The 144,179-nt window shown below is 43.9% G+C and overlaps 5 protein-coding genes and 1 long non-coding RNA gene across 10 annotated transcripts in view; 3 read left to right on the top strand and 3 right to left on the bottom strand.

Moving 5' to 3' along the window:
• The window catches only part of lman2 (lectin, mannose-binding 2), a 6,693-nt gene extending 4,819 nt beyond the window's left edge, over positions 1–1,874 (top strand). Inside the window, exons 7-8 of one of the 2 annotated variants that reach the window (XM_080900640.1) lie at positions 1–4; positions 171–1,874. The exon at positions 1–4 is cut by the window's left edge and continues 116 nt beyond it. In XM_080900640.1, coding sequence (XP_080756766.1) covers positions 1–4; positions 171–331 — 165 coding nt within the window. In that variant the 3' untranslated portion in view covers positions 332–1,874. The remainder of the gene's footprint in view (positions 5–170) is intronic. The other variant, XM_080900639.1, reaches the window with a different exon arrangement.
• Positions 1,875–5,510: 3,636 nt separating this feature from the next.
• Positions 5,511–19,981, bottom strand: sparc (secreted protein, acidic, cysteine-rich (osteonectin)). Its single transcript, XM_080901090.1, has 10 exons — positions 19,871–19,981; positions 11,623–11,688; positions 11,222–11,275; positions 9,993–10,080; positions 9,176–9,297; positions 8,641–8,761; positions 7,043–7,176; positions 6,577–6,725; positions 6,336–6,484; positions 5,511–6,198 (listed from the first exon to the last, which is right to left on the bottom strand). Exons 2-10 carry the CDS (start codon positions 11,677–11,679, stop codon positions 6,170–6,172), a joined length of 903 nt encoding a protein of 300 aa, XP_080757216.1. The 5' UTR covers positions 11,680–11,688; positions 19,871–19,981; the 3' UTR covers positions 5,511–6,169.
• Positions 19,982–33,613: 13,632 nt separating this feature from the next.
• atox1 (antioxidant 1 copper chaperone) lies at positions 33,614–38,890 on the bottom strand. Of its 3 annotated transcripts, none has more exons than XM_080900938.1 (4): positions 38,752–38,890; positions 38,435–38,510; positions 34,633–34,771; positions 33,614–34,300 (listed from the first exon to the last, which is right to left on the bottom strand). In XM_080900938.1, the coding sequence occupies exons 1-3, from the start codon at positions 38,755–38,757 to the stop codon at positions 34,647–34,649; spliced, it is 207 nt and encodes a 68-aa protein (XP_080757064.1). In that variant the 5' UTR covers positions 38,758–38,890; the 3' UTR covers positions 33,614–34,300; positions 34,633–34,646. The 3 variants fall into 3 exon arrangements, with proteins under 3 accessions (XP_080757064.1, XP_080757062.1, XP_080757063.1); XM_080900936.1 differs by lacking the exon at positions 38,752–38,890 and adding an exon at positions 38,665–38,735; XM_080900937.1 differs by lacking the exon at positions 33,614–34,300 and having other exon boundaries at positions 34,632–34,771; positions 38,665–38,793.
• A 1,107-nt stretch (positions 38,891–39,997) lies between these two features.
• Positions 39,998–87,808, top strand: slc36a1 (solute carrier family 36 member 1). 2 transcript variants are annotated; one of them, XM_080900573.1, is made up of 12 exons: positions 39,998–40,213; positions 50,642–50,778; positions 52,934–52,988; positions 53,687–53,777; positions 53,863–53,951; positions 59,118–59,207; positions 59,462–59,546; positions 60,869–61,096; positions 61,998–62,096; positions 63,604–63,770; positions 68,380–68,549; positions 86,244–87,808. In XM_080900573.1, the coding sequence occupies exons 2-12, from the start codon at positions 50,742–50,744 to the stop codon at positions 86,516–86,518; spliced, it is 1,386 nt and encodes a 461-aa protein (XP_080756699.1). In that variant the 5' UTR covers positions 39,998–40,213; positions 50,642–50,741; the 3' UTR covers positions 86,519–87,808. The 2 variants fall into 2 exon arrangements, with proteins under 2 accessions (XP_080756699.1, XP_080756698.1); XM_080900572.1 differs by having other exon boundaries at positions 40,005–40,213; positions 52,877–52,988.
• LOC308408560 lies at positions 40,475–46,184 on the top strand. Its single transcript, XR_013973803.1, has 2 exons — positions 40,475–45,232; positions 45,315–46,184. It is a non-coding gene; the product is annotated as an uncharacterized lncRNA (long non-coding RNA).
• Positions 87,809–95,579: 7,771 nt separating the features above from the next.
• Positions 95,580–138,915, bottom strand: mtnr1al (melatonin receptor type 1A like). The gene is made up of 2 exons (XM_080900574.1): positions 138,399–138,915; positions 95,580–97,558 (listed from the first exon to the last, which is right to left on the bottom strand). The coding sequence occupies exons 1-2, from the start codon at positions 138,658–138,660 to the stop codon at positions 96,789–96,791; spliced, it is 1,032 nt and encodes a 343-aa protein (XP_080756700.1). The 5' UTR covers positions 138,661–138,915; the 3' UTR covers positions 95,580–96,788.
• Positions 138,916–144,179: the final 5,264 nt, after the last annotated feature.

Genomic DNA, 144,179 nt, shown 5'->3' with positions numbered 1-144,179 from the left:
AAAGGTAGATTCAAATACCCAAAACTTTATTTAGAATAAAGTGCTTCAGAGTGTTTCAGCAGGGCTACAAGTGGGAGGGATGTTTCTCAGACTTTTAAAATATTCCAGTTAAAAGCACAGTTAAAACCAGATGGAGTAAACTGATGGTGGATGTTCTTCCTGCTTCTCAGACAACATCGATGATCCCACCGGAAACTTCCGCGGCACGCCTCTCACCGGCTGGAAGGTGTTCCTGCTGCTGCTCTGTGCCCTGCTGGGGATCGTGGTGTGCGCCGTGGTGGGAGCTGTGGTTTTTCAGAGGAGACAGGAGAGGAACAAAAGGTTTTACTGAGGAGGAGGAGGAGGAGGCAGCAGAGGAGGACGAGACTGGTGTTCTTACTGGAGAGGAATAAACTGTTTCCTGATCATGGATTGAGCACTTAATGTGAATTTGTTTTCTACAGATGGTCTGAATGTTTGTATCTGTGAAGCACTGCGGGGGGGAGGTGATGATTGCAGGGTTCGATTTCCTTTCATTGACAAACTTTTGGGGGGGTTTTCTTAAAGAGAGTGTTACGCCTGCTTTTTGTTGATCAGGTGTGTTCTGCTGCAGAGAACGTGAACGTGGCTTTGATCCATGAAGATGGTTTCTTATTACAGAGGAGAGCTGGTGCTGGTTTAGTGCCGACATGTGAGGAACAAACTCGTGTAAAGAAGTCATCACAGCCAACGGGAAGGCTTCAGATTATAGTCGGAGCCTCGGGCTGCGGTCCAACAGTTCAGACATCCCTCATTTGTTTGGTTTTGCTGGACGTTAAACGTGACGAGTCTGACCGCTCCCACTCAGCCTGCTTCACAGCGATGGTGGATGGTGTTAACGTGGGTCTGCCGTGGAGACGAGAGGATCATCTTACACACATCCACATCACGTCCGTTATGTTAGGGTCAGTTTCTCGTGTTATGTTCTGCCGCAGACACGTATCAGCCTTGTAGTCGTCTCCTAGGTCTCCTCTGCCGAAGGAGGTGATAAAGGACGCTTAGAAGCTCCTTTCCTTAGTGCTGGTGGGATTCAGCGGCTCTGGTTGTGCCTGCAGCCTTCAGGAAGTTAGAGACTCATGAGGGAATAGAAGGGACTCTTTGGCCGCGGCCTGATCGATTTGATTCGTCGTTGTTTTATCCATCCAATCAGAATCATTCAGTTCAATCCAGGATTTCCTGAAAGTGTTTTTTTTTTTTTTTTTTTTTTTTTTTTTATTTCAGAGAACAACTTTGTGTGTGTCTGTCTGTCTCTGCTCTGCTCTGATCAGTCTCCAGCCTGTCGACGCCCCCTGGTTTACTCGATGGCGTCTGTGAAGCTTCGTTCTGATGGTTAGCTGACGGTTTAGTTTAACGTCAGAGGAAACTGATAAGCTTGCCTAAGAATAAAATATTTACTGGACTCTGCTCATCGCTCATGACATAAACACGTCAGGCTGTACAAACTTTAAGGGGACGGCGAGCAGCTCGGAGGGATAGTGCGGTCACTTCCTGTTTTAACTGAAGTAGACATCGTCCTGGAAACAGACGGTAAAGTTCACAGCGAGTTGAAACATTAGAAACATTAAAGCTGTTTATGTGTTTGTGGAGAGCAGCTATTGTCAGAGTTCACATAGAGTACGGCCTTCTCTGTCTTCAGTTTATGTGACGGGGTGTTTGAATCATGCTCGGAGAACAAGTGTGAATAATAACTGATCATTTCTTATTTTCTCCTTTTTGTTCGTTTGGGTTTTTGCTTTGCTCACGTTTTTCTGTCATCTTTCATTCAAAGCGTTTTTATTGATTTGGTTTTTCTGCAGAGACAGTAAACTCTCCTCTCGTCACAAATAATATACTGAAATAAAAAAAATTAACCGTGAGACTGTTTGTGATTATTCCACGTCTATGACATCATTACTTTACACTCTGCTGATAGTAAAGCATCCCCCTGCCTGCAGCTCCACCCTCTCTCCTCCGCACATGCTCAGACCCTCTGATCCTGCTCACTAGAGTTGGATGTCTCCAGACCACTTTTACGTGGTCTTGGTCTCGGATCCCTCTGTCTTGTCTCTGTCTTGCTGTCTCAGATCGACATCGTGGAGATTTGGAGTCAACAGTATCCATGACACACAACGTAACGTTCGATAATGTGTCATGCGCATAAGCATCAGCTCTGAGCCGTGCTTAGAGAGTGCTTGTAGTGAATCGGAAGAGTCGACTCCCATTGAGCGAGAGCCGGCTCCTCACTTGATTTCCTTTCGCTGCTCAGCTCTCACACAGTGGCTCAGCTATGCTCCAATCCCTCCATATCGTGGCCAATCACATGCGAGGATATAGGATAATATCATTATGTGAAAAACAGAGGGTGAGAGACGCGACAGTCAAGTGGAGCGTGCGTCTGTCCTCTCAGTAAGTGAGTGAGACAGACAGCGGTGAGGAGGGCTGTGCGAGTGCATCTCAAAAACATATAAATATGCCTGACACCTGTAAATGAAGCAGCATCTGGCTGCAGTTTAAAGACTTGTCTCGGTCTCGTCTCGACTTTGTCTTGGTCTTGACTCGGTCTGTCTTGTCTTGACTACAAGTCTACTGCTCACTGAACATCTCAGCCTCCGCCATCTCCAACCCTCACAGCAGGTCTCACCTCCACATTTAACACTTCTCTTTCTGTCATAAATCACACCTGACACTCATCTCCTGCACTTTCTCCGCCTCTCTGTGGATGTGTTGACCCCGGGTATTTAAACTCCACCCACCGTCACTACCTCCACCTGCGCCCCTGCTCTCACAGCGGTTCAGTTTTGGGTTGTTTTGTTTATTCAGATTGAATTTAAAGAAATCAAAAGTTCAAACATTTTTGTCCGTGATTAGTTATTTTCAGAATAAAAGCAAGTTCGTTACTAAAAAGTTTTTCATATAAATCCAGAAGCTTTGGTTTCCTGCACAGGAAAACTTTCTTGTGTTTAGACAAACCTCGGGATGGGCTCAGTTTAACCTTCAAAGAAGTTTAAATTAAACGTCTTTTATTTGCAGCACCGGCTTCTCTCCGTGCTTTCTTCAAAGATCGCCAGCTTTGTGCTGGAAATCTGAGGATTCGGGAAATTGTTTTAGGTCAGCACTTCAGGCTGTGTTCATGATAACCACATGAGACGTGGCTTAATGTGTTTGCCCCTTCCCTGACATGACGGTGAACGAGGTTGTTCCTCCTGTTAGCTCTGCTCTCCTCGTCCTTTACGTGAATCTTACACGAGGTCATATGAACACCATCAACGGGTCCAATGAAGAGCGCCGCTTTATCTCGTTTAGTTTTAATAAATGCTGGAAACCAAAATTGTAACTGAAGTGAAATTGAATTGTTTCTATTATCTGTCTTCATGATGTTGAAGTCAAAAATGCAGTGAAACATCTTTCCAAATTATTTTTATATGAATAAAATCTTTTTGATAAATATGGCAGGGATAGACGCCCCCCCCAAGTGGAAGACTAAACTGTCGCATTAACAGCAGGTGGCAGCACACGCCAGGGGCGAGCAGGACTTACTGGGAATAAATGAGTAACGAAAGCTGTTCAGTCACGGCCTCAGGATCAGGAAGCACCAGCAGAGGACGTCTTTCCTCTGTTTGGGGCTCTGGGATGTGCTCAGAGCAGCAACGCCTAAAGCTGCGAGGCTCTGTGCTCGTCCATGCAGCCTCCAAACACCGTCTGACCACGAACCCACACTGACTTTTGCACAGCTGCACAAACGTCAGAGCCCCGCGGTGACATCAGCCAAACACAGGACATTTATATCAAAAATACAAACGACCATGGGCTGCTGCACAGAGTTTGTTTTAGTCAGTTTTATGGTCCTTTTCATGTTAAAAGTGCCCTTAAACTGCACACAGGGCCTCACAGCAGCACAGAGGGCTTTTATTCTGTGTAAATGAGGATTGTTTCCTCTGCAGGACTGAGCTTCATATTCTCTGCTTGTTTAAAACGGGACAAACCTACCTCTCCCCCCTCCCAGCCTAACCTCAGCTGCAGTGACTCAAACTTCCAGTAAACCTTCGTCTGTTGGATGAAATCGCTGCTGTACTCACAGCTTTTTTCCCCCTGCGGCTCGGAGGCGGGGCTGGAATCTTTGTGGACGAGGCGAGGCTGTTGTTTCACATACTTGACGCTGGAGTCTGGATGAACGGGTGGAGACGGTAACCGGGTGCACCACCTCTCCCTCTCCGGTCTCCCGGGGGACCACGAGCAGCTTTGCAGACAGTCAGCAGGCACGCAGCTGCAACTCGTGCACTCACGCTCCGAGCTCACTCCTGTGTTTTAATGAGTGCAGTCTAAAGAGAGGCCTGTAATCGTCTTTATTTTCACAGTGATTTCTCAATTTTAGTCTCATTTTCAGCTTTTATGTCAAATAATTGTTAATAAAGTTGTGGTCCTCATGTGGCTTTGATATGATACCAGCTGTAGGAAAAATACAACACAAACCCTGCAAATGTTAAATCAGAAGGTTTCCGTCTGGAGATTCAATATCATTGGATCATTTCAGACGTTCACCTTGTCTAACAATAATATTTACAGCTGAAGAAGTCACACTTTCAAAAAAGTTTTGTTTGTTTTTGAGAAAATAAGACAACTTTTGAGTGAAATCACAGTAAAAAGGCCTTCGGTGCACACGTAACCCACAGCTGGATTAAATTGGAGATACTGAATAAATATTGTAAAATCCAGCTGTTTCTGTGGTTCTCCAAAAATATCTACCTGATACTCCAACCTTTGATGCATGATGAAAGCCACCAGGGAGCGATAGCTGTGGTTTCAGCTTTGTGACCCCTGTAGACTGTTTTGGGTCCCACTGAATAAAAAAATGTAGCCTGTTTTGAAAATCCTAATCAGACTTTATTAACTGTGACATCAAACCGCTCACTCACGACTTGTCAGTCACAGGTGAGTAGCCAATCAGCACGATGCACGATGTCATCACATCCAGGTCTTTCTGCCGCCAAGATGGAGATGGTGGAGACGGTGGAAACGGCGGTATGGTCAAAGCGGTAATGCTCCCACTATAGCTGCTATAGCCATCTTTTTTATACAGACTTTGCTTGTGCCTAATCCTGGACCGTCTGTTTTTCTTCTTCTTCCACTTCACAGCTGGCAGCTCTGATTCTTAGGGCTTCAGGTCATTTGCATCATGCGCTGCAACGTTTTGGCTAAAAGTTGTTCATCGCCAGAGGGACTGGGATCTCCTCCACTCTACTAATCCTCCACACTACTCATAGTGGTGGTGAAAAAGTTTAAACTATTTACTGCATCGGGGGCAAAGGGAAGACTGTAAAAAAAAATTATTTTTTTTAAAAAGAGGGGGGTGTAATTGGGAATCAGAGTATTTAAAGCTGATAAAGGTGGAGTTAGGAGACACCACAGAGGACGTCCTTCTCCCAAAAACGTGCCCATAAACAGATGGCTTTAGTAAAAGCTCCAGAGAACGGGAGAAAGAAATGCAGATACGAACGCATGCAGAGATGTTCAGATCTTTTCATAGTTTTTTATTCATGGATAAGAGATCGCTCCGGCTCTCAGCGTCAGTAGAAACATGAGAAAAACTCTCAGCCTGCGAGATTTTCCCCTCGTCATAACAATATATCCTCTTTATTGCTTTCAATGTACTGGTGTAGCAGTAGTCATAAGATCAAAAACCAAAATACATCAAATGACAAAAAAAAAAGAGAGTCCACCACCGAAAGAGTGCAAAAACTAAACAGCTCATTTTAGTAGGAAGCAAGCAGAGGGAGCATTTATTTCCAAACTTTATTGTCAATTTACAGCTTTGTCCGCTCACAACACTTCAAAGCCATCTCCAATTAAAGCCCCGAACACATGGCAGCATGAATACAACACTGGCAGCACGTAGATTTACATCAGAGGTCTTTTGTTTTTTACAGGAGCTTTTTGTTCCACACGTGGACGATCCAAAGATCCGTGAACACATCGGGTTAGTACAGGCTGTGCACATTTCTCTCTTCTAATTGATTTTAGTGGTATAGGTAGGAAAGACCGTTATTTGAGAAATAAAAAATAGAAATGCAATTAGCACCGTTACTGTCATTTGTTTGTTTAACTTAGGGATCAGCACCTTTTCCCGTTAGTAGCGAATAAGAGACATCATACTGCTGCTGCGGGTCAGAGCGACTCAGATGATGAGATCTTTGTCCACATCCTCTGCAAACACAAAGACGAGAAACACAGAGAGGACACGGTCAGAACAGTGAGCTCGTCGGGTCACGCCCTACCCACCCAAAAACTCTGTCCCACAGTCCGAGGGATCGTATTAGATTTGTCAGGTGTTCGGTACTCACGGTCCTTGAGGCCAAAGCAGGTGGCCCACTCCTCCAGGGCGATGTATTTGTCAGCGTCAGCATCGCACTGCTCAAAGAAGCGGGTGGTGCAATGCTCCATGGGAATGAGAGGCGCGCGCAGAGGGGCGAGCTCTGTGTGGGTCAGATATCTGGAAGCAAACAAACAGGACAGCAAGGATAAGTTTGGCCTTTAGTTGGTGAGACGCAGCATCATCTCCCCCTCCCCATGACCCCTACATACCCGTCGACGGGGTGCTGGTCAAGCTGGCCGAACTGCCAGTGGACGGGGAAGATGTACATGTTGTAGTTCTTCTCGAAGTCGTGGGCGAGCAGGTCCAGGGAGTGATCACCGGCCTGAAGCCTCTTCTCGTTCTCGTAGATCTTCTTCACCTGAAACGTCGGACGGAGGAGTTCACGTCGGGTCATGTTGGAAGTGGCAGACGTGCAACAATAAAGAGCCTGAAAGCTTTTTTCTGTTTTATCATGTTTGTAGGTTTACTACTTATTTCCTCAGGCTGAGGTTAAATCCTCAAACTGTTCGACCGCATTTCAAAGCACTCGAAGCACAAATGTGCTTAAAGACACTTCTTTAAACTTACGTTTCATCATGAAACCTGAAACATTTGTGTCTGTGACTGCCGTCTAAAATGATGACAGTTTATTGTGAACAGAATAAAGGACAGATCAACAAGCCGGTCTGTTCTCACCCTGAGCTTCTGCTTCTCGGTCAGCAGGTTGTTGTCCTCGTCGCGCTCGTACAGCGTCACCAGAACGTTCTTCAGCCAGTCCCTCATACGCAGCGGGAACTCTGTCAGCTCGCTGTCCAGACAGGGCTCGATGACTGCAAGACAAAAGCACCATCAGACACAGACTCATACTGACTGCTGGGCTCTACACCTGCACAAACGTCTGTGATGCTGGAAATCAAAGCATGAGTGTTTCAAACATTGATGATGCAGGGTTAGAAGTGACGGCTACACCCAGGTGTACTTTGGTGTACTGAACAGTGCCGTGATCTCCATTTAAACCCTGGAGCCCAAACACTTCTCCTCGCGCTGAGCTTGTGTATCATGTTCTATAGCTCGCGTGTTGGGACACGTCTGAACGCCGCCGAGCCACAGCCACAGTCAGACCCACCCATCAATCACTAGCGTGCTCTGACACACCTGAGCTCAGCCTATTGGCACGCCGGGGAGGAGGCAGGGGAACTGACTGGGAACTAAACTTCAGATATGTCTGAACCATCAACACCGAACCAAAAAACAGAAACAGGAAGAAACCAAAACGCACTATGTCGAAACAAAAGATGGGAGCAGCGATACAAGAATATCCAAATTCATGAGCTGGAAATCCAGATGAGATAAAATTCCAGTCGAGTTGTCAGATAAATTTAGGAGAGGTTCTCCCTGAAATCTCAGAAAAGCTGCACTCCTTTTACTGCAGAGCCACTTCAAACTCCTTTTTGTCCTCATGCATCCACAGATATAATTCCTATCTCAGTTTCATCTTTGTTTCTGTGCGTTATTGGAGGTTTGCAGCTCATCCTTCAGATCTTCTAGAATTAGTTTAAATGCTGCAAACAGGTTCAAATAATTAAGTGCTTTACACGTGATTAAAGAGGCTTTTTCCCCGAAGCCAACATTAACGTTTGGGTGTGACCAGGGTGGAGGCAGCACGCCCTCCATCCCGTCCTTTACTCAGTGACTCAGACTCACTCGAGACCACCCGAAGGCTCAGCGCTTCAATTCCTGCTGTATCCACTCAGATTAAAGGAGATAGCGTCCTCCTCGATTCAGTTTTATTTATATAGCGCCAAATTACAACAACAGTCGCCTCAAGGTGCTTTATATTGTAAGATAGACCCTACATTAATACATACAGAGAAAAACCCAACAATCATATGACCCCCTATGAGCAAGCACTTTGGCAACAGTGGGAAGGAAAAACTCCCTTTTAACAGGAAGAAACCTCTGGCACTCCACTTAGCCGCGCTGTGAGCTTACTTAATGCTCACTGATACCATCTAAAATACTTGCATGCTGATTCAGGACCGTTTAAATCAGAAATGGAAACAAACAGTTTGTTTCCATTTCTGATTTAAAACTTTGTTTAACTGGACAAATCTGTGAAGCCAAGTTCAGACTGTGCTAAAGACCCGCATCCAGAGAACACAACGTGTTAGTCTGTTAATCTGAGTCCTCATGAATAGAGGAAAATCTCTGCATGGTCTGCAGATCATGTGTTTTTATACCCTGCCATAATGGATCATTGCCTGAACGGTTCCATGCAGAGTGTGAGAGCTCACGTTTGCAGGAGCCGATGTAGTCGAGGTGCAGCTTGTGGCCCTTCTTGGTTCCCTCCAGGGTGCACTTGGTGGCAAAGAAGTGGCAGGAGGACTCGTAGGTCTTGTTGTCAGTGCCGCAAATCTGCAGGAGAGAAAGCAGAGCTCAGTCTGCAACGCAGTGACATTGCAGGGACAGACGAGTCCTCACACGTGTGCTTCTGACCAAAACAGCCCTTTAGTTTGAAAATATGATTTTCCTGAAACAAACTGAACTAAAAGCTCGGAATTCTTTTTTTTTTTTCTACTCTTTGCTTTGCGTGATGTCACAGACACCAGATAGCCCTAATAGAGAAGCTCCGCCCACCGGTGGCTCCTCTGCTTTGCTTGCAGGCCAATCAGATTACAGTTGGCCTAATGCTAAAATTCTTCTTTCTGCTTGCAGAGAGGACAAAATCTCTTCATGCAGAAACACGCAGAGCTGCACAGCTTCAGCTCCTGCCGCAGATGCCAGTCACACCACTCAGGTCAGGAACACTCGGGCTGATTTTAAACTCACATGCTCAAAGTCTCCTTCCACCGGTGGGCAGGTAGAGGGGTCCTGGCACACACACATGGGAGTGTTGCTCTCATCCACCTCACACACTTTGCCCTTCTTGCAGTGGTAGTTCAGACAGGCATCTGTGGAGAAAACAGAAGTGAAACAGTAGGTTTTAGCTTCAAGGGACAAAATGTAGTTTTTATTTAAAGTGGACATAAAGAAGGCAGATCTGCATCATTTTTGCATTTCCATCTTTCCTTCTTTACGTCTCTTCTGTCCTTTTTGGTTGTCAGAATCAGAATCAGAATACTTTATTAAGGGAAAGTATGAGAGTTACGGTTGCTCCAGTACAGTAACATTAATAGAAACAAAAACAAAAACAGACTAGACTAGACTATTAGCAATACAATATGTTAAGATATAAGGAGCAGCACAATATATACAAATCATCAAATAATCACCAAATTGCTGTCAGCTGTTGCAGTGAGAACACAGCGGCTCGTAGCTGACCTGCTGTGCATTATTAAGTGAGGGTGTGCAGCTCATAGGCTGAGCTGCCTCTTAAAGTGGGTGGAATGTGTAATTACAGAGCGAGGGAGTCTGTCATTACGGCCATTTGAGTTGCCAGTTTGAGGCTTTGCTAAACTCAGACAGCCACAAATGCTGTGAAATCAAATCCTTCATTCTAATGTTTACAGCAGGTTTGCAGGAACATCTGCTTTGACTTCAGCATCTCAACATCTTTCATGTCCACGTTACCACCCATCAGGGGACAGAAGGACATTAACTGTGACATTAAAGTTTTGATTGGAAGTGAGTGTGTTTGTGAACTTACTCTCAGTGACAACATCCTCAATAATGTCGATGGCCTCGTCAAACTCTCCGATCTCAACCTGCACTGGATTGGCCCCCACTTCGGTCTCCTGAAGGACACGAGAGGTCAGAGATCAGATCATAAAGCGCTCAGATTGAGGTCTGAGCTGTGTTCGGGTCTATTTCTGCCTGACGTCCACTTAAACCAAACCGCCTAAATACGTCTGGTTTCCTGAAGACGGGAAAAACAAGCTGAAGCATCACCGCTAAAGAAGGTTCCTCCCTGAAGGCCAAACAGAGTCTGGGAGCAGCCAGACCATAATATTCAACAATAACACGCAGCTGGGGCCACATGTGGAGTAATGGCTTCCTGAGCAGCTAAAATTAACAGCTGTGGGATCTTTGGTCCCACTGGACCTCTGAAGCAGGAAACCATAAAACGTTCTCATGAAGACTCTATGCTCTGCTGCAGGAATGTTTCTGGAATATCACGGAAAGAAACCTGAGCGGATGGAACTGAAAGAATAGGCGCTGCCGTGTGTGACATGGCGCTTTCCTGAAAAGGCAAAAGCACGGACGTTTCACGTCTTCAGTCGCTGCGTGTCGGTTTTGGGTGGAATTTGCTTTAAAACCTGAGACGCCTTCAAGGACGAAACAGAAGCTCCCAGGCTTTTTTTTAAAAGCTTTGACGAGGCAAGAAGGTCACGACCCAGAAACAAAAGCAGAAGCACAGATGACTGATTCATTAAGCTGATCTTGGTTATTTTCTGACATGTCTCAAACATGTGTCAGCTCTTTGTAAAAACACTTCGTTGTGTCCTTTGGGCTCATGTTTTTAGAAAGCAACCAAAAAACAACAAGTTTTTGTTGATGATTTTATTGCTGGACTGATTTCTTCACAGAAGCAGTCTCTCCTGCAGTCACAAGTGGAAAAACGCCTCGAACTTCGGCTACGCTGCGGATGAACCCTAAAGCTCCGCTGCAGATCGCATCATCTCCGAGCAGCTGCGTGGCTCAGAAAATATGCCGCAGAGGCCAGACATACGGGAGAGCAAATGTTTCCCACAGACATCACGGTCACACTTACACTCGCTGCCAGAGGATTCCTCTGCAGACTTTCACCCAGGGTTTCTCACAGATCCACGAAGGCTACAGAGGAATCCTTATGGAGTGTTTTATGGAAACTGAAGCTTCCTGTTTGTGTGACGGACGATGATCACAGACGGCAAGAACATCAACATCTGGACTCACCTCAACAACTGGCTCCTCAGTCCCAGGCTCTTCCACGATGGGCTCCTCATCAGCCTGACACACACACACACTTTAAACATTATTAAATGCTTGTGGCTGCTCATAGAAGTCATGTGAGTGCGTCCACACAAACACACAGTAGAGAAACACTCACAGGGGAGGAACTGGCCATCAGGAAAACACACACACACACACACACACACACACACACACACACACACACACACACACACACACACACACACACACACACACACACACACACACGTCGAAGAGAAACGCACACACGATAAGTCACAGCAGAGGAAAGAAGAAAAGAGGTCACACAAAGAAAGGAAGATGCTATCGAGACGTAAACATCTACACACGCACACACACTCTTACAGGCATGTGTGACTTACAGGAGCAGCCCTGGCGTGGCCAGCCAGGCAAAGGAGGAAGACGATCCACACCCTCATCTTCAAAGTCTGTGGAGACAAACAGAGATGATGAGCTGACAAAAACGCACACAGACACTTGATTAAGTACGCAGCTTTGTGTGAGTGCTCACTCAAAGTAAAGCAGAGTTTTTGTTGCTTCTTCTTTCGCTTGTTAGAATCAGTGTAAACTATGGCGCCTCTGGCAGAGAGCCCTGCAGTTCTTCTCACGACCACAGAAGCCTGTGGGACGATTCTGACGCTGATGGAAGCGCTCCAGATTCCCAAACAGAAGCGCTCACTGTCTGCTTTGTTTCCCGACACGCTGGGTTCAGATGGTCTGTGACGCTCTGAGAACCATCTCTCCCTCTGAGAGGCGTTTGCTCTGCTGCAGGAGTCTGACCGAATGCTAACCGGGGTCCCCGTACGAGGCCGGGTCGGCCTGTTGTCATGCTCTTCGGGTGGAAATGGCTCCGGTCTTTGTGCGCTCTCTCTCACAGCAGCCTGAGGCAACGTTTGCACCAGCCAGTGTTTGGATCGACCAGCCTCAATTAAGCTCAGCTAAACACACATTTACACCCTAATGACAGATATGTGATAACAGGGCCCTGATATGTGACTTGGGGTCTTTTAAAGGGTGAGACAGGACTTGGCACCCGCCTGTGAAACACTTGAGAGTGACATGAGGTGATGTGGATGTGAGAGAGGCCTGCAGAAACAGATTCGCTGGAGTTTTAGGAGGACTCATTCAAATATCAGTTGACCAACTTATTTTGAAGGATCTGTGCTGAAACCTAAAGGTGTGTCTGCTGCTCGTGTCCTCACACCCGAGCGACAGAGAGGCTCGATTATGGAGCGACACGCTGGCGTCTGTGCGTTTGCGGTGGCAACGCCTTTGGTAAGGACAAAGTGTGTATTTAGAGGTGGAACCAAACACAACACCAGCTGGGAGCTTTATTAGGTGCTGGTGACGGTGCCACCACCTTCTGCCACCTTCACGAAGAGAGGTCATTGTGCAGTTACCAAAATACGCTTGATACGCTGGCGTGTTAGTGCTGCACATGCTGCAGTAAGCTCTGTCACCCCGAGTGTGTCAAAGATAACAGACAGTGCATATTTCCTGTGAAAAGAGACTCTCTGTGTCTCCTCTAAGGAACCACTGTTGGAAACTCATCCCGGCTTCTGTCTCCTCTTTGTGTCATGTCTCCAGGACTGAATAAAGCCTCCTTTGTTTGCAACAGAGCGCAGCGCTGCTCAGTCTACTAGTTATCTCATCCTGCACCTCCATCAAGCTTCTCCCAGACATCAGGGGAAGAATCTGTGAGATCAAACATATGAGAAGGAGCAGACCATACAGATCAAAGTTCCTCCCTCTGTTATTGTGTCTGGATTTTGAAAAGAAATGGAATTCGCCCCAAAACACAAGGCAGTATCTGCAGTTTTGAGCGGACACAGTTTAAAGGCTGCGTGAGATCAGCAAGGATAATAAGACTTAGCAAACAGAGCTGTGCATACTTGGAATTCCTGCGCCTCGGATAAGAGTGCAGCAGCTTGAAACCAACAACAGTTGAATAAAAACGAATGATCCCTCCTTCCTCTGCAGCTTTAAACCTCCCAGCATGTCAAAGATAGCTGCAGCTGAATGGCGTGACTGTGAAAACACTGAAGCTGACACCGTGCCCGGCTGATGAAAAGCACGAGGCCTGTAGACACGAAGAGGCTGAGTCGAGCGACGTTTTGCGACACATGCAGAAAAGAGTAAATCTGTTTGAAGAACCTTCAGGCTAAACACGAGTCCGGGGATTGGCGTTTGTCTGCGATCGGCTCCAAATGCTCACAGCAGTGCTCGTTAGGAAGGACGGACGTTGATTTTTGGTTAAATTTGCAGCTTTAAGGAACCAGATTTCCTTCTACTCCCACCGGTTTCTATCAGCTGATACAGGGTGGTAATGTATCAGCATATAAGTGCACACATTCATGTAAAGTCACAAAGTCCTGCTGCTGCCCGTCTGTAGGCTTCCTGAAGCTGGCCAAGAGGGAAATGGACTTTTAGCAGGGCTTTCTTTATTTAGTTTAGTTTTTTATTATTACATGTTGGTCATGCAGAAGAAATATATTTAATAAATAAATAAATCACAAAGAAAAAATGGTTCTAATTCTTATCATTTTGCTTTCCTACTTGTCTGGAATCATAGCAACAACTTTCTTTTGTTCTTTAAACGTTTCCATGTGGTTCAAATTGATGCTGTCCTCTGGATTTATTTAAGAACCTGAGCTTGCTCTGATTATCACTGCTGTTGATGGAGGCCTGAAAAACCTTTAAGTTGGTGGGTGAGTTAACAGATATCACTTCCTGTTTCTGTTTCAGAAGATGAAATCTGTTTCCTTTGGCCTGAAGTCTAACGGGGGTTAAGCACTGCATCCCTTAGGGTCAAATCCTGACATGGATTGGGTCGTATTAGGAAAAGGAGAATAATTCTGATGTGTAGAGTTGCTCGTTGCTTCTGCAGCTATAAAAGATCGTTTGCTCTAAGCTCAGAGTCCAGGCAGGACCGGCACAGAGGTGTCCTCTGTTTCAGAAGGCTAAGAAGTCATAAGCAGCTCAGATGTGGAAAATTACAGAAGAGCTGGCAGCAGTCGGAGAATGACCTGCACAAAGGCACTTCTCTGCACCTTTTGAAAAGAAAGAAAAAAAGATGTTCTGCAGACGGGACATAAGTAAGGGCCTCTGACACATCGTAAGCAGAGTGTCTGGGCTGAGTGTCATCGCAGCAAGAAGAGAAAATAAGCAGGAAAGCGAGTGTTTGATTTGGAGGGACGTGGTGTTCCCATCGCTTTTACTTATTCTCGTTTGGCCAGAGAGCCACTGGGCTTGGCTCGGCGGGAAAGGGGAGGCCGGACATGCTGATGTAACAGCAAAACAAATTATTTTATTTGGAAAGCCGCTCACATAATCAAACACGGTGAGGCTAAAAGGGAAACTTGAGGCTCATAAAGGGGCCTTTCTCCCTCCCCACCAGTGGATTTCAGCTGGGTAAGCGAGCGTAAACAGCCCAAGCTGGATCTTCCAGTGATGCAGACATTTCCCTCTGCAGCTGCTCCTCTCCCAGCAGGCCTTCAAAGAGAGCAGATTCACACAGGTTCTTTCTTCTTCTCCTTGGTGTCATAATGGGCAGGTTGGCGGGCCTGGATAAACAACCTGTCGCAGTGCGTCTGCAGACAAACAGCTGTGCAAAGCAAACACTGAGAATGAACAGCGGTTTCCTCTGTGTGTGATGTGCTCTGCAGACACACACACTGTTCAGAACGAGGAAGGTCAGCATTCATGATGCACGCAAAACACAGACGCATCCTAACTTTGACTCTCCTGCCTCGGCATGGCCCTCAGATCATCTCGCTTCTAAGGTCTTCGCTCAGTGTGAGCTACAGCGGTTTCCTTCAATCTGCTGGCTTCTCAATAACTTCTTCAACTCTACAAGAAGAACCTCTCTTCCATCGAGACGGACGCCTCAAGGAAAGATTCCTCTGTGATGGCTTCCAGCGTTTGCCCTTTGACCTTTGGCACCACTGTCTCCCACCCCCGCTCCAAAAGACCCGTCCATCAAACAGGTGGCAGAAATCCGAGTGTGCCGTAAAGCCTTGCTGAGCCGTCTGTGACGAGTGAACAGGACTGACAGGAAGTAAAAGATCAGTGCAGACCCTGAGTCAGGCTGTTAGAGGAAAACTGGAGGGTCTCCTCTATGGGCTCAGATTTTTTTCTTGTAAATCACACTGATGAGTTACAAATTTTTTTGTTAAAGTTTGTCTACAAAAACCTACACATAAAACTCGAGTTGCAAGTATGAATTTTTCTTCCTGTCAGCTGATTGATCAATGTCATGTCAATCACAAATGTAATAATCCAATCAGAGAGCAGATGGGTTTAACTGTAGGAGGGGCGCTTCACTGAGCTTCAGGTCCCAGAAAGGTAAAACATTTTGAAGATGGAGGATGGCGACGGCGCTTCTGTAGCGCAGTGCGACTTTGTGTTAAAGTAATACTAAAGTAATAATGGTATTTCTGACCATTGGTATACCACAACTATACCCTTTCATCTTTTATTGAACATGTGTTCGCTGTCCTCCATCTTCATAAAATTCATTCAACTCTATAAAGTTTTCAGATATTTTGGTTTACAAGGTCACAAAGCTCAGTTCACAACGATGCAGTCTTATTTACAAATACAAAATATTTATGACCACAGTCTGAGCCTGTACTCCTCCTTCGTGTTTGGTTCAGAGAAGAAAGATTATGATTCGAACTTTAACGACTTTAAACAATCTGCTTTCTAAGTAGCTGAAATGAAAACAACAACACTACAGATTTAATTGAGGACAGAAGACGTGGCTGATGCTGCAAACCCAACAGAATCTGCAGCAGCAGTCACTGAGTCACTGATGGTTTCCAGTTTTCGTCAGTGGAAATGAGCAGAACATGTCCTAGAGGGATATATGAGGTGACATGGAGAGCATCCACTTTTCTGACCTCTTAACATCCACCACGTGACCCCTGGCCCATAGCAGATGTTACTTTTCCATTAGGACCTTCAGAATCCCATAAAAAAGCGTTGATTTTTTAATTCATCACACACCTAATGTGAGATGGGCTGCATGTCTTTGGATGGATGAGGTAAGTAGTTTTTCCTGAATATGCATCAAATCTCACTGCAACCTGGACCAGTAGGACTGTTTCCTTACCAGAATCTCTCTAAATTAACCAAATCTTCACTTATTGAATATAAGCTGCTGACATTAACTCTTTGTGGATTGCTTCATTACAGATTCTTGCATTACTTCAGGTTTAATCTTCACAGCCTGCTGCAGCGGTTTCTTTCTTCAGTCCGAGCTCACACCTGATGAATCTGGTTTCCAGGGAGTACAGGGACCTCCCAGCGACCTGCCTGAACAAAGAGCAGTTTTCACAGCGTCCCATTCACCTGCACCGCTGAGCACAAAGAGAAGAATGAAGGAGAACTCGAGTGGAAAAAGTCCGGATGTTTGTAACCCGAGTCCCTCGCCACATGACCTGTTTGACTCTATTTCATCCTTCTCTCCTTCCCTTCATAATTTTATCTTTGATATTCTTCTCTTTGATTGCTGTAATTTGAGGTAAAATAATATCACCAATCTTCATATCTACAGATCAGAGGGAACACGCTGCTCCGTCACTGGGCAGGCCGGCTTTAAGCGCTCTTCGCTTTCATCTCGGCCACTTTTGTAACACTGAACTACATTTGCTGCCGCTTTCACTTCATCCAACACACACAGCAGGAAACCAGGAGATCCTGACTTTATGTGCTCGGTATGGTGGTCACAGACCCTTTACTTCAATATTATTTATATTCTTTTTAAGGTTTTGGAAGATGATAAGAATAAAGCAGATGTAATCACACACAAATGTAACTTTTAATAAACTTTTAATGATTTAATGTTCACTCTTACAGCTTTACTCTGATTGGATAAAACACCAGACAACAGAAAGTTGCTCGTAGCTTGACCTGAAGTCAGACATTGAAATACCTGATCCACTCATATCAGTTAGCTATCTACATTAGCCTTAGATAACCGTGGAAGTAAGCTAACATTAACTCCGGTGAGGTGTCTTTCTGGCTGGCTTACCCTGGCTATAAAGCTAAATCTGAGCTAAAACCTCAGACAGCATAAAAGATGGTGGTAGCGTTCAGGTCTGACACCTGCTCTGTATCACCTGCTCAACTCTGTATATTTTTATATACCGGTATTTTATTTATTGTTTACTCTATTTAATTTGTAAAATATGTGTACACACACACACACGTAGAAAAATATTTAGTATACACATCCAGAAATGCATATACTATTATATATTGTACATATATGTATTAGTTTCAGATGTAGCCATTCTTGTATTTTGCTTGTTTACATTATTGTATTTTGCACAACTCTGTTGCTTTTGAAGCTCGCACACAAGAATTTCACTCACATGTACTGTACCAATGTACCTGCACATGTGATGTGACAATAAAAGTGATTTGATTTGATTTGATTTGCAGTTTCTCTAATGTCCACCAGAGGGCGACTGCTCTGCTAACCAAACTAATTCCAAGAGACAGGGAGTGTACCGCTCACTGATGGCAGCGTCCCTCAGCCTGTCAGTCAGAGCAGCCCCTCTCACACTTCCGCTCTTCCTTCCCTCATCCCAAGGCAGTCGCAGCCCCTCCCTGAGCCTGTTTCTGCTAGAGGTTTCTTCCTGTTTAAAGGGAGTTTTTCCTTCCCACGCTCGCCAAGCGTTTCCTCATTGGAGGTCGTGTGATTGCCGGGGTTTTCCCTGTATTATTGTCTGGCCTTTACCTCACCATATTGAGCGCCTTGAGGTGACTGCTGTGGTGATTTAAGTTGTATAAATTCAACTGAGAAGTCAGCACGCCTCGACTGAAGTGCTTCTTTAAACCGATGAATCAGTCACACCTCAGACTGAACTCTGAAGAGACTTTTCCCTCTAAGCAGCAGGACTTGTTAGTCTGTTGGTGTGTTCTCATATTTCTTTATTCTTTTACTTTTATGTCTCCTTCTCTGTCTCCTTCCTCGCGTCCTTCTTCCTCACATTGAACTCCAGATTTTTCTTCTCCGCGCTGAGCACAGACAGTAGCACAATCCCTCCTTCCTTTCTGGGGATTAGTGTTTTTCTAGAGATTGCCAAGCTGGCTTTTCACAGCATCCTCAGCTCCAGCCCCTCCTCCACCACCTCCTCCTCCACCTTCCACTCCGGTCCAGACCTGCCACCTCAACAATTAAGCAGCCAGAGACGCTGTGTCTGCACTTCTCTCATACTAATGCTGGCACATTGTGCTTCAGCCTTTCCACAGAAATCTCGGACAAATCCTCAACAGGTGTGACGAACACACAAAACGAGACTGGAGACATTTTACTGAGACACATGTAACCGAGTGTGACACAAGAAGAAAGGACTGAGCACATTTCCTTAGACAGCAGCGAGCAATGAAATAACCCAAGATTTTCTAAAGATATAAAAACTCAACTCAGTTTGAGTTAAAGTTTCATTTAATCTGTGCATATCTGAAAAGTATCGTCCAGTAAAGCTCAGGTGTGACTACACGAAGGTTCCTGTGGTTAAAGAGTTCCTGTAGATCTTCAGTTATTTTTTCAGTTTTCCTCATGCAACAAAAAACAAACTGCTGGGTGCAAAATTACATAAACGTCTCTTCTGTTGACCTTTTTTTCTTCCCAGGAAATGTTGCCATCCACAAAAAGGGACCAAAGGCAGAGCCATCATCATTATGAGAGCTCACGTGCCACTAATGTTAAACTACTGATTTGTACTTTTACGTAAAATCACAGTATAAGTTTTGGATTCTTGAAGTCATGATGGTCATATGTGCTGTGCAGCTCTCTAGTTTATCCTCAGGCTGCTGGGTGGATCTGGGGTGGGGGTCACGGCTCTATGGGCCCAGTCAGGCTGTTCTAACCAAACTGTGAAAATCTTTATGGAGCTCCATGACAATCCAGCTGCTGCACCATGGATCAGCACTAACTCAAAGAAACAGCTGGTAACCGATCACCATGGCAACCTGCATTCCTTTACATGAGAGTAATCAGGGAGGGGGTCACAGAGGGGGTCAGGAGGAAACTGTGGAGAAACTAGAATCTGTCACAGCTTCACCTCCTCCTCGTCCGATTTTCTTTCTCTCTTTGTTTTTGTATTTTCACACATTTTTCCACATAATTGTTTTTTACAGAAACAATAATTCACCAAAGAGAGGAAAGCAGAAAATCGAGAATCAGAATAACAAAAGTGTCCAATTAAAAAGGGTCTGAATCCCTCCTCCCCCTCAGCCCCCCTCCTCTTATTGCCGATGTGGCACACAATAGCTCCACAGTCTGAATGCTCTCAGTTCGTTCACCTGCAGGCTGTGATTGAGCAGTAATGGCAAAGGAGCCGTGGCTGCTCTCAGACCACAGTCCTGCCTTTAAAAGCAAAATTCAACAAAGTGGAACAGAAAAAAAGTACCAGCTGTTGAATGTGCTGAAGTTAAAACGGACATCTGTGTTTGTGATAAGTGTGTGAGGAAAAGTGTCAAAGCAGAGCCCTTCTGCATAAAGCCGTCACTCCAACTGACAGAGCTCTAACAGCAGAAACGTTTCACTGCATCTAAAAGTGTAAATGTGTCTGTACGAGTCCGAGGCAGAGCGCTTACCTTCAGCTTTCAGAGAAGAACACCAGAAGAGAAGTCAGCTGTGTGCGGGACCCCGACGATCTAACTCCAGTACTGCTTTACGCACAGCTCATTTCCAATGGGACGTCCCAGCCTGGATACAGCCCCCCCCCTTTGGTCCATCACAGCCTCCCCCACCGCCTGTGGGCGGGTCTGTGATGTTAACCCTTACGCAGTGGCTGGAGGATAAATGAAGACTGGAGAGCAGCGATGACACGAGAAGAAACACGTGACCTGTGTCGTTACTTATTACTGTTAGAAAGATCAAAGACATAAAAAACATTTTGGTAACTCTGAAGAAAATCATCAAATACAAAATACTTTAAACATCTGGATTGACGTAGTCCACCTACAGACTGTAAGATGGGCACACATTGATTAGCTGAGCATTTGCACTTTGTGCAGCAATAAGATCAGGATAACCCTCCCAGTCCCAGCAGCTGATTCATGATGGAGCCTATCCCTGTTACCATAGGGCGAGAGGCAACGTACACAATTTGACCAATCAGGGCTAACACAGAGAGACAGCCATTGGCACAGACAGCCACTGGTACATGCATTCAGTCCTTTTGGCTGTGGGAGGAAACACAAACATGGAGAGAACATGCATGTGACATAGAACTCAGGCAACAGTGCTAACCATAGCTGTCCAGTATTTGGGTATATGGTATTTATTATTATTATAAGTGCGTGTCTGGTTAGTGATGGTCACTGATGGCTGCTGGCGTACACCTGCACCGGGAGCCTCTCTGTGTCCCGGGTTGTTTAAGCCAAAGCAGAATGGAGCAACAGCATAAAGACGCTCCAGAGGTCCAGTTCAGGGACTCCAGGTAGCTGAGGTGAAGCCTAGCAGGCAGCTAGCAGCTACAGCCACCTGTGTCACTGTTCACCTGTCAGTCAGAGAGGCCACGCCCATAATAATGCAAACTGAAAACTAGGTGAGTATAAAAACATTGTTCTAAAGTTTGTCTATGGGGACTGACTCACTGCTGCCTCTGCTGGACAGACTGCAGCTATCTGAGTTCTTCTCCGTCTGGTCTTGAACCTCGGGTCCAAGTTCTGTGCAAGTAAATCTTATTTTTCCGTAAATGTGCATCTATGCCTGAGTTAAATAGTCACGATCTCGCTCTACACTAAAGCTTCAGTCTTGTTCCCATAAAACTGTAACTCAGTGACTTCAGTGCTTTGGGGCATTTGTAGAACATCTGCATCACCACAGCTCAGACTCATGGACTGCTTTTCCAGCACCTGCTGTCCTCTGACAGACAGAAGCAATCAAGAACCATGTGCATGCCTCATGCTCTTCGGCTCGCCCTTCATTTTCTCTGTCTCATTGTTTGATGGACTGCTACTGTCTGTTCCCAGCATGCAGACCAGAGCTGATGTGAAGAACAGCTGGATCAGAGGGAGAGAGGGAAAATCCCTGCAATGCAACGTGGCGTTTTCCATTCTGCGAGGAAGCCACAGTCCAGCTGCAGATGGAGAGAAAAGAGGGGAGGAGGTGTTGTTACTCTTCAGTCTGCCCACCTTTTCTTCTTTTCTTCCCTCCCTTCTCTCTGCAAACGTGGCAGTCGTCTCTCTGTGTCTGATGAAACATGTCATTATTTTTTCCTCTGCTGCTAAATCATCCACGGGCAGCTCTGCAGGTCTGAAGATGTGAGGATTTAAACGCCCCTGTAATGTGGCAGCATTATTAAACAGGATTATGGAAACACACCCATCTGTGTGCCACGTAGTGAAACAAAGAAACACAGAAATATCTGAGGTCTGTGATTGGCTGAAAGCTGTGTTATTTTTTTATATAATCCCTGTGATTTAATATCGGTGATGTTTTGGGGATGGCAGAACGAGCTCTGCTCTTTTGCTGTGCGATGTGTTCATCACACTGCAGGATAATTTATTTTGTCTGAGTAAAGTCTTTGCAGGGACGTAACTGCAAAAGCATACTGGCATTTACATGCGCACACATTTCTCACATTTTATGACAGAGTTACCTGATTGGTGGCCTGTGAGCAGCGTGTCCGCCACATTTGACCTGAAGGTCACACGGTGTGGTGGTCCTGGGGTTTTCTGAGCTCTAGATTCTTGTTGGTAGTTTTCGGTTCTCGTGTTTTTGCTTCCTGTCTTGATGAGCTGAAGGCTTTTCTTTGTGTTCCTCTTCTGCTTTGTTTTTGGATTTGTGCCTCGTCTTCCTTCGGGTCAAAGTTCTGCTGTCATTCAGGTCCGAGTCCAGGTGGACCAGGACCAGGTGACCCTGAATCCTCCCTTAGTTATGCTGCAATAGACGTAGGCTGCCGGGGGACTTTCCAGTCACCTTCCTCACTCACTATGTGTTCATAGACTCTCTGCATTGAATCATACCTGCTATTAATCTCTGTCTCTCTTCCACAGCATGTCTTTGTCCTGTCTTCCTTCTCTCACCCCAACTGGTCGCAGCAGATGGCCGCCCCTCCCTGGGCCTGGTTCTGCTGGAGGTTTCTTCCTGTTAAAAGGGAGTTTTTCCTTCCCACTGTCGCCAAAGTTCTTGCTCATAGGGGGTCATGTGATTGTTGGGTTTTCTCTGATTCTATTATTGTACGATCTACTGTACAACAGAAAGCACCTTTAGGCGACTGTTGTTGTGATTTGGCGCTATATAAATAAAATTGAATTGAGTCACACAGCAGCTTTTCGGGGGGGGGGGGCAACAGCTGTCTGTGTTTAGGGCAACAGCACAGTGACAGTTACAGGTAAGAGATCCTGCTGCATTTGCATTTCCTCTCAAGGAGCAACAGGGAGCAGAATCTCTAAACCGCACAACCTGATTTACCAAAATTTGCAACATGTAATTTACAGATGCTACATCAGATACTTGATCTCCTCCACCCTTCTCCTGCCGAGAGCACAGCTTGAGACTTTGAAGTGTTCATTTTCATTCCAGCCTCTTCACATTTGACCCAGCAAACGACCTGCAGTGACACCCCGCCCTGTGCAGCTACACTTGGAACAACAGAATCCAACAGCCAGCAAGCCTCGGTCCGACCTACAACAGTCAAAGTGATGCGGCCTCCCACTGTGGTTCTACTGGGACCAGAACAGAGGGCCTGACAGGTTTAGGCTTTTCCACATCCACAAAACACACACCGTCGAACATCCTCCAGAGGATAAAGCGCCAGTTAAAGGTCCACCACCAGGACAGAAACCACTCTGTTCCTTTTTGGATTTTTCATCAGTAAACCTTGCTCTGTCTTCAGCCTCCACCTGGATCTTCCGCTGTAACTGAGGCAGTCTTCAGGTCCGGACTCCACCTGTGAAGTCGTTAGACTGCAGTGTACCTGCTGCAGGCTGCATCTCTTATTGGTTACAGCTTTGTTCAGTGCAAAATGTATGAAATGTATGATATGTATGATTTTTCCTGACTGTAAACACCAGAGCTGCAGCAGGTCCTGGTGTTTCTTCGAGTCTGATGAGGGGTTGGGGGGTCGGGGGTCAGTTTTTAAACTAAAAAAGAACATTTTAAACCCAGAAACAAACATTAAAGCTTCTTCTTTGACCTCTTCCTGTGAAATCACAGGCTCTTAAAATGATTGCTGCTCTATGCCGGCCTTCAGGAGGCTTCTTCACTTTGATGGAGGTTCAAGCCTCCTCCTCCTCCTCTTGCTGCTGTTCCATACCAACAGAAACATTGAGTATAAACCCACACTCAGAATAAATTATGGGTCATTTTAGATTATTTTTTTTTTTTACTCATATGAACAAACTCTGAGGTGTAAATGACACGCTTACTGCTCGCTGCCGCGCCCTGAGCTAAAAAACAGAAACTCAGCTTGAAATAGAAAACGTGACAGCGCCATGATCAATGGAAGAAATGTGGAGAAACACAATAAAACCCAAATAGATTTTTACAGGCTGCCTGATTCCTGAGACGCTGTTTGATTTTCATAAATGTGCCCTTGAAAGAAAACAACAGTGAGCCGGCTGGATGTTTGCTCCAGACTGAGCATGCTGACGGTCACAAGATGAAATGATTGTTTACGATGCCCGCTGTGGCAGTGATGCGTCCGCCTCGCTGTCCTGTAAACTCTGAGATGATGAAACATCTGTAGGGTTAGGGAAACAGTCATGTTGTCATGGTAACGATGACTGTAACAGTCATGAAAATTTGTCTTCCATCCACCGAGGCCATCAAGGTCAGCTTCATGAAACTGATGAAAAAGTCTTATAACTTAGAAACTGTGCTTCTTACACATGTGCTGTGTCATCAGCATATAGAAAGCACCAAATAAAGATTTAAAATATTGTGTCACATTTGACCTCTGACCTCTCCTTCAAGGTCAATAAACTGATCTGAAGGTCGAAGTGATAATAATGTTGATAATGATGCTACACTGAGCTATTTAAGTGTTTCTGTCTTGGTCCTCCGGTCCATTTCTCACTTTCTCTGGCAACAGTGGGAATGAAAAACTCCCTTTTAACAGGAAGAAACCTCCAGCAGAACCTGCCTCAGGGAGGGGTGGGCCCATCTGCACACACTGTGCTGCTCGGATGATCTGATATCCTCGTGTTGGTGTTGTTCCCAGACCATCATGAAAATGTTGTTCCAGGTTCAACATTGCAAGTGACCAATCACATTGTTGTGACGTTATTCTTTTGCGCGCCAAGCCATTCGTGCATTTATGAAATTCCAATGTTGCAAGGACAATATCAATTCTGCTTACTGTTTATTAAAGGGTTACGGTTAGGGTTAGGGTCAGGGTCCGTTGATCGGCGGACAGAGGCGGTTTCACGCAGCTTAAGTACAGTTTTTTGTTTTACGCCGGTTTTTCCCGAAGTCGAAAAAGTATGACGTCACAACATTCTGATTGGTCACTTGCAATGTTGATCCTGGAACAACATTTAGTATGATGATCTGGGAACAACACCAACACGAGGATATCAGATCAACCGTGCTGCTCAGAGTAGAGTAGTTAACCCAAGCTCCCCGCTCTGACCCTGGAGGAGACGTGACTCCTGCGGTTTCATCAGGAAATCAGACATGGAAAGATGCTAACAAGAGCTGCTAACAGTAGCATGGCTCATGAGAAGATCGCTAACTGTCAGACGAGCTAATCACAGCTCTTTAAAGTGAAGTTTGAACTACACCCATCACTCTTTCACAGTGTTATGTTTGTTTTTGCTGCAGTCTTCCTGCATTGCTCTTTAGTCTAAATCACCAATAAATTCATGTCTCATTATGTTGTAAAATCGATCAGTCTGCCGTCCCGAGTTCAGCTGTGAAAAGCCAGTTGAAGCAGATATTTTCACTCCTTTCTTCATCTAAATGCATGTGTGGACTGAGCATGTGTGCCTGGACCAGCATTCGCGTTTCCCCCTTCAGGTTATTTGGTTTGTGCCGGGTGGGGATGGTTGTGGACACCTTCAGTGGGCGACAGCGTATCCTGTAGAGGCCTGGGCTGTAGTCCCGGCGCTGAGGCACTGAGCTCATCGGCTGTCCTGTAATTACAGCCTGCAGCCCTCCATCATGGTTTTGGTTTGGCTTGGTGACGCAGTGGGACTGATTTGGTTTTTGAGGAAATCGTGATGCTCTGTCGCATTTCAAGCATCCATCCAGAACATCAAACTATACTACTACTGCACATTTAATATAAACCGAGGATTTAAACCAGCTAAAACCCGCTGATCAAGTCTCAGAGCGTAGTTTAAGCTCAGGTTTAGGAAATCCTCTGCAGGTATGATGGTGCACCATCCATTTTAATCTGTATTAAACTCATTTTAAATTCTTGTGAAGATCCCAAAAGAAGACTTCTGGGTTTGAATCCATCACAGACGATGTGAACGACACAGTCAGTGAGGAATGAGGTGATTTCTCCCTGCACAGCTGAGCCAGAGCTGAGGCTGCAGCAGACGGTTTGGTGACGTGTAAACCTCGGACACACACACACACACACACACACACACACATCAGAGGCTTGGATTTGAGGCGTGCAGTAAAAGTTTAAAGGCTTTCAAGTGTAAGCACACAGCAGTCTGCTACCTCATACTCTTCCTGCTATATGCTTTTGCTGCTTTAATTCATGGTTCAGATAGAGAGATTTTATTGCATAATTAAGATAATTAAATAACTAAGACTGTGTTCATTACTTTACTTTAGTTTCAATATGTCCTGGAAGCTCAGAGGGACAGAACGCTCAGATGAGTGCAGCAGAATTCTCGCCTGGGCTCAGTTTGGTGTCCTGTTGACTTCGTGGGTGGTCACTTGTGCACATCTGTATCTCCTCAGAGTGAAGGCACCGGCACACCTGACACTCAGACACAGGCATGAGCGTCAGTAAAAAGAACAAGTGGGCTTAGAGGCCACCTTTCCTAACTCCTCTGCGATCACAGGTTAAATTACTGACTACAGACTACAGGAGGATTTAGAATCAGTCTTTTAGCAAGCACAGACCTGGTTCTGTTTGTAAACCATTATAACGTCTTTGAGCCATTTTTATGCAGATTAACAGTGTAACTGTGGCAGGAGGCTACCATGGACACTGGATGATGGTTGTAGCATATTTTATAAAGTGTTCTGACTTTATGTGATGAATCCTGAGATGCTTCAGATCAAATTCTACTAAAGTAAAGCAGCTTTTATGAGATGTGTTTGGTTGGGCTGAAGCAGCCAAACTGAGTGGTTGGCAGGTAAAATCACAGTCCTCTTTTTCAAAATAAAACACATGAAGGTGGATGCGTTTGAGTGTTTGAGCTATCTGAGCTTATATAATAACTGCAGAATGTTTCCGCAGAAGCATGAGGCCACAAAGAGCTGCTGCTGAATGTCTGTCCAAGTTATTCACATTTACGCCACTGAGCGTGCTCAGGCTTGTGTTCGTCATTTTGTGGCTACAATCAGCAGCCATGGGCAAATCCTCCTCTGAAGACGTCGTCTGTGGTGGCTGCTCTCTGCTATCAGATCAAAGCTCACACACTTCATGCACACATGTCTGTTTCTCCTGCTTTTATCTGTCTTCCAGCTGTAATCTGCCACTCTCTGACTGTGTTTGTGTTTGCGTGAGCTTATTGGGATGATGACGGGAATTCTAGATAATCCACATTCTGATCAAGGTCCCTGATCCAGATTTGGGGACTATGTTAATTTTGGAATGCAGATAGGAGACTAGGACCCTCATCTTTGTCTTATCTGCGATCCAAAACACGGCAGACGCAAATATCGCACGACGTTGTATTGGCGGATTTTCTTGGAGACGGATGAGGCAGCACGTGCTCCTCCGTGCTCCTCCACGCTGTGTTTTGTTTGATGGGTCTTACCCGGCCAGGGTGAGCCTGGTTTGAGTGGCATCACTCACTGGTTTGTTAGTTTTGTTGTTTAACGGGTAGGGGTGTGTGTATTGGCAAGAATCTGGCGATACAATATGTATCATAATACAGGGTAGACGATACGATATATTGCAATACTAAAAGCCAGACGATATTTGTGTTTAGTAGGACTAAATTTAATTAGGAAAACTCACAGTAAACAGTCCAAACTGTTTAATGCTTGACATGAAACATCTGAAACAAAAACACTCTCTAAGTTCAAAATGAATGGAGAAATTCACATCTGCCTTATTAGAAGTCATGTCAAATAAACAAACAAAAACTACTTTACTGAAATATCAAGTATTTTTTAACATGAAAAAAGTAAACATGTAACACTGAAGTCTTTCTAAGTACTATGATTGTAAAATACTTATCCAAAAACTGCTCTATGGAGCATCAAAACAAAGTACTTTTTATGTGACCTTAACATAAACAAATATAAATCAAAAATGAAATTGCTTGAAGAATCCATCCAAGTAAACATTAACAAAAAATGTAAAGTGCTATTACAATTAAGTCTTAATAAAATAAAGTACAGCTCTGCAGTGTCCATCAATGGAACACTTTTAGTACAACCTGAAAAAAGGAATTTACTCATCTAAATAAAAGTGCTTATGAGACTCAACCAAAATGTCAAACATTCTCATATCAGAGATTTTACATGTGTAGTGTTTTCTCAGTGTTTATTTTTCAATTTCCAGATTTTTGTGCAGGAATACAAGCTGATCGACATGGTCAGCTCTCAGGACACTTCTCTGTGCATTTACTATGTCTCCTGCAGAGGAGAAAACTCTCTCTGCAGAGACACTTGTTCCAGGAATGCATAGGAAACTTCTTGCTACTTTGGATAGCTGAGGGTATTCCTGTTCATGGTCCTTTCACCAACTGAGAGGATTTCCTGTGAGAGGCAAAGGGGTCTCATCTCTATACCTCTTGATCTCAGCTGCAGCAACATCATGTTCTGATTTTGGTGCAGTATTGTCACTAGTAGAGGTAAACGTAGCTCCGAGCAAGTCCACCAATGCACATGAGGTCCTCTGTCTCTTTAGGGGTGGCCGGGGGATGGAGTCAAAGTTGTCTTTGATATGTGGGTGATGAGCCTCCTCTGTGGCATTCTCTTCCTCCACCTGTTTGTCAGTCTCCTCATTCTTTTGCTGCTGAAAAACATTAAATTCAAATAGTATTAATGTCAGAAAGTCAAAATTCAAATCCAAGATTCACCCTGTTTTTCACTAATATTTGATGACAAATGTCATCAATATGCTTTTTTTTTTTTTGCTTTTTACTTTATTCACTTGCTTATAACTTCAGTTGAATTTTTCCAAATAAATTAATTTATTTACTTACATTTTCTTCCTTCTTTATCACAGTCACCACTGTGTCCAACAGTCTGGAATAGGTCTCACTGGTCTCTGCTTCAGACAGGAAGGGCAGGTCCTTAAACCGAGGATCAACAGTTGATGCCATCCATAGTGTCTCCCTTTCATTTACATATCTCTTTCCCAGATCTTCTGCTATGGCAGTCTTAATGTCCCTTACTATCGGTGTATCATCAACACTTTCTTGTGCACCCATCACAAGCTTGGCATGAAGAGGAGCAGGGTTGGCATACTCTCCTCTGACATCACCAGGGTGGCGTCCTTCATAGGCTTGAGTGCCCTGACAACTTCTTCTGCACATGTGATGTCAGACTCACTTAATGTGAAAATTTCTTTTTCACTCTTCCTAACTTCTGCAGAAAGCAGAGCTGCACAGATGGCTGGTTGCTGTTCTAAAAATCGTTCTATCATATCATAGGAGCTGTTCCATCTTGTAATTATGTCCGTGATCAATCTGTGAGCTGGTAGCTGAAGGAGGCACTGTTTCTGCTTCAACTGGTTGCTGGCTGTGGTGCTGCACCTGAAAAAGGCTGTTACACGTCGGATCCTCCCGAGAAGTCGCACCACGGATTGTATTTTCAGTGCTTTCTGTGAGGCGAGATTCAGACTGTGTGCAAAACATTGTATGTGCGTCATGCCTGCAAGTCTAGCCGCGAGAGCCATGTTTGGTGCATTATCGGTAACAACAACAAGGTCCTTTGCGTTCAATCCCCATTCAGCGTCAGTTAGTAACGCTGCAATGTGCTCACCTGTGTGACTGTCATGCATGGCTCGGGTTTGTAGTACATGAGACTGAAGGTTCCACTGGTCCGTTATGTGATGTGCTGTAACAGTTACGTACGATTCAGTGGCTCTCGAAGTCCAAGCGTCGCATGTCAGAGCAACTGTCTCAGCCGAGCTGAGAGAGTCCAGCACTGTCGCTTCGACTTCTTGGTACAACTTTTGGCAGAGCGATGTCCGTGATGTGTTGTCGAGAAGGAACGGTGTAACGGGGCTCCAGCGTTTTAATCATATTACGAAATCCTTTATTCTCCGCAACACTCAAAGGGCGCATGTCTTTGCAAATAAAAACAAGTACTGACTGCATTATTTTTGTTGCAGTTGAAGTTGCTGGTAGTTTCGAAAAGTTAACTTCTTCAATTGTCCGTTGAGAGGGATCACCTCGTTTCGTTTTAAAATTAGCATTTGACGCTACGTCGCTATGGTGTCTAGACACATGTGTTCGTAAATTTGTTGTGTTACCGGAATATTTGACTCTGGCGGTGCAGATTTTACAGACTGCATAGCTCTTGTCATAGTCTTTACTGCCTTCTTTTGTCCTAAATCCAAAATAAGTCCACACATCAGCTTTGAAAGCTGCGGGGGCCGGCTGTATCAGTTAGCTAGCATCACACACGTCCACTGACTGTTCTACTTCGTTCTTTTGGCAAACTAGACGCTTCTACAGTTATCGTGAGACCTCGTTTTTACGTTATAGTAAAGGCGGTGAAAACTGCAAACCAGTGGCCGGAGTTTGAATTCCAACATACAAAAGAAATAAACAGTAAATGCATGTCATTTTTCAATTTAAAAAAATGATAACACTGATTTTAAATATCAATTCAGTATCATTGCGCGAAATATCGCGATATTTCGTTGTATCGATATTTTCTTACATCCCTATTAACCGGTGTTTTCATCATTTGTTCACATTTCTTTTGTTGAATCTATGAAAAATCCAAAAATAACAGTTTGACATGAAATGACAATTTTGTAGCAACAGCTGCAAAACAGACTCTTTCTTCTTTTTTTTCATTTTTTTTCAAAGCTTAAAGATGCAGGTGATGTTCCTAAGTGAAAATATTAAAGAGCTTTTCGTGTCAATTTCTGATTGTCAATTTCTGACACTTTAAAATACTGGCTCTGTCTCACTTCATCACACACAAACCTCTGCAGATAACTCGCTGTCGCTACCTCCACCTGTTTCTGTTCCGCTGTGCTGTGGGAGGATGGTGTTAGCTCACATCCATGTACTTTACGTTTCCCGGCGTATGAATTCTGGGCAACGGTCCACATGAATTTCCACCAAACGTGGAGGAAATATACGGCAGGGACTCCCAGAGAGATGCGAAGCCACAGGCCGGACTGCTTGTTTGCTCTCGTCTGTCAAACTGCACATTTCCCCGACTGTCTGTAACCTCCTGCTGATGCTTCTGTTTGCTTTGGCGCCCGGGACAGGACGTGACAGCAATAACTACACCCAACCCCACCTCAGCCCAAACCATAGGACACACACACACACATAAATTACCTGTTACTGTTTACCTGCGGACAGGTGTGTGTGTATGTGTGTGTGTTTATGGCATACGCTGAGCTAAAGCTGACAGCATTATTGTGAGGCTACATCCAATCATTTTCAAGTATATTTCACATTTCAGTTCAGTTTTATTTGCATAGCACTAATTAACATCAACCTCAAAGCTCCATCAGATTGATTCGCTGTGAGCATCACCTGGTGATGGTGGGAAGAACTCCCTTACAACTGGCAAAGTTCAGTCAAGAGGCCTGAAACCAAGCAGTCAACAGAGTTTAAGAAGAAGAAGATAATAAAAAAGGATCCATGTTTAACATCCCCATTCATTAAATAAAACTGGACGAGGTACGAGGCCTTCCTGTGTTCTCATACTGCTCCGCAGGTAAAGGTGAGCTGGGTTTGCTCTGGGCTCCGCCTGCTGGTGGGGCCTCCCAGGTCCCGCTCTTCAGCAGACTCACCTGTCTTCATCCAGGTCATCCCTCACCTATACTTTAGGACCAGCAACACACAGCCGGACTGTCGTCTGTGGCCAAGTTTGCTGACATTTTGTTTTCCTGGCTTCTGAACAGCTCCCAGTCTTACCTGGTCAGAGATTCTTAGCTGTCTCCTTTGAATTGCTCCAGCTGTCCTGGAGAGAACTGGTAAAGGCCTCACTGCTCACCTGGGTGCTGCCCGGGTAAGAACACTCTTCATCTTACTGGACTAATCTCTCTAACACACAGATATCCGGCAGGGCTGGGCTCCTCTGAGCTCCTCCCATTAACGATGATGTCATCGTCCATGTTTGTGGACATTATGATCCACAGACGTCATGCTTCAGTGAGAAAAGACTCAAATTAAATCTTCTGCTTGGTTTTTATAAAAAAAATAAAAATAACATCAAACACTCAGGGAGTGTTCGTGGTATCAGTGTACAGTCGTATCTGCCTCTGTGTCTGTTTTAATGCTTGTCTTCTGTTTTCTGGATCTTTGTCTTGTTGGGCTGAATAAATACGACTGACCTGACTGAGCACAGGAGAGAATCTGTCTGTGATAGACACCGAGGCCACACAGAATCCAGAGTTAACCATCAGCTTTTCTCATTCAGCACTTTCTTTGACCTGCTCTGTGGTCTGAGGCACTTTTCGTCTTCTGTCCCTGACACGGCCGGGAGCTCCTCAGGCGGAAGAGCGTGGCCACACCGCTCCCCCTGCTGGCTGAAGGGCTGAGTTGTAAGAACGGCTTCCCACCTTCAGTTTACAGCGAGTGCAAATATAACCGTGACTTCTGTGGTGACGTGTCAGCAAACCAACAAACTGTCTGCTTTCACACATGTCAAATTCTGTCTGTCTGTTGTTTTTATGTGACGCCTTAGGCCGTGGCTCTCGTTATGAACCAGTTTCCTTTCCTCTTAAACAATCGTGAATCATAAGAGGGTCCAGATTAAAGTTCTGATAAAGGTGGAGGTCTCTGAGCAGCGTTAAAAACAAGATGAAAGTCCTTCTGTGATGCTGCAGAGAACATCAAAGTCATGGAAGAGGAGATTGCTCACTCCTCAGTTCCCTGCTCAGAGACAATTACTGCAGAAACAACAGAATTATTGTTGTTGCTCCCTCCCCAATAACCGTTTGCAATACAATGGTTTTACCCACATGAGAGAACAAGCTGAAGTTAATCAGTCTCAGCAGACAGAGGTCTGCTCACTGGCCGGTCCACTTTTTGTCGACATTACAGGATTTGTGGAAGAACAAATCATTTATTTGGTGCTTCAGTTAAATGTGAGTGTGTGATTACAGACCAGGCCACTGACAGGAGCCTTAACCTGTACCAGCTTCCACTATGTGAAGGCTTTCTATAAGATTTCGGTGTCTGTTATTTTTGCCCAGCAAGAGGAGCCTTTGTGAGCTCAGACACTGATGCTGGATGAGAGCACCGAGTCACAATCTGTGTTCTAGTTCATCCTAAAGGTGTTTGATGGCATCTGTCAGTAAGGTCCAAGCAGACTGACAGCCTTCCACAGAAACCCCCGACTCACTGTATCCGAGTACACTCACTAATGATGAACAGCGGCCAGAGTGACCATACCAAGCCATAAAATACTGCAGTATGTTTAACTGACCATATCTGTCATTTTTTAGTGCTTTATTGTTCAGCTATGTTAAAATAAAACTTGTATAAAAATACTTTTACTTTACAGCAGGGGTAGGGGAACTCCAGGCCTCAAGGGATGCTGTCCTGCAGGTTTTAGATCTCACCCTGGGTGAAAACACACCAGAATCAAGTGATTGGTTCATTACCAGGCCTCTGGAGAACTTCAAGACATGTTAAGGAGGTTATTCAGCCATTTAAATCAGCCGACACAGGCCCTTTGAGGCCTGGAGTTCCCCACCCCTGCTTTATGGGCACAGACTAAATTTAATAATTTTGAGCTATTTGGTCACTAACACGTTTGTCCTACAGCGGCCACTCTAGCTAGGATCATGCAATGGAGAGGGAGGGGGAAGAAAACAGAATTCAGCTGACTGCAAGCAGGTGGTGAAATTTTACACTGTTCCTTTAAGATTTCCTTGCAGTGGGACAGAGCATATCTGAGGTCAAAGGTTAGTACAGACTATTACACAACCTACAGTTTAAAAAAAGATAATTTTAGGATATTTGCATTTGTATGCTGAACAGAGACAATATTTTGTAGACAGTGTTTTTCTAAAAAGACTCAAGTGGAAATAAAGTCTGACGTACTGAAGACAGAAATGATTTATTTTCTCCAGCATTGAGACATTTGAGCATTATGGAGACAGCGGGCGAGGAGGAGAGCTCCTTACATTCCTAAAAACCATGAAAACAGCAGAGAATAGACTGTAGTGTCGAAGAGCAGAGGGGAGGTGCAGCAGGTGGTCCCACCCTCACCCCCACATGGTGCAGAGCTCCAAATATCCTCACACAGCAAAGCTTCAAATGGTCTTTTTATGAATAAAATCAACAAATTTAATAAAACAGGTTCAGCAAACACAGCCAACAGGTTTCATCATTTACACCCCAGGAAATGGAGTCATCATCATCATCGTCATCATTATTGTCATCATCATCGTCATCATCACATAGCTGAAACTAAATCTAAGATGCTGCTTTTTCCTTTTTTCATTTACAGCCTGAAGGTAAAGGTTTGGAGATGATTACGCTCGGCAGGTTTGTGTGAGGACGATGTTGTAACTCAGGAGGTCAGAGGAGGCACACTTCCTGTCTGCATCAAGTGTGTGCGTGTGTGTGTGTGGGGGTGTGTGTGTGTGTGTGTGTGTGTGGGGGGGGGGGGGGGGTGTTTGTGCGTGACAGCTGGATGGGAGGGGGTGCAGACTCACTGAGGGTCTCAGACTTTAACTTGAATTTCATCTTAAATCTTCAGTTTGCAGCAGCAAGAATTATTTCCTAAAGCAAGACAAAAAAAGACATTTGCATTAAAAAAATATGAAAAAATAAAAGTGTAACTCTATTAATTGTGATGTGACTCTGAATGAAGTGTTGGGGGATCTGAGACAAGCAGAAGATAAACATCCTCTAAATGTGCACAAAGGTTAAAGTCAGCCGATGGAGCGCGCTCTCCTGTTAACGTTTCTGTGAGCTGCTGGAAGAAGATAGTGTCCCTGATATGTTCCTGCATGCAGTAAACTCAGCACGAAGCTGCAGATTTACAGGAACTTTATGGCCGTCATAAACATCAATCTACAGAAAACACGAGGACTATAAACGCTCCGGGTCACCTGGTGCAGGTCCTTCACTTCGTGCCGTTGTATTTGACCTCCTTTCCGGACTTTTGCAGCGCCGTCATCAGAACATCCACGTCTTTGTCAGACTCGATCCAAACCAGCTTCTTCGGCAGGTCAATTTCAAACTTCACATCTGGGAACAGGAACATAAAAACAAAATCACATGATGTCTCTGCCTCCCTAAAACAGTCAGCATTTCCACTGATGGGAGGACGTGCTGTAAAAACAGAAGTGATACTTGGATCATTGAGTCACACGAGGCTAAAAGGAAAACAGCAGCATCAGGGGACCTGTGGGCCGAACGTGAGGAACTGGATCCTCTGTAACAGACAGGACAAAACATGCTTCTGGTTTTTGCAATGGTTGCTGCACAGGCTGAGACCACCTTCACTAACTTCTGATGGGCACATGCAGTAAGGAAAACTGCTCGGGTCAGCACAAAAAGGGCTGCTTTTGGGGAAAAGAGTTAAATGTCATCACTGCACGTAGCTGAGCTGCTCCCAGTTTGGATTCAGGAGACACACAAACTCTCTACCTTTAAGATTAGGCTTCAAACTTTCATAGCATATAGTTAGGGCTGGACCAGGTGACCCTGAACGTTCCCTTCACATCTACCCCCCCCCCCCCCAGCATATCCCTGACTCTGCTTAGGGCTGCTCAATTAATCGAATTTTAATCACGATTACGATCTGGGCTTTCAATGATCATTAAAAATGACTGAGCCGATTATTAGCCCCTCCCTCATGCTTTACTCTCGCGCTGCCCCGTGTGGCAAATCGAGCGCACCTCTCTGCATTTCGAACACCTATCACAACAATTAAGAGTAGGGCTGGGTATCATCACTGATTTCTAGAATCGATTCAATTCAATTCAATTCGATTTGAATCTGTGAAATGTTGACAGTCAGAAATATTATAATTCAGATCAGTACATTTACATATTTTTGTACCTATATAAAGGAAGCTGACACTCCAAGACTTTACCAAAGGTGTGAGCATCACAGCAGATGCCTTTGTGTCAAAGTAGCTGAAGATAAAACACAGAAAAACATGAAGGTTTTCCTGGCCTGGGATTTTATACAAATATTCTGCAGTACATCAAAAACGAAAGAAAACCATTAATCAACATATGAACATTACCTCTGAAGTTACAGCGGTTTTATTACAGACACGGCTAAGCGTTTTGCATTTTGCATAATTTTAAAAAGTTTAAATTTGTTCAGTATTGAACAGCAGAAATTAGGTTTTCTTTTCAGAAGTATTTAAAACGAAAAAAAAAAAAAAAAAACGTCGGCCGACAGCGCTGTAAACAACGGCAGAAAGTGGCCACTTTCATGCGTAAATCATATATAAATCATATAAGGCTTACATGATTTACTCATGAAAGTCGCCACTTTCTCATTACTTTCATATATTTTTTTAGTAAGTATACAAAACATACAAGTTTCATTATATAATTTTTTAAAGGGATCTTATATGTGTTTTCACTCTTGTATGCTTTTCATACAAGTTTCATAAAAGACAGATAAAAACTTTATAAGATTTATATATATATATATCTTTTCCATATGGGGTGGTGGAAGCAAAACAGCAAAAGTAAGAGGGAATTCATGACGATGTTTATGTGAAGCGTAGTTTGGATCTTCTTTTGCTGCTGGTTCGGTCAGTATAAACTATAAAACTAACAGCTTTATGATAAGCGCAAAAAGGGCATAAACACACAGCGCGGACCCGCGGATCAGAATCAGCGAGCTGTCGGCTTTCAGCCCCAACCGTCAGCTGAGAAAGGCAACATCTCACTGATTCTGATCCGCGGGTCCGCGCTGTGTGTTTACGTCTTTGTGCAGAATCCGTGTTCCTGCTCTCATTTACTGTCTTAGCTGTTTGGTGGTTGTTGAAATTTTGTGATCTCTCACCTGAGATTCTGGCATTTCGGGCAAAATAAATTTATATTAAAAAATAGATTCAGGATTTTAATGAATCGATTTTACGTTATCCAAGCCAGAATCGATTTTAATCGATAAATCGATTATAAAAACCCACCCCTAATTAACTCATTCAACGTAAGTTGAACTGAAGCCCACCAGCAGTAAAAGTAGACCTGCAAGGAGGTGCAGGGTTTGCGCACGTAAGGGATTGCGCAGTGAGACAAAAATGTGGTGCAAGTCTTGTTGTGTTTCACTGCCAGCCGTGAATGAGTTAAGAGGACCCGAGGAAAGCTCGGAAAGCTCAGCAGAAGTTATTTGGAGAGGAGAGTGACTGCAGTTGGTTGAAAAGAGAGGTAAAAAAACAAACGAACTTCAGTGCTGTGGAAACATTATGGGTTCGCGGAGTCAGACGTGGATCAAGTAGACATAGTGTGTAAACTTTGCTACGGTGTCATAGCTGCACCACAGAGCAACACTGCAAAGTTCACTAAACATAGATGTTTACATTTTTCATTTATTTTTTATATTGCAAACATTTGCACTGTTATCAGTATTTGCACACTATTTTATATTATTTTTTAAAGTCATTATTCAATACATTGTTATTGTTAACCCTTTAAATCCCCGTAGAACTGGAACCGCGTAAGCTAGCGCAATAATTTGTTTTGCATATGAAACCAGAGGAGTTGTACTTACATCTTGTGCCATCAGCTTGTCCTCGGTCACGGTTTCCTTCCACATAAAGCTTTGCAAAAATTGCATAAAAAGCGCTTGCAAGAACAAAATCATAATATTCCAGAAACAGGCTTTGCCGATCCGATCAGCTGTTCGTAACACTTCCCACACTGAAAAAGACGTCAACACGAACTATCGCATGTCCGCCATTTCCTGACAGACACCGGAAGTGACGTCATTTTTCGCGGAAAATGTAGTTTTTTACTTGTAGGCCTTAAAAGCCTATACTGGTGTTTTTATAAGTCATGTTTGACTTTTCTGAATAGTTTCTGGGATGCTTAGAACTCGAATTGCACTGCTGGAAATAGTTTATTTTGATGCACCTGCTGTTTTCTTTGCAAATTTGCATCATAGGATTGTTTTTTGTTTTTCCTGCAGTATATAAAAATTGCTGTATCTCCAAAATAAAACTATGAAGACACTCAAAATAAATTTCCTGTTGTTGTAAACTATTTTTTGCAACTTTTTTGTATTTAACGTTTTGAGGAATAAGCCTCTTAAATTTCCCCAATATATGTAAAAAAAAAAACATTTTCAATTTTTTTGTAGTTTATTGTACTTTTTTGCAATTAATGTAATTACTAATGTAATTAATGTAATTAATTACTGACTTAATGCATACATATTATTAAAATATGGGCTATAACAGTTGTATTGATGTATAGCAACTTGAAATGCTCCCACAAATGGCACTACAGCATGTAAAAATATAATATAAGCTCTGGCGGACTTGGTTCTATAGTAGGTCTTAAAGGGTTAAATAAATATCGTCAAATAATCAAGATCTCAATTTCAGTGAAAATAATCGTGATTATCATTTTTGCCATAATCGAGCAGCCCTAACTCTGCTCAATACTTTAATCTCCTCATCGCTCCTGTGACAGCAGAGCTAACACTGTGAGGCGGTGATCCTCCAAATGCTTTAACTTTCTACAAAGCTCCAGGAAAAATGTAGATAATTACCCAATCCAATAATAATTGCAGAGAGTCAGGTGAAAACCATAACCGTCTGCATGAGCCTCACATGCCAAGTGTATGATTGCTCCGTTTATACTGGAGTCTCTCCACTCCAGTATAAACTAACTGCTGCTATGAGAGGACTCTGTATAAATAAAACTGAACGATCAGCCTCACCTCCCATCTTGTTCAGGATCCTGGTAACAGCTCCTGAGCATCCCTCACACGTCATGGCCACCTCAAACTCGTGCTTCTGTCAGACACACATCAAAGTCCGGTTAAAGTGAACCCCACACCTCATTTCCTAAAACATGTACCACATTCACAACAAAGTAAGCCGAGCAGAGCAGCTGCAAGAGCCCCCGGTTATGGTTTAAAGCTACTTCAGAACAAGAACACTCCTGTACCCTGTGCACGGACATTTAGAAAGCAGCTACGGACTAACGTTAAACTTCACGCCGACAAAACTGCATAAATCTCCCCTAAAACCTTACAGTCATGTCTGAAGTGACGTGTCCTAACCCGGCGAACAGACCGATGTAGACTTTTGCCTCCACGTAACTACACGGCTCCAAATACTCCCAGGATGGGACTGCTGTTTAGCCGCAAGCTAGCTGCAGTTAGCACAACAAATACCGGATATCCGGGTTAAGAATACCAGATTTTCAAGATTTTCAAGACCGTTTTCACAATGTTTATATCTAATATACATAAAATAACCCTTTAATCAAAAATATTTTTATTTTAACATGAACGGTACACTTTTAGTTTCACTTGGCTAAATAGGTTGGTTGAGTAAGCTGAACAAGTTTAATAATAATAAAAAAAAATTTAAAAACAAACTGCATTATTGTAATCCCAAAAAGTTGATGATTAATATGCAAACTGTCGTGACCAATGACTAACAACCACTGATTGATCAGAGGCCATGAGTACCATTTACAGAGAGTTGGAGAAGTCTGCAATCATAACGTAGTAAGACTGTGAAAGCTCCTCGATTCAGAGATAGTCTTTACCTTGTCCTAGCTACCCCGGTGCACACAGCAAGCGAACCTAAATCCTTAAACGAGTTTCCAAAATAAAAGCCCAATGAATCCGAAAGCAGATTTGAGAATATGAGAACAGAGCGTTTTAGTCTACGTAATCGTATTCCTTTCGATAAGCTCACGTAAAACTCGTGATTTTATTCATTTCAGTTCAGTTTCAGTTTTATTTGTCATATGCACGTTAGCACAGGGTCAACATTGCAATGAAATGTGTTTGACGAGCAGCAGTCACTCAGCAGCACGGTACAGTAGAAGAAAATATAATAAAATAAAATAATAAAATAATAAATAGACTTTTTAAATATGAATATCAACAATAAAGTGGAGTGACCAGTGCAGATTAAACAGAGTACTTGTGAAGCTGCAGGGTAGCTTCTGAGTGCGTCCTGTGGACTGTGTTGTGTGTGTTTAAGTGTTGTGGTTGAGGTGTCGTATGGCTTGGTGGTCAAACTGTTTTTAAGTCTTGTAGTCCGAGCAGACAGACTCCTGTAACGTCTGCCAGATGGTAACAAGGAGAACAGCTGATGTGCTGGGTGGCTTATTTATTTATTTTATTGTGTAGAAGTGAACATACAGGACTGCGCAAATGGTAACAGAAAACTGAGAAAAAAAGATTAAACCAATAAATAATAAAATAAAATAAAATGGTTTACCAACCGCCACGACATTATAATCCGTATCTATGGCAACGGGATCACGTCGAAGGCCACGACCGTCCCTCTCGACAATGTCATGTGACCACACCGCTGGCTGTCTGTTGGAGAGTCGAGCCCGACAGAGTACAGTCCCGCTTTGCCTTCAATCTGTGCTGCTTCGCCACCATGAGCACGATACGAAAATAAAGCGGCCTGCGGCGGACTGAGAGCTGATAACGAGGCCAGGAGGACCGAGTCCGCGCGGTGTCTGCGAGGTAAGGCTGGCCGCTGCTGCCGCGGCTCGTTGTTTACTCCGAAAATGGCACCGCAGCACACAGCTAACTATGGCTAACAGCTAACCCTCCGTCCACAGCCGGTTTTGCGGGACCGTGGGCTCGTTTATTGTGTTTATGGCGGGAATGCCCGCCGGGTCTGTGTCCGTTGACAGTTTAAAATGATGCGATTATCGCGCTGACTGCCGTTAAAGCACCGGGGGGCTCGGGCTGGGGCTTGTTGAAAACATGCAGTTCTTTGAATCTTTGGGCTGAAGGAAGGACAATACTCGGTGTATCAATGCTCAATCAACAATCATTTATTTCCATACAATTCAACAGTTAGAGCATTACAACGTCCGGACGGGAGAGATGCTACCAGAGGGTCAGGCACATGTCTCAAAATGGTGACGGGTTGCTCAGCTTTTTATAGTCTCTAGTGGCCCCCAGCTAGTCGTAAAAGCCAAAACATCACATTTTTTCTCTGTTACAGCGCCTAAGTTATGACCTCGGCAGTTGTTTCTCTGCTTTCTGTAAGGTGGGGGTGTGGAATGTGGTCTGTCTATCTCCCCTGTCTTTAGACACAGAGTCTCCTGCTTACAGCCTTCTCTTCATGATTCAACAATTAAGCATGTCAAGAAAACAGTGTAACACATTCCCAGCAGATCAAGGATACAGAGTGATGCACATTTATCTAATGAACTAATATGTGAATATGTTCTGTTAACTCAAAAGTATAATGAGAACTAAACTACATACAGATCACACACTCTATTTTAAAGGGTATAATATGATCTACAGCAGTATTCTAATTCAACTACTTTGATTACATATATAAGGTAACATATAATAACAGAATAATATCACAATACCCTCTTTTGATCTCTCATTAAAGAGATCACTAATAACAAGCACTTCAGCGTTGCAAGGTCCAGTTCTTCTTGATCCTGAGGCCCTCTGTCCCTCTTTAACGGGTGGACCATATGGGGGATGACCTCTGTGTTCACGCAGTTCAGATGCAAGCAAAGTTAGATTTACAACCATAACAGCAGTTACAGATGACACTCCCATCACTCCCCATTTTCCCACAGCTTTATTTTGGTGCTCCAGTTTTCCACCCCCATTTTAATGCCCCCTTATACCTTTCAAATGTACTTAGACTAGAACCTCTGTCTAAGGAGCTTTTAACCTTTATTTTTATTGCTGCAGCTACCAGTGTCTTCCGGTTGGGTGATTCTCAGCTTCTTTCTTCGACCTCCGGGGTTAGACCACCCTTTAGTCATTGCACAGTTCTGGGGATTATTCTGCCCCGATTTCAAACAAGGATCTGTGTGTTTTGGGTTCACCGGCGTGTCCCCCTTTTTGCCAAGCGCCTCTCGAACCTCGTTGGTCTGGTGTTCCTGGTTTTCGCCAACCCCTTCATGGTTATTGCTGTGTTTATGGGATCCATCTTCTCCAGGAGCCCAAACGTCATGACACTTGACCCCAGTTGCTGTCTCGGCAGTCCCTACATCTGTCCCTGCTGTGAAGGGTCCTCACATCTCCGGGTCCCCGTCTGGTGTCTGTTCCTTTCTCTGCAAGAGACAGAAAACCAAAACACCTCTCTCCCTAGCCTTGATAATCTAATATTGTTATCCATTGTTCTTCTAATGATTCAAATTTGGTTTAAAATATTATGTTCAGGACCTATTCTAATCATAATCTATGTGTGTGTAAAAGAAATCAAAAATTAGTGAACCCTTTCTAAGTCTAACACATTATAAGCTTAAGTTTTACCATAGCTAAATTATTAAACACAGAAATAACGTCATAAGATGTTCATAAAACCATTGTTTGATGTTCGGACTCAACTCCCCCTTTTTGACACACTCCCATGTGTCAATTCATTGGAGCTAGACAATTAAAAGAGAAGGTTGGTGACATCATATCTCAGAAAGTATCAGAAATTCTTCTCTCGAGTACCGTTGCTCCAGCCTTGTCATCCCTGAGGATCTTCGATCCCGAAAATGTCCCTTCTCCTCATGTAATAAAGTCTGTCCTCCTTCCATGCCCTGGTAACTGGTCCATCCAGAGCTGTAACATTTTGAAATGTACATACAACAAGCCAAACCACACCTTGGTCACACCAACCCTTTTCCGCCCCGAAGATGTCCAATGCCATCCTAGTATGGACTGTCAAAAGTGGCTTTAACGCTGACTATCCTGACAATCCATTTTATAACGTTTCCTGGTCAGATTTGCCAATCTCTGCACCAGGGTTGTAATAGTTTTGCAATTTTCATCAGTTTTTATTTTTATTTAGCTTCGACTTCAGATTTTCAATTTTTACCAGTTGTAAGTAGTTTTTACCAATTCTTTGCTAGTTTAGTGTAGTTTTTATTTTCTGAAAATCCTTAGTTTCAATTTAGTTTTATTTGTGTTTTGCAGAAATTAAGTGTAACAAAATCCCAGTTCCATCATATCAGTCAAGCTCTTCTGGTTATCCTTGGGTGTTGAGACTAATAACTATTAACTCTTGCCGCACCGTGTGGTCCTAATTTTGGTTGGAGTGAATTGATAACCTTTTGAAGGCGATTGTTTCACACCTTTATTTAGATGTCCCAGTCCTGTTGTCTCGGGATACATCACGCTGCCTTATCTGGGGTTAGCTGTTTTCTGGGGATGCGGGTTGAGTGGGTGAGCTCTTCAAGGAGGGGGAGTGTGCTCCCCCTGATGAGGTCTTCTAGGTAAGCTAGGTTAACCTTCTTGTGTGGGCTTTTCAAGTGCACTTTAAGGTTAGTGGGACTTTTAGTTTTATAAATGTCCCTCATGACCCCCTGATGACCCAGTATTTCATTTTTGCACACTGTAGTACACATTTTAGTTTTTGCTTGTAGCTCGCATACTCTACTTGCCACTCCTCTAATTCCTGATGTTTCTTAGAGAGGGCAACAGTACCTTTAAAATTATATCACATGTGTGGGGGTGTGGCCTTGCCAATTGTTTTGCCCACCTTTTCAAAATGGCTGGCGTGCCCACAAGCACATTTCATGGAAAAAGAAAGGTAAGCTTGATATTTACATTTAAAATGTTTTGTTAAACTCAGATTTTTATTTTATTCTTTTTGCAAGTACCCCTCCTCGGTGGCGAGAAACTGTTGGTGTGGTCAAGTGGGTGCTCTGGAAACAAACGCTCAGGACAGAACAGTTATCAGTCATGTACTTCCTACAAATTTTGCATATGTTTTATTCCATATTGATCCTCTGAGTGTAATGGTACATTTTAATTTGAATTTATCCAAACTAAACACAATATTTTCTTTATTTACTTTGCTCTTGTTCTTTTTCAGTACCACATCCTATCAAATGTCCCTGTCGATTATATTCTACATTTAACAACTTACTATTTCAAGTGAGAACCTAAATCATGTGGACCAATGTTTATTATTGCATATCTCTATTCTGAATGTGGCCAGTCATTCATAGGTATTGTTCAATTTTGGCGATTTTCCTCTATAAAATTTAATTGACTTTTTACAGTGGCCTGCTATGGTTAATAATAACATATTCCAGTCATGAGTGGTATCAAAAGTCTTCTCCACTGTAGCAGTTGGCATTCCCAATAATATAACATGATACCTTAATCAAAACACAGCTAATATAGCACAGTTTTCTTAATGCAAACATCAGTAACTCAAAATCAGCAACCAAAGTGTTAAGTCTGCAGTTCATACTTATGTGAAGCTAGAGTCTCCTCCTCCAGTCTCTCTTATCCTCCTGCTCCTGAAAAAACAAAACAAAACAAAGCGAAACATCCACCCTTCTCTTGTCGGCTGGGTGAATTGTTTATGAATTGTTTATTGGCATTTACTAATCCTAAAGTTGGTGCAGTCATTGTCTCAGTATCAAGTCAGTCAAAACTTTTAGTCGTCAGTCCATCACAGTCCATTCGCATGCATACCTCCATACACATTCATACCAGATGTTGCTGATAATGGAGTCTCCCGCGCAACCTATTCGAGCCTCCATCACCAGCAAGATGACGTCATCATTTTAAAGGAAAACAATTCCTTGTTGTTTTTTGGGCCGGATTGACTCGGTGCAATCCTTTTAGATCAGTGTTCCCTATAAGTGAATTTCTCCCAAGCCAATTACAATCATGGAGAAGCACACTTTGCAACTGTTTACAGTAATAATATTTTATAGCGCTTTAAATTTCAATCTTTCAGGCCTTGTTTAAAGAGCTGATTGTTAAATCATGAACTCACAAAATATCAACATATCACCACCGGTGGATCACACCTCTCAGATGTTTTTTCTCCAGTGCACTGTAACAAAAACGAAAACAGACATAACCAACAAAATACTACTAAAATAACACAAACTAGGGCCCGTTGCAGACATGTCCAAGCATAAAACTATCCCTCTCTCGCTTACGAGAAAGAACACAAGCCAAAGCTCACTGATAAAATCAAGCTAGCGCTAAACAAAACCAAACAATCAACCAGAAATTCACAGGAACATTTTGCTTCCTGCCGGGACAATATTGTGTGGGAATGAGAACCTCAGGTGCCGTAACACCTTTTGTTCCTCCTTGAATTAAAACTCAATCACAGAAAATGCCGTACTCCGACCTAAAACTTACACTATTAATTCATCATTTTCACTCTGTGCCACTGTTCCTCATCAGGGCTGTGTGAAGCACAGCAAAGAACTCAGTCAAGGCCTTGAGCCATAAACAGACATCACGCACAGACATTGTTTTCATAACCAAACTTTTTAGACCTTATTCCTAAAATCTACATAAATGCCCTCTGGGTGACATATAACACATTCTAAGTAATCAATGGCTCCTCATAAAAATTATGCATTGGGATGTTTGTGTGCAGCATTTTGCATATCAGCATAAGCAAAGCATTCTTCATTGCATCAGCGTGTATGTGTGTGTGCGTGTGGATCACTCTTCATTGCACAAGCGTGTGCATGTGTATGTGTGTGCATCACTTCTCAGTGAATCAACATTCCCGTGTGTGTGTGTGTGTGTGTGTGTGTCATTTCTCACTCACTCAACGAGTGCACGTGTTCATGTGTGTATTTCACTTCATTCTGAATCTGTGTGTTTGGAGACGTGTGTGTGTGTGTTTGTTTCTCTTCATTCTGAGTCAGTGCATGTAGATGTGTGTGTTTGTGTGGGTGTTTGTGTTCATCACTTTCCTGTTCTGGTGTTCTGGGTAAACCACGGCCTGAAGCATGCCCTGGGGTCCTGCCCCCCTCCTTTCTCAGTTTGTTTGCGACCATTGCTGCTGCTGCTGCTGCTCAAAATTCAGTCCGTCCTGGTTCTGACCCCAATTGGGGCAGTCCTTTCTCCAGTGTCGATGTTCACCGCAGGTGAAACCTGCATCTTCTTCTGTGTTTTTGTCCATTCTGAGGTGCCTTCTGTCCTCAGTTACTCCTCTTGTCTCGGTCACGCCCTTTTTCGCCACCCGATCATCCGTGTTGGTCCATCACTGTCCTGCACAGTGTGAATGCAAAGTTATCAAGGTCAGCATTCTTTCGCTCGGCCTTACTTTTCATTCGGGCTTGGCGGGCGTCTCGTCACAGCTCTGTCAGCTGACGCAGTCTGGGAATTTTCCCCCGTGTAGTGAAACGGGCCTTAGGTTTAGTGCTCTCCGTCTCGGCTGCATGAGATCACATTCCTGCAGGTCTGTTGACATTCTCAGGTCGTTGTTGTGGGTCCAGCTGTTGCAGCATTTGGTCAGTGTCACGTATGGGGGAGAGCAGGAGTCCAGTCAGCCTCGGCTTTCAGGGCCGGCAAAGCAGCCTGTAATTAAATATGTATAGAAAAAACAAAAACAAAACAAAACAAAAACAAACAAAAAACAAAAACAAACGAACAGGAAAATGTTGTTGTGTTGGCTGTGTTATTCAGAGGGGAGACAATGGGGCCAGGCCCTGTGTCAGCCTTCTCTCCCCCTTTTTTTTTGTTTTTTGTCTCCCGATATAATCAACTCCTAACCCACCAAGTTGACAGGACAACACCGGTATATGTTAAAATTCTTAAGATCATGTTTAAAAGCCCAAAAAGGAACTTTCTTTCATTCAGTAATCACTTTTATTACTCAATCAACAGAAAACATGTCACAATTTGAATCTTTTAACCACTAAATTTGTTGTGTCTTGCCTGGTTGGTTAGACCAGTGTTCCTTTTTTTTTTTTGTTAAATTGTTGTCCTGCAACCCAGAGGGTTTCTTTGTCAGTAATGTATAGACTTCATCATTTAAGTATGTTAATTTTTCTTTAACCTTGCTGGAAAATCTTCACGTGTTCATGAGTGTAAGCTGTTTCTTCATTGCGTGTATGTGCATTTGTATAAAAGCAGGTTAATTTTATCTTTTCTCAAACTAGGCGTTACCTTAAAAGGAGCCTTTCTCTCAGATTTCTCTGCTTGTGTGTGTTTTTGTTTCACCTTTTTGTTGTGATGCCCCGGACGCCTTCCCAACCTCCACAAGTCCGTTGGCCTCAATTTTATGTGTTAAAACTTCTCTTAATTTCTCCTCTAATTCTCTCCTCGCTGCTGTCTGTTTCACAGCTGCTGATTCGTGCTGGGTGTGGTTCCCATTACCTATAATTTTGCTTCGGCCGCTGTGCTTGTGGGGGCAGTTGGTCCAGGTCCGCAGCTTCCTGTATTAACACACTAAGAGATTTATTTTAATTTCATTTTCATCACTGTTAAACTGATAAGCAGGCAACACGCCTACCTTGACAGCGTAAACTGTACGCCAGTCTCCCAACACATTCCTCTCTCAACTCCTCCATATTTATATTACACCACAGAGTAATACACCCAATTATGCCCGTCTATCTCTATGTGGCTCCAAATTCCCTCTTTATTTTAATTTCACACTCGTCAGGGGACAGGCACACAACAATTTCAACCACTGAAACGAGGAATTCAACCTTTTTATTTCTTTACTAATCTAGACTCAACGTTTGTTCGCAAAATGTGTCTTGTTCTAGTCCGGAAATAAATGTGAACCCGTGATTACACGGCCGTTCCAGTGTTATTTCCGTGGCTATGCGGGGGCCCTCACCTCCCCAAGTCACCACCTCAGCACCCGGACAACGCCGGTCCTGGCCACGCGTCCACGGACAGGAGGGTCGCTACTCCATAGGCAAATGTTCCACAGGTACACTAGGCATCAACCTTTGATCCTAAAATGTGTATTTGCTCTAATGTCCTCCTAATCAAACACATTAACCGTCACTGTCACTGTGTTCACGCTTCACACTCCACATAAAAAACACACTCAGAGCGCGCCTCACTCACATATCACACTCAGTGCGCGCTTTACCCACAAGACAGCACCCAGAGCGCGCCTCGCAGCTTCACACACACTCTCTCACCCAGAGCGCGCTTTGACACTCACACACAACACTTTTCCTCAGCGGGAATTTTACACAGAAACCTCTGAGCTCAACTATTAGATCTTCTTAAAGCACACTGCACCATAGACCAAAATACCCTTTTCTCTGCGCTTATGACCGCCACAACGGAGCAAAGTCGCATCATAAAAGTGATGCTTGCATCCCCGAAGTTATACCAGACATCATAAACCAGGTTTTGCTCTATGTACTTCTTGGCAAGTAAAATTTTACTTTGTTTTATGACCGCAGCCCTTAAAAAAAAAAACTCGACTGACGCCACAAACCACCGTCAAACCTCTGTTCAATGTACTAAAATTAGCACCAACCACTACTGCACTTCACAGCCGCATATCACCGGAACACGCCGTATCATAAACCAAACCTACGGACGTGTTTCGCTCTCGCGTTGCCAGTGTTTAACCGCACCGTGAAGCCAGCATCTGCTTTTCCTTAAATCAACTTCTATTTCATAGCCGGCAAGAGCCAGGACGTAACCGACACCATAAACAAACTTCAAACCTCGACTTCAATGTACTGAACTAATGGCCGCGTCTTCAGAAGAAATTCTAACGTATTATTGCTACAGAAGCCAGTATTAGACAAAATTAAATGTGGAAGGTAAAGTGGCTGCAACTAGTCCAACGTAGTATGTTATTAGTATCTCGGTAGAAGCAGATTACTGCAATCTAGACCAACGTAGTATGTTATTAGTATCTCGGTAGAAGCAGTTTATTTAACACACTGGAATTCAGCCTCAACTTATGTTGTTAGTATCTTGCGCCAAAAACCAGACACCGACAAATTTACTGTGAAAATACATGTGACTCAGCGAACAGATTAATTTGGAAAGCCCAATATGCACATTTGGTATTTATAATACAACAGGCTGTGCTTACCTTTTTATTTTTGGACCGGTCCTCTGTTCACTTTGCCCCACGATCTCACCAAAGGCCAAATCTACACCTCCTCAGCACACCAAAGATCCGGGTCACACGGCACCAAGTTGTTGAAAACATGCAGTTCTTTGAATCTTTGGGCTGAAGGAAGGACAATACTCGGTGTATCAATGCTCAATCAACAATCATTTATTTCCATACAATTCAACAGTTAGAGCATTACAACGTCCGGACGGGAGAGATGCTACCAGAGGGTCAGGCACATGTCTCAAAATGGTGACGGGTTGCTCAGCTTTTTATAGTCTCTAGTGGCCCCCAGCTAGTCGTAAAAGCCAAAACATCACATTTTTTCTCTGTTACAGCGCCTAAGTTATGACCTCGGCAGTTGTTTCTCTGCTTTCTGTAAGGTGGGGGTGTGGAATGTGGTCTGTCTATCTCCCCTGTCTTTAGACACAGAGTCTCCTGCTTACAGCCTTCTCTTCATGATTCAACAATTAAGCATGTCAAGAAAACAGTGTAACACATTCCCAGCAGATCAAGGATACAGAGTGATGCACATTTATCTAATGAACTAATATGTGAATATGTTCTGTTAACTCAAAAGTATAATGAGAACTAAACTACATACAGATCACACACTCTATTTTAAAGGGTATAATATGATCTACAGCAGTATTCTAATTCAACTACTTTGATTACATATATAAGGTAACATATAATAACAGAATAATATCACAGGCTGTCACGGTTTACCTGCACAGTAAAACACACAGCAGCTCATATCTGTTTTAACGCGAGGCCCAGAGGACGAAAACAGAAGAAAAAGAAAATACCAGAAAGTAAATAAACATGACAAATACGCCAACTCGGCTGGCGCGGTTTCTGAAGAGCAGCTGGGGTCAACATCTGCACAGGTGCACTTTAAACCTCCTCCTGTTTGTAGGTAAATATATAAAGGCTTCTTCTCTGCAGATGAGATAAACACGTGAGATAACGAGCTCATTTTCATGTTGCTCAGCCATCAATGTACACAGTGTGCCACAGCAGCAGGCTCCGTGTCACATTTACCTGACAAACACACGCTGATGATGATCATTGGCCATTAGATTAAACCAGAGTGTAAGAGAGAGAGCATCGGGACACACCTAAGCATCAGGACGAGCTCGATCAGTAACGTCTAATCGTAGTTTCTGAGAATGGCTGAATGAATCTTTATAACTCAGCAGTGTTTCCTGCTCAGGTAAATCACTTCCTGCTCACCTGGGCGACATTTTAATTTATATACTTTCCAATTTGATTATTGGTGTGAAATAAAAACACGCTCATTTGTCAGCTCAGCCGGCCGAGGAGGCTTTGAATCAGCTGTATGCACAGTGTTACAAATATCACCCAACAACAGCTGAATGTCACGCTGACTGCTTTTAGGCCAGAGAGTTCAGTTATGAAGGTACTTGAAGATGAGCACCTTCGAAATGGGATATTTAATAACTGATTGCTTTGTTCTGCGGGTGAAGCCTGGAATATAAAGCAGCTGTGTGGGAGCACAAAGGCGAGAAGCAATGCTGCAGGACTGAACCTTTCTGTTACATAGTGAAATAAAAGCCCACATTGAGCTGCTGATGCTGTTTTAAGTGCAGAAACTATGCGCTGTGCTGTTCAGGCCTCTCGTGTCATGACTCGCTGTAAAAAAAAAAAAAAAAAAAACTAACAAAAAAATGCTGAGTCGCTCCTGATGGCGACACTTTGGCCACGCTTGGTGAACCGCTGCTGGGAAACACGCTCCTCTGAAGAGGAAGTGCCAGGAGAAGTCAAGCCTCAGAATTGTCCCCTAAAAACCTCTTTCGGCTTTTCTTCCGAAAGCCATCAGACACAAACAACGAAGCGTGTGTTTGAAACCTTGTGCGAGTACGAAGGAGGTCATGAAGTCTGTTTAATGTAAGCATGATTAACCTCACAGCAGCTGTGTTATTGGTCATATAATGTCATTAAGAAGGCTCCAGCAGCGCAAACACGGTGCAGAGGTCCAGTTCAGGGACTCGTGCAGCAGCCTGTGAGCATGCTCAGTTTCTGACTCTGTTTTTGTTTTGCTGCTGCCAGATCTCATTCTCTTCTTATCTCTTATCTGTTTGCAGTGGACAGGCGTCCACGCTGGACTCCCTGATCTCACTGCATTAGGATCCGTGAGGCTGGGAGAGACGACGCCCGGCTGTCTGCCAAACCTTCCCACCTAGCATGATGGCGTCCAGCGACGTAGACGGCCGAGGCGAAGGTAGTAAAGTCAGGACGATGGTTAAAAATGATACGGCGCACGAACGTGAGCCGGGGCCACAGTCACACAGGGATTATGTGTAATCCCAGCTGGCAGGTAGACGGTGAATCATCAAAGCAGCTTTCACTTCATCTACAGAATCCGTCTGTTGGCCGGCTCGCGTCTGGTTTGGTGGGAGGTCACGGCCAGACACGACGTGCTCGTTATGAGCGGTCACGACATAGATCTGTGAGCGAGCATGTTCAGTTTGTAGATGTGGAGTACAAGATTGTTGGCTGAAGTTTGATGTTGCTTATGTCGTGGTTTCATTGTTACACTCGTTCATGTTATTTAGCATGTAGGGAGGGAGCACGGGAAGGCACGAGTGTAACTGTGCCTCTGGTACAAAGATTAAAGCAACACAGCGGAAACGAGTCCATCAGAGAGGCAGCTCAGAGTCAGAGAGGGTGAGATGGTCTGAGCATGTGCAGAGGAGTGAGGGTGGAGGATGAAGATGGAGTTGCCAAGCAGGAGGAGAACAAGAAGACATGCAGAGGGGTGGTGTGACAGAGGAGGAAGGAAGGATAGGAGGAGATGGAGGCAGATGATGCGCTGCGACGACATGTACAATGTTTACCTCCAAAAATCAAACTTGCCTCCTTTAAAAAGCTGAAAGGTTGGAGAGGGTCACTTTATCATCATCAGTAAAGGAACGCGTCAGAGTCTGATTCAGTCTCTGCATTGCTGAGTAGTTCTTCATGTTCTTCAATGTTAATTTTGATTGGTCATCAGTTATTAGTTAATTCAAAGAATCAAGCTTTTTTTCTTCCCATCAGTATTTTCAGATTAAAGGTCGTGTTTAAGGCTGAAGAAAGTGGGTTGCTCTACAGTTTGTTTTAATCCTTGAGTGTGATGGCAGTGACCGCCTGTCTGTTTGGTGTCTGTTGATCGCTGATGTGCTGCCGTCAGTCGTTCTGAGCTCTTAGACAAGTCAGAGATGGTTCCTCAGTGTAGCAGCACAAAGTGGGTTTTACTTTCTAAAGACTTTAAACACATGCAGCTGCTGCAGCGTGTGTGCGTTTGTGTTCCTGTCTAGCTATCTTTGTGAGGACCGAAATCTTCATTCTGCTATAATTGTGAGAACCAACAGTCACTTGTGAGGACACACTCACCGGTCCTCACAAGTTTGAAGGCCTGTTTGAGGCTCAAAATGTGGTTTTAGTGTCAGGGTTACAATTAGGTTAGGCATTCATTTTTGATGGTTAGGGTAAGGGGCTAGGGAAAGCATTATGTTAATGAAGGTCCTCACTAAGATAGCTGAACGGGCTTGTGTGTGTGTTGTGTGAGTAATAGAGTTTTATGTGTGTGCTTAGCATTAATAAGCATGTATGTGTGGACTGCAGATACAGTGGGGGTGGGGTGATATAATGTCCACTTTCATTTATAATTGAAAACCTCCCTTTGAGGCTATTTTTAGTTTACCTGCTAGTCTGAGATCAAATAAAGAGCAAAGATAAGAAGTGTTTGGTGACAGGTTCATGAGTGCAAGGCTGGGGTTCCTCTGAACGTAGTTACGATGCTCTCAGATCTTTAAAGACGCTTTTATAACTGTTAGTTTTATAGCGCTGTGTCTCAGCTCAGTTCACAGCTTCCTGCTGTTCTGCTCTCACGTGGAAGTACTTCCAGTTTTTATCATGAAGGGATAATAAGAGTCATGAACAAGTACTAAAGCGCCACATTATTAAACACAGCACTGAGCCTAATGTGTGCCTTCAGGACTTCCTGCTTATTGCAGTCAGGTGATCTTCAGTTATCACCGTGTTTATAGTCATGTGCAGCGAGCCTCATGCACGGCCAGATCTGAAGGGTTTCTTCTCCAACTTCAAGTCTTTCAGGTCCTGTAGTTTGTCACTGAGAGTGTAGGTGTCAGGTCACATGACGAGGTGGATGACACCTGTGTGTGTATATAACCGGAGTCACATCACTGTGAAAGGTGACGGTGCAGGAAAGCTTGCTTACACACTGCTGACTGACATAAGACAGGGCGGTAAACACATCAGAGGGTCACGTGATGTCAAACACATGGTTTTCGTCTTTGTCTCTTTGCCTCTCGTCTCAGCTTTGTTGTCCGACCAAAATCCGTCTGAGCTGGACGCTCTGTGTCCGTCTCCTCCAGGACCGTCCAGACCCCAACGCAACTACGAGAGGATAGGAGGACAGGCGGGGACCTCGTGAGTAAAATGCCTTCGGACTGTCCAATTGTTACGATCCAATGTTGTCAGTGTTTTGTGTTAGGCGTGACTGTTATGTGTTTCCTGTGGTACTTTGAAGGTCTGTCTTATCTCAGTGTGTTCAGTTTACGCTTCCTTGTCTCGTCAGTTCTGATTTGCCCCAGCTGTGTTTCCCTCCTGTTGTCCATTCCCTGATTGCTCCCTCTATGTATTTAAGCCCTGTGTTTCAGTTTGTCATGGGTTGTGATCACTGTGGTGTTGGTATCTTAGTTTTGTATATAGCTGTAAATAGATTTGTAAAGTAGCAATTGAGTATTTTTTTTCCACCTTGTATATATTGTTCACTGCAGCAGCCTAGTAGGCGTGAGACGCCATTTTTGTTGATTAAGTTTTCTCCTGTTTTTCATGTAGCGAGTTAGGTAAGTGAATTGTCTTTTGTTTGGTTTTTCATTTTGTGTAGGAAAGCGTAGGGACCATTAGGGAGTTTTGTTTGTTATTTTTGGCACTGCTCACTGCTGAAGCAAATAAATGGCTGCTTAGCATTTTAAAAGATACTATTGTTTGGGTTCTTGTTTTGGGTGGAGTGTGGTGGGCAAATTTTTGTTGCGTTCAGGACACACCTAGACTTAGAACGTAACACCAATGCAGGACGTGCAGATCTGGCTGGTCTGATTCTAACTTCATTTTTCATGCTGCAGTTTTTTCCAGACTCTGATCCACCTGCTCAAAGGGAATATTGGTACAGGCCTGCTGGGTCTGCCTCTGGCTGTCAAGAATGCAGGGCTGGTGGTAAGCATACCTGCAAAGGTCACATGACACAGAATTAGTCTGAGCCTTTAAACGCCACACAAACTCGGTCTGTGTTTGTGTGCAGCTCGGACCCATCAGTCTTCTGGTCATGGGCATCATCGCGGTTCACTGCATGAAGCTGCTGGTGATGTGTTCCCACCACCTCAGTGCAAAGTGAGTATCTCGATTCTCGCTCTTCAGCCCTCAAAAACACAATCATCTGGTTTGATTTCCTCACATCCCGTCGTCCTCCGTAATCCACACAGCCTCAGCCCACACACATTCAGATAAAAGCTCACTCCTGTTCTTCATCTAACGCAAACACTCGATACAGGGATCGGATGGGAACACATAATACACAGAATAAAAGCTTCTTTTTTTTTTTTAAATGTTTCTCAAAGTAATAATAATAATAATAATAATAATAATGGATTGGATTTATATAGCGCTTTTTAAGGCACCCAAAGCGCTTTACAATACCACTATTCATTCACTCTCACATTCACACACTGGTGGAGGCAGCTACAGTTGTAGCCACAGCTGCCCTGGGGCAGACTGACAGAAGCGAGGCTGCCATATCGCGCCATCGGCCCCTCTGGCCAACACCAGTAGGCGGTAGGGTAAAGTGTCTTGCCCAAGGACACAACGACCAGGACAGAGAGCCCAGGGATCGAACCGGTGACTAGGGCTGGGCCATATTATACCGTTCACGGTAATACCGGTATAATGTTAGGCAACGATAGGAAAATGAAATATCGCGATAGAATGGGAGTAAAACGCGCAGTGCCTTTGTTTTCATACGCACATGGCCGATTGTTGAGTGAAACAGAAGGGCTTTGGAGTTGACGTCACGCCGCAATGCATTGTGGGAGCGCAGCTCCATTTTCGGGGTCTACGAATCAAAACAAACACACTGTGTTGGAACGACGACGACAAGAAACATGCTTAAAAGCAGCTCAAAAGAAAACGGACGGTATAGAGACCGATTGCGTCCAGAGGCGAAGCAGCGGTACTTGAAAAAAAATAGTGCATCGCAAATCTGGACCCATTTGAAATACGGCAGTGGAGTAAAGACCCAGACGACTTACCGCCACTGTCCTACCCGATATCTTCACGTATCTTGTTTGTGGAGTAAGCGCTTACACAGCGAACCAGTTTCGTAATTACAAGTCACTGGAGGCGCACATCCAATTTACAAATGGCTGGGTGTAAGATTTGGCTATTTTCAAGCCGCCAAACTCTGAGTACGTCGTCAAAGTAAGTCAGCTGGAGTGCACCGAGTGAAATAGCCATTTTTCACCCCCCACCATAATTAATGTTACACATTTATCATTTAACTGCTAAAATATCGTTATCATATTATATGCCCATAATTGTAAAGTACATGCAAGTTAACACATTGATAATCGGGTAAATTATTAACGCCAATTTGTGTCCTTCCTGTCTCATTTCATTTATTGTCTTTACATCAACCAATCAAGTCACTCCATTCTATGTTTGATCGCAATTTCTATAACTTCTGAGACCACCAACGATGATATTATTCAGCTATAAAGTGTGATGTGAACATATTTAGAACTTACCGGAATGAAAATGTCTTGAGCACACCAACTGATATCTGGAGAAGTAACAGAACTTGATATCAGCTCGTCTCATGGCTGCTATCCAGGCTAGACGCCTTCGTTTGGTAATATCCGATACATGAGCTCCTTCATGTTGCTTCCAGGTTGGGAAAGCATAAAAAGACAATCCAAACTTATTCCCGTGCCGGTCGTAAGATCGAACATTGCAGCCGACCGCACAGCAAGTACGAACCATGGCTATGCTTTCGCTTCTTACTTAGACCCCCAAAATGGCGGATCGGGCCAAAATCCTTTCCACGCCCACCCCCGTGACATCACGCTCCAAAGCCCTGATGAACCAGAATTGGTTTGTAAAAATGGTGCAACTTCCGTGATGTGGAACTGGTTTGGTGTTTGTCCGTCAGATACACAACAAAGCACATTTTTTTGCAGAACATGCAAGCGGCCGTTGTTATTGTCGTATTTGTCGGACTAAGATGCTCTTAAATCTGGGAGTAATCTGGGTCCTAAACTCCGTATACTTCAGGTCAAACAACACTGCAGCATCACTTAGAGTTAAAAACTGTCTAAATTCTTTCATCTTTAATAAAACGATCAGCATTGCTGCTTTACCAGGTGTAACTATAAAGTTTAACTTCCAGGCATCCATGAAAACAAAAGTTATTACATTTAACGGAGTTAGAAGTTAGCAGGAAGCTAGCGGAAGTTAGCTCGCTAGTTTCGCTAGTTACCTAAGCATGATATTGCATGTTCTGACTGAGAGATTTCTGAAAAAAATCAAACGTACAGCTCTGCTATCACTTCCAACATAAACGAAGACAGGAAACTAAACAGCAGTGACGTTTGTAGGGTTACTGAAGTTGGGCTAGCTGGTATATAATGATGTGCTACGTGATCGCTAGCGACACAGCTATGTTAGCATAACATAAACAGTGAAGCTGGAGGACGAACACTAACACTTTTCCACTTATAAAAGTTAACGTTAAGGTTCCTCATGGTTAGAGACAAATGCAATCGCATGGCAGGATGCTGTAAACGGACCAAACTTCAGTCAGGAGAACAACTGAGATAATCCATCCACAATACGAGGTTAGTCATTAATATACTGCAACAACATGGGAATAGAGCAGCTGCCAGAGAATTCAACATTAATGAATCAATGGTACAGAAGTGGAGGAAGCAAGAAGAATGAGTTTAATAAAGTTTGATTTATCTGACTGCTTTGTTTCGCTTAATGTGCCTTATAATCCCGTGCACCTTATGGTCCGAAAAATGCGTACTGCACACTGCAGTTTAATGTTGCAAAGCACCTCTTTTTAACTTCAGTGGATATTATACATGGTTATGCTCAGGATATGTCAGCCCATTTCTACTGGAAATGCCTTTTGGTTAAACTTTCAGCAAGGAATTTGCATTTGCACTGTTACATTTTTATAAAGCTTTAATGTACATAAAAACCAGCTTCTTGTTTAAGTGAAAATAAATGGAAGGTTGTCTTTTTGCGCTAGTAATGTTGTGGAGTTGTATTTTGTCTCGCATCAATTATATCGTCGGTTATATCGTTATCGCAAATTTTCAAATATATATCGTGATAAATATTTTTGGCCATATCGCCCTGCTCTACCGGTGACAGATGCGATTCCCAACCCCCTGAGCCACGGTCGCAAGTAGCTGGAGGCTCAGCAGGAAGACTGTAAGGTCCCGGTGTTTGGACGTGGCTGAGAGGATAAGTGCGTCACTTCGGTATAACTTTACGTTGGAGCAGAGCGGCTCTTTGCTCTTTGTTCAAATGAGATGTAAAATGTCAGGAAAATGCTGTTTTTCTTTCACTGCACACACGCCTGGAAGCAGCAGACTGTAAAATAACTACCAGCCCAATTGACGCACTCACCTGATGTTTGCAGCAGCTAATGTGTGACCGGCAGTGTGTCAAGACTTAAGAGATGAATCCTAATTGATTCTGAACAGATTTTAATGATCACTAAATCACTGATTTCTACTTTCCACAATAATGCAGTAAAACACACATTTCAGCTTTTATTTTGAAAGTTTTTTTTCGGAGATACCTCATTTATAGATGAGGTAGCATGAGGCACAAGAGCAAATTAAACTGGGTTTGTGGGCCGGTGTCATGTGACGCTTGTATCATGAGAACAAAACGGTCTGAGTCTGTGGCTCTGCTGAGAAATCAGCTGTATGTTGATGCACAGATCCAGTGAATCCAGTGCTGATGATGAATCCTGTCTGTTTTACGATGTCTCTGAGCTGCACGTTTTATTTTATTATTTTTAACTAACTGTAGAGGTCAGGCTGGGTTTCTGTAAGCTGTGCTCGAGTCCTCGTTGCTTTGAGTCTTTCTGTTTGAACTGAGTCCTTCATGCCTTTGCAGCAGCTCATTTTAATCTCCTTTGCACTAAAACCACACTCGTCCTTGCATGTTTGCTCTGCAGCGGCTTCGTTGTGTTTGCTGTTGTTCCTGCTTGAGGCTCATCAGCTGTCACAGACATTACCAAACACTGTCACCGTGACCTGTGATCAGCCCCACCTCTCCGTGGCGATCGCCACATCGGTTCAGTTTTAGTGGGATTACATAAGTGAAGCCATGTGGCCGAAAACCCAGAGTACCGGGGCTTATCTGTTTTACAGCTGGTGACACGTGGCAGCTCAGCAGATTAGTGCAGTCACTATTAGACTTTAATTAGTGTACTACCTGTGACTGTGAACCTGCCCATCCACCCCTCGCCCGCCCTTTGCCCAGTTCACACGGCGATCCATTAGCTGGGATTAAAAGGATCAAGGAGATCGCGAGTGTGAACGGACACCTCTGCACCGTCACGCATCAGCTGAGGAGACACAGAAGTGGTTGCGGCCCTTCCTGTTTTTAGAGGTTTAATTTTTGCCGAGTCAGTCGTCACTTCTCTGATTCTGTCATAGATATGGAAGAACCGCAGTTACCCAATAAGGGTTAAAACTAAACTTCATTTTCTTATTTCTTTGTCAACTCGTTGGGCATGTGCACCTGTGTTCAAGCCTTACTAAGGATTTTATTGTTTTTAACTCTTCATATATAATGTTTATCTGTTTTTACTTCAGAGGGTTTCTGCAGGCTTTATCATTTTTTAGCTCATTTCGTGTGCTTCTGGGCTCCTGAAATGTCCCAAAGTCAGGGTATCTGTGAGCTGCTCTGTTACTACAGTAACCTCGCAGAAGCCATGTTATGGGTCAAATGATGTCATTAAAATGCTCCAAAAGCCTCCAACAGCACAAACACGTCCAGAAGTCCAGTTCTGGTGACACTAGCAGACAGCTAGCAGCTACAGCTGCCTGTGTCACCATCCACCTGTCAGTCAGAGAGGCCACGCTCCTGATCGTGCAAGCTTTAAGCCTTAATGCAATTTAAGCAGCTGAGTTATAAATCATCTATAGAGACTAAACCAGTGTCTGTGTCGGTCTGTAAACATGTGGGAGCTGGCTCACTGCTGCCTCTGCTGGACACCAGATGAACTGCTTTGTTCACACAAGCTTTGGAGCTTAAGCTTGTGTTCAGGCGGTGTTTACTGCAGTGAACTTATAAACTGTATATTAAAGATGGACATGGCTTGTCCAGGCTTGAAGCCAGTACTTTAAACCTGGATACCTTTATGTCCAGCAGAGGGCGACTTTTCTGTGCTGGTTATTTTCAGTTTGGTTATTTGGCTTCATGTCAGCTGAAACTGACTGACGACACCCCCCACCCCACCCCCCCCACCCCCCGCAGGATGAACCGACCATCTCTGACCTACGGCGAGGCTGTGCAGTACGGGATGGAAAACGTGCCGTGGCTGAGGCGACATTCACAGTGGGGAAAGTAAGAAACACGCTCACCTGTTCTGCTCGGTGTTTCTTTAGACACGTCAAGAAAACAAATTAATTTTAATATGTAAAACATGTAAAGATGTCAGATTTAGTCCCACAGGCATAAGAAAAAAACAAATAACAAAAAACGTAAATTTTTTAAAGGAAAGGAAATTCTTTCAGACCTGTGAACCTCAAAGAATTAAAGATGTGATCAGAGAGACGTCGTCCTGTTCTGTGTTTTAACTGTTTCATCGTCTCGCCCAGGCGGACCGTCAACCTGTTCCTCATCATCACACAGCTGGGCTTCTGCTGTGTCTACTTCGTCTTCCTCAGTGACAACGTCAAGCAGGTCAACACACTCACATAATCAGATGCACTCACAGACTCACCGACAGACACACCGACATTCACAAACTCACAGATGCACTCACAGACACAGTTTAATTGTCCCTGTCAGCGTTACAGAGTGAGGTGTTTTTGTACCATGTGATTTTCACCTGTGGTGTTTATTGGGCTGATAACCACAGAGCTGCAGCCAGTGTGACCTCAGTGACCTCACAGATGTTTTCGTTTTGTTTAACTGATCTGAACTTCATAAATCAGTACGGATCATTTCTTCATAAAAAAAAAAAAACAAGACTGACTCTGAAAGTTATAAAAACTAAAAGTGAAACTTTAAAAGTATCCTAGAAGCTAAACTAAAGTGAAAATGAAAGATTTAAAGATACATTCAAATAAAAAAAAATGGAAAGCTGTAATAACTCCAGATCAAACCCCTGCATGCAGGTCAGCCACCCAGAAGGCTGTGCCATGTTACAACAAATTTTTGCAAAGTTTTGCACTCATGGAAAACCTGAAAATGTTCTCCAGAAGTAATCTGTCCTATCAGGCCAAGCGTGAGGAGGCACGCTGAGCTTCATCCACCTGCCTCAGTTTAAAGAAAGTGCAGACAGACTGACTGTAGAGTAAACACATGATCTAATAATTTTATGGATGTTTGCATGAGTAAATATTTAATTATGTTCGGTTCATACTCCTGTGGTTTTGTCTTTACTGAGAGAATAGAATACCATGAAACACACTGATATGGAGGAAAATCAGACGATCACTTATTTCAGCAGGGAGTGTGTGAGGTGATGGAAATGATGGCGATCAAGACAGGCTCAGTTTGTGTAGTTCAGTTTTTAGCCACTAGGGGGTGCCGCCTGCCTGCATGTATTTTGTGTCCGCTCATTTTTGCTGAAGCAGCAGTCAAACATCTGGTGGGCGGTGATTTTACTCAGAGATTCAGACTGACTCGGCTCAGTAAATACAGAGCCGTGTGTTGAAGAGCTGAGCAGAAACATGACACAAACACAAACACAGATCTGAAATATCCACAGTTTTCAACCTTCGGAGAACACAACACATTCCATTTCCAGGTGGACAAGCCCCATGCTCTTACTTTGAAAGACACGTGATATTTGCTCTGTTATTTATTTCCACAGAGAGAATTTTGTATGATTTTTATGTCTCAGAAAACCTGCACACACTGCCCGAGCTCTAGCTCTGATTGGTTTGAGCCTGCAGACGATCTCTATCCAGTCCTGGGTTGTAATCACTCCTTTGGTGTTTAAGACCTTTTCAGCAGAATGAGCATCATCCTCTCTTTATCTGACCTGCCTTCACCAGGTGGTAGAAGCTGCCAACGCCACCACCATCAGCTGCCAGACGAACTACACCAACCAGACCCAGGTCCTGGTCCCGAGCTTTGACTCCCGCCTATACATGCTCTGCTTCCTGCCTGCCATCATCCTGCTGGTCTTTATCCGCAACCTGAAGTGCCTGGCCCCGTTCTCTCTGGGGGCCAATGTGGCCATGACGGCTAGTTTGTTCCTGATCTACTACTACTCACTCACGGTGAGCCGCAGGTTTCTCTCTGATTCGATTGCCTTCAGTCAAGGTTGTAGCCTCGTTTTTCACCCTCTGTGGTCTCATTAAGTTGTGACATTGAGCAGAAGCTTGTTTGTTACCTGGATAAGTAAGAGCTCCCTGCAGCAGCGCGTGGTGGAGAAGGTTGTGCGTGCAGCCTGTGAGATGACTGTGGCTGATGGATCATCTGAGCAGCACATTTGGGGATAAGCAGAGCATAAAGGCCACTAGCAGCTTTGAAAACAATCTGGATCTTCTGCTGCTCGGTGGGACTTTTTCCTCTCGGCATGAGCTCTGATTTGAACACCAGGATGATGATGATGATGATGATGATAATAATAATAATGTACTTTTTTTAATCACTTCAGATAGTTTTCAGGGTTCGGGCTCATCCTGCTGACCTTTTTTAATGAAATGCATCATCCAGTCAAAGTTTGCAGACAGAAGGTTAACTCGGTGCTCCTCTGCAGATACCTGCACACAGACACATGCTTTATAATAAATCATGCACAGGTAGTACATTTAGTGCTTAGGTGACCCTCCATCTCGCAGTAGAGAAAGAATCATTCATGTCCCAGACCAGAGTTTGAATTTTCAAAATAAGAGCCAAAAGATACAGAAATAATGGCATGTGTCTGACACAGCTGGCCGAGCTGCTTGCGTGGAGCTCTTTGAGCGGATGCTCTCTTATTTGTATTGTTGTGAAGAACAGGGCTGTCGTGCAGATAACATTTAACACCTCACTCCATCTGTAATTTTTAAGTCTGCAGCAGTTCATTTTCATTGTGCAGCTTTTTCTCGGCTAATCATGTTAAGAGTAGCGAGGATGCGATTAGTTGAAGAACAGCTCTAACTGGCTGTGGATCTATTTTGTTTTGTTTCTCTACAGAACATCTCAAACCCCACTGACCTCCCAAAAGTTGGCAGAGCTAAAGACTACCCTCTCTTCTTCGGAACGGCCATCTTTGCCTTCGAAGGCATTGGAGTGGTGAGTGAGTGGCTGATGGTAACACATGCACGCATGTGCTGCCGAAAACTTTATGACTGTATCAATGTGAAACACCTGTGTGCCTCGATTACGTGGATTATAAACGGCACTGTTATCTCCCCCTGCATTACCGTTGGATTTCTTTATGCAAATGAGGCATCATGCAGCACGCTGCTGTGGGGGGGGAGGGGCTGGAGATAGGAGAGCAGCAGGGGTCCAGAAAGAGGGGGATTACACCAGCACGTCCCACTGACCATTTTTAATAACAGAGTGTGGAATGTAAAGTCTGTGAATGATTTTACTGTCAAAATCCCCGTGTTCACCTAAACAATTCAAAGCAATATTTCAAGATGATCGAACACAGTTCACTGCAGTTCCAAGTTTTTAAAACGATACATTAAAAGATAAAAGATAAAAGCTCAGATGTGATAAGACTGTTGACTGTGCAATTAATGCAGGTATACAAACTTTGACATCACTATAAATATTTTCAGATTTACAGGCCCATATAGCACAAAGAGACGGTGCTTTTTAATCATTTTTTAAAATCGTGTCTTCATCAGTGCAGCAGATATCACGTGTCACAGATCTGGAATCTGTGCAGCTGCGAGTGTCAGTGTGAGTCACCTTTCAGAGTAATAAAGTGCATTCTGGGTAAACTTTGAGGGCTCGTGTCAACATATGAAAGGTCTCCTGTTAGCTACATAGGCCAGGCTCACCTTCATGCTGTGACTCCTTCAGTCATTTTCTAATACTGTCATATTTGAATTAAAAAGTGCCATATTTGGATGAGCAGGCGACCATATGCCGCATGACTGAGAGCGGCCGGCTCGGGTTCGAGTCCAACCCGCGGCCCTTTGCCGCATGTTTCCCTCCGCTTTCCGGTCAGTCTTCTCTGTATCTGTCGAAGACAGAAAAAGGCCAAAAAATATATATATATATATATATTTTTTTTTTTTTTTTTTTTAAAGTGCCAGATTTGCACCCACTCTTGTGTACGCTCAGAGCTGGAAGGTATTCACAGTATGAAGCACAACGTGAGTCAAAATCAGTCGTCCGATTTCAGAGCGTTTAAAGTCCACCGCCGCTCACCGGTGACCATTGAAGCACACACGGTGTGTAACCCAGTGTTAATGTCACAATTACTCATTACAGATACATTATTGATATGTTATTATTTCACTTTATTGATGTTTATTTAAGAACATTTGCCTCATTTTGACATTTTTCAAAGCATCGTATGACTCTCGCTAACATCTGCCCTGCAGACACGTGTGTTTCAGAGTTGGCCTTTTTCCTGTCCATGCAGAGAAGCTTGTCTTTATAATGATGAAGCCTGGCTGATAAGCTACATTTTCCAAAAGCTCCATTTAATTCAGTTAAATCTGGTTTATAAAAAAGCAAAGCTTCCTGGCGAAGGCGAGCTTTCAGGGCATCAGTGTGAGCAGACACCACTGAGCCTTCACGTGTCACTGAAATGTCCCGCTAACAGCGTTTCTCTCTGCAGGTTCTGCCCCTGGAGAACAAGATGCAGAGGCCACAGAGGTTCACCCAGGTTCTCTATTTGGGCATGGGCATCGTCACCTTCCTCTACATCAGCCTGGGAACCATAGGATACATGTGCTTTGGAGAGCACATCGGCGGCAGCATCACACTGAACCTACCTAACTGCTGGTGAGATACCGCCACAACGCTCAGGATTAGAAATCGAGTCGAGTCGGCATGTTTAAAAACATTTGTGCTGGTTAATGTCCTACAGCACTCAGAGAATCACATAAGACACCACAGGATGGGTGGAGTCAGCTGTGCACTCAGATGACTCCACCCAAGCACATCTCCTCCTGTTGTGTCACCAGTGTTGGGAAGGTTACTTTTAAAATGTATTCCATTACAGAATACAGAATACATGCCCCAAAATGTATTCTGTAACGTATTCCGTTACGTTACTCAATGACAGTAACGTATTCTGAATACTTTGGATTACTTAATATATTATCATGCTTTTTACAACAACGTGAATGTACTATTGCTGTGATTTATTACTATTACTGAAGGTCCGCGACTCCGAACTGTAGTAAAGGGACCTCAGACTAATACGGCGGGGTCCGTGTCAGCTCGTAGCCGAAAAATAGCTTTACTTTGTTGTGTGGGTCACCTTTTCTTGCGAGACACAGAGAGAGGTGTCGAAAGACTGCTCCAACGGAACTTATTGTTTTCGGAGGAAAACATGAACACGGTGTACAGTCGAGTCTTAATAGCTTACTTACAACTGGGCTCGTCAGGCTCTCTTCTTGGCTGAAGTGGTTATTATTATATTTACATGCTTCCAGCTCCCGTTTTTCCTCGATGACAACTTGTACCTTTCCACTCCCCTTTTTCTCCCTCCTCGCGCTCACAGACACTGCCCATGATGCTACATTCTTTAGAGCTATGCTTGTAGCATTCTGCCTGTTAGCTTAGCACAACAACAACAACGAAAAGGCGCTCTCTCACCCAGGAAACACACAGTCGCAGAGAGAGAGAGAGCGTCGCCCTGTAACCATGGCAACCGTAACGCTGCCGCCTGGAACAACAGCACGTAGCTGTCAAACAAAACCCAAACAGTCCTGACCCGCGACAAAATGAAACAGGAAAGTACCGCAGTGTAATCCATTTATTTCAACAAAGTAACTGTATTCTGAATACCACCTTTTTAAATGGTAACTGTAACGGAATACAGTTACTCATATTTTGTATTTTAAATACGTAACGGCGGTACATGTATTCCGTTACTCCCAACACTGTGTGTCACTGCCTCAAACCTCCAGGAACACAAACTATTGTGTGTGTTTGTGGTGCAGGTGCGTCTCAATACACAAGTCCAAACCTCCTAAACTAAACTGAAGCACAGTGTGGTACGTCCAGACTCAGCAGATGTGATGTGCCGAAGAGCAAAGAGACTTAAATCTTCATTGTTTAGAAGAAAGGTGGCAGGATTGGGACCCAGTGTCTCATTAAAATATTAAAACCTGTTTTACTGTGTTTTAGACCCATAGATAGTAGGGGTGCAACGATACTCGTATCAATATTGAACCGTTCGATACAGTGCTTTCGGTTCGGTACGCATATGTATCGAACAATAAAATTTTTTTAATTTATTTTATCAAATCAAAATCAAATCAAATCACTTTTATTGTCACATCACATGTGCAGGCACACTGGCACAGCACATGCGAGTGAAATTCTTGTGTGCGAGCCCCACAAGCAACAGAGATGTGCAAACACAACAACACAAACGAGCAAAATACAAGAATGGCCAACCTGAAACTAATAAATATATGTACAATATATAATAGTGTATGCATTTCTGGATGTGTATACTAAATATTTTCCTGTGTGTGTGTGTGTGTGTGTGTGTGTGTGTACACACATTTTTACAAATTAAATAGTAAAAAAAAAAATAATAAAATATACAGAGTTGAATATGTGCAAAACAAGTGGCATTTATATACAGTGTGGAGTGCATAATGTTGAAGTTCCAGTAGTGAAGCTGAGGTGTCTATGACGTGTTCAGCAGTCTGATGGCCTGATGGAAGAAGCTGTCTCTCAGTCTGCTGGTACGGGACCGGATGCTGCAGAACCTCCTTCCTGATGGAAGCAGTCTGAACAGTTTATGGCTGGGGTGACTGGAGTCCTTGATGATCCTCCCCGCTTTCCTCAGGCACCGCTTCCTGTAGATGTCTTGGAGGGAGGGAAGCTCACCTCCAATTATCCGTTCAGAGCACCGCACTACTCGCTGGAGAGCTTTGCAGTTGTAGGCGGTGCTGTTGCCATACCAGGTGGTGATGCATCCAGTGAGGATGCTCTCAATGGCACAGCGATAGAAGGTCCTGAGGATGCGGGGGCTCATGCCGAATCTTTTCAGTCTCCTGAGAAAGAAGAGGTGCTGCTGCGCCTTCTTCACTGTTTTGTTTATGTGTACTGACCACGTAAGATCTTCAGCCAGATGTACTCCAAGGAACCGGAAGCTGCTCACTCTCTCCACAGCAGCGCCGTTGATGGTGATGGGGGTGTGTACTTCTCTGCACCTCCGGAAGTCCACTATCAACTCCTTTGTCTTTGCGACGTTGAGGGTGAGATGGTTGTCTTGACACCAGTGGGTCAGGGCGCTGACCTCCTCCCTGTAAGCCGTCTCATCACCGTTGGTGATAAGACCCACCACTGTAGTGTCGTCCGCAAACTTCACAATGATGTTGGAGTTGTTAGTGGCTGTGCAGTCGTAGGTGTAGAGTGAGTACAGGAGAGGGCTCAGTACACACCCCTGTGGAGCACCAGTGTTCAGTGTGACGGGGGATGAGGTGATGCTGCCCAGTCTGACCACCTGGCGTCTGTCAGACAGGAAGCTAAGGATCCAGCTGCAGAGGGAGCTGCTCAGTCCTAGATCCTGCAGTTTCCTGTCCAGCTTCGAAGGAACGATGGTATTGAATGCTGAGCTATAATCTACAAACAGCATTCTCACATACGTGTCTCTCTTCTCCAGGTGTGACAGGGCAGTGTGTAGTGTCAGGGCTATGGCATCATCAGTGGACCTGTTGTGGCGGTATGCGAACTGTAGAGGGTCCAGTGAGTCGGGTAGTGCAGAGCAGATGAAGTCCCTGACCAGCTTCTCGAAGCATTTGCTTACGATGGGGGTCAGGGCTACAGGTCGCCAGTCGTTCAATGAGGAGATGGTGGAGGATTTGGGTACAGGGACGATGGTGGCCATTTTGAAGCAGGCTGGGACTACAGACAGAGAGAGGGAAAGGTTGAAGATGTGCGTGAACACTCCAGCCAGCTGGAGTGTTCAACTTTCAACTTTTCTTCTGATGATGCTGTCTGTGTTGAGTGCTCAGTGGATCTGCGCTCGACAGTGCAGCCTAGGCGGAGTAGTCGAACGCAGATTCACTGAACGCAGGGCAAGCTAGCGAGACAGAAGTTAAGCTCTCCTTGCAACATGGCAAATTGAACCTCCCCCACCCTCATTCAGATCTGGCGTTTGGAACTATTTTGGTTTTCATGTGACGTATGACCCTGAAGGTAAGCGCATCATGGACTAAAGTAAAACCGTATGTTGGATGTGCCACGCAATGCTCAGTTACATTGGTGGGAACTAGTGTGTTAGCGCAGTTAGCTCGTTAACGTGTTGGCCGTGCACATTTACTCCGACATCATCCTAGTGCAAAGACAAGTGGAAGCAGACAAAAACAACAGGCACGCATGCTACAAACTTTACCCGAGTCATTTAGACAGCCGTTAGCACATGATTCTCCTTATGGGTGCCTGATATGTTTAATATGCTGCTGAGAATATAGCCCAGAAGAAGCGTATAGTATAGCTTTTATTTTGGAAAGAGACATTTCTCTGTAATAGACTCTCTTTTCCAAAGATGAGTGATTCCTCAATCAGATATATTTATTTTTTTTATTACTTTGTTGTAACAGCAGCATTAAATTTAAAAACTGTACATTTGAGTTAAAATATATATTTATAATTTTAATAAATGACAAATTAAAAAGGCATGAACATTTTTTTTTTTTTTTTTTTGTATCGAAAAAATATCGAACCATGACACCAAAGTATCGAACCGAACTGAACCGTGAATTTTGTGTATTGTTGCACCCCTAATAGATAGATACTCAGAGCTGATGCTTCACATCCACAGCTTGTTGTATTTGCATCAGGAAACCTGCGGACACTGCATGATGAATGAATCAGGAAGCCATGGATCTGAATGTGTTTACATTACTTTAGTAAGTCCAGGTGAGAGCTGCTGTTACTGGTTTCTCCTTCAGTTTCCTGGCTCTGTGCTCACATGCTCCACAAGCTCTAGCGGTGGTGGATTGACTGAGTCTCCAAAAGTGCAGAGCATGCTGAGATCAGAGTGACAGCTGCATCAGGTTTTAAATCAGTTTTATGGCTCTTATCTGGCTCAGGGGCACACAAGCTACCCCCTCTCTCCAGCCGGACACTGAGGAAATAAACACTCAACCTCAAAGGGTTTTTCTCTGCCTTGGTGAGAGTGGAAATCCTCTCCAGCTCCACCTACCTGCTCTTTAAACTGTCTGTAGGTGAGTGGCAGCCAATCAGAAGAAACTTCACTCAAAGAGTGGGGAGGCGAAATGGCTTGTTTAAAACATAGCATTATTTTGAACTATGAGTCATGCAAAGCTAATCTAGGAGAATCTAGGAGTAAAAATAAGCGGGATAGGTCACATTTTTCCACACATTACTTGACTCCTTCCACTCCTTCCTCCCCATTTTCCAGGATGTACCAGGTCGTGAAGCTCCTGTACTGCTTCGGGATCTTCATCACCTTCGCCCTGCAGTTCTATGTCCCAGCAGAAATCCTCATACCATCCATGGTAGCTTGCGTGCCAGATCAGTGGGACACCGCCATCGACCTACTGCTGCGTGCTGTCATGGTCATCTTCACGTGTAAGTACGAGCGGGTCTGCGGTGTGTCGGGCGGCGGGCTGTTAAATCTGCACACGATGTCAGGCTCAACTGCAACGTGTTTCAGACCGAGAGCCGAGCCTTCTTATGTATGAATATAAATGGCACGCGTGTCAGCACGCACGATCGACTTTATCCTGTCACGGGATTTACAAAGAAACTCGTCCTCTTACTGTTATTTATGCATCAATTCTCAGACATGTGGGTTAAAGTGTCTGCTGTATGTTCGTGAAGGTTCTCACTCATCCAGGTCATTGTCATCCAAGAAGCTTGGAAAGAAAAGCATCTGGACAATTGGTGGAAACTCCCAGATTTGAGGTGTCCCCAAGAGGGTCATGGACCCCCTATGGACCCTTCCTCTACCTAATCACACGACCCACCACTATATCCGCTGTATGTTTATTCTGCACATTGAGTCACAGCATGGGCTGATTTCCACTCCTCTGCTCAGATTTTCCTTCATGCGTTTCTAATGTGAGCTCTGAGCAGAGTCGTGGTTTTTAAACACTTTCAGCATCATCTCAGCTACTGCTTGTGCAGGGAATCAATTTAAAGAAATCTAATTTCTGCGTTTGTTCTTTAGAGAACAAACCCAGACCAAAGACCCCGATCTGTTATAAGCAGTTTGGTACTTTCCCTTTCTCACCGTTTAACTGTCGTGACTGTCACCAAACCCCATCTGGGGTTGCGAGGTCTTCCTCTGAGCTCTTCCCCCAGGAGGTATCAGACCAGGATGACTCTGGGTGAGCCAATCCAGGCAGGAGGAGCATCCTGGGTCTGGTGTGGGAATGCTTGTTTCTGTGTTCAACCTCTTTGATTCTGTTCTCTGTAGTCTTCAGACTGCAGAGCTTCACAGAGCAGCATGGCTTTAGGTTGATGTGAAATTGTCGTGTATCTTTAACAGCAGATGAAAGGTCTGCTTTTGGAGTTGCCATCAGCAATCTGGCCCGTGTTAGTGGTGTGTACTGACGCAGGAGAGCAGAGCGAGCGGTGTGGCTGCTCCTGAGTGTACTTCTGTGAGGCGCCTCCTTTATTGTATTTTTATTAGGCTTATTTCTGCAAAGAAAACTGAGTCTGCACCACAGCCAAGGCCCCGCTGACAAATGAGGCTCTTTAACAAGCCGTAATGAGGCAAACAGCACGTGTACAATCTGCTCCTCTCTTGTCTTTGTGCTTTTATCTAAAGCGGAGCTAAAAGGGGCAGCAGAGTAATTTACTCTTAGACATAGTAACAGAAGCGTCCCATTAGAAGGTCGCTGCTGCTGAGTTTTGCTCTTTAATCCCGTCAGTAACAGTCGTTTCAGCTGATTACCTGGACTTGGTTCTGGTTCCTGTGGAACTATTGACTCGAGCCCCTATGTGGCTAATCAGTTCCAGGTACTTCCACAGATGCAGAGTCCACAGTACCTGGAACATCCCTGTTTGTGTTTCTAATGAATTAGAGAGGATTTAAAAAACAGCAGACATACATGAAAAAGACTCATTTGTACTTGTTGTGTGAATGAACCTGCACACAAGGAGCTCACTGAGACTGTGAGCTCTGGATCTTTTGTGTTGTTGTTGTTGTTGTTGTTTTAACTCCTGGACTAAATAAAAATCTAAAAATGTTCACAAGGAAAAGTTTGGCTGCAGTTCCTCTGGTGTCCAGCAGAGGCAGCAATGAGCCACTCCCCATAGACTCCCGTGTTAAAAGAAACATGCTTACAGGCTGGTACAGACTGTTTTGGTCTCTGTAGATAATTTCACCCTCACAACAGCTGTACAGGGCCTCTTTGACTGACAGGTGGATGGCACCACAGGTGGCTGTAGTTGCTAGCTGTCTGCTAGGCTTCACCTCAGCTAACTGGAGTCCCTGGACTGGACATCTGGGACACGCGTTTGTGCTTTTAATGACATTATCTGACCAATAATATGGCTGCTCTAAGGTTACGGTACCGCCCAGGACATCTGAGTGCCTGTTTTAGGATTATGATTGGATGATTCTTAGCACTGACCAACTGTGGGTGCAGCTTTAGCTGATAAACACATCCTGTCTGGTCTCCCTCTGAGGTGACGAGTGAAGGGACAACGAAGCCACGTGTCTCACATGCGTTCCCTCGCCTGATCCTCTCCCTCCTCCGGGTTTCCAGCAGTAGCCAACAGTTCCCCGTAATAGCCCCGCCAGGCTATTTATAGCTACAGTAGTCCTCCAATTGCAATCGATTCTCATCTGGCCATGACCGCTCATTCTCTGTGTTGCAGGCTCGTGCCTGATTGTGTGCACCGCTGCTGAGTCACGCTGAAGTCAGCAGGGGGCACACTTCCACCTATTGAGGGATCATTATATTTACATTAAAGGCAGAGTAGTTCTTGAAAGTGGGGGTGTATTTATCCTTTCACAGACCTTACAGACTGGAAGCACAGAAACAGACTTTCTCTCCCTGCTGCTTAACTGGTAGTTAACGTCAACTACCAGCTGTTTATTGTTGGTCTCCTCCATCAGCTGCTCAACATCTGCCGGCTTCAAGGTTAGGATCAGGACACTGGATGATGATGAATCTTCACTGAAGTACAGACTGATCATTTTCATATTTATAACGGCCATTAAAGTAATCAATAAATACAGTTTCTGCATCCAACAATAAGACTGAGCCCTCTTGGGTCTGTTATGTTAAAAAAAGTGTGATGCTCAGGTGTGCTCTCCACACGGACTCTAAAGGTGACTCTAAAAGTACTGCAGAACTGTACCCAGGAGGAATCGGGGTAGAAGGTGATCCTGGTATCAGGTAAAAATGGACCTCTGACCTGTTGTATGATCATCTCCTGTAATGATGGGAGAGAATCATTAAAAGGCTCCATTATTTAAAAAATAATGAAAATGCGTGACAGCTGAGATGAGCTTCCTGCTTGCTGTTAGAGAAACTTAAACATCTGGAAGAACGGCACATGGAGAATCCACGAACATCACTGCTGTAGTGCAGCAGGTAACTCATAAATCCAGCAGGCTTCACTGTCTGTAGAGGCGTCACATGTGGAGATGTTAATTTGATGGAAACGCTGGTCATGGGAGGATCCTCAGGTCTTTGTAACGTGGGCGCTTTCTCGGATTGTTTAAGATGAATACAGTTTCCTGCTCTCAGGTCATCCTCGCTGCTCTCCACATGAATGACGCCTCACTGTTGATTTTCATTTACTTCATTGCCTCTGATTGAATTATGCAGATGGAATTTGCCTCGCTCTGTCGGTTTCTGCACACACATCCCGATAAGCTAATAAAGGCGTGCACGCGCACCGGCTGTCTGCAGCTCGTTTGTCCTATGAGTGTGGCCACGCTCAGCAACAGGAGGAGAAATCAAAACACTCGAGCGTCCGGTGAGATTCTCTGCTGGATGCTGTGATAAAGGAGGAGGGACTGCAGCAGGGACGGTGCTGCTACTGCGTGCACATGTGTGAGCAGGAGATTACTTTAGCTTTTGAATGTAAATACGAGATGAGACTGGGGCAGCACGCTGTTGTCTGTAGATGCTCTGAGGATGCCTCTGAGACTGTCTCCTGCTGTATTCTGTATTTTAGTGACTGATGTGTGTAGTGTGTGATTATACAGAGGTGCTGCATTGCTCTTCTAAAGTGGTTTAAACGGTTTGAAAACAAAGTCGGCCTTAAATTTTGATACTCGAGGAGAGCAGAGATGAGTCACCTTCAGACTTGCGTCTCAGTCTTCAAAACGCTCGCTCTTTGCTGTTTTTACATTTGCAGCCATCTGTCTGCAGTGTGATCGGTCAAAGATGGAAAATGTCACAGGAAGTGATTTTGACTGATGTGCCAAATGTGTTTGGCGCTCTAAGAGCTGCTGGCCAGCCAAGTCTCGCGTGCCGTTTGATCACATTAGAAATGCCAAAAAGCCACAAACATGAGAAGAAGAGCCTCTGCTTTGGGACTGGAGATGAAGATGTGCATCGGCACTCTGCTGCGTCACATACCACTGTAAGCTTCAGCTTCCACTTTTCATTCTTAAAACAGGTTTCTAACATGTCTGAAGTCTGAGGAAGAAGCTGTGAGTGTCGTCTGCAAAGCAACAAAACATCTTCTTTAATAATACGAGGTTCTAAATAGTGTAGAAACGCTTCAGAGGTCGCGGGCTCTTTAAACGACTGCACCGAAGCTTAGTTTATTAACCTTGAGCAGGAACTTGTTTCCCACAATGAGCCATTAGAGTCCACTCTGATCCTCAGTAAGCCAGACCGGCTCACTTCATTTGGACTGTAGCCTCGAGGAGCGAGCGCTATAACCGCCCCTTCTGTCAGTCTCAGAAAAAGCATGACTTTCTACATGATGAAGAACCGCGGCTGCAGGAACTGCACAACTGTAAGAAATACGTATGCAGAAAACTTTATTTAAAAAGTAAAACACAAGATTTTTGTTTGTTTACATCTCATCTCCGTTCCTTTTAAAAACAAAAACTTTTTCGTGCTCAGTTACTCCGGTGTAGTTTTTATTTCGGAGGCAAATAAAAGTCCAAAGTTTACGCCCTTTGTCATGTATTCCAAAGCCATGCTGTGAGCCAGATTGGACTCTTTTGCCTTGCCAGTTCTGGCCTCCGGGCCTTATGTTTGACAGCAGTCAGCAGTTCCTGGGTCTCAATCATGTCAGACTGGACCAGATGAATGGTTAAACTTGAAGCATCAGTGTTAAAAGCTGTGTGTGTGTGTGTGGCTGTGACAGAAGCAGACCTTCCCTCTTCATTAACAGTCCCAGCTTCCTCGTTAACCCTCACCGCGTGGCCGTGTGTGCCGAGACTCGCCGTGGCGCTGAGCGTGCTTCCTTTGTCTGAGTCACTTTGCCACAGGCTGCAGCTGAGCAGCTAGCATGTGCTGTTGATGGGAACGAGAGAGGACGTGTGGACGTCGCGTGAGCTTTCTCTTCTTCTTCTCTTTGTTGTTTCTTACAGCGCTGTGGCACAGAGGTGGTGTGCCGCTGGGACTTTGTGCTGCGTGTTGCCGGCTGTCGTATTTTTACCCTTTCACAAACATGATGTGTGCACACGTTCACCTTTTACGGATTCCTCTGGCCTTTGCTTCCTGCGCCTGTTTCGGCTCACCTGTGACTTTGACAAACTGAGTCAAAGATCTGACATGGAGCAGCGTGTATTTTTAGAGGAAGTAACGTAGTCACGTGGAGAGGAAAAGCAGTGAAAGTGTCTTCAGAGGTTAATTAACTGAATTTAAAATGAAATGGAAATGTCCTTTTTCATTACTTCCATGTGAAAAGAGAATTTTCTAACTCAATTAAATTCAGATAAATTGGAAATGAGGTGCAGTCCATGGCTGAGAGCCACACTGGCATTAAACTCGTCTGGCTCCGGGCTGTGCAGCAGATTTGGGGACCCGGCTGCAGGCATGTGTTCCCACGTGGCCTCAAGAGCATTACTCAGATCCTGATGCGGGACGATAAGGCCAGGAGGGTTCCAGCTTATCCCAAATGTGCTGGAAGGGGTTGAGGTCAGCGCTTTGGGCAGTCCAGTCAGCGTCTCTTTGCAGAGAGTGTTCACCCTCACATCATCACCGATCTCTGAGACAGGACCCAACCTGTCTCTGGTGCTGCTGGGCCGAAACATTTCAGACCACCGCAGGGAAAAAGACAAGCCGGGCTATAAATGAGAGGTCACGCTGGTTTATTCACAGCATGCAGGAAGCGGCATTAATACACATACAGTTTATGCAAAGATGAGAAACCGATAAATATTTAAACATCAGTGAAAAATCCACTTCACACTGCATGACTGAGTCACGCTCAACTCCAGCTATCAGGTGACCCCTCCCTCTCCTCCTCCTGTTGGCTGACATGAACGGTAAAACGGTTTTCATATCACGGTGAACCGCGTCCGGTTGCTGCCAAAGGGAAGCACTTTGTTTTAGCGAGCGGCACAAGCGTTGAGTCTTTCCGCTTGTTTCTGGAAGTGTGGGGTGTAACTCTACCTGCTCACAGCACTTATCCACTAACCCAAACTATTCCTTGCATTTGTTTTTCCAAATCATGGAAGCTGCATGTGGTCAGGCGTCCACATGCTTTTGACCATATAGAGCTGCATCACTGCATCACCGAGCTCCCACTGTGAGATCGGAGAATATAGGTTTCACCTGATAATCGACCCTAAAGGTCACACATGAGAAATGATTCTGCACGTCGCACATTTTAACCAAACCATCGGCTCTCTGAGCTAAAAGAGACACAGCAAGCAGAGCTGGGCTGCAAGTAGAGAGGTCAGCCTGAGGATTTCGGTCTTTAGCACAGACCTCCTGCTGGGTGGGGAAGGTCAGGCTTGCCCTGCAACTCCATCCTCCTACACTTCCACCCTCCTCTCCTCCACTTCTCATGCTTCTGTCCAGGGAGTTAGATTAAAATGCAGTGGATGTGTTTTTCCTGCAGATAAGCATGTCGACGGTCAGCCAGTCAGCGTCTCGGGCACCCCACACGTGTTGGTTGTTTTCCCTCCCCATCGCCTGTTGTACTCTGTATAAGGGGTGTCATACATGTGGCCCAGAGGCCTGCTAAAGGGCCCATTGCATGGCTTTGCAGAGTGTGAAGGCTGCAGTGAAACAAATGAAGTACTTGGGTTAGTCAGTAAAAATCTTTTCTGTTCCGGGTGTGTGAGGCAGGTGGAGGGATCCTATTGTATCCATGAGCGATGGGAGGGTTTGCCCCGGCGTCTGCAATGATGCAGACACTTTATCTATCTGCTGAGATGAACAGAGGCCTGATCCAACAGAGTCCACACCTGTGGGGTTGGGGTTAGGGGTCTGGGTAGAGGCTGAAGAGTAAGACTGGGATTAGAATTGGCTGAAATGAATTTCCTCATTAGGGTGGCTCACTACAGCATCTGAGGCAGGGGAGGGACTCTGACGTGCAGGCGGTGCACAGCCATGTTTGATGGTTCAGCATCTGGTTTCTGGTAACAGGCCTGTGGTAGACTCTCTGCTGGTCTGGGAACAGCTCAGAATCTCTGCGGTAGTTGATGGATGAAAGCATAAATTACTGACTGTGGAAGGTATGTTGTAAAAGTTCCTTTCACGTCTGTCAGTTTTACAGAGAGTGGGGTGATGAATCTGTTTCACTTGGTTTTATTTTTTTCAGCCTTTTTAAAGGTCTTTGCTTGAATAGTAAATGCACTGGTACTTACATGGCGCTTTTCTACTCTATCTGAGCACTCAAAGCGCTTTTATACAACTAATTCATTCACCCAATCACACCCATTCACTTTTTCTAAACTGTGAAGTGCTTACTGTCTAACATTATACACATTCACACTCCAATGGGTGCATCGGACAGCAACATGGGGTTAGTATCTTGCCCAAGGATATTTGGGCCTTGGAGCCTGGGATCGAACCACCAACCTTCCGGTTAATAGCTGACCTGCTCTACCACCTGAGCTACAGTCAGGAAATACGAGCAAAATGTGGCATTTTTGCTGTTTGTTGTGGTGAATCTAAATGAGTTAGACACCATGATTTTTCCCCTGCTGTGTGTCAAAGCCACTCATGGTGGGCCTGGGAGAGAACCCCGGTGCTGCACGAAAAAGGAACATGAAAGGCCACTTTGATTAGCCAAGTGAACAGGAAGTCCACTTCAGTGTGATTACAGGTAGCTTTGGCAGGTTCCCCAGCTCTCTGCGTCTGTGTCAGGCGCCCTCTCACTCATAACAGTTAACGGAGGTTGTGTTTGCCGGGCAGGACAGAGAGGTGTGTGTGTGTGTGTGTGTGTGTGTGTGTGTGTGTGTGTGTGTGTGTGTGTGTGTGTGTGTGTGTGTGTGTGTGTGTGTGTGTGTGTGTGTGTGTGTGTGTGTGTGTGTGTGTGTGTGTGTGTGTGTGTGTGTGTGTGTGTGTGTGTGTGTGTGAGTGAGAGAGAATTTCTTTCCTGTTTGTCATGCTTGTTTTCAGTTGTGCGCTGCGGGATGAGACACGAGCTAAAAAAAAAAATAATTCACGACTTTTCCATGTCTGAAGCTGAAGTTTCAGTCCCGCCCTGAGGCTAGCACCTCGAGAAGGTGACGAGTTAATGGAGAAAAGGACGGAGCTGAAGAGGAGGGTCCTCAGTGTCTGTGATCAGATTGTAGGACACTGTGTATAAACTGCACTGTTGCTGATCTGCTGGTCTGCACTTGTGTCACATCTGGATTGTTAAGTTTAAAATCAGAGTTTCTGTGTTAAACCTGCTGCTGCTTTTAGAACAGGAGGGAATCATGTGAGACCGCATCAGAGCGTTTCCCTCTCCTCTCGCTGCTGCCCGCTGCTGTTGTCTGAGATTCATCACTTTTCCTTTTCAAACAACTGCATGGGATGATATTATAAAATGTTGGTGAATGTATATGTTTGAAATAAAAATGAACTGAACTGAACTTCTTAGAGCTCACATTTATACATGGAGCCGCATCCATCATCCCCTCCCTCACAGCTGCACGCCACAGAGCAGTGGTTTCCCACAACTGTCGTGTTTGCAGCTGCGGGCGAACGCCTCCGTGCACTCGCTGTAACCAGCCGGGTTGATGCTTATTAAACTGCTCTGGCAGGAAATCCAGCGGCTGCTCGAGGCCAACTCTGCGCTTAGAGCAAACACTCAGGTGTATGTTTCCAACAAGTCTGTTTTAATCGGGTCAAGCTCTTCATCAAAGCTGCACAGAGCACCGCACACACTGCTGGACGTTTCTTCTTCACCTGTTCACTGTCACAGACGCCGATAACTGAAGTCAGCAGCTGTTTGAGAGAAAGACGAGAGAGAAACACAAAGAGGAGCATGTGCGTGCAGCTTCCAGCGTCACGCTCGTTTGGGCTTTTCTTCTTCTGGCGTTTCCTGTAGTTACAGCGATATTTTAACCACGGGTGTGGGTGCAATTGCCGGCATTAAGTCAGTAGAAAAAGGAGCAGAATGGAAAATATTGAGAGCATCATGGCAGGATAAATTAGGCAGTGAGTGTTTGCAGTGAGATTATAGCATTTAAAGAAGTAAACAAGTGTTTGTGATGACTTCAGGGAGCCCTGAGTGTCAGACGCAGGAAGAGCTGTCGCACTGCCTTCATGTTGTGTCTGAGCCACGAGGGAGACAAAGTGCTCCTAAAACGTCCGACAGGGTCACGGACATTCACGTGGCGATGGTCTACCTGAGGACGGAGAGCATGGGGAAGGTGTTGTTTACCTCGAGAGCACGTTGTCTCGCTGCCGGTGCTTGTCTGAATCTCAGTGATTTCTAAACGGAGAGGGCTCTCTCTGTGACTCCTGCAGTTCTCTGTGATGCAGACACTGTAAAGCTTCTCATTAACAGGAAGTAATTGTTTCCCTGCAACTGAAGCAAAGTGGCAGTGACGTAGCATGGCGGCAGAGAGACGGACAACTTTTACTTCATTTATCACATCGTGCTTTCTCCGTCTGTAACTCAGTCATGGCTCAAAGAAGCTTTCGTGGTTGAATAAAAAGAAATAATCATGTCAGTCCAAATTGATTACAGCCCCTGCAGCTCCGAGAGACCCCCCCCCCCCCCCCCCCCCCCCCCCCCCCCCCCGAGATTAAATGAGTCCCCACTCGCCCACGGGGAGGAGGAGCTGCAGTGATGGCTTCTGTTACCTTCTACCTTTGTAATTTCAAACGACCATGAGCCACGGTAAATTGAACCAGTAACTGTGAGGTTGTGCATCCTTTCTCCACCTGGCCGACCAGTTTGATTGCTCTCACAGTGACTCCCAGAGGCTCAAGTAATCCATTTATTTTCTGAGGAAATTCTAACCATTTCCCGTACAATCTAAAAGAGCAGTTTACCGAGGACACATCCACCCCCTCCGACAAAAGTTTGTAATTGAATCGCAAGGAGATGTTTAGACTTTTGCTCATCTCTGGATGGAGTCCCTCCTCAAGCAGACTTATGTTTCTTGAAGTGAAAACTCTTTTTATTCCTCGCTGGAGTCGCAATTACTCAGATGGGCTTCGGGCATGTCCTAAAAAATTAAGGTACGCTGCCTCTTCCTGTGAAAAAGCATCAAAGAGTTTGCAAATGTGTCTTTGTGACTGTAACAGGTGTAAATATTTCAAGTTTTAATCATCATCTACTTTTGCAACACACGCTCATCAGAAAGATATAACAGGGCTGAAGTGAGCTTCCTCTGAAGGGTGTCTGAGCTCAGCCTCGAGGATTTTGGTCCGGGTTTTTATGACGTCATTGTGACATCATTACACAGCTGAGATCTGTGACTGTGAGGCCGTCTGGGTGCAGTGAACTCATGGTCATGTTATAGAAACCAGTCTGAGCTTTGAGACACGGGGCTTTGTTATCCTGCTAAAAACACTGAAGAAGCGGCAGCACTCAGGCAGGCTGTGGAGTTTAAATGATGCTCAGCTGGTACTGAGAGTCACACCAGCAGCAGCCTGAACACGGACACAGACAGGATGGATCCATGCTTTAAACTCGTCAGACCAGGAAACGATTCTCCAGCTTCTGTTGTCCAGGTTTGAGAGTCTGTGTGAACCGTAGCCTCCTGTTCTTGCTGACAGCAGTGACACTGGTAACACCCATCTCCTTTGGAGTACAGAAGCTCCTCTGACGTTGTCCACGAGCAGAACTGAAGCAATCCTTTTCATATTCGAGGCACGCAGCCAGCTTTCCCATATTAAAGTTGGAAAACCCGTCGTCTGTGGAGCATCTTCCAGCGTGTGATACTAAAGGTCATTTCAAGGAGACAGGCAAAGGTGAAGTAACAGCAGCAGGATGTACAGCCTGACTTTCCAGGATTCAAATGGCAGATAATGGAATATGGATAAACAGGGCAGAGTTATCATCTGGGAAAATCAGGAAGAGGAGGAGCGAGGCTCAGTCACGGGCCAGGTGTCACACTAAGGCCGGCCTCTGCTCCGGAAAAAGCCCAAAATAAGGTTTTCAACCCAAAGCAGGCAAACTGTGCAGCTGCTGCAGGAAGGTAGCGTGCAGAATATACAGGGAGTGCAGAATTATTAGGCAAGTTGTATTTTTGAGGAATAATTTTATTATTGAACAACAACCATGTTCTCAATGAACCCAAAATACTCATTAATATCAAAGCTGAATGTTTTTGGAAGTAGTTTTTAGTTTTAGCTATTTTAGGGGGATATCTGTGTGTGCAGGTGACTATTACTGTGCATAATTATTAGGCAACTTAACAAAAAACAAATATATACCCATTTCAATTATTTATTTTTACCAGTGAAACCAATATAACATCTCCACATTCACAAATATACATTTCTGACATTCAAAAACAAAACAAAAACAAATCAGCGACCAATATAGCCACCTTTCTTTGCAAGGACACTCAAAAGCCTGCCATCCATGGATTCTGTCAGTGTTTTGATCTGTTCACCGTCAACATTGCGTGCAGCAGCAACCACAGCCTCCCAGACACTGTTCAGAGAGGTGTACTGTTTTCCCTCCTTGTAAATCTCACATTTGATGATGGACCACAGGTTCTCAATGGGGTTCAGATCAGGTGAACAAGGAGGCCATGTCATTAGTTTTTCTTCTTTTATACCCTTTCTTGCCAGCCACGCTGTGGAGTACTTGGACGCGTGTGATGGAGCATTGTCCTGCATGAAAATCATGTTTTTCTTGAAGGATGCAGACTTCTTCCTGTACCACTGCTTGAAGAAGGTGTCTTCCAGAAACTGGCAGTAGGACTGGGAGTTGAGCTTGACTCCATCCTCAACCCGAAAAGGCCCCACAAGCTCATCTTTGATGATGATACCAGCCCAAACCAGTACTCCACCTCCACCTTGCTGGCGTCTGAGTCGGACTGGAGCTCTCTGCCCTTTACCAATCCAGCCACGGGCCCATCCATCTGGCCCATCAAGACTCACTCTCATTTCATCAGTCCATAAAACCTTAGAAAAACCAGTCTTGAGATATTTCTTGGCCCAGTCTTGACGTTTCAGCTTGTGTGTCTTGTTCAGTGGTGGTCGTCTTTCAGCCTTTCTTACCTTGGCCATGTCTCTGAGTATTGCACACCTTGTGCTTTTGGGCACTCCAGTGATGTTGCAGCTCTGAAATATGGCCAAACTGGTGGCAAGTGGCATCTTGGCAGCTGCACGCTTGACTTTTCTCAGTTCATGGGCAGTCATTTGGGGCCTTGGTTTTTCCACACGCTTCTTGCGACCCTGTTGACTATTGTGAATGAAACGCTTGATTGTTCAATGATCACGCTTCAGAAGCTTTGCAATTTTGAGACTGCTGCATCCCTCTGCAAGATATCTCACTATTTCTGACTTTTCTGAGCCTGTCAAGTCCTTCTTTTGACCCATTTTGCCAAAGGAAAGGAAGTTGCCTAATAATTATGCACACCTGATATAGGGTGTTGATGTCATTAGACCACACCCCTTCTCATTACAGAGATGCACATCACCTAATATGCTTAATTGGTAGTAGGCTTTCGAGCCTATAAAGCTTGGAGTAAGACAACATGCATGAAGAGGATGATGTGGACAAAATACTCATTTGCCTAATAATTCTGCACTCCCTGTATATAACTTTTTTTTTTCTCTCAGAATGAGATCCAGTAAGAGTGTTGCTAAAGTACCCACTGATGCATAAAAAGTAGAGTAGAATAGCCCTTTATTGTCATTGTGCATTTACAATGAAATTATGGGTGCTCCACACCAACTGTGCAGGAATCAAATATAAACAGTAGACAGCTCGGATAAATGCCTGACCAGAGCAATGTATACAATGCAGTGTAACCTGTGTTTTTCCCTCCCAGAGGCCAAATCAATCTGAGCGTGTGTCTCTGGAGTGGCACTCATGGGCGGAGACCTTTTTGGCTCTGGCTCGTTGATAACGCAGCACAGACTTCTTTAAGCTAATGACTGCTTTCACAGTTTGAGCCGTTTTCTCTGTGGAGTTTAGTCTTCTGCCAAAAAAGCCAACTTTAACTTATGCAGACTTCGGTTATTCCCAGTGAAACGGCCCGGGAGTTACTGAGCACACTGAGCCCCCCCGACATCTTTAATGAGGTGCGGTCCACCGAGCGACAGACAATCAGAGAGCCCGCCTGCCTGCCGCCGCCACAGGCTTGCTTTCCTCTCTGGGAAGTGTTTGCCAGTGGCGCCGGTACCCTCTGACTCCCTGTGGAGAAAGTAGACCAAAGCCCTCCCAAAAGTCTGATCCCACCTCGGAGCATCACCACTGCTGGACGCAGCTGAAGGTAGGGGGTCCATCTCTCATTTAAAAGCTTTTGGCTCAGTTCACAGGCTCCCGCTGACGGGCTAAAAACCACCGCACCCCCATTTTTCTTCTGGCTGTGAAACCAGCCCGGCCTTCCCAGTGTCTGTTGATGCTGGTGGGTTTAAATAGAAAGTTATCCACATACTCCAAACTGACGCCGTCTGAACAGAGGGTAATGGCACTGAGATGCACTGATGCTGTACGCTCTGCAGCCCTACCTCTACACCTGAGGGGGTGTGGTTAAAGGCATGACGAGGTCAGCACAGAAGGGAGAGACTTGTCATGCTCTCTCGGCTGTTGTTGTTATTGAGTCATTTAAAATGAAAATAGTTGGTATCTGTGACTCTGCTCCGTTTTTGGTTTTATGTGGAAGGATGTTCTCTGTGAGTCGGTTCTCTGACTCTGCTTTTCTCACCTGTGGAGGGTTCCTGCAGGGTTCAGTGCTGGGTCCAGTTGTATTGTTTTTCTTTTTCTGGAATTTCTTTTAATGTCTATGCCATGACACTGTGCTGTGCATGTTTTTAAGCCTCAGCAGACGGGTAGGCTGCCCACTCTGGTTGAATGTTTGTTTTGGATTGATGATTAATAATTTCCTTGTTTTAAACTCTGTAAACTGAGCCCATGATTGTCGCTCCTCCTGATGTACTATGTAAGAATCAGTCAGGTGATTGCTTCCTTCCTGCACAGTGTTCATAAACATCATGTAGTATTTGATTCGTCTTTGAACTTTGACTCTGTAAACCTTATGTCACCTTCCTGTTTATTTACAGAATAAATGTAAGCTATAGGGGGTGTCCAAATTCATGGGCTGCATCCTCCTGAGGCCGCATTTGTAGGCCGATTTCGTCACAGCGACGCAACAAAGGCTGTATCCCAATTCAGGGTCTGCAGCCTTAAAGTACGCAGCCTTAACGGTCCACAAGGGCCGCATACTTAAAGACCGCTAAGGCCGGAAGTGCGAGGCTTGTGAAATGGGACGGTCTAGCCTTCGTTGCGCTGCCCAGGTTGCCTAGCAACCAGGATGCTAACAGCTGGAAACGTTTTATACAGCTTTGTTTGACAGAAATGAAGGAGAGAATCTTTTGTTTGTTTGTTTCTACATGAGCTTTGATCATTCTCTGTAAGATTAAGGTCAGCTATTGAACGGCGTATATTTTAAAGCAGCGGTTCCCAACCCCCGGGCCTCGGACCAGTACCGGTCCGTGAGTCGTTTGGTACCGGGCCGCGAGAGTTGAGGCTTAGGTGTGAAATGTATAGTTTTCAGGGTTTTTATTGTTTTTCAGCGTTATTTTGTTATCGTTTTTATCGTTTACTCGGTTTTCCTGGGTCTTTTCACCCGTGTTATGAATAAATATTCTTTTTTTCGGTACCGGTACTAGTTTTATTTTGTTGTATTTATCCGCGACACCTTAAAGGCCGGTCTATGAAAATATTGTCGGGCATAAACCGGTCCGTGGCGCAAAAAAGGTTAGGGACCGCTGTTTTAGAGTAAGGCTTTAAAACCAAGTTAGTACAAACGTCACCAATGTCACATAACTTTGCCGACATGTGGCCAACAGGAATGTTGTAATGTTCTTCGTTATTAAACATTTGCACATAAATAAGTGACATAATATTCAGTACTTAAGGTTTACTCTTCGGGCACCCCTCATCCACAGTTTTTTTTTTTTTTTTTTTTTTTTTTTTTTTTTTTTTCGGCAAAATTATCCACACCCACCACGCTGCTATGCATTCTGGGATATGTTGGGCCACGAAGTCTACACCGCCACGCCCTTAAAATTCAGGGAAATGAAGGACTCATTTGAGGGCCGCATTTCGAGCAGCCTTTGAATTGGGACAGCCTTCGTCGCGTCGCTGTGATGTAATCGGCCTTAAAATGTCGCCTTTAAGGCTGCAGACCCTGAATTGGGATACAGCCAAAGGCTGTCCAAATTCGTAGACTCAGATCGGTACCACGCATGCGCAAATCTTACGTCACTTCCTCTCTTTGCCAACACTGCAACAGTTAATGTTTTTGAATGACACGGTTAGCTCCCAGTTAGCTCCTAGCATTTCTCAACAGCTCTACCTCCTTTTTGACTGCCCGGGACATTTAAACAATGGACAATCCGTATACAATGATGTGATGCCCAGCCTTCCTAGTCTTCATCTTTCAGTGTGTAGCATGCTCTCTCTCTTTTTAAACCCAGGCAGAAAAAAATTTGTTTTGTCTCTGAAGCCCTAAAAGTGCTACGACCAAATTAGCGTGCTCAGAGTGTTCTCTCCGGCACTTTGAAGATCCACGCCTCCTCTCCAGGGACCACGTCTCCTCCCCGGAGAGGCTCAGCATGTTCTCTAATAAGCCTCACTCGCCTCACAGCTCCTGCCTCATTTGATGACTCGGTAAACTGCAAAGCTTTAAATGGAGTTTGAAGAGCAGGCTTCAGGAGCCGTTCCCCAGAGGTGACAGGTTTCCGCTCTTGTTGTGTGAAAGCTCAACTTTGCCATTGCCCCAGAAGTTAATCTGACAGATCTGAGCACGATCGATTCTGGTTGAGAAAATCTTTTATCAGCTGATTTGTCCCGTGCGCTCGCCACAGAGAGGAGCGTGACTTGAACCTGCTCATGTGCAAACATTTTCAGGCAAATGCTTTGACGTCTTGTCAGCGGGCCGCTTGTTTTGTACGAGCGCGGTCGGCCAACGCCCTTTATGCCCATCTCCACGGCAACAGGTGAAGGCACTTAAGGTCCCCGGTGACTTCAGTGTCACGGTCGGCGCTTCCACCAACACGTGAGAACAAACTCCACATGGTGGGAGGCTCTCCCGCCGCCTCCTCGGTTTGCTGTCTTCCCCTCTGGCTATTGCTACTCTCCGACCTCACTTCATCTCTCAGCCGTCACTTCTCCTTTTTCAGCACCAACTTTACGTTGCCCATGATTTAAAAATTAATGGGCAACAGACTCGCTATCAGGAAAGATGAGGACACTCTTCTTTAATCATCGAAAACAAAAGGTCTGGCAGTCAAGCGTTCACTGAGATCCAATGCTCACTAGGTATGACAAATGTTCACCTGAGCAGCCACACCATGACCCAGCAGGTTTGAAACTGCTCATTAAACACACCTTCTCTTCTCATTTCCAGCTCTGTGGTAATAATCAGTCTGTTAGATAAGCTTTGCATGATTCACAGTTGAGAATAATCCTCCTTTGTCTGACATGTTTGCTGGTCCAGGTGTGTTAGGAACATCTCCTGTGTGACATCATCACTGCGCAGTCTGACCTTTGGCCTCACAGTCGTTCATGAATAAAAGTGTTTTGGAAATCCCACAGAGGGTTTGGTGTGCAGAGGAAAATTACCTTTTAGAGAACCGTGGATTGTTTCCTGTAGAAGCACTGAGCTCATTAGAAATGTTTGAGGTCATGTTCCACTTTAAAGATGATGTTGTTCACTAGGGCTGCACGATTAATCGTTAGAAAATCCCGATCTCGATTCATATTTATGTGCGATCTCATTTCCAAATGACAACGATTTTTAAAAGGGGGAAAAAAAAAAGATGACGATTGTACCGCATTTTGATCCGGGACATAATCTGCATGAAAACAAGCGCTCACGCTTCCTGCTCAACAAATGACAAGGGCGGAGCCTTATACCACGTGATACAGAAGCCATCTGGCAGGGGAAAAACAACGGAGAGCACGTGAAACTGCCCGAGGGGAGAAAACACAATGAGTGCAGAAGAAACGTTTCCTGATGGCGGTGAGAATGACAACCCCACTGTAAAATTATTTCCAAGAAAAGGTTCTCATTCCTCTGTGTGGAAGTTTTTTGCCTTCAAAGAAGACGATGAGAGTCAAAAAAATATCATTTGCAAGCTGTGTTTTGCCATAGTAGCAGCACCGCAAGGTAACACTACAAATCTGTATAACCACCTCAAACGTCACCATAAAGTGCAATATAACGAAGCTGTAAAGGCCAAGAAAGTGACAGGAGAAAATCCGTCCCCGTCACCCACCCAAACATTAATAACGGGAACGTTATACAGCGCTTCCCCATACCCGTCGACCTCCCGCAGGCACAAAGAAATTACGGAGGCTATCACTTATCACCTGACCAAAGATATGGCTCCCATCAACACTGTGCAAAACGAGGGATTTAGGAGAATGATCAACATCCTAGACAAACGCTACACAGTGCCGTTCCGCAACTATTTTAAAAATGTTGCACTACCTGCTCTATACACGCAGTGTCGAGCAATGGTGGAGACGGAATTACAAGCAGTACAACGTTTTGCGGCAACAACAAAATGTGAGACATTTATTGTTTTTATGTTCTGTCTCAACTGTTACAAAGTTGATGTGCAGTTAATAAGTGCAAGAAATATTTATATTTGAAAAGAAAATCGTGAGGGAATCGTGATCTCAATTCTAAGCAAAAAAAATCGTGCAGCCCTATTGTTCACTGTGTCCTTCTTTCCTCCTCTCGTATCCCAGGTGCCCTCGCCATCCTGATCCCAGAGCTGGACCTCGTCATCTCGTTGGTGGGCTCGGTCAGCAGCAGCTTCCTGGCGCTCATCTTCCCACCCCTGCTGCAGCTCATCGTTTTCTACGGCGAGGGCCTGTCGCTGCCGGTGAAAGTCAAGAACCTCGTCATCAGCCTGGTGGGGCTGATCGGCTTCGTCACGGGGACCTACATTGCCATCGTGGAGATCGTTGCCCGCAACGGACACAAGCGCGACGAGACGCCATCCACCTTCTTGGTTCAGTGATGAAGTGGCGTGACTCCCGGCGGGTGGATGGAGGCCTACTCGGGCCATTTGAAACCATTTTAGTGCACATTTGAACTTTTATCTCATTTTATCTGCTGCTGTTGGACATCACAGCTGTTTCAGGATAAATCTGTGACATGTCTACGATTAAGGACCATGGAGAACCTGTGGTGCTCGATGTTTCACTGCTGTGTCATGTTCTGTTTGTACCTGACAGTCACGTCTTATCAAGTCCATCCTTTTAGTGCAATCTAACAGATTAATGATGATGGAGAAGGTAGGAGATGGTACGGGGGTTAGAGGTAATTTATTCTTTTGACTGATTATTGTTTGTGGTGTTTTAGTCAAAAAATCAAACTACCTCAGTTTTTAACATCCAATTTGGAGCCTTGTAAAACACCTTCGCTTCACGCAGCCCCCAGTTTAGAAGTAAACATGTTTGTTTAGCACTTTGATTTCTGCCTTATTCACTTTGAATATAGTTTTAAAATCGCTTTAAAAAATTAAAAATCCGCTGTTGCTTGGGTCGAGGGGTCATAGCGGTTCTGATGGGAACGCCTCGAAGTGCCAGGAGATCGTTCGTATCTCATCACAGCAGACTCACCAGGATGACACAGCAGCTGTTAAACAGTACAGCTGCTTTCTTGCTCTCAGCTTTGGGTCAAACTGTGAGCTTTGACAACAAGGTCACAGGTGCAAGAGGCAGAACCTGTGAGGGTCTCGGGATCCTCTGGGAGGAGTGTGGCAGGTGTGCAGGGATTAAAACCCCCTAAAAATGTGCCAGATGTTCTTGTGAATATTACAGCTGCATTAGTGCCCGATGATAGGTTGCTACAAAAAAACGCCATCAGGTTTGAGCTGCATGTATCTAATATAGCAAGTTTTAACTGCGGGCTTGTAGGTGTTGTCGACGCCTCACAGTGAAGCGTCTGTGCTGCCGTGTGTCTTTGTCCGTGTGGCATTAGATAACAGACTTCTGGTTTCCCTTCACCTGTGAAGTCACCTCATGCAGGGCTGGAAGTCGTTCTGTGTGTGTATATATCCATCCATCGTAAATGTTTGCACATGTAAATACTCATCTAAACTATAATTTTCCTTTTCTGTTGTAAGTGTCAGGTTGCAGCTGATCAAATGAGTGCATTTCAGCATGAAAACATCAAGAAATGTAAAATATTCCAAACTTCATCCAGCTTGACGGCCTGCATCCTTCATATGTGTGAGACCTTCATTTGCTAAATCACTCATTTCTTTACTCTTTACTTTCTCAGAATAAAGATGTTGAAAGTCCAAGTTCGTGCGTTTCAGTCTCTTCGTATTAGCAGGACGACTCATAAGGATCTGAAAACTCGCCAACTCTTGGAGCCGATCCAGAACTGGGTTCGGAAATTTTTAGAGGGATTTGTTACTGGACGTTTGGCATCACATCCTGACAAATGAGGTAGAAAACGAAGTTGTTCGTAGCACACATGATTAAAACTCTGTTGATGACCCCATAGTAAGAGCATCAGAGTCGGTATGACTGAACATCAGCCCCTAAATATTACCAATGCATGAGTGTGTTTGGAGTTAGCTGTAACTGTAGTTGTCCAAAAAGGGCAGATTATTATCAGCCTCTGCTGCCTATCCACTCAGCAGAATTGAAGTTGAGGCCAGATGGCAACCTTGGAGCTGCCTGTGTGAGCGTTTCTGCCTGGTTCATGTGCTCCGCTCCCCGAGGTGCAAATGCTTTTCAACATGCGCCACAGAAGCAGTCCGAGTAATCCTTCCACCGCCTAATTGACACAAATGAGAGGGAGAGGGGAGGGTCCGCTGGTGCTCGTTTTCCCTGTGAAGCTTGGCCAGAGATGGAATTAAATTAACTGGACTGGGATATTTAGCATGAGCTGCTTCACCCTGCGTTTAGCTTGGCGTGTAGACTGTTCGTGGTCATGAACGTGAGCGCGTTCCTCCAATGAGTCCACGGCACAGGTTTCTGTTGGGCATGTTTCCTGCCATCAAAGCTACCATGGATGGACATGACTGTGCTTAAAGGGGGTCCTGATCCATTATTTTAAGTAAGGCTAATCAGACTATCTGTCGATGTTCTTGTTTTTGTGCTACTTGTTGTATAAAAATGGAAAAAAGGCATTTTTATTTTAGGAATTATCGGAGTATCTTCATTGGCCAATAAGTTGTTAATCACATGTGAACTGGTGTAATCTCAGTTTGAATTACCCTCTGCTCGTCACACCAACATGGCGACAACAAACCTCAGCTCAGATATTCATGACATCAATTTGACGCTGCAAGATAAAAAGATAAAAACTTCATTTTCAGTGACCTAAAACATGGTTTACACCTGGACAAAAGGCCAAACAGAAAAGTCTCTAATTACTAAAATCCCTGAAGAAAATGCCTTTTTCATATGCACCATGTCATCATTGGAAACACGTTTTCCTCTTGGGGCCGTCCGAGGGCTGCGCCGCAGCTTCGGTGGACGACATTTCACTTCATCAGCGCTCTGGTTAAAGGCATGAACCCCATATAGGAAATGTAATACTCACTTTATAAGTTTCAGGACTTTCTCTAGTAATTAGTGCCTGAATGACTGCAACCATCCATAAAAATACTATGTAATAGAAATACTAACATTTCCATGCTAACCACTGTCACCAGACTTCACTCTATGGAGCAGAAACTGGACATGTCTGGCTTTAAGGTTCTTACTGGTCAGCAGATTTGTATTGATCCTGAAAAGGAGCCACAATGGAGCCAATTAGCAGCCGGACTGAATGAAAAAACACAATTAGGTGACTTTCTGCCACCAGTTCAGCCCAAAGGGACCACGTTCCTTATTTCCTTTTGCAAACAGCTGGTAATTAAAAGCCACAACTGCTGACACAGCAACTTTCACCTCCCACTGCTTCACTTCGATTTGCAGAACTTGTCTTGTGTTTGTGTGCAGCAGTAAAGCTTAAAGCTGAACCTCACCTAAGTGGCATGCAGACACTAACATGCAGTGTTGGTAAAACTCACAGCTTTTCTTCAACACTCTGGAGACTAAAGATATGCTTGTTTAACCAGAGTGTTTGAATGATCACAGGTAAGATGGCAGTCTGAGCCACCACTCTGTGTCAACATGTGTTATTAACACGAAGTAGAGATGTCTGTCTTCTTTCCCCTCACTTTCAGATACTGTTCTGTGTAGATAGTTTTTAGACCTCACACTTTGGTCCAGTTTTGTAAGATTTTTAAGGACACATTGCACCATGCTGAGATGTGCCAAAGTTTCAGCCAACAGCCATTTGGTAATCACCTTGTTGGGCAAAAATACTATTCATGTCAAATTATGTTGGCTTTGGTATTTTTCATAGATTCATCTAGAGAACCGGGGACAAACAATTTAAAGTACAGTTTATTATTCAAAATAAAAACAAGATATTGTACATATACATTTATTACTGTGTAATTATATCTTTATTAATGCATACTCATAAAGCTGCTATGTTTCCCCACCATATTTAAATATGATGGTCAGTGAGGACTTCTGCCTTTGCACTAATGGTCTTTCACAGATCAGCCACATACTTGAAACACCAAAGGTGGAGGAGAATAACTGCAAGCGGCCATTTGCCCTGGAGGGACATTTAAAGTCATGTCTGCAGCTTCAGACTCAAGATGTGAACGATCATCTTTGTGTTTTAATATCTGACAAGGGCTCATCCCCCTTTTCAGATATTATGTGATCTCTCAAATGAGAGATCACATCTTTCCTTCATCCTGGGGCATAACTGGTTTCCTAAACCTGACCGAACTCTCCTGGTGTGAATGCTTGGGGGGGGGGGGGGGTTGTTGTTTTTTTTCTCGTTTGACTCTTGGCGAAGGCGGTTGCACTTTTCTCCTCTCCTCCTCTCCCTTATCTTCCCTGCTTAGCCTCTTATTTCCTTGTCTAGTCTCATGTTTTTTGTATTACTTTTCCCTGGAACACTCTCTCACAGTCTGTTCTCTAAAACCTAAAAGAGAATTATGGATTTGATCAACTGGTACCTGAATGCTATTGACACCCTTTTCTTAACAAGAAGTATTGGCTCGGGTGAGCCTGAGTGTCTGGGTGGCACTTTCCCTGCCGGATACACGATGGACGGGTGGCAGAAATGGAGAATCGTGTGCCTGCTGTTCAAACCCCCACAAGGCTGCCCGCTGGGATTGAAACAATGGCACGAGGCGTGACTTCTCAGAATGGGTTCATTGAGTGCAGCATGGATAAGATCTTGGAGAAGCTTACGGCTGCTGTGAATGCTCAGAATAACACCTCTGAGCGCAAATTGGATCACATCTTGGAGAAGTTCACTGCGGTCGTGAGTTCTCCGAATCTGCTCTTTGAGCACAAGAATGACAAGACCACGGAGCGTAAGTTTGATAACATCATGGAGAAGCTCGCGGCTCTCCAACGGGAGATTGAGAGTCCAGTGTTGGACTGTTAAGAACAGGTTTGAAATTCTCATGAGTTGTTCGCACTAAAGAAAACCACCATCATAATGCGGCTATCCCTTCGGCGCCAGCTATGGGCTCAAGGCTGGAGCTGAACAAAAACACCCTGATAACGACTGTGTTTAGACTGTTCTTCATGTCCTCAACAGCTCACCTGAGTATGACTGTGATCGGTCAGAGCTCTGACTCATACACTGGTGTGCTTGACTCCTTTCACAGAGTTTTACAGAGTAAATACAGGCAGTGGCTCCACAGCTGAGGTGAACAGCTGACTGACAGCCAGATTAAGCACTCTGGTCTGATGACATTGAGTGACTGTCCCAATGGTGCCATGTTGACGTCCACCTCTGGCTGAGTTCTTCCTCCCACAGTCCACAAACATGCTCATTGTCTGTAGGCGTGAGTGTGATAGCTGTCTGTCTCTGTGACAGGTTGGTACCTGTCCAGGTATAGCTGCCTCTTGCCCTGTGACAGCTAACATGGGCTCCAGCCTAACCTTGACCCTGAAGTGTGTAAGTGTAAGGAGATGCCTGGATGGATAAATTATGGAGGAATCACTGCTGTGTTTGTAATAAATAGATCTAAGAAATATTTCCTGTACAGGATGCGTTGTTTACAGGGTCACGTGTTCTCTGTGTGAGCTCAAGCCGCCGGTCATACATGAGACCTTGATGAGGATCAGGTCCTCGTTACCCAGCCGTCATTCTGTTTCTGATTTATTCAAACCCAGTAAAACTGAACTTGGGCAACATGGCTGTCAGCGAGGTCAGTTTTGATTCAGGGTGTGTGCTGGCATGCAAGGATCCTTCAGCTGCTCGCTGTTCATCAGCAGGCGCCTCTCCTGAGTCCAATAATGATCTAACCTTGTGAAGCTGAGGAGCACTTTCTGCATCGGGGGGTCAGTGCATTAAAATTTAGATCACAGCCGACGGCATCGTGAGAACTTGAATGCTCTATGAGGTAACATGAGAGCTTCGTTAGCCGGCTGAAGCAGGGATGGGGAGAGGGGTCTGATGAAACACGTCATCTCTGTTGTTGGAAACTCGAGTTTCGCTCACATTGCATCAGCTCCAGCTGTGCTCCAGGTGTTTTCAGGTTCTCAGTTTGCTGTGCTTCAGATTTGAATCTAACAGGTGTGGCTGCTGTTTTCGACTCACCTGTGCTGCCGGCATTTATTTCCACTCACACCTCACCCTGTTACTTCCTCCTGCTTATCTCACTTCCTTTTATCTCTCCATCTTCTCTTTGATTTCTTTCCTTCACCTGTCCTCCTGGCGGGGAGGTGATGGCTGATTGCCATCGTTGCTCACGGCGACAGCTCCTCCAAACTGACAGGTCACCCTTCTGATCTTCCTGTTGCCACAGCAACAGACTTGAGATTACACAGGGTGATGTGGTGATGGGCCGCGTGTTGAAGTGCAGAGAGACAGATAGCTGTCAGTGTGGCTCGACTGAAATCACACAAAGAAATGTGGAGGGAAGTGTTTCCTTTTGGTCTGTCACCACAGCAACAGCAACTTTTTAACTGCTGATGAGCGCTCAGTAACCTGTATGTATTTGACCGGCATCAGCTTTTAAATATTGACCGGTATTTTAAAGCAATTAAAGTTTGGAACCAGCAGATGGATCTGAGGTTGTTCAGACTGCGATCAGTTACTGGCACCAACTCATCGATCAATCACAGAGGTTGTTACCAACTCGATAACTTAGCTATGAGTTATCAGTTGAGATATGATGTGTTCATTTGAAAGAGGCAGAACTTGTAATCAGTCACAAATGTGGACAGGTGTACCAGCAGGAGAGAGAGATTGACTTTATAAGAGAAGAAGAAATAATAAAATGAGTGCGGTGGCTGCAGACAGAGCAGCAGCGTGTGAGGTAGTTAAACCTTCATGAACATAACGATAGACCGGATCAGTGTCTCTGTGAGCGTGCTGTTTCTGTGTGAAATAAAGCGAGGAGGCCAGCGGCTCACACTGAAAGTTCTTTTATTAAGACATGGATTTCAGGTGTTGCTTGGTTTCTTTTGTTTCATCGACATTACAAACATTCAGAGGAAACATTCTCCACGGCAATGTGCAAAACAGCGTGAGAAAGGAAAACCAGAACATTGTCATTCAGAGCAACCGGCTGCCGCTCGGCCTTCACATCCATTCTGTTTGTTTAAAACTGATCCAAACACACAAACAACAGCAAGCTTCATTGATTTTTAGCACAAAAAAATAAGAGAAATACGTCTTTAGATGTACACAGCTGCAGGTAATTCAGGTAAAAAAAAAAGAAAGCCAATAACTGTGCTTCTTTAAACCCTCAGTGGGCCAATTAAACCTGCCGCTGTCCTCATCGAGCTGCGCTATCTTCCAAACATGAGTATTGATGAATTCCACTTTATTCGTTTATGTCATCTGTGCTTCTTTCTTTTATTCACAGTCGTGTTGGAGTCTGTAACTGCAGATTCCTCAGATCCCAATCCGATCCAGCATCGATCCACGGGTGTCCTGCCAACAGCCAGCTGGTTGTCATTAGAAGGAATTTAGGTTTTTACATTAGCTTCACCTCTCAGACTCACTGTAAGTGTCTGTGGAAGCTGGTTAGATTAGTCCAGCTTCATCTGAGAGTAACTGCTTCCCGTCATATTACTATTTATTATCTTAGATTCATCTTTGGAGGTTGATAAAGTAAATAAAACTTGCAACGCAGAGGCAGCAGAGATATGATAAATCCCACAGGTCCCAGATCTGCACCGAGGATGGGGAGGATGGCTTCTTTTTACGTGGTGTCAAAAAGAACAAGACGTTGTTATGTTAAACTAGTCTAAACTCCTGTTGGTCTTCAATTAATGTACTTAATTCTTGGTCAATTTATTTTCTCTGTTTCTTGGACAGATGTGAAGACTCACAGCAGCTCATTGAAGATTTCCTGTGAGTTCAGATTATTTGTCAGATGCCCTTGTTTTACCTGTATATTACCTGCCTGCGCTTACAAGACGTGAACACAGGAACATTTGGCTTTAAACTTCAGACCTTGACTGACTTTGAACCGGCAACATCTTGGCACAAAAAACAAACAAAACACACACAAACACGCTGTCCCTCCAACAGCTGTCCCTGGTGCCATCGAAGGGTCCTCAGTGGACCCATAAACTGGTCCCAAAACATGCACGCACGCGCGCGCGCACACACACACACACACACACACACACACACACACACACAGTGAGCTTATTAAAATAGGACCAAAGCACAGGCAGATTATCACAGCTTATTAATACATATGCAACATTCATCTTCAGCTCCCCAGCAGTATGAAGCACAGTGACATGTTCAGAATACCGTTACCATGATTTAATCACTCGTGCCTGTTTCTCTGATGCTTGGCTTGTGTTCAGACTTGGTGTGTACAGCAGACGCACTCATGCGACTGTGAGGGAACACTGATAGTCTCAGGTTGCTGAGCTCAGACTGGCTTTGGTCATGTGGGAGGACACAGCGGTACACAGACACTGTGTTTTCATCCTTTTGTCTCCGTCTGTGTTTGCAGAGGGTTGCACACGGACACACCGTGCAGGCAGTGCAGAGAGGCTGTGGCACACCTGTGCCGCTCATTCTCAGGAAGAGGAAGGTGATGATGCAATGAAGGGAGACAGTCTCAGAGTCAGCCTCTCTGGAGCATATTGTACCCCCTGCCCCTCTTCATATTCATCACACTGTCCGGTCAAACTAAATGTTTGAGTCCTGAAAGCATCATTGCAAAGTTACACTTAACAGCAGAAGGACAGCGAAAGAACATTTTACTGCTTTAAATTAAAAGTGGATTTTGATTAATGACACTTTTAACTTTCAGGCCTCACAAAGTCAAAAAAGCTTGTAGCCTCCTAAGTGCCCTGGCAGCAGGTCTGGGGATGTTTTGCACTCTTGCACATGTTTGTTTCACCATTTTCTGACACGTGTTTTTTGCAGGAATCTGGGCACTAAGACTGTGGATGCACGACTCACACAGGTGGATGTGGTGAGGTGTGGCACTTCTCAGACTCCACCTTGCACTGAGTTTTTTGTTGGGATCTCAGAGCTTTAAGCGTGTGTGGTCATCCATGCGTCATCTCCCAGCTTTTGGCCCGACAACTAGAACTGGAAGTCAGAGTAATTATTACTGTATCAGTATAAAAGCACAGCATAGTGTTTCCCCCACAAAGACTTTAATGGGTTACTAACAACCCCACGAATACACGGGGTACTTTATTTTAGTATTTTTTATTTGCATTTTTAAAGTATTGTTGTTCACTGCCTTGAACTGCAGCTGTCCATGGTAGTCTTTCTTCTTCTCTGTGAGATGTAGAGTCAGAAAATGCCGCAGGTGGAGAAGTGAGCTGCTAAGCTGAGCAGAACCAGGACTGCCAGCTGCAGTCGAAGGCAGTGGAGCCAAGGTTCGGGGCTTGAGACAAACGCACAGGTAGCTGCTTATAATGCTCCTTTCTAAAAGGACTTGGTGATTAAACCATTTGCAGGTGACCTGAGCACCTTCTAAGTGGTAAAAATTTGCATACACATGATTCCATTGATGTCATGACGGCCACCAGCTGAGTGCAGGGAACTCTGTGATGCAGGAAAACGAAACGAAACCCAAACCACGGCTGCTAGAAGTGATGGATTTTGTAAGTGATGCTGTTAATGTTTTATGATGAGCTACTTGAAAAAGTGTTCCTGTCTTTTAACTTGAACAGCAACTTTTCAGACTTCATGTAAATTTTGGGGCTCGTTATTAGAGCTGAATGACAATGAAGTCACTAAACAGCTGTTTTTATTGGATTACATTACACAACAGCTGGTTGGTAAAAACAGGTGAACTCTGCAACATTTCTATCACTCTGCAGTCATAGACGCATGGACACCTTAGTTAAGACTAGGTTTAAGTTGGGCTGGTCTTAACAAATATCAAGTTTTAGTTAGGACCAGTCTTGCAGGAACCAGACCCATATCATGGAGTACTTTTATGCTTCATACTGGGACTCTTAGTCCAAAGCTGAAGTCACTGGACAAGTCGTCCATCGTCCCCCTCTGTCCTCAGTGAGAGTTTGCTACCTTCTTACATAGATTAGTTATATTACAAGTAAAATATCCCAATCGTTGTTGTGCACACACAGAGTCTCTCGCAGCCTTAATGTTCAAAAATGTGTCCCACCTTAAATGATTTTGCAATTTTAAAAGTATATAATGCATCTTCATTCTCCTCAAAGCCGATTTGTCATCTTCGTCGTTATCTTCGTACTTCGTAGGAACAGGAACAGCGTCGACGTCTTTTAAAAAAAATCACAGTGTCAGAGCTCTGCCTTGAATCTAATTCACAGAGGATGCTATTCAACTCAGTGACCCCACATTTAACTTAATTATGTTGCTAATTAAACACAATGAATTATGCTCTCATCTGAACATTAAGTCACGACTTCATTACCCAAGAAAGTCAGGATGAAACACATTCCCCAGTTAGGAGTGCTTCCCAAGTTCTGGCCTCTCCCTTGCTCTCTGCATTCTTAGTCTCCTTGTTTCCCTGAAGGCATCACTGATAACTCTCAGTGTGGCAACATTTATTTCACTTTGTCTGCTCTTCATCTCTCCTCCTGCAGCTATTAAAGCGCTCCTATTTTTCTCTCCCACTCAGTGCTCTTGTTGTTCTCCTTCCACTGTACCTTTATTTGCTTTCTTTCCATTTCATCAGTCCTGTTTTATTTTCCTGTCAGGGTAAAGTTCTTTCTATCTTTCATGTCATTAAAGATAAAAATCTCTGCATTTCCAAGTATTCCATCTCAGCAGTGGAACTTGAAGATGATGAGGACGATCCTCTTGTACTCCTTCCTGAAGTTATGGTTCAGGACACCGTAGACGACGGCATTGAGGCAGCTGTTAAAATACGCCATGAAGTAGCTGGCTGTGAACAGCCACTCTGGGATGGCACGGCCCAGCGTGGAGTCCACTGCCACCGCCAGGCCAATCAGGTTCAGCGGCGCCCAGCAAACAGCAAAGAGCACGAACACCACAAACATAGTGAGGAAGTTGCGGAGGTCGTGTGGCTTGATTTTAGGTCTCGAGTCTGGCTTGACCCGCCGCCTCACCTGGATGACCAGAATCCAGATACGCAGGTAGCAGTAGCTGACAATGCCAATGGGCAAGATGAAGTGCACCACCACCACGGCGATGGTGTACAGTGAACTGACGGACTGGGCGAAGGTGCAGGAGTAAACCCGCGGGTCGTACTGCAGCGACTCCACAAACCAGTTGGGGACGATGGCGAGGATGGTGAGCGCCCAGACGAGCACGACGTAGCACATGGTGTTGCTGTTGGAGAAGAGCTTGTCATACTTGAGGCTGTGGCAGATGTAGCAGTAGCGGTTGATGGCGATGCCCGTGATGTTAAAGATGGAGCCAATTACGCTGAGGCCCATGAGGAAGCCACTGATCTGACAGTGGATGTAGCCGGCAATCCAACCGTCGTTGAAAATGGCAGTGAGCACCAGCGGGTAGGGATAGATAGCAACCACCAAGTCAGCGAAGGCCAGGCTCACAACAAAGGTGTTTCCTGTAGAGCAAGAGGAGGATGACAAGCTGTCAGTATAAAATAAGTTAATCCAAAAATCTTTCAGGCAGGTCGTCAGCTAGATAAGTCAGATCGACGCATTCTCACTGCCAACTCATCACATGCTGATACCTGTAGGACTCGTCATCATATTTTACCATTCATCACACTTGTGGACACACCTTAGTGTTACTTTTCAGACGCGGTGGCAGACACACACGTGGAATCACACAAGCATTTGAGTCTGGTCTGGGCATTACATTAGTAAGAAGTACTTAGACTGAGTTTGGGCTATACTAAGAGATTTACTACAAAGATTGAAACACGGGGTACTGCACTGCAGTAGTTTGAATCATATCATAGGACTGCTTTCTTCCATTTTCGCAGTATCTCTAAAATTAGAAATATCCTGTCTAAGAGTGACGCTGACAAACTAGTTAATGCATTTATTGATTCTAGGCTGGACTACTGTAATTCATTATTATCAGGATGTCCTAAAAATTCCCTGAAAAGCCTTCAGTTAATACAAAATGCTGCAGCGAGAGTACCGGCAGGGACTAGAAAGAATATTTATCCTATATTGGCTTCCCTTCATTGGCTCCCTGTTAAATCCAGAATTTAAAATCCTGCTCCTCACATACAAGGTCTTATATAATTAGGCCCCATCTTATCTTAATGACCTTATAGTACCATATCACCCCATTAGAGCACTTCGCTCTCAGACTGCAAGTAGTCGTTGGAGTTTTCTTTGTATTAAAGTAAAACAAAGTTCATCCATCTACCACAAACTTCTCCAACATTTCCTTTGTTGCCCTGTGACAGTGATGATCCAGTGGTGTCTTTTCGACATGTTGTAGGGTTTCAGACCACTCTACTTTCTAGGCTGTGAAATAACTCCACTGTGTAAAAGACACGGGGGAATATCAGTTATGTACAAAATGTCCAATGGCAGTGGTGCACTACCTTATAGTACTAGTGCGACACTTGTCATTATTCATTTTCAAAGTTGTTTTAGGGGACAAACCAGAAGCTGAGTAGTTTCATCATAAGGCTCTCCAAACCTCATCACTGCTGCTTTAATGGCTCCACCATCATTCAGGCAAATTAATACTGCTGTCCCGAGCTGCTCTTGCGCACTTCCATATAGAACTTGTCAAAAGAAATCTCCTAATAATGGGCTGTTGCTTCCAGCAGAGGCATAAACATCAGTTTTGAGCCACAGTTGCAACTGATAAATTTTATTCCAATTTATCAGCTCCTTGCTCGGCCGACTTCTCTGACAATAAGAAAGCTGGGGCTCGCTGATGTGCTGTAAAGGTCTTTCTCCCACACGAGGAAATGAAGTTTGAGGGCTTGATTTAAGAGTTTAACATTTACCTGCCGCCCCGAGTGAATCGTGCTGCATTTCAATTATATTTTCCCACGGCTGAAGCCATTGTACCAAGCTCCCAGCATTAAACTGTCCTGCCTCTGAGCAGCATTATTATTACTGCCAAGTTTCCTATCTCACATACAGACTGTTTACCCCCAAATTAATGAAGCAGGGTTAGTCTGCACATCAGCCGCCTTCTACTCTCCAAAGTTTTTCCTGAAGCCGTCCACCCAAAACCAGCTGCTGGTTGGGAGTAATTTAATACTTTTCCACATCCCGTCCCGGCTCATATGACCAAAAACAAACACACGGAAGTGCTACCTGTAGCTTCACTCACACAAGCAGCAATTTAGCTGAAGAAAATGCTGCCCAGTGCTATTTCTGTTCTGTTATTTATTCTGTTTATCGACGCTGATGAAGCGGTGGTTTGTTCAGTTTGGCAGAGTATCTGAAATGCGCTGTTTAAGCGCCTCCCTCCTTTAAGCGTACTTTTCTTCTGATTGGCTGCCCCATGCAAAGAGAAAGGTTGAACAGCGAGTGGGTTCGAGGTTACCGTCGTGCATCAAAGTTAAGCTAAAGAGATTTTCTGTTCCGGTCCAAGCTTTCTTTAAATGGAAGTTCAGTTTGGTTATTTACAGTGAACGGTTTGACAAAGAAAGACGACTGGGTTTTCTGATTGATAGTGGAAGCAGAAACTCCAAGCCGTGTCATCCTCAACCTCCCAGTTACAAAAGATGACTTGCAGGCTCGAAGCTTATATCGCAGAGCGTGCAGTGAGAGCGGGGCTGTCGATGGAGGTGGCTTTAATGACACCGTCTCCTCCCGTCATTCAGTATTTATCACCATCCCCATTACAGCGACGCTCTGTATTCTGGAAGGCGACTCTGTGTCTGTTGCAGGTCACAGAGGGAAAGTTAGCAAAGATCTGCAGCTGCGAGAACAGACACGGCCTCATTAATTGCCACTCAATAAGTATTAGTGTCAGGGTTCTGGGCCATGTGGCCCAGTGTTTGAGATCTAAAGCTAAGATGGTGCCGGTGTACGTGGCTTGCCGTCCTCGGCTATATCTGCTTCGCTGCTTTTTACCCTCTCTACGCTCTTTATGGACCTTGGCATTGTATTTTTTATCCTTTTAGTTGTATGCTCATCTAATGGCTGTGCACGGATTACATACGACAGGCAAACACTTTTAAATCTAAGACTCTCTCATTCCTCTCGGCCTGATCCTTGCTGGAACCTGGGTGACGCCACCGCGCCCCGACCGGACCCTCCAACCGGACCCTCTGACCGGACCCTCCGACCGGACCCCATGACCGGACCCTCCGACCGGCTTCCTCCACCTACCTATTCCGAATCTACACAAGAAACGCTATAGGAAACACGGTAGAAGGAGCTGGCATGTGGGTAGCCTGGATATTTTGTCTTCTTTCCCTCCTTCCCAGGAGTGCTCTGATGCTAAGTTGCTCACCCACCGTTGGATCTGCTCGGCCGACCACGAAGTCTACCCTGCCATTCCTGTGGCATGTTTTCCTGCTTGGGTTTGGATAACATCGCTCCAATGCAGCGTTTGCCGAAGCAACCTAAGTGTCCTATGACGCACCACCCTAGGCGACTTAGCCCCTAGGATACGGATGGCATTGCTTAATGTCAGGTCGCTGGTCAATAAGACCTTTCTCTTAAATGACTTCCTCTCCACTAATGGGATTGATGCTTTATTCCTGACTGAAACCTGGATTCGTCCTGGTGAGTTCATCCCTTTTACCAAGGTTCAAGGTTCAAGGTTCTTTATTTGTCACATGCATAGTTATACAAGTATAACACACAGTGAAATGTAGTCTGACACGCTCCTCGACATGTGCAAAAATTGGGGGGGGGGTGTAGAGGAAGAACATTATATATATATATACATACATATAGTATATACACTGGGTGAATGTGTACCAAACTTCTTCCATCGGACTGTGTCGCTTTTAGCTCACCAAGGCTTACTGGTAGGGGTGGCGGCGTAGCCTCGGTCTTTAAAAATTCTTATGGTTTCATAAAAGGTAGGCACTCATCAACAAATACACGTAGATTACTTAATTTGATAGACTACTCATACAGTAAAAACCTAGAAACTACAATATTCTCTTTAGACGCAGAAAAAGCATTTGACAGGGTTAACTGGAAATTTTTATTTGCAACTTTACACAAATTTGGTTTTGGATCCTCTTTCATAAACTGGTTAAAAATATTATATAATTCCCCAACAGCTTGTGTCAGAACAAATGACCAGACATCCTCCAGCTTCTGTCTCTTGAGGGGCACCAGGCAGGGATGCCCACTCTCCCCTTCACTGTTTGCAATTTTTATTGAACCACTAGCAGCAGCAATTAGACAGAATTCAGTAATTAAGGGCATAAAATGCAAGAACGTGGAACATAAAATCAGCCTTTATGCAGATGATGTGTTACTTTTTCTCCAAAACTCACAAACCAATATCTCTGGGGTGATTGAATTGATAAACTCTTTTGCAAGAATATCAGATTACTCAATTAACTGGTCAAAATCTACAGTCCTACCGATTAATTGCTCCCTCCATAATTCCTCTTCTACACCACTGCAATCGGGAAATATAAAATATTTAGGTATTAATGTTTCTCCCAAGCTTGCAGATCTAACTAAATTAAACCATATCCCACTTTTAAAGAAGGTAGAAGGTGATCTGGCTAGGTGGAAATGTCTACCCATATCACTCATGGGAAGGGTTGCTGCTATAAAAATGATGGTCTTACCAAAAATAAATTATTTATTCTCAATGATCCCAACTAAACCGCCACAAGATTGGTTCAGATCTCTAGATTCATGTATGTCCAAATTCCTTTGGAAAAATAAACCCCCACGTATAAGCTTAAAAACACTGCCTCTGCCTCAATTTTATCCCACAACTTAGACATTCATATTACTCACACTGCCTCTCCCCACCGCAGGGAAAAGGGTAACACCACCTGGGTCTGGGTGCAGTTCCCCCCTCCAGGGGCAAGGGTACCTAGACCCGGTTCGTAGAGTACGCTTGGGGAGTGTGATCGTGTGTACAGCGTCTCTTCATGTCTGTCTCCACGTTGGTTGAGTGTGGAGTAAGTGCACATGAGAGCATGAGGGTGGGAATGGATGTTTGTATCTGTGTGTGCCTGTATGTCTGTGTCTATATGTCAGGTTGAGTATCAGACGCCACCTCTCTGGGGACATCTCAGGCCCTCCAAGGTTTGGAGGTCTATCTCCACCCACCACCACTTCCCCTGCCAGTGGTGGACTCCCTCAGATATCGGTGCGTTGGTGGTTCTTTGTGTCTGGGGATGGGCGTCCAGGTACACACCGGCTCACTCCTTGGCGGCCGCTCATCGGGGCCTGGAGCCTGGGGCTCGCTCGGGCCACTTCGGAGGTGGGGTGCCCCCGGCCTCTCGGCCTGGGGCTCGGTCACTCAGGCACAGCTGGCTGTTCCTTTGGTTTTTAAGCATGCTGTAGTCCACCCGATTCTTAAAAAAAGAAACTCTTACTGTAATGACCTTTCAAACTACAGACTGATCTCTAAGCTTTCGTTCTTGTCCAAGATCCTGGAGAGACTAGTTCTCTCCCAGCTCCAGGAGTACTTGGACACGAACAATATTGCTGAGAAATTTCAATCTGCCTTTAAGCCATTGCATAGCACTGAAACAGCGTTGGTTAGAGTTCTTAATGATATTCTTGTAATCACTGATACTGGACGCTCTATGGTCCTAGTTTTACTAGACCTCTCTTCGGCCTTTGATATGGTGGACCATAACATTTTATTACTAAGACTTGAGCACACTGTGGGTATTAGAGGCACTGCCCTCGACTGGTTTAAATCATATCTTGCTGACAGGTCCTTTTCGGTTAACTTGGGCACCTTCTCCTCTTCCTCTGCTCCGGTCTGTTGTGGTGTGCCTCAAGGATCAGTTTTAGGCCCTATTCTCTTCTCATTGTATTTGCTCCCTCTAGGCGCAATCTTTGAAAAATACAGTATCACCTTCCACTGTTGCGACGATGATATACAGATCTATTTTCAACTTACTGACGACCTTGCTGTGTCCCTACACTACTTTCAAGAATGCATGCGGGAGGTCAAAGAATGGTTCCTGTCATGATCCGGAGTCTGCGACTCCGTGTTTGTTTAGTTTATTAGTATTCTGTGGTTTTGGTTACCTTGGGTGTTTATACTCTTCTGTTTCATGGTTCATGTTCCTATGTTCTGTGTCCCCCAGTCTGTGTTAAGTTGGTGTGTTATGTCATTGCGTGTATGTGTTTCCTGTTTTATTGTGAAGGTCTGCGTCTTATGTGAGTGTTTCTGTTTGTCTCCCTACTCTCGTCACGTGATCACTCCCAGCTGTGTTCCCACCTGTATGTAATCTCCCTGTGTTCTCTGAGTGTATTTAAGTTGTGTCTTCTGTCATAGTAATTGCTGGTTCGTCTGTGTTGTTTCCCCTCGGTCTCCCTGCGTCTTCCCGTATGTATTTCTCCGGACCTCCCTGCATCCTCGTTTCTGGTTTGTCTTATTAGTTTACCTAGTTTAGGTTTCCAGTTTCATGTTTTGTCGCCACCGTTGTTTGTACTTACCCACCTCTGTGAATAAACACTCACCTGCACCAGAGCTGCCGCCTTTTGGTCCCTTTCTACAATTCCACACGGCTTGCCCCGGCAATCCGTGACAGTTCCTGAGTAATTATCTTGTTTTAAATGATAAGAAGACTGAGATTGTGGTGTTCAACAGTAAAATCCCTTGTGCCCAACTCTGTGCTGCCCTGGGTTCCTTTGCTAGCTTTTCTTGTGACTATGTCAGTAACTTGGGTGTACTGCTGGATAGCTCGCTCAAACTCGATAAGCAAGTGTCTGCTGTAGTGAGATCTAGCTTCCACCAACTGCGCCTTATCTCTAAGGCTAGTCATTATGTTCCGCATGAGGAGCTGGAGAAGCTTATTCACGCTTTTGTGACCTCCAGGTTGGATTATTGTAACTCCTTGTACTACGGTTTTCCCTCTTCTCTTCTTCTTAGACTGCAAACAGTCCAAAATGCAGCAGCCCGCCTTTTGACTGGTACCAGGAAATTTTGCCCTATTACTCCTGTTCTAGCTAGCTTGCATTGGCTGCCCATAAAGTACCATATTCAATTTAAAATATTACTCCTTACATTCAAAACTATTAATAAATTAGCGCCAAGTTATCTTAGTGAACTTCTCAAATCACATATTCCTGCTAGAACACTTAGATCTGCCACTCAAATACTTCTGACCCAACCCAGATCTCGACTGAAGTCCCGGGGTGACCGTGCGTTTGCTCTGGCTGCCCCGGTACTATGGAATACCCTTCCTCTCGACCTCCGCGCATCTGATTCCATTGCACTGTTCAAATCACGACTAAAAACCCACTTATTCAATCTTGCCTTTCCCTCTAGTTAATATTTCTTTTATGATTTCATATCATGCACTTTTATGCTCATTTAAATTCTTGTTTGCTCTGTACCTGTTGCTTTCCTATGTATCAGTGACAGCTACCTGCTTGCATACTTAGTACTTGCTTTGGTCCTATTTCTATTATGTTCCTTCTATTCTCTATGTTACTTGTTAAGCACCTTGGCATACCCTTGGTTTTTAAGTGTGCTTTATAAATAAAGTTTATTATTATTATTATTATTATTATTATTATTATAATGTATATTTTTGTATCCCCATGTTGTAGTGTAACACATCTAGTTGTTTTCTAGTTTGCAGTTTAGTCCTTGGTTTCTTAGTCCCTTTTGTCATCTTTCCCTGGTCCGTGCGTCTACTTGTCATGTTTCATGTCTGTATGGCTCTTGTTGTCAAGTTCATGCCATGTCTATGTCTCTGTGTTTCCTGTTTTATTTTGGAAGAGTCTGGTGTTCTTTGTTCATTGTAGTTAGTGTTACTCTCCCCTGTATTGTCATTATGTTTCATTCTAGCCAGCTGTGTTCTCGTGTGTCTCCACTTCCCCTGATCACCTCATGTGTGTATTTAAGTCCTCAGTCTTCCTTTGTTCATCGCTGCGTCGTCTGTTCTACTTCCCACATGTTACGCCAGGTTTCAGGACTCTGTGCTGGTCATGTCCATGTTACTTATGTGAGTCCTGTTCATAGTAGTCTCCATCATGTGCATCGTTGTCACCCTGTCTTCGCTTTCCCTGCTGTCTGAGTTAAGTGTCAGATCTTAGTTTTCCCAGTTCAGCTTCTAGTTTAGTTTTGCCTCAGTGCTTTCTGTTGTTTGCCACGTTAATCAGCCCAAATAAAGGCTCGCTTTTCGTTTCAAGTTCAGTACTGTCTCCTCGTCTATGTCTGCACCTGGAACCTCACACTCCCACACAAGCTCTGTCTTTATTACTGTGTTTGCCCTTTGCAATGCCCCTCCTGTTGTGTTACCTGGCTCTGTGTTGTTTGGTAATAGGTGAGGAGAAAAGGATGTCGGACGTCCTGTTGGAGATATTTTTAATTATCTCTCCAATAATGTGGCTGCTCTGCGGTATGATGAAACAAAGACAAGTACTCAAAGGAGCAGACTTGCAGATGTGTTTCTGCCTGCTGTCTAATATTTGGGATCCTTGTGCATGAATGCAAAACTGAAGAACACCTCAGAAACAGGTACTTGGTCTAAAGCGCAGAGATAAACCTGTATTCTTTCTAATGACCAGCAGGGGGCGACACCTCCAGTTTCCAAAAGAAGCCTGGCTGTATGACCCTCTGGATGTGTGAACCTTCTGTCTGTGACCTCAGGAAACTATGATTACTTTAAAATTTATTGATCATGTGACACACCTTACCATCAAAAATTCTGGAGGACATTAAAGGTCGTGGGCTTTTCTACACAGCAAATTCAAAAGTGTTAAATGTTTTGGTGTTAATAGTCTTCTTGCAAAAGTAGAGTTAATTTTACTCTAAGCGGAGTCACATTCTTTTAATGTAACTCTGAGGTGTAAAATGATAGTAGTTAAAATCGAGTGTTAAAAATGAGTGTTTCTCTGTCAAATCTGGAGGTGTTACAATGGAAACATTAACTCTTGACCTCTTAACTCTGAACTCCTAGAGGGGCTATGACACCAACAGAGTAAATTCACAGACTCCGCCCCCAGCACGGCTCCAATCGAAGCTGAAGTGAAGCCGTTTCAGAACATTTTGCTCTACATATTTGAGTTGTTTGCCATGCTTGGTAAGTCCATCCATCCATCCATCCATCCATCTTCATCCGCTTTGTCCGGGGCCGGGTCACGGGGGCAGCAGCCTAAGCAAAGAGGCCCAGACCTCCCTCTCCCCAGCCACCTCCTCCAGCTTATCCAGGGGAATACCAAGGCGTTCCCAGGCCAGCCGAGAGATATAATCTCTCCAGCGTGTCCTGGGTCTGCCCCGGGGCCTCCTCCCGGTGGGACATGCCTGGAACACCTCACCCAGGAGGTGCCCAGGGGGCATCCTTGTCAGATGCCCGAACCACCTCAGCTGGCTCCTTTCGGTGTGGAGCAGCAGTTGCTCTACTCTGAGCCCCTCCCGGATGGCCGAACTTCTCACCCTATCTCTAAGGGAGAGGCCAGCCACCCTTCGGAGGAAGCTCATTTCTGCCGCTTGTATCCGCGATGTTTCAATTATTTCTATTAGCTTTTCCTTCTGTGGCTCTTTGGAGTTGAGACAAAGCTGTGTGAAAGGCATTAGCCATGTTGCTCGGTGATAGCATAATATTCTGTTTTAGCTAGCTGAAAGGTATTGTTTGCGGGCAAATACCACAGCCTTGAAAAAAGCTTGCATGTGAATTTTCAGTCAAACTTTTGGTCAAATACACCTAAAACAATGTGCAGAATGTAAATGTTGGTATAATGGTGCTACTTGAAGCCTGAAAACGATCGCCCATAAAAAAAAAACGAGCAAACAGCAGTAGCAGACGTCCTGACTGGGTTCTACGTTAGCATAGATCCTTCCAGAGTTTTGTGCACACGGTTTAGGTAAAAATGAAAAAGGTTGAGGTTTTACATTTAGTTCAGTATTACCTGTTGCCTGTGTCCTTGTCTTTTGGGAAAATATTTTACACAAGTAATGGCTCAAAGAGGATTCCTTTTTTTTTTTTTTTACTGTGCTGCAATTGTTTACTGGATTATTTGTGCCATTAATTAGTGTCAACTAATTTTTATTCAATCTCCGCACAGGATATGCTTGTGAAGATGGAATATGGGGGAGAGTAGAAGTGCGTTGAAGTTCCACAAAGGGATGAATGAAGGACATGCATATTGTATTGAAGAAATAAGTGATGAGAATGCTGTTATTTGCATTTACCATGTCAGACCTTTTGATAAACAAAATTCTAATGAAAGTGAGAACATGTATACTGTTACCTCTTTCAGAAAATGTTTTGAAATTGTGGTGCACAGTTCAGAATAAATGTTTTTCAAAAACCATTGCGTCTTTTTAGTAAATGTTTATTTCCAAAAGAAATTTCTAGAAGTTCAGAACAGTAAAATTCCCGCTTTTTAGAATGAATTAGAAGATAACTCTTACGTAGTTAAACTAAAATACTCTTTGAGAGTTAATATATAAACTCTTAACACCAAGTGTTAAATTATCAACTCCAGACAGATTTGGTGTTTAACACTAAATCAGAGTTAATGTACCAACTCTCCAAAAAGAGTTAAATTAACACTCTCTGGTGTGGACCCATATAGACACTTTAATAGTGTTGAAATCAAATCCGACAGTGTTAATTTGGACATGCTGGATTTGCTGTGTACCCATTCGATTAACCTCATAAGAACATTGTGTTAAAGACCAAGAAGCTGCTGTCAGGACTGAGTATGGACTGAGTACGGATAATGAAGAAAGGTTTTTTTTATTGGAGGACAAAATACTGACAACCTGGCTCAGGGGGTTGGGAAGCGTATCTGTAACCGGAAGGTCGCCGGTTCGATCCCCGGGCTCTCTGTCCTGGTCGTTGTGTCCTTGGGCAAGACACTTTACCCTACCGCCTACTGGCGTTGGCCAGAGGGGCCGATGGCGCGATATGGCAGCCTCGCTTCTGTCAGTTTGCCCCAGGGCAGCTGTGGCTACAACCATAGCTTGCCTCCACCAGTGTGTGAATGCGAGAGTGAATGAATAGTGGCATTGTAAAGCGCTTTGGGTGCCTTGAAAAGTGCTATATAAATCCAATCCATTATTATTATTAACCTATGATATGCAGAGAACACCACTTTGATAGCAAACAGCTCCCAAGACGAAGAACAAAGAACCTACTCAGCACTGTTTAATGAGAAAGCCAGAACAAGGGGATGCTACTCCATATGTCTTAAACCAAAATCCTGATGACTGAAAACTACAAAGATGGCAGCTTCCACATATATAACGATGAAAAAGAAAAGGTCAAGAACTTTAATCTGCCAGGATCGATAATTAATCATTTGAAATCAAAAGAAATATCGCAATGTTAGAGCAACGATGAAGTCACCGGATAAAGTCTTCAAATCTATAGTACAGTTTTATTTTCTCTACGCTCACCTAGAGCTGTGAAAGCTGAAAAAAGAAAACAGGACAGTCAATGAATCCGTGTTTCAGAAATGTGGAACTCTTGACAGATTTTATCAGTACCATGGATGCCCAAAGACCGACAAATCAATGTTGGAAGAAATAAAGCCAACAATGCCTGTGGAGGGCAAATAATGAAGCTAGAACTCAGTTAATTTTCACAGGAAAACAACAGTTATTGGAAAAGGACATCATGGTTGGAAGACCAGAAGGAACAAGGTCCCGAGGAAGACCAGCAATGCTTTGGTTGACCTCCATTATAACAACGACAAGAAGAACTCAATTAATCAACAGTGACCAATATCCAATAATGGATTGGGAACCAACCAATGACCTTAACTACCTAACACAGTTTAAGGCCCGCCTACTTCACTGAGTAGAGCCCCTCGGCCATCATTTTTCTTTTTAAAAGTCCCCAATGTTTTAAGACACTGGACTTCTAACAGTGTAGTTGGTGATTTTTATCAGATAAAGACAAACACTGAGACTCTCCAACTCAGATGATAAATGAAGCACAGTCCACAATGCTAATCAGCCTGCTCATTAATACAAACGTGTCCTAATCAGCTCAGAGATTTCTATCAGTGTGTAGTGATCTTTGCCTCCTGGACCTGCTGAGATGTTCTGATACTTTCAGAGATATTGGTTTTTCCACATTGAAATGCAAACATATGCAGCTGGTGGGACCAAAATCTAATCAGACCATCAGCTCTGGAGAGGGAGCAGAGTGGGAACTGCCCAGTGTTTGTCCATATGTCCCAGTGTTTGTAACTGAATGACCGAGACGAACGGCAGACGACCCCACGAGCGAGCTTCGTCCCTCAAAGAGCCCTCTGTGAAGTCATCAGGACTCCACCTGAGGGTTTTAATGCGCTGTATAGGAAGAAGCACAGATGTGACTGTGCTGCTTCACAAACAGCATCTCTCTGCACCTCATTTACCACGTGATGTTTCCTTGAAGTAGCACATGCGACACGTGCTGTAAAAGTCACGCAGCAAATAAAACTCATATCTGATCAATCGTGCATACACCTGTTTGTTGATCAAGCAACCATCATATTGAACACAGGGAGGCGTCTGTCTCTTTTTGATCTCGGGTCACCTTGCTGAAATGAAACAGGAGACACTGCCTTGGGCTCCAGACAGAAACCAGGGTTCAGACTGTAAGTAAAAGATATTTTTCTGTCAATGGAATATTTAAAGAGCGGTGTTTGGAAACTGGATCATATTCAGGGGCAGATTATAAGAACAGTGCAGCCGTCTACAGCTTTGAAAAAGTTTTCCGTTTGTCTGTCCATCTGTTGTTTAACTCTTTACCCTTTGAAAGCCTGCTAACACTAACCGTTGTTTCTCTTTTCGGGCCTGAGAGGTGTCTGTCATATTTCAGGCCTGCTCATAGAACAAAACGACTGAGTGTGCATTGGAAGTTAGCAACGGTGGTCTGTGCCTGTGGAAAAACCCACAAACTATTCTGATGGTCGTCAAAACACGACTTTATTGATATTTAAAGAGGTGTCAAAACTTGTCAGTAAAGGGGAAAGAGTTAGTTTCTTCTATTCTTTAATGTCTTGATACATTTTTATTTTGTTGCCTCACTAAGCATCCATCCATTCATGTTGTGAACTGCTCAGAGTCACCAGGCAGGCGAAGCCTGTCCCAGCTGTCACTGGGCTAATATTCCAGCTACCTTGAACTCACCATTCACCCTAAAATGCATGTCTTATGACTGATGGAGTAAAAACTCATCAACCAGCACAAGATACCAATGCTGCTGTCAGAAAATACACACATTTTAAAGTGTCTGGTTATTTGATGATCTTTACCACAAAATTACACTGAATTTGTGGTGTAATGAGGCCAAATATCATCCAGCAGCTGACTGAGAACCTGAGCAGCTGGCCTGAAGGGCACGAGGCATGAAGGACCAGCGCTAGCTGGTTTGCAGTGAAAAAAAATGTTCAAAATAAGATGATGATTTTGCTATTTCTTTGGCTAAAAGGAAAAAATAAAGGGCACATGGTGGAATAAAGGCAGGAAGCATCAGAACATCAGTAACTTCAGTACTGTACTCGAGTAACTGCACTCCAATATATTTTGCCACTGTCCTACATACTGTCAAGAAATTAGCTCTCTAACATTCACAACATGCATCACCACTGGACATGCACTGTATATTTCACTAGTGCAGCTGAACAAACACATTCATTTTAATTACCTCAAGAAGGACTCAGAGTGAGGTGTTAACGAACTCCTCCTTTCTCTGAAATGAATTAATAAGAACTTGCTTTGGTGGAAAGTGGAGAGGAGCAATGTTTAGAGTGCTGTTTGAAGCTACATCGAGGCTGATGCTCGCTGCCTTTAAGCTTTGCATCAGCAGAGCATCCTTGGTGCTGCAAGCACGTGGACGCCAAAGTTTCTCAGCCTTTGATCATTGAATGGACTCAGCAATTAGTGAAGTGGCTGTTAGCGAGGATGCAGAGCACAGGAGGATAAACCAGCACAGCTAAAGTCAGTTGCTCAGCAAAACGTGCTGAACAACTCATTCATGTCCACACTGAGGTTAAAACTGAGAACAGTTTAAATTGATCAGTTTAAACTAATGGCTTTAACTAACTAACTGTTCTGATAGCTACATCTTTTTGTGCCTATTCTGCAAAATGAAATTGCAAATCTCTACAAGTGGGTGGCAATAACAGAGCCAACATCTGGATGTAGAGGAAGAAGCCAGCCAGCATTCCTGCCACCTTAAGAACCACACAGGATCCAAACAGTGACCTCCCCGATCCACAGAAAGAGTCTCAGAGGTCTGTCCCCTTTAAAACTCCTCCCACGGTACAAACAAACACAGCGGGTATTTTTTATAAAACCAATTTATTTCCAGAGTCAGGCTCTGCTTCCAGCAGCAGCTGCCTCCTCTGCCTCACCGAGAGCACGAGCACACAGAATTACGCCCGACAAGAAAGCGTCGGAGCAGTTTACAGGAAATTACATCGAATAAATCATGAGTGCTGGCGGCTCAGCGAGCATCTGAATCCTTGGGCAGGTGAGAGGTGGCAGCGGCGAGCTGAGATGGGGGAGGTAGCCAGGATCAGGTGAGCCTCGAGACACGATGTAAGAGAGGAAGAGAGGCTAGTTAAGCTTCCTGCCACCTGCTGCTTCTGTCCTGACATCCACATCTGCTCTGACTCAATAAAGACAATTACATTTATTAATAATACATTTAAAGTGTGATGTCTTTGCTCTAAAGCTGAACTTATATGGATGGCATTACAGATTAATACTGTGGCCCTGATGATCCTGTGAGCACTGTTGGCTGACTGCTGCCACACGCAAGTGTTCATTAGCCACATTAATCTCATCAGTCCTCTGTTTGGATGTTGGAATTTGATTCAGTTTTATTTTGTACTTGGCAACAGTGGGAAGGAAAAACTTCCTTTTGACAGGAAGAAACCTGCGGCAGACTCGGGCTCAGAAAGAGGGGCCACGAGAAAGCTAGCACATCTGTAGCAATCCATACGTGGCCTGATTTATGCAGCTGGAACAAAAGTACTCGAGCTGACATCCTCAAGCGAATGCTGAGTGATGGAAGTCGGTTGTAGAGGCGTTCAGTTTTGTTTCTGTTCAGCACAGAAAGCGCAGCTGCAAACGCTCTGTCTGATCAACACAGCAGCTCTACGCAAGGATTTGCTCGCAGATGATTTCAGAACAGTCACGCTAAGCTATCGACGCTCTTAATCTCACCGATTCAGAACAATAATTAAATAATAAAATGTAATCTAAGCTGCAGCCTGACAAGGAGTGAAAACTGAACGTAGCACAGGGACTGCTCTACATTAAGCATTAACTGTAACAGAGTTTCAAGTTAATTTCATGGCTTTGCTGTAATGTGAATGACTCTGGGCCAAACTTCTTGAAAACATCTGTTTGATTTTTTTTTTTCTTTTAGTTTCTGCAGATTTGGTCTCAATACAAAAACTTCATCACTGTCTTTTAACCCCAAACAACTCACAACATGTGCTGAATTATTTTATTACAGTTTTTCTCCATTGATTTGGCTCATTTCTTGAAACAGAAATTACATTCTCAAAATAACATGGACAAACCCCCAAATCTCTTGGCAAATGTTCACAACAGAATGGCATTTCTCATTCATTTTATCAAATGGCAAATGCCTTAGTACATGTCTCAATTGTCTCAGTGCATCTTTGCAAATGATTAAGTACAAGTAGCCTACAGTTATACAGTTAGCCCACATTTAGCACATTTTCCAAATGAATAGATCTTGTAGATCTAAACTGATTAGTTGATTCTCAGTCTAATGATCATTCTCTCCAAAACATGTCAGCATGATTTCATTGTATAAGTACTCGCATGCACAACTGTCTGTTCAATTGTCAAGAAAATAATACCATGAATACCATATATGAATTTCTTTGAATATTTGATAAATTGATGACAGTCATTGACAGTCAGGTGAAACTAGACTAACGAAGGGGGAGTGTCACACACAGGTGTGTTCCATGATTGTGTGCTGCCAAACACAGATATATAGAGCTTGACCAGAGCCAGTCCGATCTCTGAACATGGATAGACAAGGCCAAGCAAATGGACAAGGGGACGTTCTTCTTTGAGGAGGAGGAGGAGGAGGAGGAGAAGAAGACTGAGAAGACTGAGAATGCGTGGTGGAGGAATAGGGGGAAGAGGCCGAGGTGTGCGAAGACACTGTGCTGTCCCGAATGAAATTCGGGCCACAATTATAGACTATGTCATAAACCATGGCCTCACAATGGCAGAGGCAGGTCGTCGAGTGCAGCCTAATGTGCCTCGATCTACAGTCTCCTCCGTCATCCACACCTTTCGCAGTGAAGTTACTGTGAGTAAAACAATAATACAATTACGCTGGTAACTTACTGTATTCTGTTCTTTGTGTAGGATTGGACGACAACCTCGCGTGGGTGGCAGAGGAAAATGAATGAACAACAGGAAAGAGAGATTTGTAACATGGTGATGGCAAATAATGCCATCACATTGAGACAGATCCGTGATTCCATCCTTCAGGACAATCATATATTCCAGAATATAAACACAATAAGCATCTCTGGGTTTGACATCACAGGTTTTGAAGAAGCATCAGATGACAATGAAACAAATCTACAGGGTACCATTTGAGAGGAACTCTGACAGAGTGAAGGAGCTGCACTACCAGTATGCAAATGTAAGTCAGTTACTGGTTGTCTCTCATTATAACCTTACCTGTAATCACAGTAAGCAGTAGTTCACTTATTTGGTTTCAATACCTCCTTTACCTGCTTTCAGAATCAGTATTTGCTTCATCTGACTTCAACAATTTCAACAGAAAACTGCAGTTTACTGTATGATACTGTCGCGCTGGCCTAGTAGGTGTGGCTGTTATTCCTCTCTTCCTCCTCCTGCCCACTACCTGTTCGGTGCTGCTGCGTGCGCATGGCCACTGATTAGACCTTGGGTGCAATCAACAACTAAGCACGGCCTGGTGTGCGCCGCCCTGCCAGGTGAGCCACATTAGAGCAATCAAGGGTGGGCGTGCCTAGTAGACCTTAAAATGCATGCAGCAGTCATTTGACCCGTGAGCAACATACTGAGAGGACGGCAAACAAAGCACTTTTCCACTGTGAGGAAGACTTTGAACAAGACGGGCTATCGGTAAGCTCTTGAGCTCACATTTGCTGCACATATATTTGGAACAATGGAAGCTCAGTTGTGCAAATGTTTTACGCTTAGGGAAATAGTTGCTGCATTTAAGTTTAAAAAATTATATTGACAAAAAAGAATGTTTAAGTTTGAATAAATTGTTTGTGCAGTTACTGTGGGGCGATCGTGGCTCAAGAGTTGGGAGTTCGCCTTGTAATCGGAAGGTTGTCGGTTTGAGCCCCGGCTTGGACAGTCTCGGTCGTTGTGTCTTTGGGCAAGACACTTCACCCGTTGACTACTGGTGGTGGTCAGAGGGCCTGGTGGCGCCAGTGTCCGGCAGCCTCGCCTCTGTCAGTGCGCCCCAGGGTGGCTGTGGCTACAATGTAGCTTGCCATCACCAGTGTGTGAATGTGTGTGTGAATGGGTGGATGACTGGATATGTAAAGTACTTTGGGGTCCTTAGGGACTAGTAAAGCGCTATATAAATACAGGCCATTTACCATTTAGTGTTCCCACATATTTATGTTACTTAATATTAAAAATAGTTACCCCCCAAATCCTTGGGTGGATCGTAAAAATAGAGAATAAATGTTTGGTTTTGATTTAAAGAAAATAATTCTTTGTAAAGAAAATCCTTAGTTAAAGTCTCTATTAAAATGTTTGTGAACTCTAAAATGTATACTTTAAAATACAATTGTTTATAAAAAAGTGTTAAATGCAAAGAAGACACATTGTGTATATTTATTTAAGAACCACAGTTAAATTAACACAGTTAACCACATGGTAAATGGCTTTACTGAAGTGTATTTTGTTATTTCATCTGTCTTTTGTGTAATGCATGTAATTTATCTGAATGGTTAATGAAATGTTCTTTATTTTTGTGTTGAAAGGTTTTTTACCTGCTGCTACCTACCAACTAGTTGGTCTAAATAAAGTTGAGTGAAATTCAAAGTCTGGTCTTTTTCAAGTGTGGACACCTCACAGTCAGAGGAACACTTGACAGTAAAAAACCGGCCTGGCCAGTAGAGAAACCGGCCTTGACCAGTGAAGACTCCACAAAAGCTCACCACAAAGACGGAGAAGACTCCACCTGGGGGCCTGGAGGAAATCGCACGCCGTTTGCCTGTCCAATCAACAACCGAGAAAACAGCATGGCTGAGTCAAAGTCACTCGAAGAGCTGAAAATAGAGCGAACCACTGCAAAGAGACTGTTTTCCAGACTCACCAACCATATAATAAGGACCCACATGGATATGTCTGTAGAGGAGCTGCAGGATTCCTTCAAGAGACTCACAGCAGAGGGCTCCAAAGTGATTGACGCGAACGAGGAGCTTGAAGCCGCCTACATCACGCAGTGTGAAGCAGAGGGCACACCAGAGCTGATGGGCCAACAGAGAGCAGACGTCGAAAAAACGGAGAAAGAATGTGAGCAGAAGTTGAAGGAGGTGAAGCACCTGATCAGAGAGACACTGTGGACATCATATGGTGAAAAAGAACTGACCCTTGCTCTAAAATCAGCAGAAATGGCGTGTGAGAACGTCACATCCACTCAGCCTGATACACCCCTGGAGGCATATGATTTTATGCTCCACCATCTAGAAGAACTGGTGAAGAAAGCTAAGCAGGCACACCAGACATGGAACCGCTGGGCTCCACCTGCTGAGAGGCGAGATTGTGATCGTCGACTGATGGAGCTCGAAACCTGCCTTCCAAAGCTGGTGTCAGGGAAGGCAGTCCTGATCAAAGCAGAGAGGATTAAAAGAGATGCCGACAAAGCAGTTGTCACAGTCCGCAACGCAGCCTCGGTCGCAGCCATAAAACTGAAAGCCACAGCTTTACCAAAGTTCACCGGCAGCCAGCGTGAGTTCTACAGATGGCGGAAGGAATGGGAGGCTCTGCAAAAGCAAGGTGAGCCAACCGGGTCCGTGGAAGTAAAGAAATTCCAACTTCTTGATAGCCTCGATGATAAAGTGGCCAAAGATCTGCGCCTGTCCACATACACCTCGGCCGATGAGATCTTCAGAGTCCTCGAGAACCGCTATGGAAATCAAGCCACCATCGCCATTGAAATCATTGAGGAGCTTCAAGCTATCCCTCCTGTCCGTAGCAACCAGCCTAGAAGAATTATAGAGCTTATCCACGCAGTTGAAAAGGCCCTCTATGATTTGAGTGAGCTGGATGAAGCAAATGCCATAAAGAACCTCTTAGTAATAAAGTCTATTGAAAGCAAGCTGCCTGAGTCCCTAAAGAAAGACTGGCTTACCCACGCTGCTAATCCAAAGAATGCTGTGACTCATCAGAACCGGTTTGACAAGCTGCTCGCATACCTCCAATCTCAAGAGTCCATCTACGAGCAGTTAGACCAGCTGAGAGACATCGACCCTGCCAAGGAGAGAATAAAGTTCCCAGTAAAGTACGCCCGTACCAAGTCAGTTAAATCCAGTACTGATCCAGCAGGCTGCATCATCTGTGGGGACCCAAAGCACAAGAGAAAGCTCTACATCTGCAGACGGTTTAGAACCAACACAAAGTTACAGGAGAAAGAGGATGCAGTGCAGCAACTTTGAGCCTGCAAGAGATGCCTCGAGATCCACGATGAACCCTGCAGAAAGACTACTTACCTGTGTGGAAAACCAGAGTGCAAAGACCAGCATCATTACCTTCTTTGTCCCTTGCCACGACCCTTATCACAAAGGCCCAAGTCTGGTCCGGCGAGAGCTGAGGGGAGGAGGTATACAGAGGTTCAAGAAGAGTTCATCTCTAAACTATCGCCAGAGCTAGCGCAGCAGTGTCGGAAAGCTTTCTGCAACGTCTCATCACGAGCCTTCAACTCCATGGCAGCAGAGAGAGGTCTACTGGAGGAGACTGGTCTAAAAGAGTACCCTGTGATCCTGATGCTCCTTGACGTCATCGCCAATGATGGGCAGAGAATTGGGACACTAATTGATCTAGCATCTGACACAAACTACATAACCCATAAAGCTGCAAGTAAGCTCAACCTTCGCAGTGAAGACGTCATGCTTGTCATCCAGGGTATCGGAGGTATGAAGGTGTCTGTGGCAACCAAGCGCTACCTTCTCAAGATCCGTGTCAACACCTCAAGAGGAACTTTAAAGCCTCACCAGTTAGTTTGCTATGGTCTTGACAAGATTGCTGAAGTGACAAGACATGTTCCACCTCAAAAGCTACAGAAGATCTTCCCTGACATCCCTCTCCAAGACCTCATCAGACCCAGAGAGATCCAGCTTCTAATCAGCCATAAAGAAGGCCAGCTGGTGCCCCAAAAGATCCGTTCCATCGGTGACCTGGTTCTCTGGGACGGTCCACTTGGCAAGACAATTGGGGGCACACATCCAGACCTCTTTGAGGAAGTCACTTTGATGGCCCACACCTCCAAGACTCACTTCGCAAGATCAATGAGAGCTGCTGCATTCAAGTTCACTAAAGACCTAGCTTCCTGTCAGCATCCTAATCACCCTGAGACTCTATCCACCACAGCTACCAGCAGCAGACTTTCTGAAGTGGTGGAGGTGGGAAAGCATCGGAGCCGCTTGCCAGCCGAGATGTGGAGGGTGTCGTTGTGGGAGCTGCCAGCCAGGGGGTAAAGAAATGACGCTCGCAGAAGAGAGGGAGATGGAGATCGTGAGGAACGGCCTGACTTATTCAACTGGAGATGACCACAGCAGTGAACCACATTGGCATGCCAAATACCCATGGGTAGAAGATCCAGCAACCTTGCCAAATAACATGAAAGCAGTAGAAGCAACATTTATCAGAACCGAGATGAAGCTATCTAAAGAACCTGAATGGAAGAAGGCCTATGCTGCACAAGTTCATGAGATGGTAAACCGCAGAGCTGCAGTGAAGCTGTCCAAAGAAGTCCTGCAGAGTTGGACTGGGCCAGTATGGTACATAAGCCACCTCATCGCGCCAAATCCACACTCTGTCTCTACCCCAGTGAGGTTGGTGTGGAACAGCAGCCAGAAGTACAGAGGCCTCAGCCTGAATGACATCCTCATCAAAGGTCCTGATGTCCTGAACCTGATAAGAGCTGTCCTGCTGAGGTTCCGAGCTGGTGTCTACGCCGCCCTTGGTGACGTCCGCAAGATGTACAACTCCGTCTGGCTGGAAGATCGAGAAGTCCACTTGCACAGATTCTTGTGGCGTGACACAGAAGATGCAGACATAGAAGACTATGCTATAACAAGAGTCAACATTGGAGACAAACCTGCTGGTTGCATAGCCCAAGTCGCCATGAGAGAAACTGCAAACCTACCTACCTTCAGTCACTTCACAGAGGAGAAACGTGTGCTGGAAGAAGATGCTTATGTCGATGACATCCTGACATCACACAATGACCTCGACCATCTGAGACGCCTAACAGCCAACATTGAGCACATCCTGAGAGCTGGAGGATTCTACATGAAGCCTTGGGTCTACTCCAGTCAAAGTGGGAGGGAGGAGTCGAAGAAAGAGTTGCCTCGATCAGAGCCAAAGACTATGATCCTGCTGAACCAGCTGACGGAAGATGACAACAAAGCCCTTGGCCTTGGCTACACCATCAATGATGACAAGCTTCATGTCATGGTTGCAGTGAACTTCTCAAAGAAAAGGAGAAAAATGCGCCTTGGTCAAGACCTGCTCAGAGAAGAAGTCAGAGAGCAAACACCTGATCCACTCACCAGGCGAGAACTGCTAAGCCAAGTCTCCGGCCTATACGACCCACTCGGTCTAGTGACTCCCGTCAAACAAAAGGGTGCCATCCTGGTAAGGAGAGCTTTCCAAGAAGCAAAAGTAAAGCACTGCCTCGAAGACACATGGGACGCAGCCTTGTCTGAAGGTCTCCGAGAAGACGCTATAAAGCTTCTGGAAGAGTATGCTGACCTGAAAAAACTGCATTTCACTAGAGCCCTGACTCCACCAGATCCTTGTGCAGAGCCCAGTGCCATCACGTTCTCTGATGGCAGTGAACATGCATATGGTGCAGTGATGTACCTTCGCTGGAGCTGCAGCCATGGTGTCATTGTGAGACTAGTAGAGTCCAAAGCCAAACTGACGCCTCTCAACTACAAAGGTGATCCTGTTAAAGCAGAGATGTGTGGCGCAGTCTTTGCTGCCCGTCTGAAGACCTACTTCCAGAGACACTGCAGAATCCAGGTCAAAAAATGGTACCACCTCGTCGACAGCCAGACCGTCTTGGGTGCAATCCAGCGTGAGAGCTACAGTTTCCAGACCTTCTTCGCAAACCGCGTTGGTGAAATCCAGAGTAGCACTGATGTCCAGGATTGGTGGTGGATTCCTTAGGGAAATAGTTGCTGCATTTAAGTTAAACATTCTTTTTTGTCAATATAATTTTTTTAAGTTTGAATAAATTGTTTGTGCAGTTAGTGTTCCCACATATTTATGTTACTTAATATTAAAAATAGTTACCCCCCAAATCCTTGGGTGGATCGTAAAAATAGAGAATAAATGTTTGGTTTTGATTTAAAGAAAATAATTCTTTGTAAAGAAAATCCTTAAAGTCTCTATTAAAATGTTTGTGAACTCTAAAATGTATACTTTAAAATACAATTGTTTATAAAAAAGTGTTAAATGCAAAGAAGACACATTGTGTATATTTATTTAAGGACCACAGTTAAATTAACACAGTTAACCACATGGTAAATGGCTTTACTGAAGTGTATTTTGTTATTTCATCTGTCTTTTGTGTAATGCATGTAATTTATCTGAATGGTTGATGAAGTGTTCTTTATTTTTGTGTTGAAAGGTTTTTTACCTGCTGCTACCTACCAACTAGTTGGTCTAAATAAAGTTGAGTGAAATTCAAAGTCTGGTCTTTTTCAAGTGTGGACACCTCACAGTCAGAGGAACACTTGACAGATACAATTCTCATTATAATCCTTATCAAATCTATCTAATACTGTAGGTTTTACTGTAACATCTCAGTAAGTCATCAGTATTTCCCACTCCCCTTTCTATCAAATACCCCTGCAGTACTTCCTCATAGGCCTATCACTGGCCTGTAGTATATTGAACCTGTGGGGGAGAACATGTAATTGTCTAACTGTAGTATATGACTCTTCTGTATGACTGATTTTATGGTCTTTACTCTATTTTAGAGAATAATGGCATTGGAAGGACATGAGACCCCTCACATCCTGGTGTTCGTGGATGAAGCTGGCTTCAACCTGGCCAAGGGCCGAAGACCGTAATATTATTGGCCACTGGGCCACAGTGGATGTCCCAGGTCAGCGAGGGGGCAATATAACTATGTGTGCTGCCATTTCTGAAAATGATGTGGCCACTCACATCCCCAGTCTTGGCCCATACAACACATACAAGCTCCTCATCTTCTTGGATCGCCTTTATACCGATTTTATCCCTGAAAATGAGAGAGGTCTCATAGGACCTCACCTACCCATTTATGTAATTGTGTGGGACAATGTCAATTTCCACCATAGCCCACTCATTAGGGGCTGGTTTGCAACGCATCCAAGGATGGTCATGGGGTTCCTACCACCTTACTCTCCTTTCCTCAATCTGATAGAGGAGGGGTTTTTTTCTGCTTGGAGGTGGAGAGCATCATGCTCAGGATCAGCCGTCCCAGGGGCGTGCATGCCGCAACCATCAATGCAGGGGATGGTTGCAGCATGCACGCCGTTTCTTCCCTCGTTGCATCGCAAGAGAAAGTATCCGCTGTGATGTGGACGAGAATCTGTGGCCAGACGGACAACAGCGTGTAAATAATCAGGAGGGTGAAGACAGTGGACAAGAGCGGGAGAATGAGTACAGCGACCACTGAATAAGTCCTTGTTTTTTGATTTTGTGTTCATACAATTTACTACTGTAATGTACATTTTCTTTTTACATATGTATGAAACTTTCTTTGTGTGTGAATAAAAAATGGTTATCATTTCCTTGGTAGTGTGAGTGCAATCTGTGATGTCAAACCTTGGAGGCTACTCTTTTCTGTTGTATATTTTTGGTCCTCTGCCATAGTGACAAAACATCTAAACATTTTGTATGGCAGTACTCACACAATGCCATAGGGACGATGCATTTTGGGGGCACTGACTATTCAGATTAGAAAGAAATGTAGTTTTGACACATGAGTGAACTGTTTTAGGAGAGATATGAGCTTTTGCAGGTGGACCATGTTGTTGTGATCAACCATCCAGGTTTATTTTGACAAAAGCACCAAGAATGATGAGAATGTCCGATCTGTGTCGAGAAATGAGCCAAAGCTATTGAGAAGGATCTTTGCCATTTTGGAGACACTGACTGTTTAAATGAGAAAGGGATTTAGATTGAAGCCTGAGTGACCAGTTTTGGAAGAGATGAGCTTTTGCAGTTGAGCTATAGTGTTGTGCTAAACTGTAAGAGTGTTTTGCCAAATGATCTTAGAGTTTTGAGAATGTAATTTCTGTTTCAAGAAATGAGCCAAACCAATGGAGAAAAACTGTAATGTGTAAATCACTATGGAACATCTCACATCTGAACACTATAACTGTTCAGATGTGAGACTTCAGGTGAACCCTGATGCTGACGGTCACTGACCCTCCGAGCCCGGAACCACATTTTAACCCTTTCTATAGAACACCCAACAACACGCAGCAGACAGTTTCACACATGAAATGTGAAGTACATTAATCTTACAGCTAGGATGAACAGTTGGATGAATGGACAGTTGGATGGATGGTTGGATGAATGGACGGATGGTTGGATGGATGGACGGTTGGATGAATGATTGGATGGATGGACAGTTGGATGGATGGATGGATGGACGGGTGGTTGGATGAATGGATGGACAGTTGGATTGATGGACGGTTGGATGGATGGATGGATGGATGGATGGATGGATGGATGGATGGACGGATGGTTGGATGAATGGATGGACAGTTGGATTGATGGACGGTTGGATGGAGAGTTGGACAGATGTTGGATGGATGGAGGGTTGGATCGTTGGATGGACGGTTGGATGAATGGATGGAAAGATGGATGGATGGATGGATGGATGGACGGTTGGATGAATGGTTGGACGGTTGATGGACGGATGAATGTGCACAAAGAAACAGATCGACTTTCTGTGTCTAAAAATCAAAACAAGAGCAGTTATATAAGAAATGGTCATATGGTCATTGAAGACTTTTTTAAATACAAAAATTGCACATTATAGATGTCAAAAACTTTTACTGTGAAAGGAAAAAAAACAGGAAAATGCCTATTTATCATATGCCCAGGGGTTCTGGCACAGATCAAAAGTTCTATTTCTGTTTTCTGTACTGTATGAAAGCCGGTGAGACGGTGAGTGATCTGACACCTGTCCACTGGTTAGGCTGTGATCTCAGTATGACCCTGGACTTTGTGAAGGCTCACCGGTGGGGTGCAGTTACAGTCTGCAGGTAACCAGAATCAGAACTCATGCAAGGAGAGGAAAATATGGGAATTAACTATGCCTCCTCCCATTATGTTTGTGACGAGATTAAGAAACTGAAGCTTTAAAGTCCATCACTTTAAATACCCCCATGAGACTGTCTCATTATCGGGAACAGTCAATACAAGCTAATTATGCTTAATTTCATAAAGATTTCCTGTGAAAACATGTGCTTGTGTCTGCCAGTTTAAGACTGATTATTGGACAGCAGTCCTGCTGACAGCAGCACACAGTCACTCCTTTACATGCTGACAGCTGGCCTGTGAATGCTCCATAATCAATTGATCACATCTAACCTCCTTTAACACACAGTACTGTATTTTCCACACTATAGACAGTGCGCTTTATAATCCTGTGCGCCTTATGTATGAATTCTGGTTGTGCTTACTGACCTCGAACCGATTTTATGTGGTACATGGCGCTCAAAAATATCTCAAAAAATGTTTTAGTACGACTATGCTAAGCTATGAAGCCGCACCGCTTGATGGATTGTCGTACCATTACGGCTACCGTAGTCGGGAGCTTCGCGGAGTAATCTTGGTTCAAAACTCCGTCTGCTTCAGGTCCCAAAATCAAACGAATGCTGCAACATCACTGAGAGTTTGTCTGTGTAAATGATCAGTAGTGCTGCCTTACCAGGTGTAACAATTAAGTTCAATATCCAACCATCCATGAAAACATCCATGAAAACAGAATTTATTAAATTTAACGGAGTTAGAAGTTAGCAGGAAGTTAGCTTGCTAGTTTCCACCTAAACATGATATACCATGTTCTGACTGAGAGATTTCTGAACAAATTAAAACGTACAGCTCTGCTATCACTTCCAACATAAATGAAGACAGAAAATTAAACAGCATTGACTTTTATAGGGTTACTGAAGTTGGACTAGCTGGTATATAATGATGTGCTACGTGATCGCTAGCGACGCAGTTATGTTAGCATAACATAAACAAAGTGAAGCTGGAGGATGAATGCTAACTTTTTTTCACTCGATAAAAGTTAATGCAAGATAATCCATCCACAATACGAGGTTAGTCATTAATATTGACCATTTTGTTTCGCTTAATGCGCCTTATAATCCAGTGCGCCTTATTCAATTCAATTCAATTCAATTTTACTTATATAGCGCCAAATCACAACAAAAGTCACCTCAAGGCACTTCATAGATACAGAGAAAACCCCAACAATCATATGACCCCCTATGAGCAAGCACTTTGGCGACAGTGGGAAGGAAAAACTCCCTTTTAACAGGAAGAAACCTCTGGCAGAACCAGGCTCAGGGAGGGGCGGCCATCTGCTGCAACCGGTTGGGGCGAGGGAAGGAAGACAGGATAAAAGACATGCTGTGGAAGAGAGACAGAGGTTAATAACAGATATGATTCAATGCAGAGATGTCTATTAATACATAGTGAATGAGAAAGGTGACTGGAAAGGAAAAACTCAATGCATCATGGGAATCCCCCGGCAGCCTATGTCTATTGCTGCATAACTAAGGGAGGATTCAGGGTCACCTGGTCCAGCCCTAACTATATGCTTTAGCAAAAAGGAAAGTTTTAAGCCTAATCTTAAAAGTAGAGATAGTGTCTGTATTCCGAATCCAAACTGGAAGCTGGTTCCACAGAAGAGGGGCCTGAAAACTGAAGGCTCTCCCTCCCATTCTACTTTTAAATACTCTAGGAACAACAAGTAGTTTTGCAGAGCGAGAGCGAAGTGCTCTAATAGGGTGATATGGTACTATAAGGTCATTAAGATAAGATGGGGCCTGATTATTTAAGACCTTGTATGTGAGGAGCAGGATTTTGAATTCAATTCTGGATTTAACAGGAAGCCAATGAAGGGAAGCCAAAACAGGAGAAATCTGCTCTCTCTTTCTAGTCCCTGTCAGGACTCTTGCTGCAGCATTTTGGATTAGCTGAAGGCTTTTCAGTGAGTTTTTTGGACATCCTGATAATAATGAATTGCAGTAGTCCAGCCTGGAAGTAATAAATGCATAAACTAGTTTTTCAGCGTCACTCTGAGACAGGATATTTCTAACTTAAGAGATGTTGCGCAAATGGAAGAATGCAGTCTTACATATTTGTTTAATATGTGCGTTGAAGGACATATCCTGGTCAAAAATGACTCCAAGGTTCCTCACAGCGTTACTGGAGGCCAAGGTAATGCCATCCAGAGTAAGAATCTGGTTAGATACTAGGGGTGGGGGAAAAAATTGATACTGTGTAGTATCGTGATATTTTGTTTGCTAATAATGTATCGATACAGGGACAGCAGAAATCGATATTTTGTTACAAAAAAAGTTTTTGTGGACTGGAACATGCTCTGACTTCACAGCATGTTGATCCTTTTTCTGAGCAAGAATCCTGACATTCCTTCACTGTCCAAATGTGTTTAACTTTTTTTTTGTCAGCAATAAACATGACAGTTTACTTATTTTAATTTAAGACATGTTTTATTTTAATTATGTTTAAAACTTTTTTATTTAATGTAAAATTTTATTTTGTTTTAATTTACTTTCTAATTCTTCAGTTGCTGAAGGGGCTGCATAGTTTTCATAAATTTCATAGTTCAGAATAGCTATAATTGTACCAGATGGTTGCATTCAGTTAATTTGGTCTAGACTGTAATACAAACCGTTCAGTTTGTCAACAATAAAACTGACTGAAATGAGAGAAAGACTGAGTGTGAGACTTTGATATTAGATAAAATGAATATTGATAAAGTTTACCTTTATGTACAGAATCTGAATATCACAAAATATTTTTAAAAATTGCAATAATATCGTATCGTGCGTTAAGTATTGTGATAATATCGTATCGTGGGATGTATGGTGATTCCCACCTCTATTAGATACCATATTTCTAAGATTTTCAGGGCCAAGTACAATAACCTCAGCTTTATTTGAATTAAGAAGCAGAAGGTTAGCGGTTATCCAGGTCTTTATGTCTTTAAGACATTCCTGCAGTTTAACTAATTGGTGTGTTATCTAACTTCATAGATAGATAGAGCTGGATGTCATCTGCATAGCAGTGAAAATTTATGCTATGTCTTCTAATGATGCTGCCTAAGGGAAGCATGTATAGTGTAAACAGAATTGGTCCTAGCACTGAACCCTGTGGAACTCCATAATTAACCTCAGTGTGTGAAGAGGACTCTCCATTTACATGTACAAACTGGAGTCTAATAGATAGATATGATACAAACCACTGCAGCACAGTACCTGTAATACCTACAGCATGTTCTAATCGCTCTAATAGGATATTATGGTCAACAGTATCGAATGCTGCACTAAGGTCTAACAGGACAAGCACAGAGACGAGTCCACTGTCAGAGGCAATAAGAAGATCATTTGTAACCTTCACTAAAGCTGTTTCTGTGCTGTGATGAGCTCTGAAACCTGACTGAAACTCTTCAAATAAGCCATTCCTCTGCAGATGATCAGTTAGCTGTTTGACAACTACTCTTTCAAGGATTTTTGATATGAAAGGAAAGTTGGAGATTGGCCTATAATTAGCTAAGACTGCTGGTCTAGAGATGGCTTTTTGAGTAAAGGTTTAACTACAGCCAACTTGAAGGCCTGTGGTAGATAGCCAATTATTAGAGACAGGTTGATCATATTTAAGATCGAAGAATTAATTAATGGCAGGACTTCTTTGAGCAGTTTTGTAGGAATGGGGTCTAAAAGACACGTTGATGGTTTGGAGGAAGTAATTATTGAAGTTAACTCAGAAAAATCAATTGGAGAAAAAGAGTCTAACTTAACATCAATGGTACTAAGAGTAGCTGTAGATAATATTACATCTGTGGGATGATTACTGGTAATTTTTTCTCTATTGATAAAAATTTTATTTGTGAAGAAGTTCATGAAGTCATTACTAGTTAACGTTAAAGGGATGGTTGGCTCAAAAGAGCTCTGACTTTTTGTCAGCCTGGCTACAGTGCTGAAGAGAAACTTGGGGTTGTTCTTATTTTCTTCAATCAGTGACGAATAGTAAGATATTCTGGCTTTGCGGAGGACTTTCTTATAAAGCAACAAACTATTTCTCCAGCCTAAATGATGATTCTCTAAATTTGTGACACGCCATTTCCTCTCCAGCTTACGAGTCATCTGCTTTAGGGTACGTGTTTGAGAATTATACCATGGCAGCCTTATGGTCCAAAAAATACGATAATTCCTCATGTTGTGTTTAATGATCATTTTCTGTAGAACTGAAGACTTGTGTGTCTGATAAACTCAGCAGAGCATAAATCACATTATTAATCTGAACTTTATTAAAATGCTTTCCGCTGATCTGCACTACCTCTTCCTCACTGTGACAAACACAAAAAAGACAACATAGTTAAATACTTGAAATACTTTAGCCTCTAGTGTGCATGTATATCATCAGCATATATATATATATATATATATATATATATATATATATATATATATATATATATATATATATATATATATATACATTTATATAAAAAGCCATCTGCTCAGCTTTGCTTGTCATGATTCAGAGGATCCTCCCACCATCCCAACTCTGAAAACTCTTAAAACTGGCCAAACTCCATCTGTGAGCACACGCTGACCATTAACATATGTTTAAATATCTGAGTTTTACAGACTTCAGGATGAAGTGTTGTGCTGTTGTTTCAGAGCAGATTTTTTTTAAAGTAACTGTGGTCCTGTGCAGATAGTTCATGAAAAGATGGCATATAAATTACTCATTTATGAAATCATTTAAGTGACTCATAAAATGCTAAAATTGTCAAAATATTAAGAGGACGCAAATGAAATGTTGTTTGTTAGGTTTATATTGTTGGATTATCATTTATGCTTAGAAATATAGACTCATATATGGTTAGAGGTATAAAATCGATTGCATAATTATGGAGGTCTGATCCTTAGCAGTCTGCAAAGACTCTGTGTGCCTTCCAGAGTGTTCTAGCATGCACACACATCCTAGGGTCATGAGAGAGGTCATACCTTCTCTTTCTGATTTATACTATGGGAAGACACCTACTCTGTATCTGCTTAAGTATAAGAGCCCTTTGTTTAGGTGGACCGCTGGGCTCCTAGCACCAGCTTTGGGGAGTCACAGGGTCATATCTTGACACACACGCCCACACACACACACACGCATATCTACACATACACACAAACGGTACTTTGTTCACATGCCTATGTAAGACGTCAAATGTTAACGAGACTATGCATATTCATGTAATCACAATAAAGAGCAGTGCTACGGGGGAGCTAACTGAGAGTGACTGAGGTTCAAGCATCAGGAACAGCACTCGTCACAGTTCTCTCCCTCGTGCACGAGCAACACAAAGAGCTCTAGTGACTTGCGTCTTGCTTTTGACATTGTAGTAGAATTGTCTTGGCGTTCCAGCAATAGGTTTATGCTAGATGAACCTATCATTGTTTCTTACAAATTTAACAAATTTTTATTACACCAGCAAGTCTGGCTCCTGTGTCTCATGCACATCCAAGGTGATATGACACATGCATTTGAAATCCAGATCAGAAGCCAAAAACTAGCAACAAGAAAAAGCCCACCTCCACTCGGGTGATCGGAAATCAAGATGCAGGCAACGACTGGAAGCACAATAACTGGAGACACATCCAGTTCCTCCCAGCAGGACATGAAACACCTCACTAACCCACATAGAAAACAGGTCTTCCTTGGATCCGGCATCAAGCTGGCACTTCTGACTGACCAATGTCATGGCAGGGTGTATGTCAACCAGATGTGGGCCAGGTCTGGCAATGATGGCAATATTTATGTTCCTATTTTCCTATTTTAGTTAGGAGACCCAAATGCCATGTTGTAATACTATACTGCTATAGTAGCTAACGTTTCAAATGCAGGTTTGACGGGTTTGCCGCAGAGTGGCTGTAGCTCAGGAGGTAGAGCAGTTTACCTACTGATCAGAAGGTTAGTGGTTTGATCCCTGCCTCCTCCAGTTTGTATGTCAAGAGTGTGAATGTGAATGAATGCAGTTAGGAAGCATGTAGTTTAGAGAAAGTGTGTGACTGCGGCATGTTGTATAGAGCTCTTTGAGTAATCTGACAGAGTGAAAAAGCGCTATAAAAGAATCAGTCCATTGACTGTCTGACCAGAGTTTTGTCATGTTACTTTTGCACTATTACGTTTGGGCACATGTTGTTATTACATGGCTTGATTAAAGTACACATTAGGCTGACATGTGGGGCCAGAGCTGAAACTGTTCTGGGCCAGCACAGGGCCAGCAGTTTGTCTGCAACTGGCCCGTCGCTGCACGCAACTTACACATGGCCCACATACCGCAAAGAATGACGACCCTTTGGTGGCCCAGACCAGGTTTGCCAGAGGTGATCCGCAGATGGGCCAGCACAGGACCACCAGTATGTCTGCAACTGTCTTTGTGCTGGCCCATATGTGGGCCACCTCTTGCAAACCAGATCTGGGCCACCAAAGGGATGTCATTCTTTGTGAGCCATTTGTAAGCACATTGTGTGGGCCAGATCCGGGCCATACCAATTTTGCTATCTGGGAAGGAGGTGTCCAGCAAGTCAACCGGCTCTGACAGAGCTCTTCACCTGGCCTTTGAGGATGAGCCAGGACACCTTTTAGAGGATTCTTTTCTGGCCCTTGTATCCTCACAGCTGTATGACCACAGCTCATGGTCACATTAGAGGTCTGAAGGAAGCAGAAAACCTGGCATAGCCCTGACTCCATTCCAAATTTACTCTACTTAAGCGCTGCTAGCTTGAGCATAAAAAATAATATTTTATTTGCTGTGCAGTAAAGATCCTTGAACTGTGTTTCAGTGGAGAAAAGTAAAACTCCACAGGGCACAATTCAATTCATTCATGCACACTCCACCCTGGGTGAAGCTGGGCGATTTGAACCCCCACACTGTGCATGGTCATGGTATTTGTGCGCATGTCTATTAAATACCGGACTCATAAAGGTTTTGCAGATCCCAGAGAGTAGGAGGCTTATTGAGATGAAACTTAGCATCATGGAAGTCATGTGACCACAGGCTAAAGTTAGCCTAATCTCCCTGAACAAACATATCCTGAAGATTTTTATCCACAGAGCATTTTTTAGCAATAATGCAAAATCCAATTGAGTTGTTTTTGCTAATGAATCCAGGGTGAGGCTAACCTCCAGGCTAGCCTATAAAAAAAGCACGTCAGAGAGTTTCTTCTGAAACCTGTGAGTGAACTTGCAGATATGTCCACATGTTTTTCCTGCAGTAAGAGCATTTTGTACTGGAGCTGTTACTCGTGAATATTTGAGATGAGCATTTGCGTCTGCAGTGCTAATGAAGGGTAGATGTATGAGATTCATGAATGAAGCAGCTTTGTGTGGTTTGCTCCGGCCCAATGGGACTGTTCTCAGAAAAGTTTGAGCTCTGCTGATGTTCTGAACCTGAGATCAAACAGGACAGTCTGACTCAATCAAATTGATTGCTGGACACAGCGCACAGTTTCAGAGCCAGAAAATGAGCTGAACAGGTAGAGTTTGGGCAGTCAGCCAGTAACCCTTGACGCTGATACACTGCGCTTCCACCCATGTTTGAACAGTCCCTCTGAGACCTGAGCAGAGCAGCCCAACTCGGAAATTACTTTACATATAAAATCTCTGCTTCTTTTTCAGCACGAGCAGCTGAAAGAAGAGTTTGCAGGTTAGGAATGAAGGTAGTCTGTCGGGCTTGTGTAGATGTGGTGATGAAGTGTAACACCAGTGATCAGGGTAGATGGAGAGGGAGAGCAGAAAAATGGAGAAAAGAGGAGAATCATTTACCCTCAGGAGAGGAGAGAAGGATGCAGTCGAGAGGAGAAAATCTGAGAGATAAGAGACCTGATGGGACAGGAGGAGGAAAGAAAAGAGCAATGAAGAGGAGAATCATTGAAAAGGAAGGATAAAAGGACACTGTGGAGAGAGGGAGAAAGACGAAAAGTTGGAGAGGATGAATCAAGTGGAAAGGACAAGAAAGGCAGGAGAGAGGAGAAAAATGGACATGCAGGAGAAGAACCGTGAAGAAAATTAAGGAGATGAGGCTACTGAAGAGAAGGGAGGAAGGGGAGGAAGAGGAGGGATAAGAGAGGACAGGATGAGTGATCAGATATCTGAGGAGGCAGCGAGAAGAATAAATGACAGAGGTGAATAATTCATCCAGATTTCCAACTTTTATCATTACAACCCCGGCTCAGGGATCAACAGAATGTGTTGGTTTAATAACTTTTCACCACAGCAAGGTGATGTTCTGGAGATCAAGTGTTATGGACTAACTGGAAGGTGACAAAGAATGATCTTGGATAATCATCCCAGTCTTTATTTACCCACTAATTCAAACAAGGGCGGCATGGTGGTTAGCACTGTTGCCTCACAGCAAGAAGGTACTGAGTTTGATTCCACCATTAGGCCGGGGTCTTTCTGTGTGGAGTTTGCATGTTCTTCCCGTGCGTGGGTTCTCTCCGGGTTCTCGGGCTTCCTCCCACAGTGCAAAGACATGCAGTTAGTGGGGGTAGGTTAACTGCAAACTCTAAATTGTCCATAGGTGGGAATGTTTGCCAGTTGTCAGAACATGCAAAAGTAACATGACAAAACTCTGTTCAGACAGTGAATGGATTGACTCTTATATAACACTTTCCTAGGTACCTAGATTACTCAAAGTACTCTATACAACATTCAGACACTTTCTCCTAACTGTGTGCTTCCCACACATTCACACTCTTGACATGCAGACTGGAGGAACCAGGGATCGAACCGCTAACCTTCCAATTAGCACGTGACCTGCTCTACCTCCTGAGCTACAGCCACCCAGTGGTAAACTGTAAACCATCGCTAGGTTTTGGATAAAGTATACATTCACAAACCTGTCAAACCTGCATTTGAAACGCTGGCTACTATAGCAGTATAGTATTGCAACATGGCATTTGGGTCTCCTAACTAAAGTAGGAAAATAGGAACATAAATAGTGCCATCATGGCCAGACCTGGCCCACATCTGGTTGACATACACCCTGCCATGACACCGGTCAGTCAGAAGTGCCAGCTTGATGCCAGATCCAGGGAAGACCTGTTTTCTATGAACCTCGGCCACATGACCCAAACCACAATCGAGCCAGATATGGCATGCCATCACATAGACAGTGTCATCTATGCCAGGCCTACCTGGGCCATATCAGGATGACATACGTCTTATCATGCCAGAAGTCAGCCAGCAGTGCTGGCTTGATACCAGATCCGGGCCAGACCTCCTTGCTATGTGGGAATGGGCAGTGAGGTCAGTTAGGGGCAGCTTCACAAAGTCTTACAATGCTTCTAAATAAGAATACTTTTCAAAAGGTGTTCGAATTCACTGAGAAGGCTCGTCTAGCACAGTGTGAAAAGTCTAAGGCTACATCCACATTAATGCGTTTTCGTTTGAAAACGCATTGTTTTCTCTCCATTTTGGCCTCCTGTCCACACTGAGACGACGCTTTCCCCAAGGAAAAACGCATGGTTTTGAAAATGCTCTTGAAAACGCATACATTTCAAAACAAAGCTGTCCCGTCGCAGTGTGGACACTCGAAAACGCAGACTTTCTAAAACGATGATGCATTTCAGTCATGTGAAGCGGTCATGTGACCAATTAACCCTCTCAAGGCAGGCGTTGCCGATTTGCAACAGTTAAAAATTAACAACCTGATTACCCCACATACATATTTTATGAGGTTTTTTTACTCAGAAGTACCACTGCAGGACTTGGTTGTGCATTAGCAACAAAAAGTTTAATTTGAGCCTGAGAGGGTTAAACAAAGATAGCGGAGGGTATTATACAGCAGTTGTTTTGTTTGCTTTCAATTATGACAGCCCTGTTAAAGATTAATATCAGTTTGTACATGTTCCTTTTCTTCAAATCATTTAATTCTCACGCGCTTTGGCAACTTTGTACTTTTGTGTTACTTGCAGCAACAACTCCACCTCATTGTTTTTCCATTTAAAAAACTTGGTGCTTTTCCCCAACCTTTTGCTGCGACGTTTCAACGAGCCGTAAAGTAAATAAATGGCAGACAGAAATGAGGCAGGCCAAATCTTCTTGTTCTTCTTGCATGCGCAGTACTGGAACGTAAGCATTTTCAGCCGTTTCAATGTGGACGGACAACTCTGAAAACGACTGAAAACGCTAGTGTGGACGCGGAGCATTTTCAGACGAAAACGCTGTTTTCAAATCTATCTATAGTGTGGACATAGTCTAAGACCAGGCAACAAAGAAAGTTTGACTTGCTGAGCATCAGAAACACAAGCAAAATACAGAGAGTGTTCTCAGCGGCCAGAAGAAAGATGGATGCCACACAGAGAAGTGTGGACAAGTGGGTGAAAAATATGTCTGACAGACAACTCACCCAAGCAGAGACAAATCCCGCTAGTGGACTGATCACAGCCACAGAAACATTAATTCGAAACAACATTGCAGACGTGGAAGCAGAGCAACTACGGACAAAGGTTTTGGCCTGTCTCAGCAATGCAAAGCCCCCAGTATCAATACAGTCATCCCACATAAACTCACTCACAAGCTGGCAACACTCAGCCTACACCCCACCTTTTGTGACTGGCTACAGGACTTTTTGACTGGCAGGCCCCAGTCCGTCAAGATCGGCAACAGGACTTCAGCCAGCATTATTACAAACACTGGCGTTCCACAGGGTTGGTCCTCAGTCCCATGTTCTACATCCTGTACACCCACAACTGTGTCGCCTCCAATAGGGATAACACCGTACTGAAGTTCGCGGACAACACAGCAGGGATTGGTTGCATCACTGGAGGGGACGAAGTGGCTTATAGGAGAGAGGTGGCCGGTCTGGTGTCATGGTGTGAGGACAACAACCTCACCCTCAACACTGATAAAAGAAAAGAGATGATAGTGGACACAAGACCTCACCAGCCGCTGTTTATCCGGGGCTTTGAGGTGGAGAGGGTGAGCAGCTTTACATGCCTGGGCGTCTACATCACTGAGGACCTCACCTGGACACTGAACACCACACAGCTGGTCAAGAAGGCTCAGCAGCGGCTGTATTTCTTGAGGAAGCTGAGGAAATTTGGTATGTTGGCCAAGATCCTCAGCAGGTTCTACAGCTTCATTGTGGAGAGCACACTGACCAGCTGCATCAGTGCATGGTATGGCAGCACTACTGCTATGGACTGCAAACGCCTGCAGAGAGTGATAACAACCGCGGAGAAGGTCACCCCGCTGCCCTCTCTGCAGAGCATATACCATCGCAGAGTCCAGAGGAGAGCTGACTCTCACCCCAACCGGTCGCAGCAGATAGCCACCGCTCCCTGAGCCTGGTTTTGCCAGAGGTTTCTTCCTGTTAAAAGGGAGTTTTTCCTTCCCACTGTCGCCAAAGTGCTTGCTCATAGGGGGTCATATGATTGTTGGGTTTTTCTCTGTATCTATGAAGCGCCTTGAGGCGACTTTTGTTGTGATTTGGCGCTATATAAATAAAATTGAATTGAACTCCATCCTCAAAGACCCCACACACCCCGAACACGGACTGTTCACACTTCTAAACCTTTGTCCTGAGGGCAGAAGTGTCCAGAACATCCCGACTGAACAACTCCTTCTTCGCCACTGCTATCAGACTCTTGAACAACTGACCTATTTTAACAGTAAAAATAACCTTTGCACATCACATCATCTTACATATCAAACCAGCATATTAAGCTCATAGCTCTTTTGCATATAAATCTATTTATCTGTTTCAATTTTTGTTGTATGTATTTATTCATACTGTTTATATTTTATTTGTTCTAGTTCTATTTGTACATATTAACAGGCATCTGTGTGTGGACAGCAGAGAAAGAATTTCATTGCATAGAGAAATGCTTTTCTTTGTACACATGACAATAAACGTTTTGAATTTTGAATCTATTAATGTGCAAATGTACTGTTTATAAGGTTGGGGAAACCTGCAGAACTCACTTGGATGAGTGACTAAACGTTTCTCCCACTAAAAACGTCCAGATGAACAGAATCAACCTTTTGGGACTTCCTTACCTTGATGATTGAGCATGCATCAAAAGATCAGACAGAATATTTACAGACTACAGGTCACTTAAAATGAACATTTGGCACAAGCAGCTCACAGAGATAATTCCAGGTGGAGGAAACACCCAGTTTCAGTTTGAGTGCAAGCTTTAGGGATAGACAGAAGGAATAACTCTTGAGGTTAATGAAGCCAACTTTTGGGTTGGCACTTTTTGGATGTTGGTGTATGTGAAATGGGAGGGTCTTTAAATGAAAATTACTAACATTGACTTTTGAGAGAGAGAATAAAGCATTTTTTTTTTATCATGCTGGTTGTTAAAAAAGCCTAAATTGGCCCAAGAATGGAGCAGCTACTGCTTTCTGTATTGCCTTTTACCTGTAAGTAAAAAAGAGGCCACACCCCTAATAATGCAAAAGGGGAATTTTAAAAACATCCTTCCTCATACAGGTGTTATGAAAGGGGAAATTATCTATAGAAACTAAAACAGTTTGTGTATCAGGCTGTAAATACGTTTATTTTTACATGGGAGTCTATCCGTTTTTTAAGTGATGACGTATGAATCCTGCTTCCGAGTCCAGACTACTCTACGTTTATTAAGGCTGTTGTGTTTTTAACATGTTTTAATGATTTGTATCTTGAAGTCAGTAATCACTGTTTACCTTTCTCGGGTTTTATTACCACTATTCATTTTAAAGCTCAGTTTTTAAACCCTTACGATGTAACTACATCCCAGCCCATGCAGAAGTATATTAATGGCTAACCTCGTATTGTGGATGAATTATCTCAGTTGTTTCTCCTGACTGAAGTTTGGTCTCTTTACAGCATCCTGCCATGTGAATGCATTTGTCCCTAACCATTGGGAACACTCACGTTAACTTTTATCGAGTGGAAAAAAGTTAGCGTTCATCCTCCAGCTTCGGTCTGTTTATATTATGCTAACATAGCTGTGTAGCTAGCCACCGCATAGCACATCATTATATACCAGCTAGTGCAGCTTCAGTAACCCTACTAACGTCACTGCTGTTTAGTTTTCTGTCTTCATTTATGTCTGAAGTGATAACAGAGCTGTACGTTTTAATCTTACAGAAATCCCTCAGTCAGAACATGGTATATCATCTTTAGATGGAAACTAGTGAGCTAACGTCCTGCTAAATTCTAACTCCGTTAAATTTCAGAAATTCTGTTTTCATGGATGCTTGGATGTTAAACTTTACTGTTACACCTGGTAGAGCAGCCACACCGATCATTTAAACAGTCAAGAATTTATACAGTGATCTCACTCTCAGTGATACTGCAGTGTTCGTTTGATTTAGGGACCTGAAGCAAAGTTTGGACCCAGAAACAGCTAATGACGTCAGACTTAAACACCAGATGGGACTGACTCTCTGCTGCTGCCTCTGCTGGACACTAGAGGAACTGTAGCTCTTTGTTTTCATATTTGCTGCATAGCAGATACACTTGTTCTGTTTGGAGGGTTAATGATGTTCATTAACAGGTGTGCTCACATCTGTAGACAACGCTCTCTTTTTCTGCATTTTGTCGCATTATTTTATCATAACTCTCTAAAAGAAGAAGATCAGTGCAGAGGTCTTATTTGAAGTACAGAAAAACAAGATGAGGGTACAAAATGATCTTGTAATCAATTAGCTATACAGTGTAAAGTGGATATTATAGATCTACCAGCTTCTATAAGGTATAATTTCTCAAATGTGCAATTATACCAACCTTCGTGTGAATTTTAAAAAGACTGGAAAAAGAAAGTCTTTCTGTTATCTGGAGTTTCTCAGCAGGATGTAAACCCACTACAGTGTCAGTGCTCACACTTTAAGCACTCTGATCCTTCAACAAAGAGAAAAATACCTCAGATGCAGCAGGTTACTTCAACCATCTCAAACTAAACTCTTCATCTGTTCCAGTCTTCCTGTGTGATCGAGTAGTAATGATACGGTGTCCATGATAATACTAACAAAAAGGTAGTAATGCTCTCTCAGATCAGCTGACAGTTTGAACAGCACCATGAAAACTGCTAAACGAAATCACGAAATCGGCCGACTTGAGAGACGATGCAGATCGAAGGTTCAAAGACAGGTTTTGATTAGTTTAGATTACATTTTAAAGATTGAGGACGTCCACGTGGAGCCTCATCCATAGAAATGCTGCTGTGATAAATGCCTTTTAGTACCAGACATTAAGAAATGATGGTGGAAATGATGAAGCGAGCTGTTTCATGCCACATTTCAGACAAAAACAATGCACATTTTTTAACTGGAGTGATGACTGCTTCTGGTTTTTTGCACCAAGGGAGAAAAATGTGACACTGGAGATTTAACTGAGCTCAGGCCTGAAAGAACAGTCCATCAACACGACATCAGAGCCGTACAAACGCAGCAGGACATGTGGCCACAAGCAAAAAGTTCAGTGTTAGACTGTTACTGCAAAAGTAATCTAATTACTTTCTGCAATGACTAAGTAAAGTATGCATTACTTTCTTCATAATTTATTTTTCTGGAGGTTAAACAGCGGCGCGGCGCAGTTTGTGTAAAATGTGTTGATCTCCAGCACCCTGACCTGTGCTGCGTATTGCTGTGAGGAGAGACTACGAGCAGGTGCAGCAAGTCTGAAACCCTGATGAATTGATTTTCCTGCCTGGACTAATTCTCCTGAGGTCTTGCTGGACGTCATGCATCACCAGAATGTGAAAACTGCCAAATAACTCATGGGGAAATATGTGAGTATTGAAAAGCGCAGTGAAGGAGTGTGAGTGCTTTATCAGAACCTGTGATGATGATGTGTTTGATGAGCAGGAGGTGCTCAGGTGCTTCTGAAGTGTGTGTCGCTGTCAGAGTTTTACTCATCGATCACAGTGAGTCAGCTGTCAGGCTGCCAGCGCTTCGTTTTTCTCACACCTCAAACGTGTCGGGGAGTCTCGGAGAGTTTGATCCTCTGCACGAGCCAACAGCTCATCAGTGCCTGAGAGCCAAACTTCAGACTCTTCAAGACTTTCACAACAAAAGAGCTATTAAAGGAACTCATCAACCTGTCAGGCTGATGTTAGAGTGGCTTCTGTGAGGACTCTGGGGTACCACATACTCTTTTTATTTCTCTAAATATTCTTGCAGGTCTATTACAATAACCAAGTAACTGCACGATTATGACTGTTTTATGGTTTTTATAAGATTTCTCAGTTAGGATATCATCAAAATATCACGCAAACATACTGAAATACACAAACATGAAAGCATGTCTGAGCCATCGCCCTCAGAAAAATGGACCAATGGATCAATCCACTCATTTTTAACTCCCAAATGATTAAATTCCTATGTGCTCACAGACAAACACAGGAGCAAAGAGAAGTGCTTTCATCTCATCATTGGATCCATCAGCCAATTAAACTTTATTAGCTTTTCATGCAGGTTATAGGCGCTTCACAGGTGACTGAAATATCTAATAAAACAGAACAAAGGACACAAAAAGATGATTTTAAATCAAAAGAAATACATGCAAAATGCAAAGCTAGAGTTTATTTATCTTGGAAAACTTGGAAAATGCCTGCAGCACAAAAATATAAAACAACCAACTTGCAAAGAAAAGTAGTATTATTCAAGCAGAAAAGAGTTCAATAAATGAAATCAATAAAATTGAACAGAAATAAAACGATTCATGCTGGGGACTCTTAGAGAGACATTCACTGATGTAACCGAACATCTGGTCACATCTGTTCTGGAATCACAAAGTTCCAAAAACTCAAAGAAATCCTGCTGACGAGCATCTACCGGGAGGTCAAGTGTACCTGCTTTCCTGAGCTTCCTGTTCCTGAACACGGAGACGATGACCAGCAGGTTCCCGATAACATCCACCACGATGGTCGCGATGAGGACGCCGGCCAGCAGGGTGGCCACCCAGGGCACGGCGTGGTGCTGCGGGGCCTCTCCTCCCGCGGCCGGCGTGGAGTTGCGGGGCCCCAGGGTGCCCGTCGCCGCGGTGGGCTCCCGGTCCTTCAGGGGCATCAGCTGCGGGAGGTGCCGGGGGTCGACGAGTCGCATCGGGTCCATTCAGCGTCACGCGAGGGGGTCAGAGCTGCGCGCGACGCCGCCTTCGGGCGTGCGGTTGTCCGGGTGAAGCATGCCGACGCGTCTGCGCAGGACTTTTCCCGCCTCACGGTTCAGTTACAGTCACAGCTCCGCGCCGCTGTTGTCACACTCACGTGCGCACAGACGCCTCTGTCCGCGCGCAGCAATTCCGCGCGCTTATAGCGCCCAGCCTGCCCGCAGCCGCTCTACGTCTCCGTCTGAGGAGAGGAAGACAACTCTAGCACTGTCTCCTCTGCTCCTCCCTCCTCCCTTTCCTCCTCCCTCCCCTCTCTCTTCTTCTTTTACTATTTCACATCTCTTCTTCCCCTCTTTCCTCCCTCTTCCCCTGCCTCCTCTCCTTCCTCTCCTGCTGCATCTCCATCTTCTCCTCTGTTGTGCTGTTTGAACCATTCTAATGGTTAATGTTCTAAATGATAACAAATGCCCATTCTATTATTTTCTATTGTACTGTATTGTGAGAAAGAGGAAATAAATCAGGAAGGTAGAAGAAGTGTGGTTAATGCTCTTGAAGTGGAATATTTGAACCCTGACCCCGTGATCTCTCTCCTTGCTAAACCCAGATGCTTCCAAAATCTCAAAGTTTGTGGCAGGAAGCCCCGAGGGCAAATTTCTCCCATTGGCACAAGAAAACATAAATCCCTTAACCCCCCCCTCTCTCTCTCTCACACACACACATACACACACACACACACACACACACACACACACACACACACACACACACACACACACACACACACACACACACTCACCACCACCACCACAGATCCACGAAAAGGACTCATGTAAGGAGGTGCTCCAACAGGTCATTTACAACAGCACTCATCTCTGAGTCTGAGCACAACTTTTCGTATCTTAAATTCACAAAGTGACCCATTTTACTCTGAGCTGATTTTTGTTCTTCCAGGGAGTGTAGAGAGGTGAATATCCAGGCCAAAAGTACGTTATCGTTTCCATTGCCATACACTGTGCCAAAGAATTTATCCAAGCACCAATAGCAGGAGGATCTGATGTTTTCCAATTTAATGCAATCATACGTTTTGCCTGTAATGTACATTAATCCATAAACTTAATTTGATGGGCTCTTAGTTTAAGATTTTTAGAATACACTTGTAATAGCAACATTTCTACATCTAAAGCAATCTTTTTATTCAAAATTTGGTTTATTTTGTTCATCACCTCCTGCCAAAATGCACGGACAATTCTGCATTCCCATATACAGTGGAAAAATGTTCCACGGGCTTCTCCACATTTAAAACATGTATCTGGAATTCTGTTATTATATTTATTCAATTTCACTGGTGTTACATATGTTTGCATGATCCAATTGTATTGTAATAACTTTAAGTTATTATTAATTGATTGTTTTTGTGATTTTAAGCAAATTAACTTCCATGTCTCCTCAGAAATATTAATATTTAGGTCCTTTCTCCAAGCTTCTAACTTAGAAACTGATGTATCTGGAGAGGCAGAGACAATCCAGTTATAAAATGTTGAAATTAAACCTTTATTACCACCTTTTTTCACCATTAACTCCTCTAACTTACTTAACTGGGGAATGTTGAGAGACTGATTTTGCATGGAAGAAATGAAGCTTCTAATTTGTAAATACTTAAAAAAGTGTTTTTGGGGGATTTGAAATTTTGAGACTAAATCCTCAAATGAAACCATTACTCCATCACAAAACAGATCACCCACTTTCTTAACACCTTTTTCTGCCCAACCCTGGAACCCTGCGTCCAGATTTCCTGGTACAAATAAGGCATTTCCCCAAATAGGACTAAACTGAGAGAGATTATTCTTAATATTCATCATTTCTTTAATTGTAAACCAAACTTCAATCATATTTTGGACTATAGGATTATTTGTTTCTTTCTTTAACTGTTTTGGCTTTGCAGAGTATAAGTACAAATTTAATGGCATTTTAAGAGAATTTGCTTCCATCCCCACCAAAATAAAACATTATTGTCCTTAATTGAATAGCCAGATAGTACCAGTAAAAATTGGGGCATTTCAACCCCCCTGTATCAAAGGGAAGATACAACAAAGACAAGCGAATGCGGGGATGCTTCTTGTTCCAGATAAACTCTCTGACTAATGATGCTAATTTAGTAAACAATCCAGCAGGAGGAGCCAGTGGGACATTTTGAAACATATACAACAGTTTAGGTAATACATTCATTTTAAGAACACTTATCCTTCCAATAATAGATAGTGGTAAACTTATCCAACGCTCCAAATCTTTGGAAATTTTCTGTAGAATTATATTATAGTTAAGTACCACCACATCTTTTAATGAAGGAACTATTTTAATGCCTAGATAAGTGAGTTCAGAATTAACAGTAAAGCCAGATATATTCTGACTTACGTTTTGATTATACCCTTGTTTAAGTAACATTAATGATGATTTTGTTACATTTACTTTATACCCTGAGAAGGCCCCAAACTGGTCTATTAAATCCTTTATAGCGGGCACAGAAATTTTTAGTTGCTTTAAAAATAATATGACATCATCAGCAAATAAAGCAATTCTATGCTCCTTTCTACCAATCCTAACACCTTGTATTTGTCCGCTGGTTCTAACAGCTATTGCCAGCGGTTCAATAGCTAAAAGGAATAAAAGTGGAGATAAAGGTGAACCCTGCGGGCACCCTCTTTTAATGTCAAATGGTTCAGAAATTATCTCATTTGTCTTAACCTGAGCCACAGATTGACAGTGTAGTAGCTTAATCCAATGCAGAAATAAATTACCAAACCCAAATCTAACAATGACATCAAAGAGATATGACCGTTCAATTCTATCAAAGGCCTTCTCCGCGTCAAGCGAAAGAATGGCTGTATCTTCCTGTTCACTTTGATTATGAAGAATGTTGAGGACTCGTCTTACATTATGAAAACCCTGTCTATGTTTAACAAATCCATTTTGATCATCTCCTATAATAACTGGAAGAATACTTTTTAATCTTTTGGCAAGAATTTTACAAATAATTTTAGTGTCTGTGTTAATTAAGCTTATAGGACGCATATTTTCACACTTGTTATTTAGTTTTCCAGGTTTAGGAAGCAATATTATCAGGGATTCCCTTAATGAGTCAGTAAGATTACCAGTATTAAAACATTCTATATACATGTCTAAGAGGGGCTGTGCTAATTTATCTTTGAAGTATTTATAAAGGTCAATTGGCAATCCGTCTGGGCCAGCTGTTTTACCAGCATTTAGAGAGTTTATAGACTCTATAATTTCATATATACTAATTTGCCTGTCAACATTTTCTTTGTCTTTGTCTGAAATTTTTGGTATATCAAGTTTATCTAGAAATAAAGATTGAATTCTAGTTGCATTGTTGAATTCAGAGTTATATAACGTTTCATAAAACATTTTAAATGCATTATTTATCTCTAATGGGTCTACTATGATATTTCCATTTGAAGTTTCAAGTTTTGTAATTGCCTTTTCAGATTCCTGCTTTTTTATACGCCAAGCCAGGAGTTTGCTGGGTTTTTCACCTTGGTCATAGAATTGTTGCTTTAATCTCAATAAATTTGCAGCTGCTTTTTCACTTGTCATTTCATTATATTGCGTTCTCAATAGTAATAATTCTTTTACAATGTGCTCATTATTTTTGACCTGATTGAAAGCTGATCTCTTCTAACATTTTTATTTTTTCTTCCAGATATTTTATCCTTTGGTTTCTTTCTCTTGTTTTCTTACTAGAATAGCTTATAATTTGCCCTCTTAAGTATGCCTTAAAGGCTTCCCATCTCACACTTGCCGATGTTTGATCTGAATTGTGCTCAAAATATTCATTAATTTGCTTGCCTAAATACTCAGGAAACTGTTTGTCCTGCATCCACTTCAATTGAAACCTCCATTCAATTAGAGTTTTAATCAGTTTTGGCTCTATGAAAGTCAAAATAACGACTGCATGGTCAGATATTATTATTTCCTTATACTGGCAATCTTTTATATAATGAGCCAGCTCAGTTGATACCAAAAAGTAATCTATTCTTTGTGTGTACCTGACCGGCAAGAATATAGTAAATTAGTTGGATTTTGATCTCGCCATATATCAATTAAATTTAACTCCTTCATAAATTGTCTGATCACCTTTCGTGTTCTATTATGAGTATTACCCATGCCTGAAGATTTATCCTTCTGTGGGTTCAAAGCACAATTTAAGTCCCCAGCAATTATACATTTACCTTGCAAGTCTGAAATTTTAAGAAATAAATTGCTATAAAAGTTTGGATTATCTTCATTTGGGCCATAAATATTAATTAAATTTAGTCTAGTAGATAGTAGATTACCTTGTAGTATTAGAAAACGTCCATTACAATCCTTAAGCACATGCTCAACGTGAAAAGGTATAGATTTGTGATTCATTATCATGACGCCCCTGGAATTGGAGGAGTAAGGCGCTGAAAAGATTTGACCTGGCCATCTACGTTTCATTCTATTTGTCTCACTGCCTAGCAGATGAGTTTCTTGTAGGAACACAATTTTGGCTTTTAATTTCTTAATCCTACCAATGACTTGTTTTATTTTTACTAACTTACGCAGACCTCTGCAGTTCCAAGAAACACAGTCAATCAAGACTTCTGCCATATATATTCATTTATGTTAAAACTGTACTATTAAATAAATACACACATATATATACACAAAAGAAAAGTATTGTACCATGTTGAGAATTTACCGATTTGAGAGAGCAACCCTTCCCACACCCCAGCCTGTGTAAGAACATACAGGCATCCCTTAACCCCAAAACTACTTCCGCCCTCTTCTTGGAGCATGTCCACCCTACACCGAGGAACTATTCACCCGCGTTTAGCAACAGTTGTTAAAGTAATTACAATTGATTAAAAGAATTTAACTAAAGAAAAAAAAAGATAATAACAATAGAAATAAATCCACCTTGTCAAGTTTTTACTCTCACACATTTGACACAATAAGTGAAATTACTAGTAACTCTTATTAAGAGAACAAAACAACCAATGTCTAACCCAGCATTGTATAACAACCCTTTGGCAATATAATAAATTGTTCTGTCCATTATGGTTCGTAAATACAGTTAGAACAGAGTTAGTAATCTACCATCATATACCTTATCAAACATCTTGTACTTGATTGAGGCTCTTAATGTAGGCGTCCACGTCCGCTGGTGTATCGAATACATGCGTACGTTCCTCGTTGGTCAAAAGCAGCCTCGCTGGATAAATGATCCGATGTTTCCACAATCCAATCTCCCGCAGCTTCTTCCTCACACCATCGTACTGACGCTGCTGTCTATATGTCTCTGCAGGCAGGTCCGGCAGGAAGGCTATCTTATTGTCCTTATACGTCAGTTCTTTTGTCGTCCTAGCGGCTTTCATGATGCCTTCTCGATCTCTGTAACTTAAGCACTTAATTATAAAAGTTCTCGATCGGTTTGCAATGGAGCTTTGCCTTGTGATTATCCTGTGCGCTCTCTCCAGGACAG

This window comes from Rhamphochromis sp. 'chilingali' (assembly GCF_963969265.1).
Source record: "Rhamphochromis sp. 'chilingali' genome assembly, chromosome: 13".
Taxonomy (NCBI): Eukaryota; Metazoa; Chordata; class Actinopteri; order Cichliformes; family Cichlidae; genus Rhamphochromis; species Rhamphochromis sp. 'chilingali'.
The sequence above is the reverse complement of the archived record's forward strand: the minus strand, read 5'-3'. Positions and strand labels throughout refer to the sequence as shown.

What these genes read in the sequence shown, in the direction of transcription:
- slc36a1 (XM_080900572.1), top strand. Translation starts at nt 50,742, where the DNA reads ATGATGGCGTCCAGCGACGTAGACGGCCGAGGCGAAG. An exon ending in GGAGGACAGGCGGGGACCTC is followed by an intron (nt 52,989 to 53,686) that starts GTGAGTAAAATG and finishes TTCATGCTGCAG; the next exon opens with TTTTTTCCAGACTCTGATCC. An exon ending in CCTTCGAAGGCATTGGAGTG is followed by an intron (nt 62,097 to 63,603) that starts GTGAGTGAGTGG and finishes TTCTCTCTGCAG; the next exon opens with GTTCTGCCCCTGGAGAACAA.
- sparc (XM_080901090.1), bottom strand. Translation starts at nt 11,679, where the DNA reads ATGAGGGTGTGGATCGTCTTCCTCCTTTGCCTGGCTGGCCACGCCAGG. An exon ending in GACCAGCACCCCGTCGACGG is followed by an intron (nt 6,485 to 6,576) that starts GTATGTAGGGGT and finishes GTTTGCTTCCAG; the next exon opens with ATATCTGACCCACACAGAGC. An exon ending in CTGCTTTGGCCTCAAGGACC is followed by an intron (nt 6,199 to 6,335) that starts GTGAGTACCGAA and finishes TTGTGTTTGCAG; the next exon opens with AGGATGTGGACAAAGATCTC.
- mtnr1al (XM_080900574.1), bottom strand. Translation starts at nt 138,660, where the DNA reads ATGGACCCGATGCGACTCGTCGACCCCCGGCACCTCCCGCAGCTGATG. An exon ending in CAGGAAGCTCAGGAAAGCAG is followed by an intron (nt 97,559 to 138,398) that starts GTACACTTGACC and finishes CTTGCTCTACAG; the next exon opens with GAAACACCTTTGTTGTGAGC.
- atox1 (XM_080900937.1), bottom strand. An exon ending in GATCCTGAACAAGATGGGAG is followed by an intron (nt 34,772 to 38,434) that starts GTGAGGCTGATC and finishes TCCTGTTCCCAG; the next exon opens with ATGTGAAGTTTGAAATTGAC.